Source organism: Salvelinus alpinus, chromosome 29 (genome assembly GCF_045679555.1).
Source record: "Salvelinus alpinus chromosome 29, SLU_Salpinus.1, whole genome shotgun sequence".
Classification (NCBI taxonomy): Eukaryota; Metazoa; Chordata; class Actinopteri; order Salmoniformes; family Salmonidae; genus Salvelinus; species Salvelinus alpinus.
Genome location: NC_092114.1, coordinates 27,051,643 through 27,171,608, shown reverse-complemented (window position 1 = coordinate 27,171,608; position 119,966 = coordinate 27,051,643). Strand labels below are relative to the sequence as shown.

General features: G+C 41.3%; 3 protein-coding genes across 11 annotated transcripts; 1 reads left to right on the top strand and 2 right to left on the bottom strand.

Moving 5' to 3' along the window:
* Positions 1 to 38,413: 38,413 nt before the first annotated feature.
* Positions 38,414 to 41,759, top strand: LOC139559421 (XK-related protein 8-like). The gene is made up of 3 exons (XM_071375436.1): positions 38,414 to 39,121; positions 39,565 to 39,755; positions 40,066 to 41,759. The coding sequence occupies exons 1-3, from the start codon at positions 38,757 to 38,759 to the stop codon at positions 40,833 to 40,835; spliced, it is 1,326 nt and encodes a 441-aa protein (XP_071231537.1). The 5' UTR covers positions 38,414 to 38,756; the 3' UTR covers positions 40,836 to 41,759.
* A 3,454-nt stretch (positions 41,760 to 45,213) lies between these two features.
* LOC139559420 (eyes absent homolog 3-like) lies at positions 45,214 to 75,221 on the bottom strand. Of its 8 annotated transcripts, none has more exons than XM_071375432.1 (18): positions 75,075 to 75,221; positions 60,838 to 60,934; positions 59,999 to 60,052; positions 59,531 to 59,628; positions 57,065 to 57,148; positions 56,663 to 56,732; positions 55,794 to 55,903; positions 55,327 to 55,467; positions 54,684 to 54,760; positions 52,308 to 52,488; positions 51,179 to 51,348; positions 50,646 to 50,729; positions 50,337 to 50,485; positions 50,002 to 50,162; positions 49,352 to 49,475; positions 49,086 to 49,207; positions 48,802 to 48,902; positions 45,214 to 48,607 (listed from the first exon to the last, which is right to left on the bottom strand). In XM_071375432.1, exons 2-18 carry the CDS (start codon positions 60,864 to 60,866, stop codon positions 48,527 to 48,529), a joined length of 1,836 nt encoding a protein of 611 aa, XP_071231533.1. In that variant the 5' UTR covers positions 60,867 to 60,934; positions 75,075 to 75,221; the 3' UTR covers positions 45,214 to 48,526. The 8 variants fall into 8 exon arrangements, with proteins under 8 accessions (XP_071231533.1, XP_071231528.1, XP_071231531.1 ...); XM_071375427.1 differs by having other exon boundaries at positions 60,003 to 60,052; XM_071375430.1 differs by having other exon boundaries at positions 49,361 to 49,475; positions 60,003 to 60,052.
* Positions 75,222 to 78,106: 2,885 nt separating this feature from the next.
* On the bottom strand, positions 78,107 to 95,861 carry LOC139559410 (serine/threonine-protein kinase Sgk1-like). Of its 2 annotated transcripts, none has more exons than XM_071375418.1 (9): positions 95,524 to 95,861; positions 85,725 to 85,800; positions 84,396 to 84,468; positions 83,990 to 84,175; positions 83,569 to 83,813; positions 83,113 to 83,332; positions 81,074 to 81,229; positions 80,845 to 80,934; positions 78,107 to 80,594 (listed from the first exon to the last, which is right to left on the bottom strand). In XM_071375418.1, exons 1-9 carry the CDS (start codon positions 95,549 to 95,551, stop codon positions 80,433 to 80,435), a joined length of 1,236 nt encoding a protein of 411 aa, XP_071231519.1. In that variant the 5' UTR covers positions 95,552 to 95,861; the 3' UTR covers positions 78,107 to 80,432. The 2 variants fall into 2 exon arrangements, with proteins under 2 accessions (XP_071231519.1, XP_071231518.1); XM_071375417.1 differs by lacking the exon at positions 95,524 to 95,861 and adding an exon at positions 86,349 to 86,578.
* Between the last annotated feature and the right edge of the window lie 24,105 nt (positions 95,862 to 119,966).

Below are 119,966 nucleotides of genomic sequence, written 5' to 3'. Positions count from 1 at the left end.
TAACAGCACTTGCAGTTGACCGGGGCAGCTCTAGCAGGGCAGAAAGTTGACAAACTGACTTGTTGGAAAGGTGGCTTCCTATGACGGTGCCACATTGAAAGTCACTGAGTTCTTCAGTAAGGCTATTCTACTACCAATGTTGTGTATGGAGATTGCACGAGATCACAAATCCACTAATTTGAAGGGGTGCCCACATACTTTTGTGTATATATAGTGTATGTAAAATCAGAGTATATACGTACTATCAAATGATCTGTGTAGTGTAGCTTATTCAAAGTGACCACAGGCAATATGATCTCATTGAAAATTACAGAGATACTATTAGGGTTGATTGAGATATAACATCTACAACTAAAGTCAGATCCATAATTATTGGCACTCTTGATAAAGATGAACAAAAAAGACTGTATAAAATAAATACAAATACTGAGCTATATTGTATGCAAAAAAAATACAAATTTACCCCCCCCCCCCCCCCCAAAAAGGGCAAATTTAATTATTTTATACTCATACAAAATTAGCACAGGTTTCAATCCGATTGCCAATGCTGAAAAAACTGAGGATGGATCAATAACATTGTAGTTACTCCACAATACAAACTAAGTGACAGAGTGAAAAGAAGGAAGCCTGTACAGAATAGAAATATTCCAAAACATGAATCCTGTATTCCAAAACATTAATCCTGTTTGCAACAAAGCACTAAAGTAATACTGCAAAAATATTGGGCAAAGAAATGCACTTTTTGTCCTGAATACAAAGTGTTGTATTATGGGGTATTGTGTGTAGATGGATGGGGAAAAAATCTATTTAATCCATTTTGAATTCAGGCTGTAACACAACAAATGTGGAATAAATCAAGGGGTAGGAATAGTTTCTTGAAGGCTCTGTATGGAGGAATGGTGTAAGATCCCTCCCAATTAGGGCTGTCATTATGGGCGGGGCCTAGTAGGCCTGGCCCACCCTACCATACCTCCTTGCCCGACTAAATAAAATATTGAAACATTGATCATTTATTTGCCGAAACGTGCGCACACAGAAAGACCCATCATTCTCAGAGCGAGGTGAACAGTGCTCCTCTGTCTCCGTATGTGTATACCATGTATCTGATACTGTGTGGACAAAAGGAGTATGGCATGTCATACTCCTTTTGTCCACACAGTATCAGATACATGGGCTACATATAGTAAGATAGAGGGGTGCTGTTTTGCTTGCCAGTTTCAGCAGAGAGGAAGTTACGAAGCGACAGGGCTCACTCTCGCCACAATCTGTCTTGAATGAAACCCAATGAGTTTCTATGGGCATATTATGCAGACCTAAACTTGTCTCCTGCATTCCCGCCTTTGGGACAATGACTCGCATTGTTAGGGCAGAGACATGAGCATCTCATCATTATATACAGATTCTGGTTTCAGCACTTGCGAATTAGAATGGAAAATTGGCGGGTGCACAGTCCACTGTTCGGATGCTGGCTTCCCCTAAAGTACATTTATGTTTTGCCAAAATTATGTAATTACTCCTGTCTAAATAAAATCAATCAAAATACTTTAGCAGAGAGCTTGATTTAGACACTGAGAATCATTAGCTTTTTTTATTTTCTTTTTTCTTTATAGCTGTGGATTGTTTCAAATCACAAATGCGTAGGCCTATGCCTATTTGGGAAGTCAGCAATTTGGCAGCGCACATGGCAATAGGCCTAGCTGATTATTTAGTTGCGGCTGTCATTATTGAGATATGGGCGTTTTTCGCCATTAACCTGTCTAGCCCCGGGGTTCCGCTAGCGGAACTCCTCCCACATTCCACTGAAAAGGCAGAGCGCGAAATTCAAAAAATATTTTTGAGAAATATTTAACTTTCACACATTAACAAGTCCAATACAGCAAATGAAAGATAAACATCTTGTGAATCCAGTCAACATGTCCGCTTTTTAAAATGTTTTACAGCGAAAACACCACGTATATTTATGTTAGCTCACCACCAAATACAAAAAAGCACAGACATTTCTTTCACAGCACAGGTAGCTTGCACAAAACCAACCAAACTAACCAAGAAACAACTTCATGAGATGACAGTCTTATAACATGTTATACAATAAATCTGTTTTGTTCGAAAAATTTGCATATTTGAGGTATAAATCATAGATTTACATTGCAGCTACCATCACAGCTACCATCACAGCTACCACCGAAGCAGCCAGAGTAATTATCGAGACCAACGTGAAATACCTAAATACTCATCATAAAGCATTTATGAAAAATACATGGTGTACAGCAAATGAAAGACAAACATCTTGTGAATCCAGCCAATATTTCAAATTTTTTAAGTGTTTTACAGCGAAAACACAATATAGCATTATATTAGCTTACTACAATAGCCAACTACACAACAGCATTGATTCAAGGCAACAGTAGCGATAGCGACAAAACCAGCAAAAGATATTAATTATTTCACTAACCTTCATAAACTTCATCAGATGACAGTCCTATAACATCATATTACACAATACGTATATGGTTTGTTCGAAAATGTGCATATTTAGAGCTGAAATCCGTGGTTATACATTGTGAAAACGTAGCAACTATTTTCCAGAATCTCCGGATATATTTCTGACACTCACCTATTCTGACCAAATAACTAATCATAAACTTTACAAAAAAATACATGTTGTACAGGAAATGATAGATACACTAGTTCTTAATGCAATCGCCGTGTTAGAATTCTAAAAATAACTTTAGTACGACATACAGCTTACGTTATAGCGAGAGAGCGCCCAAAATCTGGGCGGAAACTAATAGTAAACATTTTCGACAGAAATACGAAATAACATCATAAATGGGTCCTACTTTTGGTGAGCTTCCATCAGAATGTTGTACAAGGGGTCCTTTGTCCAGAATAATCGTTGTTTGGATTTAGAATGTCCTCTTCGTCTGTTGATTTAGCAACCAAAACTTGCCAAGTGGCGCGAAGCTGTCCATCGTCACCAAACGCAGAGAACGGAACACGCCAAAACTCCCGAAAAAATTTCAATTACCTGATAAAACTATATTGAAAAAACATACTTTACGATGATATTATCACATTTATCAAATAGAATCAAAGCCGGAGATATTAGCCGTCTATAAGGAAAGCTTTTCAGAAGCCAAAGCTGATGTCCTTCCCGTGTCTTCCTGAACAAAGGAAATTGGGGTCATGTCATTCCAAGACCTCTCTTTTGACCATAGATATAGCTAGACTCCCCATTTCACCTCTCACTGCCTATTGACATCTAGTGGAAGGCGTATGAAGTGCATGTATAGTCATAAATTTCAAGCAAATTGATAGGGAGGCCCTGGAACAGAGCCTCGATTTCAGATTTTTCACTTTCTGACAGGAAGTTTGCTGCAAAATCAGTTCTGTTTTACTCACAGATATAATTCAAACGGTTTTAGAAACTTGAGAGTGTTTTCTATCCAATAGTAATAATAATATGCATATTGTACGAGCAAGAATAGAGTACGAGGCCGTTTAAATTGGGCACGATTTTTCCCCAAAGTGAAAATAGCGCCCTCAATCCTCAACAGGATATGGGCGTTTTTCGCCAGAATGCATGCACTCAGCTCTCTAGAATGTGCTCCGCTATCTCCTGCCAATTCTTGCACATTCATTGTTTCATTGTGTGAAATGTTTGCCCTTTTATTTTCTATCAATTCCCCAGCAGGCCTAGTAAATGTACCATTAATCCCCCTCATTTGGTCATTTGGTGGCATTAATTACTGGTAATGCATGCATTTCATTCATTTACCAGATTGGAAACCTTGTTTGCAGAGTTCACAACCTGCTACACTTATGAGAAACAAGTTTTGGTTTATTTCATAACCATCATTTAAGAATTTTGTCAAATTTGTCCTTATTATTTTGTTTGGAGTGCTCCATGTAAGCAATGAGCATGTGTATGGTTTCTCTGTCGTGAAAAAGTTGAGGTAGCACACGTCTGAGCATGCCAACCTCCTGAGTTGACAATGTTGCACTTCACTAGCAGTAGCTTAAATCACAACAGATATAAAGGGAGGCAGACAGGCAGAGTAGAGATTAATGCATTGAAAGAACCTACATTTTCATCAGGATATTTTCTACAGTTTTTATTTGTCTGCTTCAGGCGTATGTAATTTACTTAGTTGATGATGGAAGTTATAGGCGCATGGCTGCATTGGCCTATAGGCTATCTCTGAGTTCCATGCGCTAATTTCTTTAGCCGCCAATCGATCATCGTGTAGCAGTGTGTCCATATGGCAAAGGCTGGTGCTCTTGCATTAGTTGAATTTAAACTTCTACATTTGTATAATTTTAAATCCGTTTTTTATTAACCACGTGGCAATAATTTTGAGAAACAAAAACGTTATTATTGAAATTAAACTGTTCCATGAAAATGCGCATATAAAAATAATCATAACTGTCACGCAGATACAGTAGGTAGAAATGGTAGGATAAATTGTAACCTTCCCCGAGCATGAAACTCATGGGCTGCCTATGGTCTTACTCTTTGTTATAACACCCATTAACACAATTCCTGCAAGCACGTGCACACAGGAGGTCTCGTGTAAAAAAACGGGTCCGCCTATAGAAATCAAATGCCAGAACAACTGATTCATTCTGGCGCCGGCCCTACTCCGGATGTGTTCTCCAATCTCATAAAACATTTTTGGAACAGTCTGTGTTGTTATCCTTGGGAGGGTAGGGAGCACTGAAAACAGGGGTGCCAATAATTCTGACCCCTATCTTTTCTAGATTCTTTTGTCTTACTTGTTGAACAAAATCTCTTTCTCTGAGCAATTGTATTAGTATAAAATAATATATTTTTTCATTTTTTTGTAGCATGCAATATAGCCCGTTATTTGTATTATTTATTGTATACAGTATTTTTTGTTCATCTTTATCAAGGGTGACAATTTTGGACCTGACTGTATGTGAAAGCACTTTGCGGCTAATGTATTTGTCACGCCCTGGCCTTAGTTATCCTTGTTTTCTGTATTATTTTAGTTAGGGTCAGGGTGTGACAGGGGGGGATGTTTGTGTGTATTTGTCTCGTCTTGGGTGGTTGTATTGTATAGGGGGTTTTGTTGAGTGTATGGGGTTGTGTTCAGTATAGATGTTTAGGAAAGTCTATGGTTGCCTGGTTTGGTTCTCAATCAGAGACAGCTGTTTATTGTTGTCTCTGATTGGGAGCCATATTTAAGGCAGCCATAGGCATTAGGCTATTGTGGGTAATTGTCTATGTGATGTTGCATGTTTGCACTCAGTATTATAGCGGTCACGTTCGTTTGGTTGTATTGTTTGTTAAGTGTTCTTCGTTATTAAAAAGAAGAATGTATTTCTCTCACGCTGCGCCTTGGTCTCCTCACTACGACGATCGTGACAGTATTTGTAAGAAGAAAATACATTTGATTGGTTGGTTTGTTGGTCGATCGATCAATTGACTGACAGACTAACTGATTGATTGACTGATTAATAATGTGACAACCAGTTCCAGTCTGATTGTTCTGTGTTGATCATGACAGGGCCAGAGCCTTTCCCCATTGGCCTCATTGCTGGAGTGGTGGATAGAAGGATGACTTTAGATATTGTTTCAGTACAATTTTGCTCTCTTGTGATACTCTCCACCAAACCAATCTAGCAAAACCATTAACAACTTCATGTTCATCTTTGTATTTCAGAGTTTACTTTGACCAATAGTAAGTACATGTATTAATTCACAAATGATCAAAGGAACACTGAAACTGGAGGAAATGTGTCTTTTTGTGATATACAGTATTTTGTTTTACTGTGTCCATCATTACAGAATGTGGTATTCACCTGACTTGGGTCAAATACACGTCAACTTGTAGAACATATTTTTTGTTTTCCTGGTACAATGGAGCCAATGGAATTGTTCCAAAAATGCAAACTTCAAGCTATAAAAAAAGCACACCTCTCAAAGTTTATATATGTAAAAAAAACGATACAATTTAAGACGGAAAATAGTATATTCAATACCGGAGACAAATAACCAAGTGCGCGCCCTCACCGGAGCGGGTCAAACATTTTCCAGCCAAGCAGATGCATCACAAAAGTCAGAAATAGCGATAAAATAAATTGCTTACTTTTGAAGATCTTCATCTTTTTGCAATCCCTAAGGTCCCAGTTATACAATGAATGGTCATTTTGTTCTATAAAGTCCTTCTTTATATCCCAAAAATGTCAGTTTATTTGGCGCGTTTGATTCAGAAATATACCTCTTCCAACTCGCCCAACTGGCCTACAAAGGAATGTAAAAAGTAACCTGTAAACTTGGTCCAAACATTTCAAACAACGTTTCTAATCCAACCTCAGGTACCCTAATATGTAAATAATCGATCAAATTTAAGACGGAATAAACTGTTTTCAATACCAGAGAAAAACAACGAGGAGCGCGCAGTCATTCACGAGCACCAAAAGACTAGAGTCCCGAGTGACACTCAGAAAGAACACGAATACTTCTTCATTTTTCAACAACAACAAAAAATCTAACAATTTCTAAAGACTGACATCTAGTGGAAGCCATAGGAACTGCAATCTGGGTCCTAATAATTATGCTTTCCCATAGAAAATCTTTGGAAAGTCCAATGACCTCAAAAAAATGTTTTGCTGGATGGATTGTCCTCGGAGTTTTGCCTGCCAAATCAGTTCTGTTATACTCACAGACATTATGTTAACAGTTTTAGAAACTTTAGAGTGTTTTCTATCCAATACTACCATGCATATGCAAATCCTAGCTTCTGGGCCTGAGAAACAGGCACTTTGGGCACCTCAGTCATCCAAACTTCCGAATACTGCCCCCTATCCCTACAAAGTTAACGAGGAAAAAGAGTGATATGGGTTGCGAGAAGCAGGGTAGAGGCACATTACGAGTCCGGACTGGATAGTTGATTAGTATAAGCCAGTTAATCATAGAGAGGTGCGACCGGTACGAACACAAGCAACCCCGGTTACCTATTATCCGGGACAAATAGTACCAGGGGAGGACAACCCTTTTCCAGATGACGCGCAGCCCCAAGTACGGACACAAATACAGCATCACCATCAGCCATCAGCCACATAGCGGAACCACGTCAAGGCGTAAAGCTGTAGATCCCTGTTTTAGATGTGGTGCCATTGGTCATTGGAGAAATGAGTGTAGGGTGGTACTGGAACCTGCTGCCTTGGGAGGAAATGCTGCTGTACAAACGTTTGTGTCTTTGTCAAAAGAGCAGCAGCAAACCCTCTTGAAAGCATCGGGAGAGGAACATTTTGCACGGCAGTACATGGCCTCCGTTCGATCAATAGTGGTTCATAGAGATTACGTTTTTTTATGTGAAAGGAGACGTAGGAGTTCACATCTCACACAAAACTTTCTAATAGATACAGGCGCTCAAATATCACTGATTCCATACAATGAAAAATTGGCTAACAAAGGGCATTGAAAAATCGGGGTAACAGGGGCACAATCTAAGGTGATACAATTATTACCTGTCATTAAATCTGGGACCAGTGACAATACCAAGATCATTTTATATGGCTATGCGAATAGAACCGATTTTGGGGTTGGATAATCTTGCAAAATCCATTCTCCCGGCATTTTACAAAGGTAACAAATTAAAATTGGCAGTAAGAATGGCGAAAGCCGAGCAATTATTGTTTCAGGATCATCCATTATGGGCAAAAGACGCATTAGATTGTGGTCTAATCAAAGGTTGCAAGCCTGTTGTGGTTGAGGGAGAACCGCCGCCACCAATGAAGCAATACCCTTTTAAACCAGAGGCTGAGAAATCGGTGGTGGAGGACCTTCCAATATTACTTGAACGTGACAGTGATCCACGGACCAGCTCGATGCAACAGCCCTTTATGCCCAGTGAAAAGGGACTAAAGTGGCGTATTACTGTGGATTTTCGTGGCATAAACAAACATGCAGTGAAAATCAAACCAGTGGTAGCAGATTTGGCAGACCTATTGGCATCTATTCCCTCAGACTCAGAATGGTACAGTGTGTTGGATATGAAAAACGTATTTTGGTCTGTACCGGTGGCTGAGGAGTCACGCCACTGGGTCGGGTTCTGTTGCCAGGGGGAGCAATATATACGTGGGCTAGAGTACCGATGGGATTTACAAATAGTCCTACTTGGTATCATTCTGCATTGAAACGATCATCAAAAGGGTGTCAATTTGAAGGTTCTGTGCTGGTACAATACGTGGATGATTTGTTATTAGCGTCAAAAGACGAAGAAACTCATATGCAAGACCTCACCATATTGGTGGACTATTTGGCGGAACAGGGTCATAAAGCATCATATGAGAAAGCACAACTAGCAAAGCAAGAGGTAACATATTTGGGGGTTTCGATTTCTAAGGGCACGAAACACATTACCCGGGATCGGGAAGAAACAATGTGTTCTATGGCACAGTCTAACACTCCTCGCACGCTCAGGAAAACTTTAAGAGTTTTCAATTTTGTAAGACATTTTATTATTCCATCATTCTCTGAGATTGCTGAGCCACTTACAGAGTTGACGAAAGGGGGAAAGGGTCCCCATGAGAGGATAGAGCGTTTGTCAAGTTAAAGAAGCAATTGTGTCAAGTTCCAGCATTGGGATTGCCAAACCTAAAATTAGCTTTTGCGGTGTTTATGCAAAATCATGGGGGTAGAGAAAGACCAGTAATGTACTGGAGTAAATCGCTAGACTCGGTCACAAGAGGAATGCCACTGGCTCTTAGGGTGGTACAGGCGACAGAAATGGTGTTGCATAACACGGCTTCCATTACAATGGGTCAAAAAGTGGATTTGTATGTTCCACACGCAGTAGCAACCATAGTGAACAGCACGAAAGCACAACATGTTACTAGTGCAAGATGGACAAAATGGGAGTTAACGTTAAATGGGGAAAATCTACAATTTCATAAGATTGGTGCTTTGAATCCTGCGTCGTTAATGCCGTTGCCTGGGGAGGGTGAATCGCATACATGTAACCCTGATCAGATTACTCCAAAACCCAGTCCTGATTTGTAAGAGACATCATTGGAATCGGGACAAGTATTGTACACAGATGGCTCTAGTTACATGACCACAGAAGGGAAGAGAGTAACGGGGTCAAAATCAAATCAAATCAAATGTATTTGTCACATACACATGGTTAGCAGATGTTAATGCGAGTGTAGCGAAATGCTTGTGCTTCTAGTTCCGACAATGCAGTAATAACCAACAAGTAATCTAACCTAACAATTCCACAACTACTACCTTATACACACAAGTGTAAAGGGATAAAGAATATGTACATAAAGATATATGAATGAGTGATGGTACACAACGGCATAGGCAAGATGCAGTAGATGGTATAGAGTACAGTCTATACATATGAGATGAGTAATGTAGGGTACGCTGTGTGTGATGACAGGGGAATAGTGAAGGCTGGCCCTGGCCAGGGGGCAGAGTTACATGCATATGCCGAGGCTTGTAGGTTGTCAGAAGGGGAGAATGTTACAATATACACTGATTCTCGATATGCATATGGGGTAGTTCATGATTTAGGTACATTGTGGTCACAACGGGGCATGTTAACAGTGACAGGAACACCAATAAAAACTGGACAGGAGGTAAAGGCATTGTTAGAAGCATGTCAGTTACCCAGTAAATTAGCAGTGGTGAAAAGTGATGCTCATACTAGTCGTACAGATAAAATCGCCATAGGTAATCGTAGAGCAGACGAAATGGCTACGGTGGCTGCCTTGGCGAGAGAAAGTGTTAAAGAACCACATGTAAATATTGTGAGTAGGAAGGATGGGATTGTGAGTCTAAAAGATTTACAGCAGCAAACTAACAAGAAAGAAATGTGGAAGTGGTTAGAACTGGGGTGCCAAGTAGACATTAAAGGGTTGTGGTATAACCCTACTACTGGAAGGCCCATGGCACCAAGTGGGATACATGTTACTCTTTCTGAAATGTATCATGGACCGACCCATCAATCGGCTGGGAACATGTACTCTCAGTTCAAGACGACATGGTGGGGAACGGGCGTGTTAGGAACATTTCGGGTCTGGGTTAAAAGATGTGTGATATGTGCCCAACATAATATTGCACAAACAATGCCTACTCCTGCCCGACAGTAACCCCTGCCGGAAGGACCATTCACATCATCGCAGATAGACTTTATAGGGCCACCACTGGAAGACCGATGCATTGGTTGTGGTGGACAGATTTTCAAGATTGATGGAAGTATTTGCAACTTCCACGTCAATGGCACAAACTTTGTTTAGGGAAGTGATACCGAGATGGGGCTTATTTCGGACATTAGATTCCGATCAAGGAACGCATTTCACTTCTAAAGTGCTACAAGCGGTATGTAAGGCTTTGGGAATCTCCCATGCTTTTCATTGTCCGTATAGGCCGCAAGCGGCAGTGATTACGGAGCGTCGAAATCGTTCAATTAAGGAAAAATTGGCCAAGACTTTAGGCACCGAAGGGAAAGACTGGGTTACGAATTTACCCGTGGTACTGATGTCAATGAGGGCGTCAACTAACGCCACCACCGGACTCACGCCACACAAAGTGGTGACTGGCAGACCGATGAGGGTTCCAGGGGCTGTTATTCACATGTCACAAATGAGTGATTTGGCAATAATGGGAGAATCTATGTTGCAGTGTGTATATTCCCAGGTGAAAGTAGCACACGAGGAAAAGGTGCCAGGAGATAACCGAGGTCACGGGCTGACTCCTGGAGATCGAGTGTACATCAAGATTCAACAGGCGGGGGTGTTGGGACGGCATTGGTCAGGACCACACACCGTACTACTTACAGCACCCGCAGCAGTAAAGACAACAGCCTCTCCTCGGTGGGTTCACACTTCTCACGTGAAGCGAGATCCCACAGCATAATGAGTGAGCTAGAAGTCGCCATTAGTGTTGAAGCTGAGCTAAAGAGAGAGAGGAAGAGTAGAGTCCACTGTAGGCAAGCTGTTGGATTGGGTCTGGGATATATTTTAACTGCCACAGTTTTAGTGTCGGTTGCGTTGATGGCTAATGGACCATGTAAAGACGATAGATTGACTATTAGCATAGAATGGGTTGCTAAATATGAAGACACGAGAATGCATTGGGGTAAAGTCGATACTAATGCTATGAATACTAGACAGGTCACAAATTTTATTTACATTTCTTTATTTCACCTCTATTTAACCAGGTAGGCCAGTTGAGAACAAGTTCTCATTTACAACTGCGACCTGGCCAAGATAAAGCAAAGCATTGCAACAAACACAGAGTTACACATCGAATAAACAAACGTACAGTCAATAGCACAATAGAAAAGTCTATATACAGTGTGTGCAAATGAAGTAAGATTAGGGAGGTAAGGCAATAAATAGGCCATAGTGGCGAAATAGATGTGCAGTGATAGATGTGCAGAAGATGAATGTGCAAGTAGAGATACTGGGGTACAAGGGAGCAAAATAATAAAAAATAACAATATGGGCATGAGGTAGTTGGGTGGGCTATTTACAGATGGGCTATGTACAGGTGCAATGATCTGTAAGCTGCTCTGATAGCTGAGGGAGATATGAGTATCCAATTTCAGTGATTTTTGCAATTCATTCCAGTCATTGGCAGCAGAGAACTGGAAGGAAAGGAGACCAAAGAAGGAGTTGGCTTTGGGGGAGACCAGTGAAATATACCTGCTGGAGCACGTGCTACGGGTGAGTGCTGCTATGGTGACCAGTGAGCTGAGATAGGGCAGGGCTTAACCTAGCAAAGACTTATAGATGATCTGGAGCCAGTGGGTCTGGCGACAAATATGAAGCGAGGGCCAACCAACGAGGGCATACAGGTCGCAGTGGTGGGTAGTATATGGGGCTTTGGTGACAAAACGGATGGCACTGTGATAGACTGCATCCAATTTGCTGAGTAGAGTGTTGGAGGCTATTTTGTAAATGACATCGCCGAAGTCAAGGATCGGTAGGATAGTCAGTTTTACAAAGGTATGTTTGGCAGCGTGAGTGAAGAAGGCTTTGTTGCGAAATAGGAAGCCGATTCTAGATGTAATTTTGGATTGGAGATGCTTAATGTGAGTCTGGAAGGAGAGTTTACAGTCTAACCAGACAACTAGGTATTTGTAGTTGTCCACATATTCTAAGTCAGAACCGTCCAGAGTAGTGATGCTAGACGGGCGGGCAGGTGCGGGCAGTGATCGGTTGAATAGCATGCATTTAGTTTTACTTGCATTTAAGAGCAGTTGGAGGCCACGGAAGGATAGTTGTATGGCATTGAAGCTCGTCTGGAGGTTTGTTAATACAGTATCCAAAGAGGGGTTGGAAGTATACAGAATGGTGTCGTCTGCGTAGAGGTGGATCAGAGAGTCACCAGCATCAAGAGCGACATCATTGATATATACAGAGAAAAGAGTCGGCCCGAGAATTGAACCCTGTGGCACCCCATAGAGACTGTCAGAAGTCCGGACAACAGGCCCTCCAATTTGACACACTGAACTCTGTCTGAGAAGTAGTTGGTGAACCAGGCAAGGCAGTCATTTGAGAAACCAAGGCTGTTGAGTTTGCAGATAAGAATACGGTGATTGACAGAGTCGGAAGCCTTGGCCAGATCAATGAATACGGCTGCACAGTATTGTCTTTTATCGATGGCGGTTATCATATCGTTTAGGACCTTGAGCATGGCTGAGGTGCACCCGTGACCAGCTCGGAAACTTGATTGCATAACGGAGAAGGTACGGTGGGATTCGAAACGGTTGGTGATCTGTTTGTTAACTTGGCTTTCGAAGACCTTAGAAAGGCACGGCAGGATGGATATAGGTCTATAACAGTTTGGGTCTAGTGTCTTCCCCCTTTGAAGAGGGGGATGACCGCGGCAGCTTTCAAGTCTTTGGGTATCTCAGACGATACAAAAGAGAGGTTGAACAGGCTAGTAATAGGGGTTGCAACAATTGCGGTGGATCATTTTAGAAAGAGAGGGTCCAGATTGTCTAGGCCAGCTGATTTGTAGGGGTCCAGATTTTGCAGCTCTTTCAGAACATCAGCTATCTGGATTTGGGTGAGGGAGAAATGGGGGAGACTTGGGCAAGTTGCTGTGGGTGGTGGAGAGCTGTTGACCGGGGTAGGGGTAGCCAGGTGGAAATCATGACCAGACGTAGAAAAATGCTTATTGAAAATCGCGATTATCGTAGAATTATCAGTGGTGACGGTGTTTCCTAGCCTCAGTGCAGTGGGCAGCTGGGAGGAGGTGCTCTTATTCTCCATGTACTTTACGGTGTCCAAGAACTTTTTGAAGTTTGTGCTACAGGATGCAAATTTCGGTTTGAAAAAGTTAGCCTTTGCTTTCCTAACTGCCTGTGTATATTGGTTCCTAACTTGAGGTCAATATCCTTCCAGAATACCTGGGCCAAGTCGATTAGAAAGGCCTGCTCGCTGAAGTGTTTTAGGGAGCGTTTGACAGTGATGATGAGTGGCCGTTTGACCGCGGACCCATTATGGACGCAGGCAATGAGGCTGTCATCGCTGAGATCCTGGTTGAAGACAGCAGAGGTGTATTTAGAGGGCCGGTTGGTCAGAATGATATCTATGAAGGTGCCTGTGTTTATGGATTTAGGGTTGTACCTGGTAGGTTCCATGATAATTTGTGTGAGATTGAGGGCATCTAGCTTAGATTGTAGAATGGCCGGGGTGTTAAGCATATCCCAGTTTAGGTCACCTAACAGTACAAACTCTGAAGATCAATGGGGGGCAATTAATTCACATATGGTGTCCAGGGCACAGCTGAGGGCTTAGGGGGGTCTATAACAAGCGGCAACAGTGAGAGACTTATTTATTTATGGAAAGGTATGGTGGTAAATAGGTATGGTGATATGGGTGGAGCCACTTGATAATAGATCTTGCACATTGGACATAGGTTGTTCTAAACAAGGCGTGGTTTTATTACAGACAGGAGTGTGGAAGGAACGTAATAATTACAATTACAGACCGAAACTAGATTTTCTCTGTTGCCACAGATGGATGTCATGTGCCAGGGTTCAAGATCAGCTGAAGCTCAGTCGATAACTTTCAGATGAACGTTACCAGAACTCAAAACATTTCAGGAGGTTGATAGAGTGGACACAACCATTGCTGATGATAGAGCAGCAAAGGATAGTGTGGGGGAAGTGCTATCTCATAAAGGAGGTTGTATTCACCAGTAATGCCCTTTAGTACAGCAACTAGGGGAGTGAAGTGGTCAGGGAAAGTTTTGGACACCAGTAGACCACGAACCTGGGGAAAGATAGCTTGTTGGGGTAATTACACTCTGGACAATATCCTAAGGGGGGAATATGGGAACCAAACTATTCTTACTGTCAAGCGACAGGGGGAAGAAGATGCATATGAGCAGATGAAGGCATACTTACAGACTCATTTAGGGGCTGAACTAGTGACAGAGACAGACATCCATCAATGTTGATGGTATGATGGAGGGGTCAAGGGTCAGTCTTATGGAGTGTTAGTTGCAAATTCTGGAAGGACCGATATCAGTGCATTCTATAGAGTCCCAAAAACCAAGGCATTAATGTTACAGGGAATTGGGAGAGCAGAATGTAATATGACTGGGGCAGAAGTTTGTGTGGCTAGTAATTTAAGGAAGTGGGTACTAGAGTCTCTGGGGAACAATACCACTCCTCTATGTATATTGTTACAGGAAATAGATCGTAGGAACGGGAGGACCGCTAGTTTTGTACAATATAGGGACAATTACGAAGATGAATTGAACGTTACACATACCCAGATCATGGTGAAAGTAGCAGAGATAGTGTTGTCATTTCAGACACTGTTGTCAACTTTCAGTAATGAGTTTGTCACAGAAGGCATAACACTTGAAAGAATAGCAACCGATCCCTGTATACAGGGGGCCACATCACCAGAAGGAAAGTTTGCTGTGATAATAGCATCACATCTCCTGCAGAGTGTGATTAAGAAACATGTGACTCAGAGTTTTGTACGGTTGGATCCCCTTCCAACCACTAATCTCTCCCCCAATTCTGACCGCTAGTAAACACTTGACATACCTCTCAGAAGATTGGGACCGAGTGATGGTAAACGGAAAGTGTCAGAAGGTGGCTGCTTATCAACCTTTGGGGCTCAAAGTCTACAGTAACAAGGGTGTTCACAAACGGGTGGGTGGTAGATCGGTCTTGGGATGAGAAATGTGTACCTAACTTGAGCACAGGAAAGTATTATCCACAGGTACCAACTGTAGCAGAACACAGGAGGTCATTGGAGATGTTGGTGGCTAAGGACCAGGGAATGAACTGGGAGACAGGTAAGGAGTATCTGAAAGGTTCAGTCCTAGACCTATCAGTAAACCACAAAAATAACAGGAGATCAGGAGACGGATTCCGAGTGAAAGCTATTCTTACTGCAGTCGCTGTAGGGACAGTAACAGAAGGAGCAGTACTAGTAGCACAGGATGCTATATTGACAGCATGGAACTGGACTACTGCACAAATGAGGGGTATTGTGAGATATGGGTCAGGAGCAGTTTTAGTAATAGCAGGGGTTACTTTGGTGATATTGTGTGGATATCATGTACTGAGGGCATTGATGTTAAAAATGACTACACAATGATGAGTTACCTCAAGATGAGGTAAAATTGATTAAGGCTAGCGTATATATCGGGTGGCTATGGAGGAAGAGGATGGGGAGCAAAGTGAGAATGACATGGCTTGGGAACACCTGTTGAATCCTGTAATCTGAAGGGGAAGACTGGGCAAAAGCATGAGGAAGCTTTTTTAGAGCTTTCATTTATGCCAACTTCAGCAGAAAAGTTTCTTGAAGACATAGTCAGGCTAAGAGAGAGTGGGAATTGTCATGCTTTAAAACTTTGGGTTGTCATGCATATATAATTGTGCATATCTTCACATGTTATTAATGCTGTTATGTTTTAAGTATTTTTGTTGCTTTCCAAGTCTTGTGCTATCACCTCTTAGGAACTTGAAGGAGAAAGTGGTGGGGAAACAAAAGGCAGCTCTAGCTGACATGGTACAAGACAGCAGATTCAGTTGGAATGTCATTTTGTTGTGTGATGAGAGATGGAAATTAAATTGTGTATGGTGTGATCATAGAACAGAGGCCATATGTTTCTGATTTGGTATACCCACAGAGAAAGTTTGTTATCATTGTTTTTATAATAATTTGTAGGTTTTTTAATTCATGTTTTATTATAATTGTTTGTCCATTTATAAGTAATTTCCAAGTTCATGTAAATTGAACATTAGGGAGCTATTGTTCAAGAGGGGGGGGACTGTTGGATTCGGGGTAAACTTTGAACATTGAGATATTAAAGACATGATAGATCTGACGCATAGTGTATAAGGAGTGAAAGAGACTGGGTTTTATTTCAGGAGGTAATGGTGTCTGTAGAAAGACAGATGGCTTTGGAATGTGTTGGGTGGACGGGTGGAGATCACAGGATTGCTTTAGGGGAAGCGGATGGACATCTGTGGATTAGGCGAAGGAGGGGTTGAGCTCAGGTCAGATCCCCTGAATGGAGTAATAAGGGTTTATTTATTTAAGCAAACCAGACGGTATAATTGATGATAATTTTTTAAATTGAAGGATAGCCATGGGCACACTCCAACACATAATTTACAAACAAAGCATTTGTGTTTAGTGAGTCCGCCAGATCAGAGGCAGTAGGGATGACCAGGGAGGTTATCTTGATAAGTGTGTGAATTGGACCATTTTCCTGTCAAAATGTAACAAGTATTTTAGGCTATCAGGGATAATGTATGGCGTAAAAAGTACATTATTTTCTTTAGGAATGTAGTAAAGTAAAAGTTGGCAAAAATATAAATAGTAAAGTAGATACCCCCGAAAATGACTTAAGTAGTACTTTAAAGTATTTTTACTTAAGTACTTTACACCACTGAAATTGGTAGGCTGACTGCAGAAATGTCCACCAGAGCTATTGCCAGAGAATTGAATGTTCATTTCTCTACCATAAGCCGCCTCCAACGTCGTTTTAGACTATTTGGCAGTACGTCCAACCGGTCTCACAACCACAGACCATGTGTATGGCGTCGTGTGGGCGAGCGGTTTGCTGATGTCAACATTGTGAAACGAGTGCCCCATTGTGGCGGTGGTGTTATGGTATGGGCTGGTATAAGCTATGGACAACAAACACAATTGTGAAATTTATTGTCAATCAGTGTTGCTTCCTAAGTGGACAGTTTGATTTCACAGAAGTGTGATTGACTTGGAGTTACATTGTGTTGTTTAAGTGTTCCCTTTATTTTTTTTGAGCAGTGTATATACTGTATATATATATATACACACACTTGTGATGGTGAAAACATGTTTTTGTCTGAATTACAGCTGTAACGACCCTTTGGGAAGAATTAAACTTGGTTAAGCTTTTCTAGTGTCCGTGAGTTATTTACTCTGAAAAATTAGAACCTAACACTACAATGTGCCCCTGCACATTGACTCTGTACCACCTCCCCCTGTATATAGACTCTTTACTGTTATTTTATTGTTGCTATTTAATTATTATCTTGTTTTTTTATTTTTTTATTTTTTACTTCAGTTTATTTTAGTAAATACTTTCTTAACACTTATTTTTCTTAAAACTGCATTTTTGGTTAAGGGCTTGCAAGTAAGAGTTTCACTGTAATGTCATACCTGTTGTATTCAGCGCAATACTCTTTTGCATACTCACTCTTTTGCATACCAAATGTAAAATAGGGAGCTTGTAGTAGTTGTATGGGCAAAGATTCAGCAACAGGCAGGCAGGTAGAGGTGCAAATCAGTGTGATTTTATTTACACAGTGTTGGTGGTTCAAGATGACTTTGATAAATGTACCAAGTAAACAGATTCAATAACCTTTTACATACTCATTTCAGTTTGATTTGAATTTCATTTCCCAATTGAAACCCCAAACATATGTTCTTATATGACCGATTGGGGTTATAACCACCTGTGCAATACAATACGGTGTTTGCTCTATATCCTAAAGCTTAGGCATTAGCTCAGGAGAGCGTCATTGGCTGTTAGTTACAGTACATGTTCAATTGTAAAAGACGTTGCACATAGTGTATATCTGAAATAACGCTGGCAAACATGCTTTACTTACTCTAGCCTATCATGCATGTTAATATAAAAACCTGTGCTACAGTTTTCAAAATAAAATGTAAAAAAATATATATTTGTGTTAAATCTAGTTTTTGTTAATAGACTGATGGTACTCTTATTTTCTCAGACTATGGTGCTGAGTCTGGGAGAGCTTTTCCTGGAAAGATACGGTCGCTAGTGTTTGTATAAGATATAAACTGAACGTTTTAATAGCTTGTTTGGTTCAAATTGAAAGAAGGGATAAATTGAACTTTTTAATAGATTGTTTAGGTTAAATTGATAGACTAATTCATTCAAAATAATAGCGAAGCGAATTTCGATGTAAGCTTAAATCATTGCCTAAATGATCTGCTGGAATAATGTATTGAGAATGGAGTCGTATTTAAATTACTGTATCATAGAGGAGACAGTTACCTAAATTAAAGAAATTCCAAATAATAGCGGAGAGATAATGGCGATAAAGTGGTGCCCACCGAAATGTTTTTCATTCTTATGGATTGACTGACATATGTTATAAATTTGGCGGTACGTGTTATTTTTAAAGTCTTGGACATTTCATAAGTGGGAAGAGGAAAGAGAAGAGAAAGTTGTAAAGTTTGGTTTTAATCTTACGATAAGAGGTAAGACAAAACGTTGAGAGGAGAGGGATTATATTCTTTGCCCACTGGAAAGAAAGAAAAATAGGATATGTTAAGCTGAAAGTGATTTAAGTGTGAGTAAGGAAACATTGTGATAATGTGTTCTGATGGTTATTGATTCTTGGTTTGATTGTTTCGGTTACACCAGTGAATTTGAGCAGGAAAGTTCATGTATTCTAACATTGTAATCTGTTTCCATTACGTGGAACAATGCCAGGTCATTAAAGTTGATTGCAGTTTGAGTAGTTTTTATTTTTACAGGGACAGTGCACATTAATCACAGTTGTGTGTGTCTAATGGCAGGGTATTCCAGACATGGGAAGCTCTCACACTGAAAGCAGATTGACTAAAGGTACTTTTCCTTAAAGGAACTATACAGTCATCTCTCATGGCGGATCTTGTGGATCTGCTGCCATAAGGTTTGGGTTTTCTGTAAAAAAAAAAGTACTGAGTAGAGAGGGAGCCTGGACATTTATAATCTTGAATACAAGATAGGCGTCAGTGTATTGCATAAGATGTTTTCCAACTCAGGAGCTTATGCTTTCTATAGCTATTGGGTTTCCTTTCAAGTACTTTGAGAGCCTGTTTGCAGACAGACTGAATGGGTTTTAATGTTGAAAAGCAAGCTTGGGCCAAACTAGTAAGGTAGTATGTTAAGTGGGGGAGTATCATAGATTTGAAATATAGTTTTGTTACCTCTATAGTCAAAACAATTTCATATGTTTTGGAAAATTAGCTAGGTTGAATTTGGTTATTTGAGCTGTTTTATTTGCTGTTTTATTTCAAATCAGATACCACCTGGAGCTTTTCCCCTGATACATAGACATCTTTCTCAGGGGCATCAGTTGTTTTCTTTGTGAGGAACATGCAGACTGTGTTTTTTTAATTTATTGAGATGCAAACATGAGTCTCTGAGCAAGTTCGTCATCTGAACCATTATAGTAGTGAGTTCTTGTGTAGTTTGTTGTTTGTTATTTGCAGGCATTTATCACTGTATCATCTGCATACATTGGAACTTCAGACCCTGTACAGACAGAAGGAAGATCATTAATGTACAAGCTGAACAGGATTGACCTTTGGGGAATGCAAACCTTGTAGATATGAGTGGAAAAAAGTTAGTTTTGATTTTTACGCTGATGAGACAGCGCCAACTTTTGAAAGATTTTAGATTTGTTAAAAATCAGGATAGTTTTTACTAAACATATCAACAGGTTGAAATGATTAGATTGCTGATTAAAGGGGTTATGGGTTTGTTTATTTGTTTACTGTTTATTGTTTATTTTAGGTGTTGATTTTACTTAATGAAACATTGTATTATCTGATGTGTTTGAGTAGGATTCTTTCTTCCGGGACGGATGGAAGTTATCTAAAGTATGTAAGTTAAAGGAGACATGGGAGAACACGTCTACATTTGTATTAAATGCCTGGGATTAAATATCACTGATTCCTTACGCTGAGAAATGTACTACATTTGTGACAGAGGAAAAAATAATTACATTTAGATAGTAATGATATCAGGATAATTGTATCTAAGGGTAGCATGTTCACTTACACATACATATACATTGGTGTAGATTATCAAATCAAATTTTATTTGTCACATACACATGGTTAGCAGATGTTAATGCGAGTGTAGCGAAATGCTTGTGCTTCTAGTTCCGACAATGCAGTAATAACCAACAAGTAATCTAACCTAACAATTCCACAACTACTACCTTATACACACAAGTGTAAAGGGATAAAGAATATGTACATAAAGATATATGAATGAGTGATGGTACAGAACGGCATAGGCAAGATGCAGTAGATGGTATCGAGTACAGTCTATACATATGAGATGAGTAATGTAGGGTATGTAAACATAAAAGTGCATAGTTTAGTGGCTAGTGATACATGTATTACATAAAGATGGCAAGATGCAGTAGATGATATAGAGTACAGTATATACATATACATTATATTAAGTGGCATTGTTTAAAGTGGCTAGTGATACATTTTTTATCAATTTCCATCAATTCCATTATTAAAGTGAGCTGGAGTTGGATCAGTATGTTGGCAGCAGCCACTCGATGTTAATGGTCTTGAAATAGAAGCTGTTTTTCAGTCTCTCGGTCCCTGCTTTGATGCACCTGTACTGACCTCGCCTTCTGGATGATAGCGGGGTGAACAGGCAGTGGCTCGGGTGGTTGTTGTCCTTGATGATCTTTATGGCCTTCCTGTGACATCGGGTGGTGTAGGTGTCCTGGAGGGCAGGTAGTTTGCCCCCAGTGATGCGTTGTGCAGACCTCATTACCCTCTGGAGAGCCTTACGGTTGTGGGCGGAGCAGTTGCCGTACCAGGCGGTGATACAGCCCGACAGGATGCTCTCGATTGTGCATCTGCAGAAGTTTGTGAGTGCTTTTGGTGACAAGCCGAATTTCTTCAGCCTCCTGAGGTTGAAGAGGCGCTGCTGCGCCTTCTTCAGAACTTTGTCTGTGTGGGTGGACCAATTCAGTTTGTCCGTGATGTGTACCGAGGAACTTAAAACTTACTACCCTCTCCACTACTGTCCCGTCGATGTGGATAGGGGGGTGCTCCCTCTGTTGTTTCCTGAAGTCCACAATCATCTCCTTTGTTTTGTTGACGTTGAGTGTGAGGTTATTTTCCTGACACCACACTGAGGGCCCTCACCTCCTCCCTGTAGGCCGTCTCGTCGTTGTTGGTAATCAAGCCTACCACTGTAGTGTCGTCCGCAAACTTGATGATTGAGTTGGAGGCGTGCATGGCCACGCAGTCGTGGGTGAACAGGGAGTACAGGAGAGGGCTCAGAACGCACCCTTGTGGGGCCCCAGTGTTGAGGATCAGCAGGGTGGAGATGTTGTTACCTACCCTCACCACCTGGGGGCGGCCCGTCAGGAAGTCCAGGACCCAGTTGCACAGGGCGGGGTCGAGACCCAGGGTCTCGAGCTTGATGACGAGTTTGGAGGGTACTATGGTGTTAAATGCTGAGCTGTAGTCGATGAACAGCATTCTCACATAGGTATTCCTCTTGTCTAGATGGGCTAGGGCAGTGTGCAGTGTGGTTGCGATTGCATTGTCTGTGGTTCTATTGGGGCGGTAAGCAAATTGGAGTGGGTCTAGGGTGTCAGGTAGGGTGGAGGTGATATGGTCCTTTACTAGTCTCTCAAAGCACTTCATGATGACGGAAGTGAGTGCTACGGGGCGGTAGTCGTTTAGCTCAGTTACCTTAGCTTTCTTGGGAACAGGAACAATGGTGGCCCTCTTGAAGCATGTGGGAACAGCAGACTGGGATAAAGATTGATTGAATATGTCCGTAAACACACCAGCCAGCTGGTCTGCGTATGCTCTGAGGACGCGGCTGGGGATGCCGTCTGGGCCTGCAGCCCTGCGAGGGTTAACACGCTTAAATGTTTTACTCACGTCGGCTGCAGTGAAGGAGAGTCCGCAGGTTTTGGTTGCGGGCCGTGTCAGTGGCATTGTATTGTCCTCAAAGCGAGCAAAGAAGTTATTTAGTCTGTCTCGGAGCAAGACATCTTGGTCCGCAACGTGGCTGGTTTTCTTTTTGTAATCCGTGATTGACTGTAGACCCTGCCACATACCTCTTGTGTCTGAGCCGTTGAATTGCAACCCTACTTTGTCTCTATACTGACGCTTAGCTTGTTTGATTGCCTTGAGGGAATAGCTACACTGATTAAAATGTATGAATAATGATTGGAGGACGTACAATGGAATTATCATTATTATTAGGTTTTGTTTATAGTTAACTTAAGTTTTTGTGTGTTTTTACATTAAGGTTTGCAAATACACACACACAAAACATTTATAACTATTTGTTGGTGTTTTTAAAATAGTATGTTTGATTTGTTTTAAAATTTGTTTATTGCCAAGGAATCTTAAAGGGGCACGCACGCACATGGAATTTTTCTGAGTTTTTATTTTCTGAGTTTTAATTAAACACGTGATTTCTTTTGATAAAGGAATGTTCTGGGAACCTGGGATACAACATGTAGGAAATGTTTGACTATTTTTGTAAATTGTCTAATATAGTAAAAAACACTTATTTGAAGGGTTTTGTATAACCTATGACCTCAAGATGTATATCATGACTTTCCGTTGTGGCTTGATCACCCTCATTGGAAAGCCATTTGGATAATGAATTTATGGTCATTTGTAATACTGATTTCAAGGTAATTTGTGTAATTTAAAAATATAGTTCTTAGCCATATTAACTAAGGGTAGGCTGCTTTAAGTCTATTTTCCTATGACCATATGGGTTAAATCATTTGTTTGAAGTTTTTCAGAGTAGTGATTTTAATTTGATTAGGTTATTTGAAATGTTGTTTTATCTTTTGTACCAGTAGTAGTTTTGTTTTATACATTACTCTCATACTGAGAGATATGTGTTAAAAATGGGGGAGGATTCTGTTCTTTGAGGTTTTGGATTGAAGTTTATACACCTTGAGTGATATGTGAAGGAGTGTATTGTATTGTTGTGTTTGTTCTGTTCTATTCCCGAGGGGATATAGGTCTAACTTCCTGATCCTGTGGCTCTACGATGGAGTTGACAGTGTGATGGGGATTATAAGCCAATTTGAAATAATAGTTTCAATAGAATGTGTTGTTATTCTCTTTGAAATATGTTTAGAATGTGTATTAAGAATAATTGGTAAAAGTAATAATTTATCATGTAGTTAATGAACTGAACTAAACTGTTGTTCTGATCTGTTCTTTCGAGGTTATCATGAAAAGTGACATCAGACGGTATCTTAATGCATGGAAGAGATAATTGGACCGAACAGTGTGTGTACCTCAAAACCCCCTCTAACTGGCTGAAGAAGAGTGACAAAGGCGTTGAATAAGTCCCTGTCTGGACCACTTCTACCGGGAGAAGGGAGCCGAGCCAGAAATCGGTGTACAAATCCGATCTAAGCTATCAACTGGTTTTTTCTCATGTTTCTCTCAGGGGTGTGAGAGGAGTCCACGTGGAGTGAGCATGGAGAGAGATCTGTTCTAAACTTTTCTTATGTTGCTGGTATATTGGTTGACGAATGGACAAGACATAAGGGGTGGTAAAGGTGAGATATTGAAATTGGGACATTATCATGGGCCATCCACTTTGAACTGTAAAGTTATCTGAAGAAGAACAAAAAGGACGCCAGAAGAATCAGTGCCTGAAGGAGGGAGTTGATCAACTGTGCCAACAAATTGTTTTAGACTTTTGGGGTATCAGGTTGATTGTATAGGTCTACACCACGTAAAATTATAGTAATTTAGATTAAGAATGCATTGAGATACTGATCTGTATTATAATCGTGATTAAAAAGTTAATAGTAGAATTATGGGATAATTATACTGAATGTTAATATGAATGTAAATTCTGCCAATATTGATGGGTGTTAAATTGAGTTTTTTACTTTGAGTGATAAGACCAATTTGAATCACTGAGCATTGTCATTCTAAATTTCGGTTGGATAATTAGTTGGGTTTTTAATTATGATTTGGTATATGAATGATTTCCCTGACCTATTCTCTATTCCTGACTACATCTCTGATGGTGAGGACTCCAATTCTGAGCATAAGGACTTAGAGGGTTGACTGTCCTATATGTTGTGATGAGGCCTGTGTTTAGACACTGGTTCTCCTGTAACTTAGGGAGCATTTCTATGTTCTGTTTTTTATTTGTATTTTCCTCAACAATGGATTATTCTGTGTGACTAAACATGTGCAAGTCTGTCTTGTAGAATAAAGGTTGTAAACTTAGTTTCAGAAGGGAGAAAGCTTACATATAAGCTAAGGTACTTGACATTGAAGGGATTTGATTCTTTATTTTCTTTTAAATATTGATTATGTATTTTTTTTTAATTCATATAATCTGCAACTACTGTTAGTAAGGTGTAAAGTTACTGTTCTGATTCTCCAGAAGGGATAGAGTCCCTTGAGAGGGGAATGTCGTAGCCGAATCAGAATTAGTTAGGTAACATAGATAAATAAGATGTTTTATTTACATAATATGCTTATGTGAGATACTTGTCATTAGAATGTCTCCCTTTGGACTATACTGTTGACAGTCCCTTCTCAGCTAGGGCTCAGTCATTTGGGGCCCAGAGAGGGGAGAGGTCAGGCTTGTCTTCATATGTGAATGTATCTGTTAAACCATGTGGTGCTATGCAGAATATCCGAAGGGGAGGAGGACAGAATGGAACATTGTCTTCTTATGGGAATGTGTCTGTAACTATTCCTAAACCATGTGAAGGGATGGCGTGATTAATGGGGAACCAGTTAGTTGTCTCCACAATGTCTGTACGCCAGTCACTCCCTCCTTTTATCATTGGAGGGAGGAGTATGGCAGTGTATGGAACCATTGTATGTCCCCTCTGATGTTGCCCTTCTCTTGACCTAGTATATGACCTAGAGGCTCACTCCCCTCAGTGAGCTTGTCTAGGAGTGGGGAGAAGAGGGGGTGTATTTGAGATGGGAGTATCTAGAATTGACAATTGATATATGCCATTGGATGAGGTAATGTTTTGGTACTATGAAGTACCAAGAACGAGATTAGAACCTCGTCTTAGAGACCAAACTGAACGATAATTTATAGCTAATGCTATCTGGCTATGGGATACTCCTCTCTCAAGTAAAAGTCTTTCTTTGTGAACTGTTCCTAAGATCTGTGGTTCGTCATTTAAGTTGAGGGGGGTGTATTTTGGCTATAAAAGATCTTGGCATTCTCTTATAGGGACTCTCAGAATTAATTTATAGACACTGAATTGAACTGAGAGTCAAAGGGCTATGGTGAAGCTCATATAATTAAAGATGAAGTTTAAATATAACTGACTTGTGTGTGGTTTGTAAACTCTCCTAATTTAGTAATACAGGAAAAGACCACGACAATACCCAGATCATGATGAAAGTAGCAGAGATAGTGTTGTCATTTCAGACACTGTTGTCAACTTTCAGTAATGAGTTTGTCACAGAAGGCATAACACTTGAAAGAATAGCAACCGATCCCTGTATACAGGGGGCCACATCACCAGAAGGAAAGTTTGCTGTGATAATAGCATCACATCTCCTGCAGAGTGTGATTAAGAAACATGTGACTCAGAGTTTTGTATGGTTGGATCCTCTTCCAACGCAACTAATCTCTCCCCCACTTCTGACCGCTAGTAAACACTTGACATACCTCTCAGAAGATTGGGACCGAGTGATGGTAAACGGAAAGTGTCAGAAGGTGGCTGCTTATCAACCTTTGGGGCTCAAAGTCTACACGTAACAAGGGTGTTCACAAACGGGTAGATGGTAGATCGGCCTTGGGATGAGAAATGTGTACCTAACTTGAGCACAGGAAAGTATTATCCACAGGTACCAACTGTAGCAGAACACAGGAGGTCATTGGAGATGTTGGTGGCTAAGGACCAGGGAATGAACTGGGAGACAGGTAAGGAGTATCTGAAAGGTTCAGTCCTAGACCTATCAGTAAACCACAAAAATAACAGGAGATCAGGAGACGGATTCCGAGTGAAAGCTATTCTTACTGCAGTCGCTGTAGGGACAGTAACAGAAGGAGCAGTACTAGTAGCGCAGGATGCTATATTGACAGCATGGAACTGGACTACTGCACAAATGAGGGGTATTGTGAGATATGGGTCAGGAGCAGTGTTAGTAATAGCAGGGGTTACTTTGGTGATATTGTGTGGATATCATGTACTGAGGGCATTGATGTTAAAAATGACTACACAGTGATGAGTTACCTCAAGATGAGGTAAAATTGATTAAGGCTAGCGTATATATCGGGTGGCTATGGAGGAAGAGGATGGGGAGCAAAGTGAGAATGACATGGCTTGGGAACACCTGTTGGATCCTGTAGTCTGAAGGGGAAGACTGGGCGAAAGCATGAGGAAGCTTTTTTAGAGCTTTCATTTATGCCAACCTCAGCAGAAAAGTTTCCTGAAGACATAGTCAGGCTAAGAGAGAGTGGGAATTGTCATGCTTTCAAACTTTGGGTGTCATGCATATATAATTGTGCATATCTTCACATGTTATTAATGCTGTTATGTTTTATGTATTTTTGTTGCTTTCCAAGTCTTGTGCTATCACCTCTTAGGAACTTGAACAAAAGGCAGCTCTAGCTGACATGGAACAAGACAGCAGATTCAGTTGGAATGTCATTTTGTTGTGTGATGAGAGATGGAAATTAAATTGTGTATGGTGTGATCAATATGTTTCTGATTTGGTATACCCACAGAGAAAGTTTGTTATCATTGTTTGATCATTTATAATAATGTTAGTTTTTTAAATTCATGTTTTATTATAATTGTTTGTCCATTTATAAGTAATTTCCAAGTTCATGTAAATTGAACATTAGGGAGCTATTGTTCAAGAGGGGGGGGACTGTTGGAGTCGGGGTAAACTTTGAACATTGAGATATTAAAGACATGATAGATCTGACGCATAGTGTATAAGGAGTGAAAGAGACTGGGTTTTATTTCAGGAGGTAATGGTGTCTGTAGAAAGACAGATGGCTTTGGAATGTGTTGGGTGGACGGGAGGAGATCACAGGATTGCTATAGGGGAAGCGGATGGACATCTGTGGATTAGGCGAAGGAGGGGTTGAGGTCAGGTCAGATCCCCTGAAGGGAGTAATAAGGGTTTATTATCCTATTACCCTCTTCCTGTCGAACCATAAAATGTAACGATTGGAGAGAAGGAGGAGTGTCCAAAGTGGAGTATATATATATATATATATATATATATATATATATACACACACACACACACTTGTGATGGTGAAAACATGTTTTTGTCTGAATTACAGCTGTAACGACCCTTTGGGAAGAATTAAACTTGGTTAAGCTTTTCTAGTGTCCGTGAGTTATTTACTCTGAAAAATTAGAACCTAACAGTACAATGTGCCCCCGCACATTGACTCTGTACCACCTCCCCCTGTATATAGACTCTTTACTGTTATTTTATTGTTGCTCTTTAATTATTATCTTGTTTTTTATTTATTTATTTTTTACTTCAGTTTATTTTAGTAAATACTTTCTTAACACTTATTTTTCTTAAAACTGCATTTTTGGTTAAGGGCTTGCAAGTAAGAGTTTCACTGTAATGTCTACACCTGTTGTATTCAGCGCAATACTCTTTTGCATACTCACTCTTTTGCATACCAAATGTAAAATAGGGAGCTTGTAGTAGTTGTATGGGCAAAGATTCAGCAACAGGCAGGCAGGTAGAGGTGCAAATCAGTGTGATTTTATTTACACAGTGTTGGTGGTTCAAGATGACTTTGATAAATGTACCAAGTAAACAGATTCAATAACCTTTTACATACTCATTTCAGTTTGATTTGAATTTCATTTCCCAATTGAAACCCCAAACATATGTTCTTATATGACCGATTGGGGTTATAACCACCTGTGCAATACAATACGGTGTTTGCTCTATATCCTAAAGCTTAGGCATTAGCTCAGGAGAGCGTCATTGGCTGTTAGTTACAGTACATGTTCAATTGTAAAAGACGTTGCACATAGTGTATATCTGAAATAACGCTGGCAAACATGCTTTACTTACTCTAGCCTATCATGCATGTTAATATAAAAACCTATGCTACAGTTTTCAAAATAAAATGTTTTAAAATATATATTTGTGTTAAATCTAGTTTTTGTTAATAGACTGATGGTACTCTTATTTTCTCCGACTATGATGCTGAGTCTGGGAGAGCTTTTCCTCCATTACAGAAAGCAGTTTATGTATTTCTGATTTAGCTTGGGACTTCAGTTCAGTTGGCAATTTGTGGAGCATTGAAGTTATCATTTGGCCAAGTAAGGCGTCATCATCACTACCTCCCATACTACTGACCCTATGCTCTCTGGTATTATCAGCCTTCTTAGGGTTCTTACTGGAGCCTTGATCTACTCTGTCATGTGACCTCTTCCTTAGTTGGGCTGGTCCACTGGTAGAGCTGGAGCTTGGTTTAGATGAAGAGGGGCTGTCCCCAGACTGTATCAGGGTAGATGTGGGTCTGTCGGATCTGGGGTGTGTGGTCACAGGAGGGGTAAAGGTGCTGTCTGCTGCAGGGGTGGACAAGGGGATTAAACGGCAGCCTCGATTGCCTCCAGTCTCTCCTTGTCTTCTCCCTGACAGAATCTTGGTGGCATAATAAGAAACTAAAGGTTTGCATTAATGGACGCACACACACACACACCGTGACACCAGTATGAGAAGGAGAAAACTCCTTTGTGTTAATAGCTTGTCAAGGAGGTTCTATAAAGCTTAGTTGTATGTTCAAAGGACATTTCCTGAAATTATAAACAATACAGAAATAAATTTCTAACTAAATATTATATTTATAATTCTTTCAAAACATCAATAAATTAGTTGGTGTGTTTTCACTGCAATGTTTCTGTGTGAGTGGAGAACCCCCTCCCCCCTCGAGTGAAGTTCTATCACAAGGAGAGTTGAACAGATAAACGTTGTGAAGATACATGTCAACCTAGGCGTAGCATCTCATCTAACCACTAGGTCCCGCCCATCCGTGAGATTATATTATATCAATCAGAAGAAAATACGATAAAGTCCTCTGAATGTCTTACTTCAATCAAATATGCTACACAGCTCACCTTTCCTCCTGGAACTTGGGTCGGTTGGGTTTTGTGTTTTATGAAGGAGGAGAGCCAGTCCAACTCCTGTAATATCTCAGGACTTTCTGGTCCAACACTTGAATTCCTGCTCGTGATCTTGATCTTATGCTCCCTGGCATAGTTCTCTCTCAGCCTTCTCCATGTTGTCCTGCAAAAACGTAAGTCTATTTCTCTTTTGCCTTTGCTGACAATACGAGCGATTTGAACCCAATCATTATCATTTTTACTTGTATCTTTTGAATTGTAAAGGTTTGGGTATTTCCTAACCATCCTGGCAAGGCGAATCTCAAAATCACTCAAACTCATCTTGTCCTCTATCTGAATCTGTGGCTTTACTGAAGGTAGGTACAGAGCCTGTGGTAAAGGCAGGAGTGGCTGATGTGGTTTCTTCCTTCTGGCAGGTTCTTTCCGACACAGTTCTACCTGTAGTGTGTTCCAATAGCCACATTAACATACCACTTATAATGAGGAAATGGATTGTGTTTGCATCATACAGTAAGGGCACAGACAGAAGGCGTAACCCAGACACGTCACAGGGGCTATAAAGCTGAAACATCCGTTTAGAACAGTTTACTACTACCAAATATGGTAGTGAGAGGAAATCCAGTCACAGGTAGTGGGGGAGGATGGAGCTAGGTGAAACTGGGCCTACATTCTGCTAAAGTTGTTATCGATGAAACATCTGATCTCAATACATGTCTGTTCCCAAAACTAGAATCTGTTACGAACACTGCTAAATTTCTTTGCCAAAGTTTAAAACCTGCGTTGTTTAGAAGGAGTGCAAGGCCGAATTGAGTTTGTGCAGATGCGCACTTCACAGAGGCGTTCCCTAATGGAAATATATGCTACAACGCGCTAATAGGATCTAGCTAGCTCCAGTTTGGCTATTTCTGCCCACTATGCTTCATTTGTTCCCACTATAAACAACACATATTAACTGACTTGGGTTAGTTATAAATATCTTTGGTAAGCCATTTTTTATGACACAAATTCAGACTGAAACCACGTCTATCGGCCTGCCCCCTTGTGTCAAGGACACGCTCGTTGGTCTAGGTGTATGATTCTTGCTTCAGGTGTGAGAGGTCCCGGGTTCAAATCCCGGACCAGGCCTGGTTTTAGGGTAGGCCATCCAGTTTTGAAATAAAGTGAGGTGTAAAGCCTGTTCCATGGGCCTTTTCCCTAGTAGCCTGTCGCCACTAGATGTTGTCATATGGTGGTAAAAATATTTGGATTTATTTATCCTTTATTCATAACGGTGATCCCTCTGAAATGAACACACTGAAATGAAAAAAATATACTGTATATATTTCAAAAGGGGGGGTCTTTCCCAAGAGAAAGCAATTAAACATATGTTTTGAACTATGAACAATACAGAACACATTCAATCAAACCCAGTAACATAATTTACGGGATAAGTAAAAGAAAAAAACAACCACAGCATTCTTCCATTGCTGTCTAAATGTTTATTCCTGCTCTCAGAACCATATTTACAGTCATGAAACAAGCAAACTTTGCTTGTGTAGGAAAAGGGAGGTGGTTTTTGACTCCTCCAGGAAATCCAGAAGGTGGTTTTGATTGAATAGCACCCTGGGGGTATGGAGGAGGAGCTGTGGTGTTCAATCAACAGAACACTGGCAGCCACAGACAGAGATGCCTGGCTTTGTTTCAGTATCCGCACTCCATTTAAAATGCCTTTTGGCCCTGGATTAGGCTCATCTGTATCTGATAGTAGGACACATGAAAACAGGCTTTGAAATCAAGATAAATACAATGTAATGTCAACTTAGATTCTTTACTGGTAGTACTCCACCATCAGGTGGCGCTGTGAAGTACTGCTGCTGTTACTAGAGGGACATCAGTGCATGAATCCTACACCAACGTAGGATTTTTTTTTCTGTTAATCTGGCTTGTTGGTCTAGACTCTAGGGCAACATGGTGTCAGGGAAATTCGTATTATCAAGTACTTAAATCAGCAACACTCACATTTAGTATGATATGTTACATTATGTTCAGGGGTTTATTGATGCAGGAGCTCGAGGGAGCAGTGCGCCCTGATTTATTTCAGTTTGAGAATACAGAGCAGGTTAAAATATTTCTGGAAAATAATTTCTGAAGCTGAATCAATTACTGCAAGATCACATAATGATGAATTATATTTTACGTAACAGAACCGAATATAATAGCATACTGTAGCACAGTAGGCCCATAACTTTACTGTTACACCAAAAACACCTCATTTGTAACGAGATTTTAGGATGTTAGCTGAAGCTGAATAGTCACATTTCTTTTTTTATGTGGCCAAAACTGTGCGCCACTAGGCAGTATATATGCTTTGACTGAAACAAAATGACCAGTTCTGGTTCAAACCGTGCACCATACATTTTGGCCTGAAGGGACGACCTTCCAATTTGGCCTACCTCAAACTTTGGCGTGAGTGACCTACTATTAGGCCTATTCATAACGTTGCTGGAAATTCGGGAAGCGTGGATTTGTAGGTCTTATACTCAAGATGCTCTGTGCCTCTGCTCTTTGCCCCTGCATAGTCGCTTACACAATTGGACAAATAAACATTGTAAACAATAGCTTAGCCAACTGCCAATTGTTTTTCTAACTGTGAGGCCCTTTTCCCTGGGACTGTCTGGAGAACATTGAAGGTGACATAGTCCAGGAGAGACCGACAGATCAGGGCCTGGTTTCCCAGTTGTGATGTAACTTAAGCATTATGATGGTCATAATGTACCAGATGCATAGTTATTTACTATCCAACTTTTTAAAAGTGTTTCCCAAACAAGCACGTAGCATTAACTTGTAAGAGGCAGTTGGGGGCATGTTCTGTTTTGTACATGATCCAGTTGGGGAGGGGGGGGGGGGCTGTCCACTTCCCTGTTGCTGAAATCGAAGGCGCTTGCATCATATGCCAACACCATAGGCCTATACATTTAGAAGACTACATTTTATTAATGAAAATAAATAACTCCATAATCTGCAAACAAACCATTTTTTGAAGATTTGAAGTCTGGTCTTCTTGTTTCAACTTGGGCACGGTTTTCCGATAGCGCTGGAACTTTTGAAGCTTACAATTGCTTTAATTATGCGTCTTTTCTACAATGGCCAAAATGTAACATGCGTTTCCAAAAACACAATGCTGAGAAAACGGTTGTTAAGTGCTTCGTTGAAGCATGTGTTCATACTGATAGGATCAAAAGAAAGGGAGTGCTGCTCTTGGATCAGCATCCTCCATTCAAATCTTTCATTAACATTAGAATTACCTCACAATACTGTCTACGGATCAGCTCCTAGAGAGATATGACAACCTATGGTTGTAAATATTGATTGCTTACCCAATGAAAATTAGCTACACTTAATGAAGTATATTGAGACAAATTGCAGACAGTAGCCTAGCAACATAGCACTCAATTGATTGAACATTAAATGTATTCCAATATGATTGAAAGAGGCATGCATAGCCTACTGTTTATATTTAATGCAGTCATCTCATTTTTCATTTGAAGCATATTTTTATACGTTGCTTGTTTGTATCAACTGCAAAGACATTGACAACTTTGTATTTGTAGTCAACTTTGTTATGAAGTTATCAGCAGTCACAGAGAGATGGATATCTGTTGCCAATTCGTCTTGTCAAGCTTACCAGCGTGTTTTCTGAGTTCCTGTTTTTTTACTAGACTCTGATTTGACCTCTTGCCTGCCCTGACACTGAGCCCGCCTGCCTGACCATTCAGCCTGCCCTGACCTCGAGCCTGCCTGCCGCCCTGTACCGTTTGGACTCTGACCTGGTTTATGAACTTTTGCCTGTCCTCGACCTGCCTCTAGCCTGCCCCTTGGTTGTTCAATAAATATCAGAGACTCGAACCATCTGCCTCCTATGTCTGCATCTGGGTCTCGCCCTGTGTCATTATACCCTGAGGATGAAGTCACCATCAGACTGGAACACTCAGGTTGTCAAGACCAACTGGAGTTAGTAATTATGATCATACAGAGAAACTGTGAATGTTACAGCATACTATGTAGAGAGGCTAACATTTTCAGTCCACAAAAAGGACCTCCGTCATGTTAATTGATCATTTTTGCCTTTGAATATTGGTAAAACATTTAACTCTATGCATATAGTCATAGGCTATTAATTTATTTTTACCTCAAACCACAAATTCCCAAACGTGCAAAATAAAAACGAATTACCTCAATGATAAAGCATTTACTGTGTGGAGAGGTGTCCTCTTTCCTGGCCAATGAAGTCCAATTTTGGGGACCATTTTTTACTCGTCAACGGCCAAATGTTGGAAAACATTTCACAGTTGAGTTTTAATCCAAAACTAGTTGGAATACCACAGATCATAATTACGTCACTTGCAATTAATGTCTGCACTGTTGACTTCAAATTGCATAGCCAATTACCATTTTCTCATGGACATTTACAATAAGAACTGTAATACGATCTTTGTAAGCACTGAGAAGCTGTAGAGGAGTGTCCCTGACTTATGTCATACTAAGACCAACGCCTAAACAAGTACCCATAATTCATTAACATTTTTTTTCTTCTGTTCAGTTCCAGAGGATGACAATGCAGGTTTCATCATTGGGAGTGTGGAAGCTGCTGCTACTTTTGCTGTCCTCCTGGCTGCTGTCTGGTTAAACAGGAGGAGGACTAGTGGGGACCAGTGGGGAGAGACTAGTGGGGACTAGTGGGGAGAGACTAGTGGGGAGACTAGTGGGGACCAGAAACATGGGGTAGATTCATTACATTCAGGAATGTCATTCCAACTAGTGTTCTCCCCTATCATTTGTATTTTCCTACATGGAATTCTTTAGGTATTATACAGTATATTCCTCCACCAGTTTCCCACATTATGAAGAACTTCTCATTCTAGATAACTATCAAGTTAAGTGGGTGGGTCATTTATTACAATATATGGATGTTCTAGTCTAGGTAAACAGCCAAGTAATGTACATAAGGTTAATATGGAATATGTGTAAGTTATGTGCAAAATGTAAATATAGAATATAAGTAATGTACAAAATGAGGACATGACTGTGTAAACAGATGTAAATATGTTCATCAGACAAAAGTCAATCCAAAAGGTTACATTTTTCACATGATATGTTTATACTGAAAGTTGCTGTATTTTTGTAGCCTTTTTTATACTCAAAGCAAACTTCATTGTGATACTGTACAGTACGTTGATCATAAAAACCTGATTGTAGTTGTAGCCTAGTAAAGAGAAACCAGTTATAATCAGCAAGCCAATTTAAACTAATTAGAGACCACATTTGTATTAATGTTTGTATCTTTGTTATGAAAAAACAAAACGTCTGCTGTGTTTTCCTGACATGCTGATGTTGAAAGGCCCACAGTCAGTTCAGCCCTGGGGTGATACTGTTCTGACTGCTCTGTTCTGACATATGCTACATGCTGTTCTGACTGCTCTGTTCTGACAGCCCTGGGGTGATACTGTTCTGACTGCTTTGTTCTGACAGCCCTGGGGTGATGCTGTTCTGACTGCTCTGTTCTGACAGCCCTGGGGTGATACTGTTCTGACTGCTCTGTTCTGACAGCCCTGGGGTGATACTGTTCTGACTGCTTTGTTCTGACAGCCCTGGGGTGATGCTGTTCTGACTGCTCTGTTCTGACAGCCCTGGGGTGATACTGTTCTGACTGCTTTGTTCTGACAGCCCTGGGGTGATGCTGTTCTGACTGCTCTGTTCTGACTGCTCTGTTCTGACAGCCTTTGGGTGATGCTGTTCTGACTGCTCTGTTCTGACAGCCCTGGGGTGATGCTGTTTTGACTGCGCTGTTCTGACAGCTCTGTTCCAGTCATACGGGCTCAAATGTCAGCATATTCCCTATATAGTGCTCTACCAGGCCCCATAGTAGTTATGGGTCTATGGGCTCTGATCAAAAGTAGTGCACTAAATAGGAAATATGGTGCCATTTGGGACACAACCATGGTGTCAGTGTAACAGAGACACTGACTCAGCAGGAATTGACATTAGTCCTTCGGACAAGTAGGACAGATTTTTTTACTTTCCCGAAAGCTCAAGGACCAGTGGAAGCAAAATGTCCCTATAACCTCAAAGATCCTCCACCATATTTTACAGTAGGTATGGGATTATTTCATGCATGGGGCAGCAGGTAGCCTAGTGGTTAGAGTGTTGGACTAGTAACCGAAAGGTTGCAAGATTGAATCCCTGAGCTGACAAGGAAAAAAAAAAAACTGTCGTTCTGCCCCTGAACAAGGCAGTTAACCCGCTGTTCCTAGGCCGTCATTGACAATAAGAATTTGTTCTTAACTGACTTAAATAAAAGGTCAAATTAAAAAAGTAACTTTTTTTTTTCACTTGATGCAAAACCCACCACTGGTGTGCGTGGCCAAATAGCTTTTTCTAACAAATTTAAACACCTATAGTTTGATAAACGGCATTGGAACTGGTGCTATGGTCAGATGACATGAAAATAGAGCTCTTTGGCCACGCACACCAGTGGTGGTTTTTGCGTGAAAAAATATGCACATGCAGAAAAGTACCTCATACCTACTGTAAAATATGGTGGATCTTTGATGAATGCATTAACTGTAAGTCACTCTGGATAAGAGTGTCTGCTGAATGACTAAAATGTAATGTAAAATTTAAGGGGCTATTTTGCTTCCAATGGTCCTGGGGCCCTTGTTAAGGTCGACGGCATCTTGAACTTTATCCAGTACCAGGACATTTTAGTCGAAAACCTGTCTGCCTCTGCCAGGAAGCTGAAACTTGGTGTATCTTCCAGCAAGACAATAATCCCAAACACACATCAAAATCCAAAGAAATCGTTAATTGACCACAAAAAAATCAACATTTTGCAATGGTCATCTCAGTCCCTGGAATTGAACCCCATTGAAAACGTGTAGTTTGAATTGGAGAGGGCAGTACATAAGTGGAGATGAAGGTTATCAAGAATCTGGAAAAATTCTGTATGGAGGAATGGTCTAAGATCCTTCTAAAACTGTTCTCCAATCTAATAAAACATTTTAGAAAAAGGCTATCTTTAAGATGAAAAAGATTACTTGTTAAACAACATTTTTCTCTTAGCAATTGTGTTAGTATAAAATAATATACAGTTGAAGTCAGAAGTTTACATACACTTAGGTTGGAGTTATTAAAACTTGTTTTTCAACCACTCCACACATTTCTTGTTAACAAAATATAGTTTTGGCAAGTCGGTTAGGACATCTGCTTTGTGGATGACACAAATAATTTTTCCAACAATTGTTTACAGACAGATTATTTCACTGTATCACAATTCCAGTGGGTCAGAAGTTTACATACACTAAGTTGACTGTGCCTTTAAACAGCTTGAAAAATTCCAGAAAATTGTCATGGCTTTAGAAGCTTCTGATAGGCTAATAGGCTAATTGAGTCAATTGGAGGTGTACCTGTGGATGTATTTCAAGGCCTACCTTCAAACCCAGTGCCTCTTTGCTTGACATCATGGGAAAATCAAAAGAAATCGTAGACCTCCACAAGTCTGGTTCATCCTTGGAAGCAATTTCTAAACGCCTGAAGGTACCACGTTCATCTGTACAAACAATAGTATGCAAGTATAAACACCATGGGACCACACAGCCGTCATACTGCTCAGGAAGGAGATGTGTTCTGTCTCCTAGAGTTGAATGTAATTTGGTGCGAAAAGTGCAAATCAATCTCAGAACAACAGCAAAGGACCTTGTGCTGGAGGAAACGGGTACAAAAGTATCTATATCCACAGTAAAACAAGTCCTATATCGACATAACCTGAAAGGCCGCTCAGCAAGGAAGTAAAATTGTGTGTATATATTGAAGCAACATCTCAAGACATCAGTCAGGAAGTTGAAGCTTGGACGCAAATGGGTTTTCAAATGGACAATGACCAAGCATACTTCCAAGGTATTGGAGTGGCCATCACAAAGCCCTGACCTCAAGCCTATAGAAAATTTGTGGGCTGTAATTGTTGCAAAAAAAGTGGCTCTACAAAGTATTGACTTTGGAGGGGGGGGTGAATAGTTATGCACGCTAAAGTTCTGTTTTTTTGTCTTATTTCTTGTTTGTTTCACAAAAAATATTTTGTATCTTCAAAGTGAAAGGAATGTTGTGTAAATCAAATGATACAGACCCCCCCTAAAATCAATTTTAATTCCAGGTTGTAAGGCAACAAAATAAGAAAAATGCCAAGGGGGTGAATACTTTCACAAGCCACTGTATGAACTGTTTATAGTGACCACAGTCCATTCTTTAATTATCAAATCTATCCTAGCCAGAGATGTAAAGTTAGAGCCTATGCATAATGCTGTGTGTAGCCTATAGTGTAAATAAGATTTACCAAAATACCTACTAAATTATGAAGGTATAGTCAAAGAGTACTCTATAAACGAGGAATGCATTTACTCAAATCGACTAAGATGTATTAGTCACGAAAGAATAAACACTCATACAATAACAATGTACATAGAATACATGACATGCAAAATACTATCATGACTATCAACTAAATAAGACTCCTGTGTTTACTTACAGGCTAACATTAGCTTGCTTGTGCTGAGGTGGTGGCAATATTTGAGGTGAGTCCTTAAAAAAAATTGACAAAATATATATCATAAAGTTGTGGGTGAGTTTCCCGTTTTCATTTGGTTAAATGGGCAGTGAATTCACTGTACCAGACACACAGACTTTCTCTCTAGATATTATTTTGAAGACACACTTAGATGGGTAAATTGCTGAACCTGGCGTTAGGGCCCATTATACTATAATCTCATATCATGTGGCAACCTGGTCTCAGAGCATTTTGCATTATTCTGTATGTATATCTGAGACACTCCATTTAGTAAAATGTTACATTTAGCCTTTTTTTTTTATCTAACCATACCAAATATATATATCATACTATTTTGAGTGTCTTAGTAAACTAAATCTGTTACATCTAGTCTATGATACCAGGCTGTGTGTGGGCATATGAGTAATGCTCACACCTCGGTCTTCAAACATGTACATTGAAGTGCAGTAGCAAGTATGGAACTTTTGTACTTTAACTGTATGTTACATGAGGATCCATAGGGACCTCAGTAACTTTGTTAATTTGCTTGTCTTTTATCATCTGCTCAGGTTGTGGACAACTTACCTCTCTGTATGTCAATGTGCTTTACATATTTCTCTTCTCCCTCCACAAAACATGTTGGAGGAGTGGGGATTTGTTTGGAAGTGTGTGTACTTAAACTGTCTGGACTTTGCTGTTTGCAAACCTTCAGTTTCACAGTCGATGGGTCACTCAGTGAGCAGGAGTCACAAGTAGCGGCTGCGTTTTTTCTTCTCCTTTTAGCTTTTCCATTTGGTGGTTAAATGTTAGAGCAACCGCAAACGTGTGGAATTGAGATTTACTCAGTCATCATGGAGGAGGACGGGGGAAGCCCTCTCTTCAAGTACCCAGTATCTGACTTCCTGTTGACAGTCAGTGGTCTGGTGTTCTTTCTCCTGGATGTGGGACTGGCTGCGTGGGCGGTGGTGTCTTTTTATCAGGAAGAGGACTATGTGTTCATGGGACTGCTGGTGTTTCTACTCCTAGGTTCCTCAGCCCTGGTCCAGGCTTTCAGCTGGCTGTGGTACCACTATGACAAGGACGGGACTGAGACCAGGACTGAGAGCCTTGTGAAGAACCTCTGCTCTCTCAAGATCCTACATCTTTTCCAGATGGGAGTCTACCTCAGGTGGAGTTCAACTGTGTTAACTTGGTGTTGAACTGGAAACAGCACAGGTTGTGTTTATAATATAAAAAGGTTGTTTTCAGAGTCCTTGTGAGTCTGGCAAGCAAGGCTCCTTTAAGAATTCTCCTCCGTTTCCCTTTCTGCTCCACTGATTGTGTTGCAGTTGAAAGGAATAGTCCCGGCTGACAGGAAAAGTACAGCAAATACAATTGCATAATAGCATGTTTTAAATGATACATAAACATTCCAGAGTACATTGTCAGAGTTGTACATTCATGGAGTAGTACATCATTGAAGTAAATGAGTAGTCAGTTCTCTGAGTTTCCCACTCATCTCAAGGCAGAAACACCATTAACCACACTTCTTTGTATTATAGAATTAAGATGGTGAATATGGTGTATAAAATCAAGTCTCAAGTTACACATACTGCTTGGCTGTCATTCTAGATATGCTGGTGTGGTGAGGATCTCGATATGTGGCTTCTGCTGTGGAAAGCGTTACATGGACAGCGATGCTGTGTATCTGACCCATGACCTAAGCCTGCTGCGCCTCATCGAGGCTTTCTCTGAGAGCACCCCACAGCTTGTCCTCATGATCACTATCATTGTCCAGAGGGGAGAGGTTGAGCCCATCACAAGTACATACATGTATAGACAGAGACTGCGTCCCAAATGACACCCTATATCATACACAACATTGACCAGAGCCCTATGTGCCCTCGTCAAGTAGTGCATAAAATAGGGAGCCAAATGTGACAGTCCTAGAGGTATGACACATTGTGGCTGGTATTGCCCTGTAACTAGGCTTCAGAGTTTTCTCCTGACCCTACTCATAATCTAAGAGTACAGACTCCAAACATTATGATACATTTTTATAATTTCATCCATTGTCAGTTAGTTGATCAGTCTGTTATTTAACATCCTGTGTTGGTGTTCTCTCTCCCTCAGTCTTGAAGGCACTTGGTTCAGCATCTGCCATCGCCGTCAGTGTGACCATGTACCACCGTTCCCTGCGCTCCTTCCTCCCTGACAAGGCCAAGCAGGGCTGGTTCTCCTCCGTGGTCTACTTCCTGTGGAACCTGCTCCTTATTGGTCCACGTGTGGCAGCAGTCGCCCTCTTTGCCTCAGCCTTCCCCTGCTTTATCACTGCCCACTTCCTGTCTTCCTGGATGGTTCTCTTTTTCTTCGCCTGGCGACTCAAGACAGACTTCATGGACAGCGCCGGTGGAGAATGGCTCTACCGGGCCACCATAGGACTCATCTGGTATTTCAGCTGGTTCAATGTGATAAAGGGGGACACCAGGTGCCAGAGCACCCTCTACCACACCTGGATAGGAGTGGATATTGGTATGCTTTGTGGTCTTTGGGTGTGGCAGATGAAGAAGAACCCTCCATATTTAGAACTGCCACTAGATCCCTATGTCATCCTTGGCATTATGATCTCATTCTACATTGTTGGGCTCGGTCTTAAGGTGATATACTACAAGTACAGTCACCCAAAGATCACACAGCTAAGAGAAGACGAGTGTTGCCTCGAGCCGGAGCCAAGGTCTGAGCCAGAGTATCTCACCTCAGATTGCCATGACGAAGTGGACTCTAGGCTTATGAGCCATAGAATGGGTCCTACAGAACCAGTCAAAACCTCATCAGGCCCTCCAGAACCGGTCATCAGAGTCAATAAGAGGATGAGGAACTTAGCTGATAACTTTTACTCCTGAATGGATCATCAGAGACCTCCTACACATGGAGAAGGCTGTATGGGCTTGTTTGACATTGCAGCCGACATTGCAGTCAGTCTCAATTAGTCATTCAGTCACAATTTACCCACAATGACTAAATGGTCTGTCACATGTGGAGATGGAATCCAAATGACAGATGCCTGTGTCAGCTCTTCCCACTGGTGAAAATACCAAGTTCCTTTAAGAAAAAATATTTAAACTTTATTTTGACAGGGAGTTATGCTGAGACCAATGTGTCTTTTACAGATGAATCTGGAGGCGAAAGAAAGGCACACCTGTTTAGGCGAGGTGCTGGCTAGCAGTGGTTTTTTGATGTTGGAACATCTGTTTAATGGAAAACTTCAGCTCCCCTAATCGTGATATTTCTACTGAACATGTCCTGCACATACTCCAACTCCTTTTAGAAGTAAGAGTTATTTTGTACCTCCAGCCAATCGCAATCACTCTATTGAGAGATATTGTAGACTCGTTGAAAAATATGTTGGTAATCTCCTTCAGAACAAAACAGGAGTACATATCCTTCCATAATTTAAGAGAATGAAACACAAGCTTTGCTTGAAATCCGATACGTCAGTCCTTACCCGCCCTGCTGATAAGGGTGGGTCGGTTATACTCATGGATAGTACAGTTTATGTAAAGGAGTGTCATAGACAACTGCTTGACAACACCTCTTACAAGAAACTCAGAAGTGACCCCACTTCCTAATTTCAGAACACTATCTTTACTGTCCAGGACACCAGCAGTATGATCTCTATTAGTGAATCTCTTGATTCTCTCCCTGATAATACATGGTTAGTTACTTTTGATGTTGAGTCGTTAAACAGAATATTCCACACGAGGGCGGTATTGAAGCTATGGAACATTTTCTTCTGCAACGTGACCCTAATGAACTACCTTCCAGTGCATGCATTATAACATTGGCTGAAATAGTACTCACACACAACTACTTCATGTTTCTAAATGATTTCTTTATTTAGACGAAGGGTACTGCTATGGGATCCACTAAGGCTTCTAACTATGCTCATGTGTATGTGGGTTACATGGAGAAACAGTCCATTTTCAATCCTCTCAACAACAAAACATATTGTCTAACGTTCTTATTTGGAAACGGTACATTGATATTTTTGTTCTATTGAGGGGTGAAGTGAAACAGCTCCAGGCATTCCATGCTTCTTTTAACTCTGGTTCGGAGCACCTGAGATTTACTATACAATCTGACACACGTCAAATCAGTTTCCTTGATCTTCTGATTTTGTTTGAGGATAATGTTCTATACACTGATCTTTTCAGGAAACCTACTGATCGTAACAGTTTATTGAAAAACAGTTTGCCCTATAGCCAATTATGTCGAATCAAAAGAATTTGCAAAAAAACAGACTTCGACAGAAATATGTCTGAGACGCAAAGCAAATTAAAGGAGGGGGTACAAAAATGGTCAGATTAATACTGTCATTGAAAATTTCAAAACTAATCGAGACATAAACTCTTTAATGGACAAGTCTTGCAAAAATAAGCATTCTTGCGTTCTACCTACACGCTATTCAAAGTGTTCTGAACAAATTACGGGAACCTTTCACACACATTGGCACATTCTATGATCCGATGACAGTATCGGACCCTCACTTGGTCGTATTCTCGTTGGGCAGAAATCTCAGATAAATTGATTTACCACCCTTAAATATCCCTGCACAATGTCCATTTGCGCCTCTACTGGATGGAAATTACTAGTGTAATGGCTGCGCTCAATGCAATAGCACTTAAAAATGTAGATCAATCAAACACTCCCAAATAGGGAAACAGATCCCTATCAAAGGTGTTATCACGTGCTCCACTAAGGCAGTTATTTATCTTATAACTTGTCCATGTGGTAAAAAGTATGTGGGTAAAACAAAGCGCGAATTAAAAGTACAAATCTCGGAGCATCGTAGCACCATTAGGTGCAAAAACTCGACTTACCCAGTTGCGGCCCACTTTTTGGAAGTGAACCACTCGATTTCGCCCCAATGTTATATCGGCATCGAACATGTCACCCTCCCTAGGAGATGGGGTGACCTCGACAATTTATTAGTACAACGAGAGGATGCCTGGATCTTTCATTTAAAGACCCTTGCGCCCTTTGGTCTCAATGTAGACTTTGATCTGAAACCATTGTGATTTTGCTACTCATTGTAAATGTGTGTAGCCAAATTGTATCTACGATGGTATGCTATCCCTTCATGTTTTTTTGGGAATCTGGGAATTAACCAATGATATCAGGCCACACCCGGCCATGATTACAGACACCTGTGTGTGTCCTTAGACACTAAACTAGTGCCCCGTAGTGTTTGTCATTATACCCTGATGAAGACAGCTGTTCTGTCGAAACGTTGGATATTAGGTTATTATAAACTGGTTGGTTCAGCACTGAATGCTGATTGGCTGACAGCCATGGTATATCAGACCATATACCACGGGTATGACAAAACATTTATTTTTACTGCTCTAATTATGTTGGTAACCAGTTTATAATAGCAATAAGGCACCTCGGGGGTTTGTGATATATGGCCAATGCACCACGGCTAAGGGCTGTGTCCAGGCACTCTGTGTTGCGTCGTGCTTAAGAACAGCCCTTAGCTGTGGTATATTGGCTATATACCGCACCTCCTCGGGGTCAAATCATGATGTCAGTGATCTTCAGGTCGGAAAGTTGGAGCTCTAGAAAGAGGCCCGAGTTGGATGACCGTTCAAAAAAAGAATCCCAGTCGGAGTTTTTTTTTTTCAGAGTTCAAAGTTGTCTTTCTGAGTTCCCAGTTGTTTGAACGTGGCATCAGATTGTAACTATGGTACCTCAGGGCTGCCAGCGAATCCCCCCCCCCCCCCTCCAGGGGTTTAATTTTTTATTTAGCTTATAAACTTCTCCTGTGTTTGCCACTATTTATTGATAAATCCCCCATCATAGTGGATTCATCCAAACTTGACAACCCTGATAAACTTTCGTATGGTTAGGCTAGGCAGTAGGCTTCTATTTGGAGTGATGATCTGAGAGGTGATAACATTTTATTTGCTTTGCGATTTGTCAAAAACTGTAAATGACTTGTCAAGTCATGTGCTCCAGTTCTTGTATACACTATAACAAGTACATTGAAGTTTGGCCACTTTTCAGCATATTACAAATCTAAATTCTTCAGGCAAAGGGCGCAGCCATTGTTGAATTTGTTTATTTGCGTTTTATTGTGAATGGCATTCTGGGATTAGGGAGTATTTACTTGTCAAACAAACATGGCTGCCATCATAAAGAATTTAACTGCTGTTAATTTAGCTGACACGCATCTCTTTTCTAAACAATATTGCATTTCTCCCTTGTGCTCACCAGAGATGTGGCACATTGTAAATAAGTCTAACTGTTAAGTCACTAACTTATGTTTTGGTCAGCTCAACCTGTTATTTAGACTGGTTTATGGAATGACTTTGGCTGTGGATGTGTTCGGGTGATGATTGGATGATGTTCGCGTTTATCTTTTACAATAAAATATGAAATTGAGGAATAAAGTTGTGAAGACTTATTTCCAATTAGTACAAAACATTATTTGGATGTTTTTCAGACAATGATAGTTTAGACGTGTTTGTTGCATCATACGTTTTGTTGCTACTGTTCCAATCATATTAGTGATGGTTCGCTGCAGGGACCGTGCACTCAATGATCACAAATATGTGATTGTATGCATCAAAGGGTTTAATACATGCAATAGGACAGTGATCACATTTGTAAAGACGATGATTGACCGCTGTCTTGAGTCTTTCAAAGTTATCAGCTCTTTAAAATCCTGCTTTAGCAGCTCCGAATTAGGCAGTTTGAAGTTGTTAGACCCAGGCCTCTGGCATAGCATGGAAGAAAACCACTGAGTAATAGCCTTAACCTTGTGCCCCAGTATAGCACAAGGTTGTTAATCCAGAAATCAAAACTGATTTCTGATCTCTGAGCTGCCGACGATTTGAACCGGGCCGGTGGTACATTCCATCAGAGGAAGGGGACAGAGCCTCTGAAGTCATCGGGGCAAACTATTAGACGAATTGAGCTTCCCATAGCACGGTAAACATTCCAGAAATGTGTATCATTGTCATGAAGTTCTTACTACTGCAGTCTCATGACCACAGCTGATCAGGGTTACATACTGAAATGTTAGCAGGGCCTCCAGCGTGAACATTTTTATGATTATATGGTAATAAACTCAGGGGATTTAATAAGTGTCATCTCACACAATCATTTTCATACAGCTGCTAGTGAGAGGTTCTGAAGCACTTTGTGGTGTACATTTGCATTTTTTGTTCTTTGTATGCAAACATGACTATAAAATGTGCAAAGACGATGAAAACCAGGCACTTTCAAAGTCATTTTATTTGTATTTACAATTGCCCTTGAGTGTTAATATACACAGGACAACCTTATTGGGCCTTCAACAGTGTTCCAGTCCCAGACAAAAAAAGTGGGGTGGGAAAACAAGTCACTTAAATGTTTAATCATCAAGGCTTTTTTTCTACAGAAGATAGTCACACTAGCTGAGTATTCAAGAAATAACATGATCAAGTTGAGCCAGATATGTCCCTACAAAGCTGTGCCTTCATAGCTCCTTGCATTTGACAGTTGAAATGTAAAACACTACAATGACAGCCAACAGAGACTGGTCTAAATGCACTTATAAAATTGTACATAGTTCTTAGTCTTCAACACAAATCCAAGGGAAATGCAAAAAGCAGACCCAGCTTTTTTTTTAACAATCCATTTTTGTAGCAACAGAGTACTTTAAATCAGAAACCATCTCTGATAGAAATACATGCACCGTAAACACCTAACATAAAACAAACTAAATCATACCAACTAAAAGGGTGAAAGGCAAACAAAACTAAACAAGATCTAATGATCAGTTCAACAATAAAAGGGATTTTGGTTTGGGTATGCTGACTTACAAATGTGTGTCAACTTCACAAAATGCCATGTCCAGGACACCCTTCCATTCTAAAGGATCTAATTCATCATTTTACAATGCATCCATTTCCTCTTAACTCCATTAGGTAGTAACATGTACTGTTTTAGGAGAACATACACCAAACATACTGCAAGTCTATATACATGCTTCACCATAGGCGGTGGATCCGGGCACCATTCAAAGTACCATGTGATACAGATTTGATTGTCTAAGCAGTAAAAGCCATTCACAGCGACTCAGAAATGCTACGTGACAGCATTGGGATTCAGTTTTCAACAAAGGGAAGGATGCTATGACTTGGTGAACAAAGCTGCGAATGTCTTTAAAGGAGAGAATTTCCGCTGTAACATTTGTCATCGGCAGGACAATCAAAACAAGAAAATAAAACTTATTCAAAAGGAAAAAATACGTTATTCACATACAGTAAGCTTTTCAGTGCTACTGATAGTTACAAATAAAAGATTTCAGCACCGATTAATGACGGTAAAAAAAGGTATTAGTAAAATAACACTTAAACTAAAGTGTAACAACAACCATGTTTGATAAATGCATTTAACACAACTTAAGTATTTCCCTTAGAGATGATATATTCATATACAATATAGATGGCTAAAAAGGCACAATATAAATATGTACAAGACACTCTAGAAAGATGCAAACAAATACACAAAGAACACATTCTTAACGGTCAAGCTGCAGGGGTGTGTAAAACGGCCAAATCTTCTTCAGGCTCAGTATTGTTTAGTCCTAATCTCACACAGACCAGGGTTTAATAATATCAACCCTCTAACCACCTCTCTTGACCAGCTAGCTACATGCGGCAACAAAATGTCCCTTGAAATATAGACCAGTTAATAACAGGCATACCATTACCACTGACCAGAAATGTATTGCACGATCATCCCTGTTTTCCCCCCCAATATGTATAATGACGAGGGTTGATCGACTGACTACACTGCAAACAGACAGCGGCTGTATATTTTTTGGGCACCCCAGCTAGTTCACAGATGAATTACCAACTTGGGGACATATCTTTGTATGCTGCTGTTTCTCTATTCAAAATGTGACAATAGGAAAATCTGTGGTATTTGGAAACTGATGTCACACTTGGGAATTAATTCAACACATATTTTTGGTAAGTTACCCACCACATTGAAATAATGGTATCTGGGCTTGTGTGTGACCCGCACCATGCAAATCAACTATAGATTGATTTTACAATTGCGACCTACACACATTTCCATTTATCAATGACTCAAGCAGTTGATCTTTGTGATGGAAAATATCTGTCATGCGAGGTAATCAGGACCACATTGACTAGACAAACCTCCTGTGACTTGGTCTAACATAATTTCCAGTATTGAACAATAACAACAATTGCACTGTATCTTAAACAACATGTGATTGAATTGTGCCATTTGCCATTCCTTTCAGCGAACTGCTTTTAAATGCTATTTGTCAAGTTTAAGTCCCTTTGCAGGAATTCAAGGACACTTAGGGCTGTGCTCTGAGGAACAGTTAGCCCAGTGGGGACAGCTTCTAAAAGGTTATGTATACATGTACACACATTGAACTTCAGCACAATGCTGAAGAAATTACACATTGTTTTGAAGGCCCATCCTTGGTCTTTTAAAGTTAATTTACAGAAAGGCCTGGTTTGGCTTATCTTAGGTAATAATATACAGCAACCTGGGGTCCATAGATATCATGCAGTGAAGTACAGGCTAGGTTCTTCATTGAGTCATTGTCTTTGCCACACATCAGTTTATGTAAAAAGACCACAGAAGACTGTTAGGCTGTTGAAGTCTGACACAGTGGAGAGGTCGGGACAGCTGAAAGAAGGGTGGTTTTATAATGAGCATTCTATCAACACAACATTCTAACTCCATGGAGGACATTGTCAGTACTAGAGTATAGCTAGTAGAAAGGTTACATCCAGAAGGCAATTGAAGGTCATTCCTAAGTAGCCATCTCATCATATGCTTAGAAAAACGAAATCAATTACCAACCCCACTCAATGCTGCCTCAGTAACATTGAATTCTGTTTTCAAGCTTTGGAATGAGTGCAAAATAACCTAAAAATGATAAAAATAATTAATTTAGTGACATTATCCTTTCATGTATAGCTACTGAGGGCTCTAAAACAATCCAAAGCGTCCGTCCGTGATGCCCGACATTGCTGCAGACCTTTGCTTTGGTCGATCCACGAATGAGAGACAGTGTGCATCCCAAATGGCAACCTTTTCCATATATAGTCACTACTTAGTCAAAAGTAGTACACTGCATAGGGAATAGGGTGTCATTTGGGATGAACACAGAGGAACAACAGCCTGTGGGTTGTGGAGCCAGAGGTTTGTCTTCTTCCCTTTAGTTGTGTCCTCTCTGACTGCTGTGCCCAGTGCCAGGATAGCTGCCATAGGGAGAGTGCTGCTGGGCAGGAGCCCTGCATCAGAGAGTATATCTGTCCAGTCTCCTTCCCAACCACTGCCATCCCCAAGTCCACCTCAGTTCAGTCCATGGCCATCACACTGGGGCAAGAGTAACTCACTAGGGCCAGCAGGTGTGTAAGGGTGTGTGTGTGTATTTCAGAGGGCTGGGGTGGAGCCGAGTACCTAATAATAATAATAAAGAAAAGAAGTCACTCCACAAGCGAACAGTGGTGTGACTGACTGTTTCCCTCTGTGTCAGACCTCTATCCCTTCCGCTCTACAAGAAGTCTAGCTCCAGAGCTTGGTGCAGGGATACTAGGTCCCCGTGGGTGGAGATACGCCAGAAAGGCATGTTGTGCTGCAAAAACAGAGCAGAGATGCCAACAGTCAAATCAATACACCAAGACTAATTTACTGGAGTGTTGAGTGTAAATGGTGAATACCAGCAGTACTTGACATACTGTATGCAACAAAGAAGAATTACTGCCGGCTGTTTGTTCAGTCTTAATACCTTGTAATATGCAGCCGATAACCAAATACACATAGGCCTACCTGTTTTGCTGCAAATTCCTCATCACGGCCATCTCCTACCACCACATAGGTCACCTTCTTCCCAAAGCGAGAGACGATGCGCTCAAAGCAGCTCTCTTTCCCTACAGAAAGACCACAGCAAAATCATAAGTAAATAGTCACAAGGACACACACTAGTAGATTGACTTTCAGCTGAGGTACTCAAATGCTGGATTTAATCCATTTCATCCACCTTGGATCAAATACAAATCCTTTAAACCCCACGGCTATGGAGAACATGGGTTAAGGTCTGTGTGTTAGTTTACCTATCTTGGTGGCACTGTAGATGTTCTCTATGGGGAAGACGTCCCCCAGGCCGTAGAGCAGCACCTTGGCCAGAGCAGGCACCAGCTGGGTGGTCGTCACCAGGACATTCATACACTTACCCCTGTGGACACGGATGCACACACAGTGAGTAAGGCCACAATAAACTCCACTACTATACACTTCCAAATTTCAGTAAAAAAAAATAAAAACCCATCAAATTACACTGTAAAATAAGAACATAGAATGTCTAAAATGTCTAACTCACTGTGCTGACCTGGACTGGATGAGCAGCAAGGATTTGAGTGCCGTACTAAGCCAGGCGTCCGTCACATTTTCCATCTCAGACTGCAGTCGAAGGAGCAGCTCCCTCTTCATGGGACTCAGCAGGCCTGGAGGAGAGCAGAGGAGTTAGATGTGTCATTACCAGGAAAGGCCCAAGAACACAAATATAGCATCACTCATTTCTTGCATTGATGCCGTATATAAAAACAATACCATCAGAGCAGGGCGTTTAGAGGTTATTACCACAGAAACCAGGAGATGGCGCAGGATCACATTTACAACCTCCCCATCGTCACCCTATTCTTTTTCCATCTATTGGAATCTGGCTTTAGGTCTGGCTGTTATATCAATGTCTGGTTAGATTCTAGATTCCAGGATGCTGCACACAAAAAAATGACTGTGCACAAACAGGAATATTCCTCCCAGGCAATACTATGACAGGGCAAGAGTACACAAAAGCATACAGTTTTTATTTTAACAATGCATCAACTTTAACATCTCAAAGATATACAGCTGATATTAATATTCAGATGTCACCAGTGTTTGGACGCCGTGCCCTAAGGGTTTCCCAGTAAGTCACAGTCCGGTGATTAGTCCAAATTCGAAGACAAACACAGTTGTCACACATCTCACCTCCCACGTTGCATTTGTATCCGTTGTAGAGGTCCTTTAGACGGCGGTAGCGGAAGGCCAGTTTCCTCATCCACTCCACTCCACCTTGGACTCCTGTAGTGGCCCCTGGGGCCCCTCCACCACTGGGGCCGTTGAAGCCGTCCGCCAGGAAGTTATAGGTGCTGATAGGAGGAGGATGAGAGGATTGTATGTGGCGAGCGAGGAAATTAGGGTCACTGAGTCACTACCGTTTCCTGATATAAGCATCACAAATCCTCATTATTTAGCTAAATAGTATGGCCTTTTGCATTTACTGGTTGTTTCCAGCAGCATCATAACTGAAGACATGTCCATACCTCAGATCCTGTCCATTGTCATCAGAAGCCATGTCTTCAACATGGACCTGGTCACACTCCTCCAGGTCATTGAAAAACAGGTGCGTGTCTGCCAGCTCAAAGATCAGCTCCTCCATCTGAAGACCCAGGTTCAGTACTGTGGCAGGGTCCTACACAACCCCAACAGGACAGAGGTTATATTCATATCAATAGAAATCTTACCACATCAGAGAAATTCTCTCTATTATACAGATGTCTAAAATAATAGATTACAGCGCAAAACATGATAGTTGTGATTTCCCCAATGTTTCTTCATTCCCAAAGACACACCTTGCCAAACTTCTGAGCGAAGGAGCCGGTGAGCAGAGAGTGGAAAATTATGATGGTCTCATCCAGATCCCAGAGAAAGACTCTCTGAAAGAGACGGGAGAGGAATGAGTCAGTAACTAAAAGTCAGTAACTAAAGAGTGGGATTAATCAGAAATTATTCAATTTATAAAATTACATGAACATGTAAAAACGAAATAACATGTTGTAGAGCAGATACATAAATAACAAAGACAATTAAAGAACCAGTCACCTGAGTAGCTGGTTAATTTGTAAGTCTGTATATGAATGACTGCATTTTTAAACAGTCTGAGGTGAGGTTTTTGAAGTGTTTTTTAAATGTATGCTTTGGCCACATACGAGGATAGGATGAGTCAACAACATTATTTGGGTACGAGTTAACAGAACATTTAAAAAGTGAGATTTTCACTGGAAAGTTACTTTAAAAATAACTTCATCTAAGTAGCTGGTAAATTTGTATGTGACTGGGTGAGTAAGTGGTTGTGCATCTCTGTTCATGTGGGTCCTATAGTTACCTCAAGGTCATTGTCAGTGGGCTGGTTGCTGTCTGATTTCTTGGCCTTCCCCTTGGCCTTGCCAGCAGGGTTCCTCCTCCCTGCCTCATCCTGGTCCCGGGCCCCTGTGGGGAGAGCCACACCTGCCGGGAGGGCCACTCCGGTCGGGAGGTTCTCACGTGGAGACGCGTCTGAGGGAGAGGGCAGACAGGTTGTGGATTGATAGTTGACAATTCAGTTGAGCACTGACACAATCTCCCATGTTTCTGAATGTTGAACACCTCAGCCTAAATGGCCTAACAAGCCCGTAATCAAAGCAATGTTGATAACACATTAACTACTGGATCCCAGTGTTATCCATCCAGCTATATTCTAAACATGGAACTGACATTCATCCGGTAAGGCAGTGTGACACCGATAACGGGAGTTATCAAAAGTACCTATAGATACCTGCATGGTCATAAGGTAAGACTAAGGTTGCAAAGGGAGGGTATATTACTGGAAACTTTCAAGATTTACCAGTAAACTACCAGAATGTTGGCATCTTTCAAGGATTTTATGTAATCTATCACAAGAAATCGAGTGGCCCTTTTGCGTACTTCAGGTTTTTACAGGTATCTAATGATCTCTGGCCCTCTATGTGGCCTCATCACATGTAAACCATTTTAATTAAACAAGATGATTTTAACAAAATATAATGAAAAAGCTGTAAAACATTATCCTAAATATAAACCATTGGTGTTTAATATCCTTTATATTTTTCCCCACCCATTTATTTTATGTATTAGTCGTCAATGTTTTGGTGTCAAACTGATGGCAGTAGTGAAATACGTCAATCAATGGAAGAGTTGCAGAGTTAATTGAAAATTATGAAATTGTTGATTAGATGTTTTTTTTTATTAATTAGGATATTTTCTCTTGAATCATATTGGCCTATCTACTAGAAAAACTCATGGACACTGATAAACAATGAATACTATATAAGAATACATTTGTTAAAAGTTATTCAAGTATAAATTACCAAAGTTACCATAGATTGCTATTGATTCTGTTAATTACCAAAATAACATTAACTTTTGTAAACTACCGGTAGCTTTGTAACCCTAGGTAAGACGGTACTAGCTATTGTTATGAAGTAAGGCTGAAGTACCTGTAGTGCTGGGCAGTCCAGCGGAGGCACTGCCCTCCGTCTTGATGGCTGGATAGCCAGCCACACCAACACTGGATCCATTCCCTTCGCTGTTGGGCTGGCCGGCGAGCAAGTAGCTAGGAGGCGGGGCGTAGTACTGAGGGAACTGGGCCTGGCCCAGAGAGTTATAGCTGCTGAACTCCTGCAGCATGAGAGACACATACAGAGAAGGGACATGAAACAATCAAGGATGGATTTACAGGCCGTGTCCCACAGGGCTCTGGTCAAAAGTATGGCAGTTGTGAGGCAGCCATACTCCATCAGACATACTCCGTAAATGCATTGTGCCTTGACCCTGCACCGCACTGAAGGCTCTGTGTAGAGATTTTGGTCTTGCCGTAGATTGTAACTTTACATATGCTCCAGTGACGTTTTGCTACAGAGACGAGGGCAGTTGCAGTGACCATATTAGCACCACACCGGCAGTCATGACCGCAGTAAAATTCTACATGAAAGTTGAGTCACGGTAATCTCCTCTTATGCACTCTAGACATGCCTTAGTAGTAGCCTATCCAACTGGCTAACGATCATCAGGTCCTAATGGTCTGCTACTCAGGGCTCTATTGTCCCTCTAACCACTGACAATGCAAAGGAAAAATCACATCAAAATCCCACCTCATTGTGATTGATAAATTCGAAGAAGTTCAACAATAAGTTGAAACGGAGTAGAACACATGGCCATTCTGGATGTTGTTTCAAAGCCTAACAACTAAAAAAGAAAATGGACAGCGCTTTCTAAGGAGACGATTCATTCAAAAATACCCATATGCATATTAGAGCCTATATAAGCCCAAGCCCCCACCCAAAAATTATTGGGCCGTTATACAATACATAACCAACAAATAATACACATGGCAGAAAAACATTTAAAAAAAATACTGATTCAAGATATCTTTGGTATATGGTCTAGCCTACATTAAACAAATTCTGATTTAGCCTACACTTAGTGAATTTGTTTAAGATTTTGAATAGCTTAGTAATAGGGATTTTTATTTTAATAATGAACAGATTGACAGATTACCTTTAGCTACAGAATATCTCACCACTCTGAGTTTCCATCTACTTCATTCCTTTCTCCAGCGCACAGAGAGGGGCTGTCAACAGTTTCATGAAAAATGTTTTGTGAAAACATGTTACTATCGATGTTCCCCAACAGATTTCACTTGGTTTCTCAAATTAAGCACTGGGTAGCTGCTGGAACAGGGTTGGAGAGCCCATGGCATACAGAGTTTGCACGGAATATCACTTGTGGCGCAGCGAAATTACCGGAGTAGCCTAACCAACATGAGTGAAGAAAAAAAAAAAAATTACCGTCGGGAAAAGTGGCCTCCATTCGCTATTCCAGTGCATAAGGATGACATGTATTTTTTTGTCTTGACCCTGTTCCTGCCCATTTGATAATGGGCCATTCCAGATATATTTTACATATTGATAAAGACAAGATTAAATTGAGAATAGTCTGATGGGTGAAAATATGATCACTTGAGAGAACAGTACGTGCAACCTGAGGCAAGGAACAGAGAGCAAACTTTTTTTGTAACTTTCTCAAAATGATCAATAGCCTATAGTCGCATCATGCAGCTCAAATAGCTTTGGATTTCTAAGGCCTTCTAATGTTTGTATCATTTATGACAAAAGTTATTTTATTTAGCTAAGTTCAATTAGATGATTCATACAATAAAGGTAGCCTAGTGGTTAGAGCGTTGGACTAGTAACCGAAAGGTTAAAATCGAATCCCCGAGCTGACAAGGTAAAAATCTGTCGTTCTGCCCCTGAACAAGGCAGTTAACCCACTGTTCCTAGGCCGTCATTGTAAATAAGAATTTGTTCTCAACTGACTTGCCTAGTTAAATAAAGGCGAAATACATTTTTTTGAATATATAATAGTGGCACTGGACTTATAAGCATATCTGGTCAGCTAAATGAACAAGCCTACAGCCTATGGCATAGTGTATAGTCAGATAACATACAGTAAAGCCAACTCATTCTGTTCTGAAAATAAAACAAAAACAGGAAGATTTTTTCTTTAGACCACCTAAAATAAATAATGAATGTATTGTGATGGTGTATATTAAATTGATGTATTAGACTTTAAATGTAGATGTTCCAAAAAGGCACATATCAGTGGCTTGTATGCTGCTTGTATGAATGGAGCCTTGAGATGCTAAACATGTTTATGTTCATTAATGGTAAATTACTGTGAGACCAGCAGACTTTTGCATGACAATAACCAGCTGCCAAAATTTCATGACCCCGACAGCCCTAACAGAGACGTTCAGATAAATGTTTTTGCTTTTGAGGCCCTAATTTCCCTGGTCAAAGCTAGCCAATCCTTACCTGGTGAGTCACTGTAGGTGTAGCCGTGGTAGCTGAGGGGATGTTAGTGTACACACTGGATGTAGTGAAACTGGAGCCTGGCAGAGAGAAAACAGACACCTCAAACATTGGAAAAACGCAGACAAGAATTAATACTTCATCTCAATCCATTTCAATGAATAGATCATTCACACCAGTGAGCGCAGTAACTGTAGTAGTGAAAAGTGCAAAAACACATCTGCATAAATCATAGCACCGATTTCCTTGTCCAGTAAGCTTGTGCCTGACTTGCACTATGGGACTGTTCAGAACCGTAATGTGCTGGGTTGGATATTTTCCTTCCACATTGCCTTTTCCAGAACAGTTAGAGCAACTATTGTGGATGCGTAACCAGGCCAGGCCAGCCCAGCACAGCTTGGCTCAGTTTGGTCCTGTAGTGTGAATCAAACATTGGTTGGAAATATTATTATATGAAGTGCACCCTTATTGGCGTAGACAGAAAGCGGATGTTTCCGGTTTTCAGGAACACAGTATTTTCAACCTAACTTCCATTTGCGCTCAATAACAGAAGTAGGGAATCCTCTCAGGCGTCTGTCTACATCTGCTACGTTAGGTTATATGATGTGAGTCAGGGTGGTGAGATTGATAGATGGCGATGGCTTGCCTTGGCTGGGGTATGAATAGTGCACCTGGCCTGGCTGGGTTGAGGTATATGCAGAGCTGAAGCTGAGAAACCCAGGCTGGCCAACAGAAGGCACTGCATCAGGCAGCCCTGTCTCTGTCTTAACGCCTGGCCACATAGCACCTGAGGGAGGGATGGATAGAGAGAGAGAGAGAGGGGGAGAGGAAGGGGGAGAGAGGGAGCAAAAGGTAGGAGAGGGAGTTGTAAAAGGAAATTTAAAAAAGATGTAGAGAAGGAAAAGAGTTAAAGAAAGACCTTTCAGTCAAAGGAGTGAAACTTATTGGAAATTTTAGGGCATTTGAATCAGTGCAAAAGCTTGACGTAGCGTAACAAGCGTAATAATGAACGAACAGAAGCGTAGTGTTGGGTTATTGTGCAGGTAATGTTAAGAGAAGACAAGGGAGGTGAATAGTGTTTGTGTGTGTGTGAGAGAGCGAGAAAGGACTGACCGAATGGTGGGAGGCCGTAGGTCTGTCCTGCCTGGGGGAAGGCGGTGTACACAGTGGACTGGGTCAGAGGAGGGAAGGCCACCTGGCTGCTGTACGATGTGACAGCTGGGCTGTGGGATAGACGGGGACTGTGAGAACTACTGGAGGAAAACTATCTTCCCAATAACATGCAGTGGAGAGCTGGGCCCGCATTGATCAATTGTCTCAACGTAGAAGTGCTGATCTAGGATCAGGTCCGCCCTTGTCCATGTAATCTGATGCATGATGATTTAAAAGGCCAAACTGATCCTTGAGCAGATCTCATACCCTGAGACGCATTGTGAATATGGTCCCTGGGCCCCCATTTATCAAGTGTCTCAGATAAATAGTGCTGATCTAGGATCAGTTTGACATTTTAGATCATAATAGTTCAGATTATTATGGACAGGGCGGACCGGATCCTAGATCAGCACTTCTACTTTGAGACACTTGATAAATATAGGTCCTGACCAGAACTTTTTAATGTCTAGAGTTTCCACAGACAGATTCTTACATTAACATTTATACAGTAGAACTAGAAGTCATCACACACTGATTACTTCTGGCTGCACAAAGCATTTCCCTGCGGGAACAATAAAGTTTGAATTGAACTGTCATGCAAGTCCCAACATACAAGTAACCCAGTGTTTCCCAATCCTGGTCCTGGGAACCCAAAGATGTACAAATTTTTGTCCTATCCCTAACACACTTGACTTAACAAATCAACTCCTCAGCAAGCCTTAGACAACAGATAAATCTGTTGTGTTAGGAATAAAATTTAAAAAATGCACCCCTTTGGCTCTCCAGGACCAGAAAACACAGAATAACCTATGACAGCAGACGATACTCACCTGCTTCCATGGTAGATGTGGGAATTATATTCAGAGGCTGTTGTCATGGTGAGCTCTTTGCAGGTCACTGCTAGAAAAACATGAACAATGGTAGCCAAACCTCAGCTTAAACACATTTTACAAAACATGGTCTCACTATGACAAATTAAAAGCTTGTGTAGACCCAAGGAGTGTTGTGCTCGTACCGGCGTGTGCAGGGCAGCGTTTTCCAAACTCTGTCCTGGGGACCCCAAAGGGTGCACATTTTGGGTTTTGCCATAGCACTACACAGCTGATTCAAATAATCAAAGCTTGAGGATTTGAAACCAGCTGTGTAGTGCTAGGGCAAAACCCAAAAGGTGCACCCCTTGGGGTCCCCAGGACCGAGTTTGGGAAACCCTGTGTAGGATGTTGTGCTCATACCAGTGTGTGTGTAGGGGTTCATGGACTCGTCACAAGCCTGAGGCCCTGCTCCTCCTCTGTCTGAACCAGACTGGTCCCTGCTCCCTGAAATCAAAAAGACAACAGTCAACCATCTACACCAATGAGTGAACTACCACTTATGTTCACTAACGCCATCTACAAGTTTCATCTATTCCTTATATGCTCACACACAATAGATCAGGGCATAAAATGAACACCTACCAAATGTGGGTAGATTTAGGTATTTGCGGGTAAGAATGTCTATTTCACCAGCTACTTTGGCGGGTGGTCAATTTGCAGGGCTCTACAGTGAGAGCAGTACATTCGCAAATGTGAAAATATTCAAAAGTCAAGTATGAGCACTTAGAGGTCGACCGATTTAGATCGGGCAGATTTCAAGTTCATAACAAATCGGTAATCGGCCTTTTTGGCCGATTACATTGCAATCTACGAGGAGACTGCGTGGCAGGCTGACTACCTGTTACGCGTGTGCAGCATCAAAAGGACCTTGTGGCTGCAAGAAGCCAAGGTAAGTTGCTAGCTAGCATTAAACTGAGCTTATAAAAAACGATCAATCTTCACATAATCACTAGTTAACTACACATGGTTGAGGATATTACTAGGTTAACTAGCTTGTTCTGCGTTGCATATAATCAATACGGTGCCTGTTAATTTATCATTGAATCACAGCCTACTTCAACTTCGCTCAACGGGTGATGATTTAACAAAAGCGGATTTGCGAAAAAAGCACAATCGTTGCACAAATGTACCTAACCATAAACATCAATGCCTTTCTTAAAATCAATACACAAGTATATTTTGTTAAACCTGCATATGTAATTAAAATAAATTCATGTTACCAGGCAATATTAACTAGGGAAATTGTGTCACTTCTCTTGCGTTCAGTGCAAGCAGAGTCAGGGTATATGCAGCAGTTGGGCTGCCTGGCTCGTTGCGAACTGTGTGAAGACAATTTCTTCCTAACAAAGACCGTAATTAATTTGCCAGAATTTTACATAATTATGACATAACTTGAAGGTTGTGCAATGTAACAGCAATATCTAGACTTAGGGTTGCCACCCGTTCGATAAAATACGGAACGGTTACGTATTTCACTGAAAGAATAAACTTTTTATTTTCGAAATTATAGTTTCTGGATTTGACCATATTAACGACCTAAGGCACGTATTTCTGTGTGTTTATTATATTATAATTAAGTCTATGATTTGATATTTGACAGAGCAGTCTGACTGAGCGGTGGTAAGCAGCAGCAGGCTCGTAAGCATTCATTCAAACAGCACTTTACTGTGTTTGCCAGCAGCTCTTAGAAATGATTGAGGCACAGGGCTGTTTATGACTTCAAGCCCATCACCTCCCGGGATTAGGCTGGCAATACTCAAGTACCTATAAGGACATCCAATAGTCAAAGGTATATGAAATACAAATGGTATAGAGAGAAATAGTCCTATAATAATTACAACCTAAAACTTCTTAACTGTGAATATTGAACACTCATGTTAAAAGGAACCACCAGCTTTCATATGTTCTCATGTTTAAGTTCCTTGCTCAGAACGTTAGCTTTTTATAAGGAACATATTGCACTTTTACTTTCTTCTCCAACACTGTGTTTCTGCATTATTTAAACCAAATTGAACACATTTCAATATTTATTTGAGACTAAATTGATATTCTTTATGTATTATATTAAGTTCAAATAAAACTGTTCATTGTTCATTCAGTATTGTTGTAATTGTCATTATTACAAATATATATATATATAAAAATTGGCATCTGCTTTTTTTGGTCTGCCAATAAATCGGTATCGGCGTTGAAAAATCATAAGCGGTCGACCTCTAATGAGCACGTGCGAGTTAGAACAATTCTGCAGTAGCTGTTTTCAAAGTATGTCAGCTGTTTTGTTTCATAGCTAATCGCACAAAGAAATAGGAATCCTATATCCCACCTCACGCAACACCACTGCCTGCCAGTGAAGTGCAGTGCTGATAGATTCATTTTGAGGCACTGCGCACAGCAATAAAAGTTGGTCTAATTTACTCTAAAGTCTTCAAAGTGAGACTTTGTCCTCGTGTTTCTTGGCTATTTACAGTTTTTCACAAGATCGGTTGTTTTTCAACGTTAGTTTGAGTCTGCTGCTTCAACCAATAGCGAAGAGACGCCCTAGTCAGATCCCAAGTCACTCGCACTCAGGACTCTTATAGGGGCAGCTGAACATTTTGTCTCTGATATTTTGGTTAAAAGACTCAGGTCACAAAAAGTTAAATGAACCAAAAATGAAATGAAATTTAGCAAAGCACGGTCATCCATTTTGTGAGTTGCTGGTAGACTTCGTAATCTACCTGCCACAGGGGCTGGTGGATAAAAAAGTACATTTTAGGCCCTGCAATAGATGGATGAGCATTTTTTTTAGAGCCATTTATTTCTTAGGCTTTCTTTTATTCAACTCACCTCCATCAAGCTGGGCATTAGACAAGGAGGAGAAGGAGTCATCCTGATCTCCTGAGCCCAAGAGAGTAGGGGGGCTCTGGTCATCACCACCCAATCCCCTAAAAAAAAAACATTCATTTACCAAATATCACAAGCCTATTTACTACCCACCGACAGCACTATCTGAGCTAATGAGAGTCAAGTAAAACTGAACCATCAAACTATTCAGTAATACATTTATCAGTCTAGCCACCATATAGAATCTTTGAAAGGCCGTTAATAAGAACAAACACCACTGTACAACCCACAACAGGAAACAATCACAAAATTATCTTCTAGTGTATGTGAGAATGCTGAAAAAGCTGACAAACCCTCTCAAATGTCTGCTCTTTCAGTCATCTATTATCAGAACATAGATCTCAATCATCCGAAGTGACTTTCTAGAGACAAAATGGGCCATGTTAAAAAGCATGTTAGAAATAAACAAACTGACCGTGGCTCTTTATCCAGTCCAACGTTGTGCTCATGCCTTGCCTTCTTGATCTGTGAAAGTAAAACACACACATGAATGACATGTTAACAGTTCTTTAAGTCTTAAAACACCTAGAAACAAATTACGACAGTCAATCAGGTAGTGTCAACTTTAGTGTCTGGGAAGTTGTGAAGTGATGTTAAAGGAAAATCCACGCAAAAACCCAACATTGCCACCAATTCTGTCAACAAGAAGTATATTACAAATCTTTTCCGAGATGTGAGATAATTAACTTGCTATCTGTAGTATCATATAGATTTGGAATCGTGACATTACGTACTTTCGAGGAAAATAGGCACGTTTCGACATATTCCTTCATTCATTTGATTCCTATCTCCTTTCTATAATATCTCTGGCAACGGCACCATGCAATGCGCACTGGACTAAAGAGGCAGACTAGTTGGAAAAATGTGCTAGACCCTCCTTTAAAAATTACACCTTTCTTGAGGTAGGAATATAGTAAAATATGATCAATGGCTTATTCGAGAGGAGATATCCTCCCGAGTTATGACATTGGCCTGTATTGAAATCGGACATGTACGATAGATGTTTTCGTGATCTAAAAGTAATATTCCTATTATCTTTCAGTGTAGTGAGAGAGATTTTATCACGGTGCTACGTCATACCGGCAGGATTTCTGCCTGCTTTGAACGGCAATAACTCAGATACCCATGAAAAAACATGAAATGACCCAGGGAATCAATAGAAAATCCCGCAGAGATGCAAAATAAACAAATGTAACATTCAAAATCGGTGAGCCATTCCTTTAAGGTGAATGTCTTGAGTCTCAACTCACCGGCAGTTCAGGCAGGTCCTGCAAGTCATCCATGTCTGCTGAGCCACGTCCTCCTGACATATCTTCACTCTCTTCGTCTGGGGAGGCTGTCCGGACCCTGCTTCACACAAACACGGTATGCCCAGGGTGAGTGGACAGGACCACTGGTTTAAGTAGCCAGCTATGATCCCCTCCCCCCTGACGCATCTCCAGGTGCCCCCCGCCCACCCTACTATCGTAGGAGTTGATCAACAGTGAGGCGTGATGTCGCCTACTGGGGAAGAAGTGATGCACGGTCGGCCTAATCTACTGCAGGGGAGCGGCACGTGCACCGTGGCCCCACCACTCCGGTGTTTACAGTTGGATTAAGGGGAGCGTGCCTCCTTACATGACCTAGCCTACATTTGAGGAAATGTATTCTCTGCGGATTATATGAGCGGCATTAGGTGTTCAGGTGCAAGCTGTCGTATCAATAGGTGGTCCACTGGATAAGATCTAACCTCATTTTCAGCCACAGGCCGCCCCCTTTAGCCTCCTCTCTGTGTGCCCTAGCCATAGAGCCCTGATCTAACTGGCATTTGCGGGAAGAGAAGGGAGAAAATAGTCTTTTAGAATTTCCCATCTGACCTAATTTATCAGACACTTGTTAAAGAAAACCGTGCACATGAACAGGATGCCAGCCACCTGAATTATAGGCATAATCGAGGCACGTGTCCCAAAAACACTTATGCAACTATTCCTAGTAAAACGGACCACTGCATATTTTTAGGAACCATTTTTGTACACCATGCAGCTTACGTCAGATCAATTTGCAACTTACTCTGTAAAGCTAACTTTTGTCAAGGTTTCATATATTCTACAATTGGTTTCTTTTTTCATTGTCAGTAGGCCCATCCATTTTCAGCATTGATATCCATAACATCTAAGTGTTGATATTGATGGCTCATAGCTTCAGAAGCTTGTGCATTCACCACATTGTGTGCGCTTGTTCTGAGATTTATTTTTCAGACTTTTACTGAAGAAATTGTTGATATTGAAAATGTGTTTTAGCCAAGATTCTCTTAGAAAATGCACACTAAAATGTATTTCTCATATGTAGCAGTACTGTTCTTTATTTCAGATAAACACTTATCTTTCTATCAACGATCTTTTAAAATAGTCCTGGGAGTGTATTTTTCTAATTAAAGTGACCTAAAACATACTGACTTCATCCAGTGTCCTGAAAAGTGGATTAGTACATGTATCATTTGCATATTTTGTATGGAAACAGTATCAGACAAATGATAATACAAAAAAAATCAAAATATTTGTGTTAGATTATAAATCAGTTTTATATCTTTACTGTTTTATAGCATTCTTAGTATGAATAATTGTTTTTATATATCCTTAGAGATGAATTTCAATGATAAATTCAAGCTCTTTGTGTATGAGAAGTAATTATTTAGCGGCCTGCAGTAATGTGTACTCCCTATAACTCAAGGCCTCTCCTGACTGATAAGAAGTTATGTGATATGCAGAGAAATCCTGGGTGATAGAAGAGTACTGAAGTGCATATTTGTGGAAAGGAAGGGGCGAGAGCTAAGGGTGTAAGTGGACACTCCACTGTATTGAACGTATGTTTTTACAGTCTTATGTCCAACAATTAAATGTATTTAAAAAATTGCTCAGAAAATTTTGGGTTCGAAATAAAACCACAGCCAAATTCAGCCCGCCAGTTGAGAAACCCTGGTGTTTACCTTCAATTGGTTAAGGTTAATTTGGATATATCAAAACGAGAAGAAAAACCCTATTTAGATTGTCGTGCCTTGCATCAGGGATGCAAACTGGTGAGGGCCCAAAAAGGTGACACTCTCCCCCCCCCCACAGAAAAATGCAAAAAAAATCTCTGCTTAGGAGGAAATGCAGGTTTTAACTAATTAAAACAAAGAATATTATCTACATGATCAGCTTGGGTGTAAAATAGTGGTTGAAGTGAACCTAACTCGCAGCTAAAAAATGTAAAGAAAGCAATCCAATGTTATTTGTTGCCTAGACTTTACTGCAAATGACACTCAAGTCTTGAGAAAAAAACAATACACTGATATTGCAGTTAGCCATGACCACACACAAATATTGCACTTGGGGAACAAAACATCTTAAGTAGAAATAGAATGAAACAGGCATTCTATTTTTGCTCTATTATAGTGGCCACTATAGACTTCGATTAAGTGCACAAGGCTACATGTGTGCAAAAATAACATTCACTGAGTAAAAAATAAATAAAAATAAGATAATCCCCCCTCTCACTCACACGTGTTACTGTCAAGTTCAACACAACAAAAGCAATATCTCTGGGCTACACTGCACATTATTACATTGTACACTTTCTGCCTGTGGACATCTGTTCTACAATGTGCCAGCAAAAGTGAGAAAGTGTGTGGTGTTCCTTTCACCTCTATAGTAGCATCCAGCATAAGCCAGGCCCAGCTCCAGCTACACTTGATCCCTGAATCCACTTGTTTAACAAGCAACGCCTCATTTTCAACTAATTCTCTCATTCTGAAAATTAACCACATACTGTAGAGGGATAACATTAGTTAACAGATAGTGGTTAGTTTGATAGCTAGTTAACATTTCACACAGATTGCCAGGGTCCAGTAAGCAACTAACGCGTTACAACTTTGAGGAACGGTGTTTTGCTGAAAATCTCCAAACGCGCATCACTCGTTCGCTAACAGTCAGTAGTCATCCAAAGCCCCCCCACCCCCAAACGTATCTCATCGGATCTACACGAATCACGTAGGTCACCCATTTTGGATTCAAAACGGCGAAAGAAGGAAAACCATCTCGGTAGCACTCCACCAATCAGGCCTTTATGGTAGAGTGGCCAGACAGAAGCCACATAACACCCCACTTGGTGTTTGCCAAAAGGCCCCTAAAGACTCTCAGACCATGAGAAACAAGATTCTCTGGTCTGATGAAACCAAGACTGAACTCTTTGACCTGAATTCCAAGCTTCACGTCTGGAGGAAACCTGGCACCATCCCTACGTTCAGGACCTCGGACTGGGGCGAAGGTTCACCTTCCAACAGGACAACAACCCTTGGCACACAGCCAAGACAACGCAGGAGTGGCATCGGGAAAAGTGTCAGTGTCCTTGAGTGGCCCAGCCAGAGCCCAGACTTGAACATCTTTGGAGAGACCTGAAAATAGTTGTGTAGCGAAGTTCCCCATCCAACCTGACAGAGCTTGAGATAATCTGCAGAGAAGAATGGGGAAAACTCCAAATACAGGTGTGCCAAGCTGTAGCATCATACCCAAGAATAGTCAAGGCTGTAATCGCTGCCAAAGATAAATGTAACATTTCTTTATATATATATATATATATATATATATACACACACACACACACTGCTCAAAAAAATAAAGGGAACACTAAAATAACACATCCTAGATCTGAATGAAATATTCTTATTAAATACTTGTTTCTTTACATAGTTGAATGTGCTGACAACAAAATCACACAAAAATTATCAATGGAAATCAAATTTATCAACCCATGGAGGTCTGGATTTGGAGTCACACTCAAAATTAAAGTGGAAAACCACACTACAGGCTGATCCAACTTTGATGTAATGTCCTTAAAACAAGTCAAAATGAGGCTCAGTAGTGTGTGTGGCCTCCACGTGCCTGTATGACCTCCCTACAACGCCTGGGCATGCTCCTGATGAGGTGGCGGATGGTCTCCTGAGGGATCTCCTCCCAGACCTGGACTAAAGCATCCGCCAACTCCTGGACAGTCTGTGGAGCAACGCGGCGTTGGTGGATGGAGCGAGACATGATGTCCCAGATGTGCTCAATTGGATTCAGGTCTGGGGAACGGCGGGCCAGTCCATAGCATCAATGCCTTCCTCTTGCAGGAACTGCTGACACACTCCAGCCACATGAGGTCTAGCATTGTCTTGCATTAGGAGGAACCCAGGGCCAACCGCACCAGCATATGGTCTCACAAGGGGTCTGAGGATCTCATCTCGGTACCTAATGGCAGTCAGGCTACCTCTGCCGAGCACATGGAGGGCTGTGCGGCCCCACAAAGAAATGCCACCCCACACCATGACTGACCCACCGCCAAACCGGTCATGCTGGAGGATGTTGCAGGCAGCAGAACGTTCTCCACGGCGTCTCCAGACTCTGTCACATGTGCTCAGTGTGAACCTGCTTTCATTTGTGAAGAGCACAGGGCGCCAGTGGCGAATTTGCCAATCTTGGTGTTCTCTGGCAAATGCCAAACGTCCTGCACGGTGTTGGGCTGTAAGCACAACCCCCACCTGTGGACGTCGGGCCCTCATACCACCCTCATGGAGTCTGTTTCTGACCGTTTGAGCAGACACATGCACATTTGTGGCCTGCTGGAGGTCATTTTGCAGGGCTCTGGCAGTGCTCCTCCTTGCACAAAGGCGGAGGTAGCGGTCCTGCTGCTGGGTTGTTGCCCTCCTACGGCCTCCTCCACGTCTCCTGATGTACTGGCCTGTCTCCTGGTAGCGCCTCCACGCTCTGGACACTACGCTGACAGACACAGCAAACCTTCTTGCCACAGCTCGCATTGATGTGCCATCCTGGATGAGCTGCACTACCTGAGCCACTTGTGTGGGTTGTAGACTCAGTCTCATGCTACCACTAGAGTGAAAGCAACGCCAGCATTCAAAAGTGACCAAAACATCAGCCAGGAAGCATAAGAACTGAGAAGTGGTCTGTGGTCACCACCTGCAGAATCACTCCTTTATTGGGGGTGTCTTGCTAATTGCCTATAATTTCCACATGTTGTCTATTCCATTTGCACAACAGCATGTGAAATTTATTGTCAATCAGTGTTGCTTCCTAAGTGGACAGTTTGATTTCACAGAAGTGTGATTGACTTGGAGTTACATTGTGTTGTTTAAGTGTTCCCTTCATTTTTTTTAGCAGTATATATATATATATATATATATACACACACTTGAAAACATTTCTCCCGAGTGGCGCAGTGATCTAAGTTGTGATATTGCAGTGACGCCTCTATTGCATGCTAGAGGCGTCACTACAGACCCAGGTTCAATCCCAGGCTGTATCACAACCGGCCGTGATTGGGAGTCCCATAGGGCGGCGCCCAATTGGCCCAGTGTCGTCCAGATTAGGGGAGGGTTTGGCCGGGGGGACCTGGCTCATCGCGCTCTAGCAACACTTTGTGGCGGGCCGGGCGCACCTCAGTCATCAGTTGAACTGTTTTCTCCGACACATTGGTGCGGCTAGATTCCGGGTTAAGCAGGCAGGTGTTAAGCTCGGTTTGGCAGGTCATGTTTCGGAGGACGCATGACTCGACATTTGCCTCCTGAGCCCGTTCGGGAGTTGCAGCGATGAGAAGATCGAAATTGGGGAGAAAATGGGGGTAAAAAATTGCAACAATTGGAAACATTTCTAAAAACGTGTTTTTGCTTTGTCCTTAAGGGGTACTGTGTGTAAATTGAGGGGGTGAAAAAGCAATTTAATAAGGCTAGGATTGCACATTTTGGGGAATATTCAGAGGTGGAAACTTTCCGTGGGAATTAATGGGAATATATGCAAATTAATATTAATACTATTTAAATGTAAATGCTTTTTTAAATATTTACCATATGGAGACAGAAACATAAACCTAAGTAGACAATTGCAAATGATTAAACCCTGCAAATGATTAAATCCTTCTAAAAAAATCTATTTACCGTAATTTCTGGACTATTAAGTGCACCTGAATATAAGCCGCACCCACTGAATTTAAAAAAAGAAAGATGTATTTTGTACATAAATAAGCCGCACATGTCTATAAGCCGCAGGTGCCTACCGGTACATTGAAACAAATGAACTTTACACAGCCTTTAAACGAAACACGGCTTGTAACAAAAATAAATAGGCTTTTAAACGAAACACGGCTTGTAACAAAAATATAAAAAAAATAGCAGTAAACAGTAGCCTACCAAGAAAGTCATTGGTCACTATCTTCCTCCTCCTGTGCACTGAAACCACTGAAGTCATCTCCTTCGGTGTTGGAGTTGAATAGCCTCAGAATTGCTTAATCCGATGTTGGATCGTTTTCATTGTCGCTCTCGTCACTTTCATCCGGAGGCAAATTCCCCGCTGAGCTCATGCTGCCCTCTTCAACACGCAGCAGTCCAGCCTTTCGAAACCCGTTGATGATAATGGATTTTTTGACAATGCTCCACGCTGTCAGGACCCACTGGCAGGCTCTTCGCATGCGGCCCGTTTTAGTGAAGGATTTCTCCCCACTTGTCATCCAAGCCTCCCACTGAACACGGAGCGCCACCTTAAATGCACGATTTACACTGATGTCGAGTGGCTGCAAATACTTTGTTGTGCCCCCAGGAATCACAGCTGGAATTGAGTTTGTCCTCTTGATGGCTTCTTTCACAGAATCTGTTGTGTGGGCCCTCATGCTGTCCAACACGAGCAATGCCTTGTTCTTGTGAAAGAATCCTCCCGGTCGCTTGCCGTAACACTCCGTATGCCATTCATGCATTAGGCTTTTCGTCATCCATCCTTTCTTGTTGACTTTCACAACAATTCCTCTCGGGAATTTTTCTTTTGGCATCGCCATGCGTTTGAAAATCAACATCGGTGGAAGCTTTTCTCCCGATGCCGTGCAGCTCAGAACACAGGTGAAGTGCGTTTTTTCCATGCCCAGTTGTTTTCAGCGTGATGGATGATTTGCCTTTCCTGTTGACAGTCCGAGTGAGAGGCAGGTCAAACGTCAGAGGAACCTCATCCATATTTATGATGTCGTGCGGGCCGATGGAATGCTCCACTATCTTTGCATCAGTGAATTTGCGGAAGTTTGAAACTTTTTCCTCGTAGTCGGGAGGGAGCTGCTGACACAGACTCGTCCGTACCCTGATGGACAGGCCTTTACGTCTCATAAATCTTAGACACCACGATGGTCCACCTCTAAAATCCTCAAACTTCATTGCGGTGGCGATTGTTTTGGCTTTCAGTCGGATCTGCACAGTTGAAACACCTCGGCCGTCTGCTCTCTGTGTGTTGACCCAGTCTTCAAGCTCATTTTCTAGTTCGGGCCATCTGCTTTTCTTCCCTCTGAAAGCTTTTGTTGTCTTTCTGCACCGAGTCAGTTCCTCACGCTGCTGTTTCCAACGTCTTATCATCGACTCATTAAGGCCAAGCTCCCGTGCAGCAGCTCTATTTCCTTTTCCAACAGCCAGATCGATCGCCTTCAACTTGAAAGCTGCATCATATGCATTTCTCCGTGTCTTTGCCATGAGGGTAACAAAATGACTACCGTAATCAGAATGATGGGAAGTTTGAGCGCGCTCGATTTACGTCACATTATGTGACGGTGCTCAGTTTTTTGGCGGCATGAATTTGTGAAAGCGGGAAAAATCCATAAATTAGCCGCGTCATTGTATAAGCCGCGAGGTTCAAAGCGTGGGAAAAAGTAGCGGCTTATAGTCCGGAAATTACGGTAGTTACAAATTGAACCTTACAGGAGTTGACTCTTCACATGGGATGATTTCACTGAACAACAAAAGTGAATATTGAACAATCCCCAATGATTCATCGCATCTCCCAAAACCGTTTTCAACATACATCTGTAAACTAATAGTCTAGAAACTAAAGCTTTGGTTGTCTTCCTCTCAGGCTTCCATGTCTTCTCCTTAGACCTCCTCAATGTCCAACTCTTGAACATCAGACTGAGGCCTCATCTTCACTGTCACTTTCCAACCTTGTTGAGGATGGCTCATTGTCAGGCTCAAAAAGCCTCAAATTTCCCTGGATGGCCACCAATTTTTCAACCCTTGTATTGGTCAGCCTGTTGTGTGCTTTGGTGTGTGTGTTCCCAAACAAGGACCAGTTGCGTTCTGAGGCGGCTGATGTCGGTGGGATTGAGGATGATGGAGGCAACAGGGGAAAGAGCCTCTGATCCACAAAGTCCCTTCCACCAGGTGGCATATTGCATCTCCATCCCAAAGCCCTTGCTTGGAAGTGTACCTCACAAGACTGCCGAGAACCTTGGCCTCATCCAGGCCAAGGTGGCGAGACACGGTAGTGATGACACCATTGGCCTTGTTGATCTCTGAACCAGACTGGATGCACTTGCCAGCATACTTGGGGTCCAACATGTACGTTGCAGCATGTATGGGCTTCAGGCAGAAGCCTTCATGCTTTTTGATGCATTTCAGAACTGCAGTTTCCTCTGCTTGGAGCAACAGTGAAGTGGGCAGGGCAGTACGGATTTCTTCTTTTACATCTGCAAGCAGAGTCTGAACATCAGACAGGATGGCATTGTCTCCCTCAATCCGTGCAATGGCTACTGCTATAGGTTTCAGGAGTTTCAGGCTGCTTACCACTCTCCCCCAAAATACATCATCCAGGAGGATCCTCTTGATGGGGCTGTCCATATCGGCAGACTCTGATATGGCCATTTCTTAGAGACTCCTTCCCCTCCAGGAGACTGTCAAACACGACGACAACACCAACCCAACGGGTGTTGCTGGGCAGCTCCAATGTGATGCTCTTATTCTTCTCACTTTGCTTGGTGAGATAGATTGCTGCTATAACTTGATGACCCTTCACATATCTAACCTTTTCCTTGTCTCTCTTGTAGTGTTTCTATTGTTTTCAGTGCCATGATGTCCTTGAGGAGCAGATTCAATGCATGAGAAGCACAGCCAATGGGTGTGACGTGAGGGTAGGTCTCCTCCACTTCAGACCAAGCAGCCTTCATGTTCGCAGCATTGTCTGTCACCAGTGCAAATACCTTCTATGGTCTAAGGTCATTGATGACTGCCTTCAGCTCATCTGCAATGTAGAGACCGGTGTGTCTGTTGTCCCTTGTGTCTGTGCCCTTGTAGAATACTGTTTGAGGGGTGGAGATTTAGTTAATTGTTCCTTGCACACGAACATTCGACCACCCATCAGAGATGATTGCAATACAGTCTGCTTTCTCTATGATTTGCTTGGCCTTCACTTGAACATCCAGCAAATGAGTAGATAAAACATGTCTGGTTGGAGGGGTGTATGCTGGTTGAAGAACATTCAGAAAACTCTTCCAATACACATTGCCTGTGAGCATCAGAGGTGAACCAGTTGCATATACAACTTGAGCAAGACATTAATCAGCATTTCTCTGACTACATTCCTCCATTGAATCAAAAAACTTCTGATTCCAGGAGGACCATGAGCTTTTGCTATCGATAAGGTGTCTGAATCATTATTTTCACCTCGAATAGAAGTAGAGGTTGCTTGTTGTGAGCACTGAGGGAACTTTATGCACTTGGCCAGATGATTCTGCACTTTTGTTGCATTCTTCACATAGGATTTGGCAAAGTATTTGCACATTTATACAGCTATTCCTTCTACATTAGCTGCAGTGAAATGTCTCCATACATCATATGGCATTTTCCCATAAAGATTAGAAAAAAAAAGAAAAAAAGTTTAAAAATACAATTCCATGTACAGATAAATAGTTAGATTAAACAACTTTTGTAAGATAAATGTTTTAAAATTAAACAGGTGACTTAACACTCAGTGAGCAGGCTCAAGCAAGCTAAAACCCACACGGTAGCAAAAACTAACTAGCAGAAATCGTAAACAAGTTAGAAATGATTTAAACACTATGCTGTAGGCTACTATTTCCTAGTTAACAAAAAAAACATGTATGTTATACAAAATATATTCACCCCACCCAAAATTGTAATCAAAACTTACCAGAAAGCATGTAGTCCTTGGCTCAGACAGTGTAGTAGTGTGGGCTCAATTGCATCTCATTAGTGTGATAAATCTTGAGAATCAGCTGTACACGTAATGGAAGAATGCACTGTGCATGCATAGGGTTGCAATTCCATTGAATTGGGGATAGTTTAACCAAAATATGCCACAAGACCTAGAATTGCCTTGTGCATACCACACACAAAAAATCACTGTTATAAGCTAACTTTTTTGATGAATTTAAGCAAAATTCCCAGGCTTAACTTCCCATGGAGAAATTCTGGAAATTTACCGTAAAGTTTCAGACACTTTGCAACCCTAAAATAAGGCTGTAACATAACAAAATGTAGAAAAAGTCAAGGGGTCTGAATACTTTCTGAATGCACTGTACACTCCCCCCAAGGGGTACTATAGACACACATTAAAAGTTACATTTTATGCATTCTGAGACAGTAAAGTTGTGATATTGCATGCAAATGTAACATCCATAATGCTAGAACTGCCCAGTAGTACTAAGACCAAAAGACAAAGCTGAAGAATTCAAATGAGGGCACCTTTGACTAAATAAAAAGTCTAAAATATTCCTGTCATTCGCAGTGCAGTGTAAACTTTTTCAAATGTTAAATATGATTTTAATCTGACGGTTTAAAGATTTGCAAACAGCCCTTGCATTTTCTATTGAATTTAGGCATATTATGAATCTGGCCTTTATAATCTAATACAGTGTTAAGATCTGGTTTGTGAGACTATTGTGAACCAAATGCAATCTCGGTTGTCCTGACAACCATACAAAAGCTCGAACTACTCACTGCACCTGCTGTCGACATAGGTAACCTGCTGTACCTGTGCTGTACACAGTGATCAGCTGATGTTACCCTATGGTGTTTCCAGTTCTCAGAACCGTCACTAAACTTCTAGCCATCTGAATCACAACACACACAGGCACTGTAGTACGCTTTATGCAAAACAATGAAGCAAGCCTACCTGCTCCACAGACACTGAGGTATGAATCTTTTTTATTTATTTATTATTTTTTAAATAGGCTATACTGTAGTCTACTTCAGGCATCATTAACTAGATTCAGCTGTGGGTGGATTTTTATGTTGAGCGGATTGTCACGGGGCAAGAACATAATTACAAATACAAGTGTTGGGCTAAAATAATTATTTCAAGCTTTGCTTACATTTGTATACGATACTTGGGAACAGATTTCTTAAATTAAAATACATTTTTTCCTGGTGTTTTTACAGTCTTATGTCCAACAATGAAAATGTAAGTTTATTAAAAATGGGATGTCTCTGTGCTGCCTATGAATATTGTCTTGATAAGCAAACATTGTGTGTATGATGATCTTACTGTTATTATTATTGCCTCCTCTAATAAGACTGTGACATTTACAGGGGCACTGTGCTGATTTGACTTAATCTTTGTCCAGGAAAACCAGCCCTACAGTGCCTTCAGAAAGTATTCACACCCCTTGACTTTTTCCACATTTTGTGTCACTGGCCTACACACAATAACCCATAATGTCAAAGTGGAATTATGATTAGGAATTTTTACAAATTAATTAGAAATAAAAAGCTGAAATGTCTAGAGTCAATAAGTATTCAACCACTTTGTTATGGCAAGCATAAATAAGTTCAGGAGTAAAAATTTGCTTAACAAGTCACATAAGTTCCATGGACTCACTGTGTGTAATAGTGTTTAACTCATCTCTGTAAGGTCTCTCAGTGGAGCTGTGAATTTCAAACTGATGCAACCACAAAGACCAGGGAGTTGAACATTGAATAACCATTTGAGCATGGTGAAGTTAATAATTACACATTGGATGGTGTATCAATCCACCCAGTCACTACAAAAATACAGGTATTTCCTCTCAGTTGCCAGAGAGGAAGGAAACCACAAGGATTTCACCATGAGACCAATGGTGACTTTAAAAACAGAGTTTAATTGCTGTGATAGGAAAAAACTGAGGATGGATCAACAATATTGTAGTTACTCCACAATACTAACTTAAACTACAAAGTGAAATGGAAGCCTGTACAGAAAAAAAAGAAAACAATTCTGCATTCTGTTTGCAATAAGGAACCAAAGTAAACATGGAAAAAATGTGGCAAAGAAATTACATTTATGTCCTGAATACAAAGTGTTATGTTTGGGGTAAATTCAACACATCACGAGAACCACTCTTCATACTTTCAAGCATGGTGGTAGCTGCATCATGTTATGGGTATGCTTGTCATTGGCAAGGACTAGGGAGTTTAAGAAGGAAAAAAAAGCTGATAAGCTAAGCACAGGCAAAATCCTAGAGGAAAACCTGGTTCAGTCTGCTTTCCACCAGACACTGGGAGGCAAATTCACCTTTCAGCAGTGGAGTTGCTTACCAAGACAACGTTGTATGTTCCTGAGTGGCCTAGTTACAATTTTTTTATTAAATAGTCTTGAAATCTATGGCAAGACTAAAAAAAAAAAAAATCGGCCGTCTAGCAATGATCAACAACCAACTTGAGAGTTTGAAGAATTTGTTAAAGAATAATGTGCAAATATTGTACAATCCAAGAATGCAAAGCTCAGAAGTTTACCTAGAAAGACTTACTGCTGTAATCACTGCCAAACGTGATTCTAACATGTATTGACGCAGGGGTGTGAATATTTATGTAAATTAGATATTTCTGTGTTTCATTTTCAATACATTTACAAACATTTCTAAAAGACACGTTATTGTGTGTAAATGGGCGAGAGAAAAAATATATTCAACCCATGTTGAATTCAGGCTGTAACAACACATTTTTGAATATGTCAAGGCGTATGAATACTTTCTGAAAGCACTGTATACATTTTTTCTGAATAATGTAGCTCATTGAGCTTGATTTGATTCATATTAAAGATAACATATAGGGCCCGTTTCCCAGACACAGATTAGGCCTGAACCTAAAACTAGTCCTGGACAAAAAAAAGCAAGCTCAGCATGTTTTTAGTTCAGGACCAGGCTAAATCTGTGTCAAGAAAACCAGCCCATTGAAAACTGATGTACCTTTGGATTCTGTTCTTGCTGACTCGTGGACTATTGGTAACAAATAACCTACTGTCTAGCTGGATTGCGATAACATCCTGCTATGGTTTCAATTAAATTATTTTAATTAAAAGCTACTCAATTATAAGTTTTGACCTTCATAGTAGTAGCTAGCTAACGCAGGTAAAAACCAATGACAAGCTGGCATTGCCATTATCTGTGGTGGTGGTGGTAGCTATCTGATTTTAACAACGCTAGTATTTACACACTAACGTTACTAGTAGCGTTGCTGGGAATTAACGTTAGCTTGCAAAAAAAAACATTAGTCCGCCGGGAAATTAAATTTCAACGTACTCTGTCGTGGGAATTTGACAAAAAACATCTAAATGGAACAAACGTGAGTCTGTTGTAGACCCATGCAGTTTCTCTCTGCTTACCTCATGGACATGTCAAAATAAAAGTCCCACACAAGTTCTTGCTTTTACGTGTGCAGCAGGTATGGCGCACGTGTAGGATTTTGACATGAGGTTTAGTATATTAGAATCCCCACATGGAGCAGGTACTCTTCCCCAGATCCACATAAAACGTACAGATATTAAGATATAGCTAGGTAAGCAGAGAGGAAGTGAGTCTACAATAGACCCACGTTTGGAATGTCCGTTTAATTTGTTTGTTTTTCTCAATCCCCCCTGCATAAGGACCAACACTACAGATAACCGGCAGAGTAAATTTAAATGTAATTAACTTCAGGCTTCCTGCGGACTATTTTTACAAGATAATTATGACATCTGGTGGTAGCTACTTTTAGTGTGTAAATACTAGCCTTGCTAAAAGCAGCTATGGTGGTGGGTGTCTGAGGCTGACTTTAGACTGTAATTTCAATACATTTTGAATGATAAGCGTGCAGATGATAGTAAAATAGCTAGCCAATTTTGCCTCCTGGGCAAATCCAAGTTAAATTCTATACAAGTGAGTGGGGGGGGTACTAATAAGTAATTAGCATGCCCAAAACAGGTGTGCTAACGTTAACTGCTACACGCACAACACTGGTTCCTAATTTCTATTAATCTTTATTCAGAAACTGCATACACGATTAAGTGTTGCTAGCGATGGCACGCTTACTAGAACATTCTACATTTGTAGAGTCAAGGACAGCTTGTGAAGGTGAAGTCCAGTTATTGCTAGCAAATAAGATATCTAGCTAACCGCTAAATTAGCCAAATTACTACGTTACTTAGCCAACGGACTTCTCATTTTAGCAAACTAAGAGGCATTGGAAAGCTATAAAATATGGTTTTATATATTGCAATTAGCTGAGTACCGGGAACATAGCTAACTAGAACGTGTTAGCTAGCGCATAGCAAACTGCATTGTTTTTAGCTAGCTAGCCAACTCTCTCGAGATGCTATGCTAGCTAACGGAGTATTGCCGCAACGTGTTGGAACTTCCCTTCCAAAGATTGAAATCGTTACCGCCGTGGGTCTACATTTTAGTTAGTCAAACTTAACCTTACCATTGGTGTAATGTATTTTTGCTTTAGTCGAATGTCTTCGTACTGAATCCACACCGCTTTGTCTGTTGTTAGACCACTATTTAGCAGGAAGTTTTGATTATTCATGTTACGCCGTGTGCACGGTCCTTGCAATCCGGGATCTTTGGGACGTCACTACCCATCATTGAAGCTGAAATGTTAAATGTTAAATGGTTAAGGGGTACTTTAGATATGTTTCCATCAAATTGACTGACTTGTCGCAGATAAAAGGCTGTGCATGATGTATGGCACATAAACATACCTTGTGCGTTTAAATTCACATGTACTGAATAAAAAAGACAAGTTAAATGGGTTTCCATCGCATTTTCAACTCTACTAATGGTTTTCTCACTTTTTTTGTTGTTGCTTTATATTGCAAGTGTGCCCACTATGGTATTGGCATGTGCGCTCTAGCCAACAGTGCGGCTAGAGCGCACATATAACCTACAAAATGAGATTATTATGGATAAAAGAGCGAGATTATATTGTTATTTGTCAAACGGCAGCCAAGCATCAATGATCATGTCATCAGAATAAGACACTTGTTATTTATTTGAAAGGAGCATCAAACTCATCAATCAATCATTCAAATGTATTTATAAAGCCCTTTTTACATCAGCTGATGTCACAAAGTGCTGTACAGAAACCCAGCCTAAAACCCCAAACAGCAAGCGATGCAGGTGTAGAAGCACCTGCATCATCATTTTTGCACTTTCACCACCCTGTGAACATCATCATAATTTATTTAATCTGTAGCCTAATAAACTGCATGCTTTCCCAACGAGTCATGGTGGGAAGACCACACATCATCGCATGACTCTACATTTATTTTGAATAGACGACAACATCCTGTATACTTCTTGCCCCTCTTTGGACACTGTGTTAACTAACCTCCAGACGAGCTTCAATGTCATACAACTCTCCTTCCGTGGCCTCCAACTGCTCTTAAACGCAAGTAAAACTAAATGCATGCTATTCAACCGATCACTGACCGCACCTGCTCGCCCGTCCAGCATCACTACTCTGGACGGCTCTGACTTAGAATAAGTGGAGAACTACAAATACCTAGGTGTCTGGTTAGACTGTAAACTCTCCTTCCAGACTCACATTAAGCATCTCCAATCCAAAATTAAATCTAGAATCGGCTTCCTATATCGCAACAACGCATCCTTCACTCATGCTGCCAAACATACCCTCGTAAAACTGACCATCCTACCGATCCTCGACTTCGGTGATGTTATCTATAAAATATCCTCCAACACTACTCAACAAACTGGATGCAGTCTATCACAGTACCATCCGTTTTGTCACAAAAGCCCCATACACTACCCACCATTGCGACCTGTACGCTCTCGTTGGTTGGCCCTCGCTTCATACTCGTCGCCAAACCCACTGGCTACAGGTTATCTACAAGTCTCTGCTAGGTAAAGCCCCGCCTTATCTCAGCTCACTGGTCACCATAGCAGCACCTACTCGTAGCACGCGCTCCAGCAGGTATATCTCACTGGTCACCCCCAAAGCCAATTCCTCCTTTGGTCGTCTTTCCTTCCAGTTCTCTGCTGCCAATGACTGGAACGAACTGCAAAAATCTCTGAAGCTGGAAACACTTATCTCCCTCACTAGCTTTAAGCACCAGCTGTCAGAGCAGCTCACAGATTACTGCACCTGTACATAGTCCATCTATAATTTAGCCCAAACAACTACCTCTTCCCCTACTGTATTTATTTATTTATTTATTTATTTTGCTCCTTTGCACCCCATTATTTCTATTTCTACTTTGCACATTCTTCCACTGCAAATCTACCATTCCAGTGTTTTACTTGCTATATTGTATTTACCTTGCCACCAAGGCCTTTTTTTGCCTTTACCTCCCTTATCTCACCTCATTTGCTCACATTGTATATAGACTTATTTTTCTACTGTATTGACTATGTTTTGTTTATTCCATGTGTAACTCTGTGTTGTTGTATGTGTCGAATTGCTATGCTTTATCTTGGCCAGGTCGCAGTTGCAAATGAGAACTTGTTCTCAACTTAAAATAAAGTTAAAATAAAATAAAAATATATATATATGCACATCATTTACACCGACATTTCTCGGTGGAAATTTCAGCTTCTTTCATACTGGACACCGATACATAAAAATGGTATCCATGACTTAATCTGACTCTGGGGAAATAGATAAAGGGCCTCAATGCCAAAATCCCAAAGTACCTCTATAGGGATAGGAAAGGTTTGTGGTTAGGGTAGGGACGTCCTAAGGAACCCGGATTGCACTAACTACGCGTGTCGTGCAGCAAAATTCCCCAATAATTGGTATTTTGACCAATCACATCAGATCGTTTCAAATCAGAACATTTTCAGACCAATAGTGTGGAAAATATATATAATTGCTCCTCCCCTTTTGTCCTCAGAACAGCCTCAATTTGTCAGGGCATGGACTCTACAAGGTGTTGAAAGCGTTCCACAGGAATGCTGGCCCATGTTGGCTCCAGTGATTTCCACAGTTGAGTAAAGTTGGCTGGATGTCCTTTGGGTGGTGGACCATTCTTAATACACATGGGAAACTATTGAGCATGAAAAACCCAGCAGCTTTGCAGTTCTTGACACAAACCAGTGTGCCTGGCACCTACTACCATACCCCGTTAAAAGGCACGTAAATAGTTTGACTTGCCCATTCAACCTCTGAATGGCGCACATACACAATCCTTGTCTCAAGGCTTAAAAATCCTAACCTAACCTTAATGTTTTGTACACTCAGTGCATAAAATTGAATGTAGCCTATATTTCCAGGAGACCAGCACCAATAATCAAAATGTACCAGGTGTGTGGTGTTTTTTAAAAATTGATATGAAAATGTATGGAAACGTGTTCCTTGGAATAGAATGTAGTCAGCTAAAACTGACTACTTACTATTTTAGCATACTACTTACCAAGACTTACCATATATTTTCTTAAAACTCCTCAATTCAGTATCAAACTGGCCTCCAGAAAATCACTTGGTTCACACTTCCATTTGAATTTGGTCAATACATTTTATTTACCATTTTGAACAGAGAGATTACAATTCAATATTTTAATGTATCAATACTAGGAATTTGTCCTCTGGTCTTTAAACATACAGTACATTATGTGTCATGACGTAAATAAATATATATGGAGAAATAAAATACAAAAACAAATAACATATGTAAAGCTTCCAAATATGGAAGAAAATCACCTAGAACTGTATTGCGTTGTTTGTAATTTTCTACAAGAAGGAAGCGGTACCACAGAATGGTCTGTAGATATTCACTGCAGAGTCAACACTTCTTTGCAGACCAACATTTTCAGACTTGGCAGGATCAAGGAAGTTTAAGTGACATATCAAATTAAGTGTCAGTCCTTTATCAATTTACACTATATAAAAATAAAAAAAACGTGATTTTCATCATGAATAGATATTTGTTCTGTCAGCCATTACAAGGTTATTATATCTGTTAAGGCCAAATAAAATAAAATCAGTTCATGCCCTTTTTTAATTTTGACTACTGACATCTGGTAAACACTGTGATCTTCCATAATCTCAGTCATTTTAGAGGATGATTTTTTAAGGCATGATGACTAATGGAAAAAATATATCTCTGATCAATTAAAGGTGATTCGTGCCAAGCCTGCGATGTTATTGCACTATTTAGGGCCATCAGTAAATGAACGGCGCTAGCTCTGTTTACAAAGAGTAATTTCAGTCTAAGCTCTCGTCATTGCAGCAGCACAGCTTTTCAGGTCGTGGTCTCCAGACCATGAGGATAACAGGGAAGAAATAGATACAAATTGATCAGGCCTACCTCCTCCTACTGTCACATGGCTGGAACAGACAGGCACACTTTACAAAACGAAATACATGTACAGTTCCTTTCTATATCAATCTAGCAGGAGTTCTGTACACAATGCAAATGGATATACATAACAATATAATGGATTCTCTAGAGTGTTTTGCCAGCAAAACAGCAATCACTTTCACTCGCAAGAATAACAATGATTGATATAATGTGTTATTACTGCAGAAGACCTATTATTGCTGGTAAAACTGTATACTCCATTTTCTGTATTTATGATTAAAAAATATATTAATGAGTCTACAAACATTTATGTCAACACAATTTGTCAACACAGTCTCAGGGGGGTAAAAGTGCAGGTATTAGAAGAACAAAGGCAAGAACATTTTGTTCACATAGGGAGTATAAATAGTTAAACATTTAGAGCTTCTTAATATATTACTATGGTTTTTGTTAAAGATTCAAGTGGAAAATGTGTTTTTAAAAGGAGTAATTTGTAATTTCTCAAACTGAAATACTGTAGTAAAATTAACAGTACCATTAAAATAGTAAACCAATGCATTATTTGATAAGATTACGATTAAATTACTATGCCATGACATGATATGCAGATTTCTTGTAAAATAACATATTCCGTGTCTGCTTTCTATGCATCGGCATTCATTTGCTCTATTATTATCAGTATTTGGATGAAAATTATCCACCAGTAGAATTTGGTTCAGATGGTACCATAGTACCCTATTTGGTCCAAAACAAAATTGTTGAAATTTCATTATCCATTCTGGTGTTTTCCTACTTGTTTGAGATATGATTTTGTGGGTGAAAAGATATGCAGTTGACCAAGAGACAGAGTGGATGCTTAAGCAACGCAAACATTTTCTTTACCCTTGTTTCCTCAAGTGCAATCCACCATTCACATAACAAACAGATAACAAATGCATTGTGACTCGGACAGACATGTACATCTTCAATATATGCAGAAAGATTAGGAAGGCATGGACCTCTCTACAGCTAGCGCCAGGGTCATAAGTCCAAACAGACTGGAAAGTCTGTGGGTTTGATGCAGCCGGCTCTTCTTGCCTAGCTCTGTGGGTACAGTACTGTTCTCGCTGCCTTGAAACTTCAGGCACTTACTTCACTCTTATCTCCGACAGTTGTCGTAGTCCACATCGATTTGAGAGAAATGTCCTTTCTCCCTGTAGTACAAAACATAATCTCTGTTTCCCACCTTGGCACACTTTGGATCAGTTTTGGGGTGGGTGGGTAGGTAGGGCCATTGGTGTTGAAGATAAGAGTCCCATGCAATCTACACCCCTCATGCAACAATCCAACAAGATCTGGAGTTTCTGGACCCCCTTTTCATGCCTCTTAGGCATGTCACTCAGGATTTCCATTAGCAGGCCATGCAACCCTCCTAAGCTGCTCTAACAGTGCGTGGTCATTGTCCCAGGCAGTGTTTGTCTGTTCCTATTCCCCCTCTCAACTGTGGAGGGGATGAGGATCGAGGTGGATAGAGGAGTCCTTCACATGAAGCTGTCAGCGGGTCCATAGGAGAAGCCTGGGAAGGCTCCAGCTGCCTCCTTGATGCTGCTAGTCACCAGCAGACCGTCTGTGTTGCACAGAGATGAGGTCACAGGGAGGTGGGTGAACTCTGGGTCAAAGTGCCTAAGGTCCGTAGGCCCGCTCTGTGAAAGCCAACCAACCAGAGCACTATATTAGAGACGTGCTCTAAAACACAAACATCAAATTCACATTTCACACCCATACAGCCTCTAAATATATACATTGTTGTCCTTGGGATGCAGTTTGTGACCATTTTTGAGTAAAACAAAAATGGAAATTCTACTTGAAGTGAACAAGAAAAGGTACATTTGTACTTCTCTCTCATGTTAACCTGGAAGACTACATGTATACATTGTTGGTAGATGTACTTACCACTGAGGGAATGTAGGGTGGTGTGATGTTCCTTGCCATCAGGTCATCCCAGTTGATGGGTGAAAAGAAGGTGTGGAACTTCAGTTCCATCTAGAGGCAGATAAAAACACTACATCAATCCACTGGTACAGAACAATACTGAGACCTTGTGTGTTATTCATATAATGTATTTGTTTGTTGTACATGGATTGCTCTGTCTGTGTCTATGTCTGTGTATGTGGGTACTTACAAAATCATCTTTCACTCCCAGCCTCTTAGTGCGGTCCTTTTGCAGGAGCCCCTCCAACAGTTCTCTTCCTGCGTTGGACACGTTGGGCTTCAGTACGAGAGGCTTGTTCAGGATATTGTTGTACATCTCAGCTGTGTTGCGGCTGTAGAAGGGGGGCTATGGAGAGAGACAGCAAAAATCAGTACATGCTACTTGGCCAAACTCCATACAAACCATGAACCATGATTGTCAGTGTACTTGTGTGATTCATACTGACATTCCATATATACACTGCTCAAAAAATAAAGGGAACACTTAAACAACACAATGTAACTCCAAGTCAATCACACTTCTGTGAAATCAAACTGTCCACTTAGGAAGCAACACTGATTGACAATAAATTTCACATGCTGTTGTGCAAATGGAATAGACAAAAGGTGGAAATTATAGGCAATTAGCAAGACACCCCCAATAAAGGAGTGATTCCGCAGGTGGTGACCACAGACCACTTCTCAGTTCCTATGCTTCCTGGCTGATGTTTTGGTCACTTTTGAATGCTGGCAGTGCTCTCACTCTAGTGGTAGCATGAGACGGAGTCTACAACCCACACAAGTGGCTCAGGTAGTGCAGCTCATCCAGGATGGCACATCAATGCGATCTGTGGCAAGAAGGTTTGCTGTGTCTGTCAGCGTAGTGTCCAGAGCATGGAGGCGCTACCAGGAGACAGGCCAGTACATCAGGAGACGTGGAGGAGGCCGTAGGAGGGCAACAACCCAGCAGCAGGACCGCTACCTCCGCCTTTGAGCAGGAGGAGCACTGCCAGAGCCCTGCAAAATGACCTCCAGCAGGCCACAAATGTGCATGTGTCTGCTCAAACGGTCAGAAACAGACGCCATGAGGGTGGTATGAGGGCCCGACGTCCACAGGTGGGGGTTGTGCTTACAGCCCAACACCGTGCAGGACGTTTGGCATTTGCCAGAGAACACCAATATTGGCAAATTCGCCACTGGCGCCCTGTGCTCTTCACAGATGAAAGCAGGTTCACACTGAGCACATGAGCACATGTGACAGACGTGACGGAGTCTGTAGACGCCGTGGAGAACGTTCTGCTGCCTGCAACATCCTCCAGCATGACCGGTTTGGCGGTGGGTCAGTCATGGTGTGGGGTGGCATTTCTTTGTGGGGCCGCACAGCCCTCCATGAGCTCGCCAGAGGTAGCCTGACTGCCACTAGGTACCGAGATGAGATCCTCAGAGCCCTTGTGAGACCATATGCTGACACATGCACATTTGTGGCCTGATGGAGGTCATTTTGCAGGGCTCTGGCAGTGCTCCTCCTGCTCAAAGGCGGAGGTAGCGGTCCTGCTGCTGGGTTGTTGCCCTCCTACGACCTCCTCCACGTCTCCTGATGTACTGGCCTGTCTCCTGGTAGCGCCTCCATGCTCTGGACACTACGCTGACAGACACAGCAAACCTTCTTGCCACAGCTCGCATTGATGTGCCATCTTGGATGAGCTGCACTACCTGAGCCACTTGTGTGGGTTGTAGACTCCGTCTCATGCTACCACTAGAGTGAGAGCACCGCCAGCATTCAAAAGTGACCAAAACATCAGCCAGGAAGCATAGGAACTGAGAAGTGGTCTGTGGTCACCACCTGCAGAATCACTCCTTTATTGGGGGTGTCTTGCTAATTGCCTATAATTTCCACCTTTTGTCTATTCCATTTGCACAACAGCATGTGAAATTTATTGTCAATCAGTGTTGCTTCCTAAGTGGACAGTTTGATTTCACAGAAGTGTGATTGACTTGGAGTTACATTGTGTTGTTTAAGTGTTCCCTTTATTTTTTTGAGCAGTGTATAACTGACATATATAACTGACATGGTGACATACGGTGTCCCACCAGAGTCTATAGAGCTCTGGTAAAATGAAGTGCACTATATAGGGAACAGGGTGCCATTGAGGATGCATTGATAGTGGATATCATAACTATTGTAAATGCATTGTGAAAACTGAACCATGAAAGAGATGCTGAAAAGAGCAGTGATCAGTAATGCCTCACCAGTCCATAGAGCATCTCGTAAAGCACGGATCCCAGGCACCACCAATCCACGGTTCGGTCGTACGCCTGCTTCTGCAGCACCTCGGGGGCCAGGTACTCTGGGGTTCCACAGAAGGTGGTGGTGGTCCCAGTGGGTGCCAGGCCCTCTTTGCAAAGGCCAAAGTCTGTCAGGACGATGTGGCCCGCAGAGTCTAGCAGGATATTCTCAGGCTTCAGATCTCTGTGAAGTTGAAGAGAAAGGGAGAGGGTTAGGAAAGTGCAACTCTCCCTATACTTAATGCATTTTAATGCAAAAGGTGGATAAACAGTGTTTACGTCCGTTTACCTTCCTCTAAACCACTGGACCCTATTCACCGGACAAGACTACACATTTCTATGAGTGGTATTTTTTCTGTCATGTGCTATGACATATAGTCACCACCAGAGGGTGGTGTATGATAGGATCTTAGTTCATACCTGTAAACAATATGCAGGGAATGGAGGTATCCCAGAGCACTGGCGATCTCTGCAGCGTAGAACCTGGCTCTGGGTTCTAGGAACACCCTCTCTCTCTGTAGATGATAGAACAGCTCTCCTCCATTCACGTAGTCAAGCACAAAGTACAGCTTGTCAGTAGTCTGGAAGGAATAGTGCAGCCCCACCAGGAAAGGATGTTTGATATTCTTCATCAGGACACTACGCTCCGCCATTATATGCTTTTGCTAGATGAGGGAGTAAGAGAAAGATGAGCATACCACTCACAATGACATCAGTGCAATACTTAAATTAGAGCAACTGAGCGAGCGACTGAGTGGTTGTATTTGTTTGTGGCTATTGCAGCTTGCTTGGAGTATTGACTGTGTGTTTTTATGGTGAAGATAAGTAGAGTAAGACTCACTTCTTTCTTCTTCAAGATGATTTTCTTCTGTAGAACCTTGACGGCGTAATACTCGTTGCTCTCCCTGTGTCGAGCCAGCAGCACCTTCCCAAAGCTCCCTTTGCCGATGATTTTCAGGTAGTCGAAATCACATGGTTTGATCGCCAGCTCTTCAGCTAGTGAGCTTCTGGGGGAGGTCAGTAACATCTAAGAACAGAGGAGGAGAGAAGGAGCTAAGAATGACCATCTTGGCTCTGGATAAAATCATCTATTTTCAGTTCACACTGGTAATTCAAATGGCACCCTATTCCCTATATAGTGCACTACCATAGGGCTCTTTTAAAAACTGGTGCACTATATAGGGAATTGGGTTCCTTTTGGCTCAGTCTGTCCCAGTGGCCAAGGCATGTGTTATGCTGATGCTCACCGGATTTAAGAGCTCAGCATTGTCCAGCTTCTCATTCTGGTTCTCATCGATCTTGAGGAAGTCAACTTCAGAGCTGAGGAATGAACAGAGAATGTTAGAATGGAATCCTCCTTCACTTATGATTCACTGATACACTCATTGCCACTTTGTGATTTTATAGGGATGAGTGACCTCTCTAAGTTGACATTGTATTTTCTAGAGTGCTTAAATTATAACAGTAGTCTACTACTTAGATTGCCATCACAGGCCAGTATTACGATTCATACTATTTTTCAAAGTCGGACATTGCAGTAAAATGGTGAGTAATTAGATAGAGAAGGTTCCATTTGTCATAACTGACCCAAATGAGATACAAACTGGCCAAGACTGTAAATAAGGGTCTCTCTTCTCTAACTCCTGAGAGACTATTCAGTTGTTCTTGACCCCCTCCCTATACACCATGTAGCCTGCAGCACCATCTGAAAAGTAGTTCTAAGCCAGGGGATCAGACAGCACACACAGACTAGCACAAACAGCCCAGAATCTGACTGCTGTAACAACCTAGCACCTGAAGATGGTATTTCATTTTTTAAATATTTTATTGAACCTTTATTTAACTAGGCAAATCAGTTAAGAACAAATTGTTATTTACAATGGCGACCTATTCCGGACGGCACTGGGCCAATTGTGCACCACCACGGCCAGATGTGATACAGCCTGGATTCGAACCAGGTACTATAGTGACACCTCTTGCACTGAGATGCAGTGCCTTAGACCGCTGTGCCACTTGGGAGCCCAAGGTGTTTGGGAATTTTCCACTGAGCTAGACCCCCACCTGGCCCCTTTTTAGGCTGTTGAGTACAAACCATATTGTGTGGTGTGCGCTTAATTGAATTACCCGGTTATCCCAGTCAAGGGGACACAGGGGATTTGCAGAAAAGATGCTTAAGCCCTGGAGAGGCCGTGGCGGGAACACACTTGACATGACATAACTATTCTTGTGCTGGCTTTGCCTGCTTGGCCCCAGATTACTGCTTTGACTCAGAATGTGAATAGTGACGTGCAGATGATTGGATTGGAAATGTACAGTAGCTTACACTGACCTAGGTAGACCTATACAATTATAAATAAACACATAGACCTAATCTAATGCCATGGGAAGCAGATGAAATGTCGCACAGAGGCCTATTGTGTGCGCACCTATCATATATCTTGACTATTTGATAAATATCTATACTTTCAGAAAAGGTCATTTGTCATAATATTATCATATTTCATTGGCAGTTGGTAGCTCATATATAATATCTAAACATCTCATTTGGCCATACAAGTGCTCCATATAATACTTACTGTTGACACATATGTGGGTTTGACACCAGCCTCGATATGAAGTCGTTAAGTCCAATTTTCCTCTCCTTGATGAAAGCTGCAAATCAAAAATAAGTATTTATGTCAGCTGGGCGCCCAGAGAACACAACGTCACAGATTTAACACAGCCCTTCATCAGACCTAAACTACACCATTGCAGAACTAGGGCCATGGATAGGCGTCTACTATCTACCTGGGATAACAGCTTACATTTCATCACAGTGCGGTGAACAGTCTAGAAATTATAGCCGTATGCCTATACTAAATCTGTTCAAAAGTTTCATTTTAAAATGTTTCAGAGGTTCAAAAATTATTTGGAATGGATCCCGTTATAACGCATTATGTGCCAAATTTAGTCGTTATGTAACAAAATATTACTATTCCTTTGGCGAACCGCCGTGTCGCATAGTGAAAAATAACACTCAAAGCCTATATCACAAACATGGACATGAGTAAAGGAGCCACACACCAATAGAGACTACAGTCCATCTACAAATCATAATCCAAAGAATATTGATGCATACTATTAAACCACAATGTAGAAGCTAAATTCTAAATAAAATAATTGAACTTAGATTAACAGAAATAACTGATTATTATGCCTACCAGTGAGGACTGACACAATTCCTCTCATTTTGCAATAAGACAAGTCACATGGAGCCTTGGTTACAGCCATGGTGAATAAAAATATGTATCCACTTGTAAAACAGCGCCAGTAGAAAGACCCTTTATGGAGAAGACACGCTGGTTGCTCTAGTACCAATTGCTCCACTTCATGCGCACTGGCTACAGAGAGTCCTGCCTGCGAACACGGTCAGTCCAAAATGCCTATCCAGGGCGCAGGGCGGCAAGGCGTTATATACGGAGCACGTGGTTTGAGGAGGAGCGGCTTACTGACGTCACTTGGTTACCAAGCAACTGTCAGAGGCAGTGATGTCACGGGATTCCGCAGCTCCATCTCTTGCCTGCAGGAGGCGGGGAATGACAGGAGGCGCGCAGCAGCACATAGGTGGAGCGCGCTAGATTGAACATCGCTTCCCCAACCCCCTTTTCTACCAATGGAAAGATACGGTTGGCTGTAATCTCGATAGAACCGATAGGATTAAAGGCACTCTGGATCATTTATAATGAAAAATGGAATAACAGGTGCATTGATCCTAAACAGACTTCTGTCACCAGCCTCAAAAATACACTGAACAAAAATATAAACACACCGAACAAAAATATAAACACACCATGTTTCATGAGCTGAAATAAATCATCCCATAAATGTTCCACACACACAAAAAAGCTTATTTCTCAAAAAATGTTGAGCACAAATTTGTTTACATCCCTGTTAGCGAGCATTTCTCCTCTGCAAAGATAATCCATCCACCTGACAGGTGTGGCGTATCAAGAAGCTGAATAAACAGCATGATCATTACACAGGTGCACCTTGTGCTGGGGACAATAAAAGGCCACTCTAAAATGTGCAGTTTTGTCACACAACACAATGTGCAATTGGCCAGTGGTGGAAAAAGTACTCAATTGTCATACTTGAGTAAAAGTAAAGATACCTTAATAGAAAATTACTAAAGTAAAAGTGAAAGTAGCCCAGTAAAATATTACTTGAGTAAAAGTCTCTAAAAGTATATTTGGTTTTAAATATACTTAAGTATCAAAAGTAAATGGAATTGCTAAAATGTACCATTTCAAATTCATTATATTAAGCAAACCAGACGGCATAATTGATGATTATTTTTTTTATTGAAGGATAGCCATGGGCACACTCCAACACATAATTTACAAACAAAGCATTTGTGTTTAGTGAATCCGCCAGATCAGAGGCAGTAGGGATGACCAGGGAGGTTATCTTGATAAGTGTGTGAATTGGACCATTTTCCTGTCAAAATGTAACAAGTATTTTAGGCTATCAGGGATAATGTATGGCGTAAAAAGTACATTATTTTCTTTAGGAATGTAGTAAAGTAAAAGTTGGCAAAAATATAAATAGTAAAGTACAGATACCCCAGAAAATGACTTAAGTAGTACTTTAAAGTATTTTTACTTAAGTACTTTACACCACTGAAATTGGTAGGCTGACTGCAGAAATGTCCACCAGAGCTATTGCCAGAGAATTGAATGTTAATTTCTCTACCATAAGCCGCCTCCAACGTCGTTTTAGACTATTTGGCAGTACGTCCAACCGGCCTCACAACCACAGACCATGTGTATGGCGTCGTGTGGGCGAGCGGTTTGCTGATGTCAACATTGTGAAACGAGTGCCCCATTGTGGCGGTGGTGTTATGGTATGGGCTGGTATAAGCTATGGACAACAAACACAATTGCATTTTATTGATGGCAATTTGAATGCACAAAAATACCGTGACGAGATCCTGAGGCCCATTTTTGGAGAAAGGCATTTCAAGATTAAACTTTTTAAAGTTCTGTAACCAATTCCCTGTTTGCATCATCAGCAAATATCCAATATGTTCTTATGAAAGGATGGAAGCAAGTCAATGCAAGGAACATTCAAATGCAGATGAAAATATGCCAACAAAAAAGTGATTTTCTTTTATATTCTGCAAGACATTATATTCTACAATACACCATCAAATCCTAACCCTGATGTTTGCAAAATGGCCTCTCCATTTCCCTGACATAAGGCCCAGTTATGGACCTATGCATACAGTGACAGTGCAGATCAAAACATTAAAACAAACCGCAGGATCAAAACAGAGAACTGTCCCAAATGACACCCTATTCCCCATAGAGCACACTACTTTTGAGCACGGCCTATAGAGCTCTCGTCAAATGTAGTGAACTATGTAAGGAATAGGGTGCCATTTGGGATGTTTTGCTTGCTCAATGGCATGTGATAGTCATGCATACTTCGAAGGATGTCCCATCTCGGGTCTGAATTTGACCGATAGTTCCTACTATATAAGAGGAAGCATGTTGCCAAGCTAAGTACATGAAGAGGCAAAATGGTGTGAAGACAACAGCTAATCGTGTCATGTCAAGTTATGGTAGTATACATTCCCAGCAAAGATCTATTTACACACTGTCAGGATCAGATGGCACAACATTGAGACCTGGGTTGTGTCCCAAATGAGGCCCTATATTACCTACATTATATATTACCTACATTATATTGTGCACAACTGGTCAAAAGTAGTGCACTACAGGGAATAGGGTGCCATACATACATAAGGGCACTCCAGCTGGTGAAGACTCCACATGTAATTTAAGAAAATCATCAAGGATAACACCAAGGTCGAAAGCTTATTTCCATTGTAGTCCTTTTGGGGGGGGGGGGGGGGTTAGGTAGCAGTTGTAGTGGCAACAAACAATGACAGACTATTGTTGTTTGTTTCATAAAATTAGCTAATTAGTACAGTTCCATTTCCTAATAAACAATGACGAACAGGTATATCTCCCTTGTCTCACATACCCCTAATATATAAATCAATTCCTAATATATAAAACAATCAATCCCTAATAAATATATATATAAGACAATCACAACGGGCACCAAAAGGCAGACCATATGCTATCCCGGGCATTTTCTTCTCACCCTTGTACTAGAGTCTTAGGACTCACTTCTGAGACATGCCACTATTTAGCCGTTTTTTCAGTGAGAACTTTAAACTGCCTATGGAGGTTATACTTTTCAAATGCTGTTTCATTTTGGACATAACCCTTGTTAGGAGCTTAGGTAGAGGCTATTTCCTGACCTTATCAAGCCCTTATTCACACACATAACCTCCTCTCTGTCATGCTAGTGTGATATCAACACTTTAAAGGGAACATTTGTAACCACAAACGATTGAAAACAGCTAGGGATATTCAAGTTCCCACGCACAGTTGAATCTATTTCAGTTTTGCTTGACTTTAATACACATTAACGCAAGTTCTTTTGTGCACAAATGCCGGCTCTGCAGGATTGGTTGTGTGTTTGTACTGCAGTAAATACACCTCACTTTCGTCATGTGCATGTGTTGTATTTTTCATTTTTTTTGTAACATATACTGAACAAAAATATAAATACAACATGCAACAATTTCATTGATTTTACTGAGTTATGGTTCATATGAGGAAATCAGTCAATTGAAATAAATTCATTTGGTTATAATCTAGGCAGATAGCTGAGTGGTTAGAGCATTGGGATGGTATTTGAAAGGTTGCAAGATCAAATCTCTGAGCTGACAAGGTAAAAATATGTCTTTCTGCCTGTGAACAAGGCAGTTAAACCACTGTTCTCCAGTAGTTTGTCATTGTAAATAAGAATTTGTTCTTAACCCAACTTGCCTAGTTAAATATAAATTAATCTTTAGATTTCACATGACTGGGAATACAGATATGAATCTGTTGGTCACAGATACCTTTAAAAAAAAAATGCCCTCAGAATGGACCTCAGGATCTTGTCATGGTACATTTTGTGCATTCAAATTGCCATCAATAAAATGCAATTGTGTTTGTTGTCCATAGCTTATACCAGCTTATACCAGCCTATACCATAACACCACCGCCACAATGGGGCACTCGTTTCATAACGTTGACATCAGCAAACCGCTTGCCCACACAAACGCCATACACATGATCTGCGGTTGTGAGGCCGGTTGGACGTACATTGGAGGTGGCTTATGGTAGAGAAATGAACATTCAATTCTCTGGAAATAGCGCTGGTAGACATTCCTGTAGTGAATATGTCAATTGCAGTATGCCAGTATGCCAATTGAGATATCTGTGGCATTGTGTTGTGACAACTGCACATCTTAGTGGACTTTTATTGTCCCCAGCACAAGGTGCACCTGTGTAAAGATCATGCTGTTCAATCAGCTTCTTGATATGCCACAACTTTACATGTTGCATTTTATATTTTTGCTCAATATATACAGTACCAGTCAAAGGTTTGGGCACACCTACTCATTCAAGGGTTTTTCTTTATTTTTACAATTTTCTACATTGTAGAATAATAGTGAAGACATCAAAACTATGAATTAACACATATGGAATCATGTAGTAACCAAAAAAGTGTTAAACAAATCTAAATATATTTTATATTCTTCAAAGTAGCCACCCTTTGACAGCTTTGCATTCTCTGCACCAGCTTTTACATGTTACAATGTAACCTTTTATTTACCTAGGCAATTCAGTTATGACAAATTCTTATTTACAATGACAGCCTACACCAGCCAAACCCAGATGACACTGGGCCAATTGTGCACCACCCTATTGGACTCCCAATCACAGCCTGTTGTGACATAGCCTGGATTTGAACCAGGATGTCTGTAGTGACACTTCTAGCATTGAGATGCAGTGCCTTAGACCGCTGCGCCACTCAGGATGTGCCATAGACCGCTGCGCCACTCTGCATCACTCTCTTTGACCAAGAAAGAGAGCGATGGAGTGCTGCATCAGATGACCTGGCCTCCACAATCACCCGACCTCAGCCCAATTGAGATGGTTTGGGATGAGTTGGACCGCAGAGTGAAGGAAAAGCAGCCAACAAGTGCTCAGCATGAGTGGGAACTCTTGAAGACTGTTGTAAAAGCATTCCAGAAGCTGGTTGAGAGAATGCCAAGAGTGTGCAAAGCTGTCATCAGGCAAAGGGTGGCTACTTTGAAGAATCTCTCAATTATAAAATATACTCTATTTAGATTTTTGTAACACTTTTTTGGTTCCTACATGATTCAATATTTGTTATTTCATAGTTTTGATGTCTTCACTATTATTCTACAATGTAGAAAATAGTAAAAAATAAAGAACCTGGAATGAGTAGGTGTGTCCAAACTTTTGACTTGTACTGTATGTATACAACATATATATTTATTATTTTAAATATATTTTCCTTTATTATTTTCCCTAACCCTATCACCCCTTCCCTAATTAGGGTAAACTAATGAAACAACACCTAGACTTCTACTTCCAGTTTATATATACATTTTACGGACACAGTATATTTTGTATTTCTAATTGCCATATATTTTTCCACTGTGCTGTGTCACAAAAGTTCTGATGTCCATGTATTTTCCAAAATCAAATAATGCTTAGACCCTGCCCATCTGTCATCTACTATAATGCCAGCACGAGGTTTCCTAGTGTGTACGCACATCATTACAATGACCAAAAGAGAGGATCTGGATTACAATGTGTACATGGGGGAACTCCCTTCTATCCAGGTTTGGCTGCAATCTGATTCTCCTTCTGACAAATTAGTCATTCAAAGCCTGCAACTTATGTTCAGTGTGCTTTTGGAGATGCTTTATGGCAATGGAAACGTGTGGTGAATCAGAGGTGCTGAATCTACAGTTTAAAAGCTTTGCATGTTTAACAGTCAAAGATTACCTTTCTCTATTTCATTAAACAACACTATTTCACACAACAACACCACATTACGGCTTTAACGGTTATATTTAGCATCCTCCCAATCCTAAAAAAAAAGCCCTTAATTTGCCACCATCTCTTTGTCTGATTCATGCCAAGCAGACAGGTGGTAGTATAGGCAACATTTCCGCTGGTGAATACTACCCATGATGAGTCACTACTCACCAAGGACCTCTGTCCTCGCCAGCAGCGGCTGATAAATGCCTCTGTTAGTACTATCTGTTATTAAACCCCAGTCCCCAGCCTGACTGTCTTCTTTTACGTTACTACTTTGCGTTGTCTTGGCTACTTGTTTCTGGCTATCTCTCTATGTTCTGCTCCTACGGATGTTTTAGTTTATTATTTACATCCGAGGCAGTGTGTTGCTGGTTCAGGTCCCCATGGATGCATCTCAAATGGCACCCTATTCCCTTTGTAGTGCACTACTTTTGACCAGGGCCCCCAGTGCACAAAGGGAGTAGGGTTCCATTTGCATCTGTTTTGGATGGATCTGGTGGGAATGCAGGGCCTGCTGTGCAGTGATGACTCACACAGCCTGCTAGACCCCCACCTGGCTGGTTAACCTGCTGCTGTTGCTGGGCTGAAGGAACCACCAGGGGAGGGGGGCGCACATCCAGGCCTCCCCCGCACCACTCACTCTAGGTGGGTCGTGGCACCGGGGAGGAGTGGGTAGTGGGTGGGGGAGCCAGCCTCTCCCTCTCATTCTGAGTGTCTAAGAGAGGGAGGTAGTGTCCAGGTCTACGTCCCAAATTGCACTCTATTCTTTACATAGTGCACTACTTTTGACCAGGGCCAATAGTGCACTACCCTATGTAGGGAATAGGGTTCCATTTGGGATGCAGCCCAGGGCTTTGACTTCCTGCCCCCACCGTTATGCTGCCAGCAGTCGCCCGGTTGAGTAATGAACCTCCAGTGTAATTCCCTAGAATTTCTCACCTGCTACATCCCATCTCTCTCCACGTCTGTCATTTTTGCCTTTTCTACTGCTTCTCGATTGCCCTTTTTCTCAATTTCCTCGAGAGAATCATCCCACCCCTCCCTCTTCCCTTCTATTGCTCTTTCTCTGTACCTATCTACGACTGTGCTGTCCATTCTGTCTATGCTCAGGGCACTTTGGCATTACTCAATGTCGAGAGTACTGGAGGTGTTGGGGTCCTTGAACAATGAACACGGCAATGCAGCTTCAGGTCCGAGTGAGTAGGAGGCTTAACTCATCATCCTAGCACAATCTGTACGGCAGCATTACACACAACTCCATTTCCTTCTACAATTCCCAGAAACAGAGATGACTGATATTCAAATCACAGTCAGCTGGGATACGGATATGTGCCTTTGAGTCCCAATGACTCAACATCAACTCAATGGCTAACAGCCACGGAAGCTCACTTTAGGTGAGAGTTTATGTAACAATTCTGGGTGCTATCACCAAGTACTCTATTAGCAATGTCCTTCAAGCTTCTACATTGATGTCTAAGCCAACTGTTACTTAACTTTAACTTAAACTTAACCTACTGTACCAGGCCTACCACAACTGCACCTTCTAATATTCCTGCTGCTAGTATAATTACTAGTACATTTCACTAGCTACTGCTACTACTATTCGTTCTAAATTAATATTTAATTTGACCAATGCCAATAGCCATTGTATTATGGGCAAAGCCAAATTCCCCCCTGAGTCTGTTCTCTTAGGCTGTTCCAAATGGCACCCTATTTCATACATAGTGCACTACTTTTGACCAGAGCCCCATGGCCCGTGGTCAAAAGAAATGCACTAAAAAGGGAAATATATACAACCCCATTGGTGCAGCCAGAGCCAGGTGACTACTCTACAACAGGCCTGTCACGCTCTACTGACTTCCACAGCATTACCTAGCTCAACACGGTTCAGTGGATGGTACAGGGGAGCGTCTAGGGATTATACCACAGAACAACCCCTCACATTCATTCAAAATGACAACACAACTCATGTTTACAAGCATCAATAAATGAATCAATGGGGAGTGTTGTGACTCAAGTTCTCTCTTCAAGATGCTGCTTCCCCCTTCCTTTGTTTGTTGACTTTTGAGAAGTGTAACTTGGTCAAAAAACCTTGTGATTTCACCTAATTTAAAAATGTAAAATAAAAACAATACTATATTACGTGCCAAAGAAAGTAAAAGGGTTGACTGTAACAGTACCAGCCATAAATCCCATCATGACAGGGGGAATGGAAGCTTGTTTTGTGCAACAGGGAGGTGCAATTGAATGCAAGCTTCACAAAAAATAATCAAATTCCTAAAGCATTTCTAACCTGTATATCTATGGGTAACAGCGTTGGCGTATTATACTCGACCCGAAAAGTATTCCAAAAAACACCAGAAAATGTCCAAAAAGAGTAGAACCAGCTCACCTGCTTTACAAAATGATTTTGCCTATTAGATGTTCATTGTTTCTTTTGAAAAAAATGTAAATAATAGTTTTACCATATTAAAACGAGAGTTCAGTTCACGTAACAGTGTTGACCGTACAATGAGGGCAGACTAATCACATGAAATAAATAATCATCTTCAGAAATTACTTTGTCAAGAAAAACTAAATAACTTGGGCTTTTTGGGGGGTTAAATTAATTGAAATATTGCTACAAGTGACACGGTTGACGCAGGGACATGTCAAAATGCTGAATCTTCGCACTTTAGCAAGCCTTTATAAAATTCAGATTTATTGGTCTATATTAAAAGGCACTTCATTTAATATAACAGTATTTTAAAATGCAATATTGGTGGACAATTTCTACTTAAAATATCAAAGAGATGCAAAAGGCACTCTTTTTGTGGAACGACCCTGTTTCTCTCTCACTAATCCATACATGGGATGGATCATGATTAAAGATGTGTAAATGTGAATGAAGCAATGAATGAGTGGGTAGCTGGCTGGAATGCACTTACATTCAAAGAACAGAGTGTGCTTAAACAAAGTGTTCTGTCTGTCTGATATTTCCTGTCACTTTCTTTTCCCTCGTACATAATCTCAGCGTGTTTAGTGATTACTGGCTGCTCCCTACCAACCAGGTGAGGGATGATTATAAGAGTAAAGTGGATTATGTCACCTGTGATGGGACAGATAGAGGTGTGATTGATAGATAGATGGAGCAGGAGGTGATATGAAATTCTGCCTCTCCCTGACTAAATTATTTAGAGAGAGACCGTAAGAAGTAAGTCACGTAAAAAAAAGGGAAGGAAAGAGAATCTGAAAGAGATGATGGAACAGACTGAAAGAGAGAAACAAACAGTTGAATGAAGACAATAAGCACGAAAAGTTATATTTAAACTCCACTTGTTCTAGACCTACAACAATGGCCTCAAACATGTCACCCATGGGATAGGCGTTGCCAGATAAAGCTTATTATCACACAAGAAATGAAAGAAGTTCCTACCTATGAAGGATTTCTTGCCAGTCTTCATGTCCTCTTCTATTTAGGTGCAGTGTGTTTTGTGTATTTGTGTCTGTCTCTCTGTGTGTGTGTCTGAAGCAGTAATATTCCAGTGTATGTCTCTGTGTGTGTGTCTGAAGCAGTAATATTCCAGTGTATGTCTCTGTGTGTGTATGAATGATGTAATCTTGTCTCCAGCTCCTCTCCCTCAGTAATATTCCAGTGTATGTCTCTGTGTGCGTATGAATGATGTAATCTTGTCTCCAGCTCCTCTCCCTCAGTAATATTCTCTATCTCTCTGCAGCACCGTTTGAAAGAATTCGACTCTGCAATTCACAAGACCAGCAAATCCTTTCCTTCATCGCACTTCCCTATCTTTCTCTCTCTCTCTCTCTCTCTCTCTCTCTCTCTCTCTCTCTCTCTCTCTCTCTCTCTCTCTCTCTCTCTCTCTCTCTCTCTCTCTCTCTCTCTCTCTCTCTCTCTCTCTCTCTCTCTCTCTCTCTCTCTCTGTGTCTCCCTCTCTCCCAGGCAGTACTGGCTGAACTGATGAAACCAAAGAGGCGAAACCAGAGAAGTGTGACGCACCTGTCCCCCTCTCAACCCCCCTTCACCTGTTCCTTTATCTACCAGAGAGCCACAAACAAAACAATAGCAGGTGTCAGGATACGGTTCCCGTGAGTATGGGAGTCCTGCCCGAGGGAACCTAGTCTGCATCCTAAATGCACCCTATTCCCATCACAGTGCACTACTTTTTTTTACCAGGGCCCAGGTCAAAAGTAGTGCACTATATAGGGAATAGGGGGCCATTTGGGACTCAGACCTGGTCTCTATGACACTAGAGCGCACCTGAGTCACCTGAGCAGTACAACACCAGGTTTTTAAATCCACCTTTAATTGGGGGATATTACTCTAATGATGGTGATGATGATGGTGTCTCCATCCCCCTATAGTATAGTATAGTATAGTCTTTCTATTTAAAGTCTCTGAAGTAATCCAGGAAGTAAAGTGATCTATTTAGGAACACTGTTAGAGTTCTGATATATTTTACTGCCTGAGGTCGTACGTGAATAGATACAGTAGGACAATGAATGTTGGTCAGGAAACGAGGTCTGCTTCCCAAATGGCAGCCTATTCCCTTCATACGACACTACTTTTGGACCATGCACTGGTCAAAAGTAGTGCACTATGTAGGGAATAGAGTGCCTTTTGGGACACAGCCTTAGGTCTGTGGGCACACCTGGCTGCCATTCACTGTAGTTCTATGGTGAGTTCTATGCAACTGGGTCATTGACGCGGTAAGGCCCTATTCAATGAGGAAAACCTAATTGGTAAAGAATTATGTTTCTTTGTTAGTGCTAATCTAAGACACTGAATATGTGAAATCATTGTTAAAAGTGTTGTAAAATGTGATATACAAGTGTATGCAGGCGGTAGGAAGCCCAGCGGTTAAGAACGTGACAAAAATATGAAATGTAAATGTTTGCATTATTTAATGTACTGAATATAGTACATAGTATTTGACCATGGTGGATATAAATAGCTTCGTTGAGTGGGATCTTGCAACAGAATGTAACATTGTGTCCAATACAAGTCCTGGCTAAAACTATTAGGTCCAGTTTCCCAGACACATATATTAAGCCTAAAAATCATGTTCAAAGGAGATTCACCATTGAAAGTTCTTCTTAGTCTAAGATTAAGCATAATCTGTGTCTGGGAAACTGGCCATTAGAGAATCATTTAAAAAGTTGAGTTCACACATGGATGTTGCTGACTTTTAATCTTTCTGTTCACCAAGTCCTCTGTTAAAGTTGTAATCCTTAATGGTTAAACTGCCAGGTCAGTTTGCGACATTACAGCAACAAAGAAGTTACTGCAAACAGCGAACACTGTCTCAGACATCATTGCACGCGCGATAGAAGAACAGTATAAGTACTGAATTTTTTTCTCCCTTGAATGCGCAACGCTCCCCAACTCTGCTTTGTCAACAAAATAATAACAATGGCCGTGGGGCAGACGGTGGCACTGTTTCCCCTACTTTAAACCAGTATCTATCTGTCTGTCCCTTTTGGACTTTTCTGCGCAATTGATTTGCCTTCCACTTTGCAAATGAGAATGGCAAAGCTGCCCCACCGCTGATAACCGAATAGATTTCTCATTCACTTTGTGAAAGAAAATCGAAATGCATATTACTACAATAACCCTGGAAAGAGAAAGCATTTATATCCCAGGGATAGCAATTGTTTTATTTTATGTCCTTGCTGTAATAGAGGTCCATTTTACATCCCAAATGGTACCCAATGCACTACTTTTGACCCTCTGGTCAAAATGTGTGCACTATATAGGGTAGCATTTTGGACACAAACCCATTCTCAGCCTATATGGAAATAAGATGTGCCGTACTGTTCCACTCAGAAAACAATCATGGCTGCCTTTTGGTGATTAAACAGGTTGTGTAGTAGAATGGACTCCATGGCTGTTCAATCCACATTATCTGATGCTTCTGTCCAAGGCCACTTGCATTTCTATGCCTTGATGCATTCTACAACCCATTCATTCATTAATTTCTGCTGTATTGATATCGAGGCAGTAGTGGTTATGTCCCGAGTGGCGCAGCGGTCTAAGGCACTGCATCTCAGTGTGTGAGGCATCACTACAGACCCAGGTTCATTCCCGGACTGGCTGTGATCGGGAGTCCCATAGTGCAGCACACAATTGGTCCAGCGTCGTCCGGGTTAGGGGAGGGTTTGGCCGGAGGGGGCTTTACTTGGCTCATGGTGGGCCGGGCGCCTGCAGGCTGACCTCGGTCGTCAGTTGAACTGTGTTTCCTCTGACACATTGATGCGGCTGGTGGGCTGGTGGGCGGGTGTTAAGAAGCGCGGTTTGGCAGGTCATGTTTCGAAGAACACATGACTCAACCTTTGCCTCCCAAGCCCGTTGGGGAGTTGCAGCGATGAGACAAGATTGAAATTTGGGGGTAAAATAAAAAATAAAAAATAACCACTATTATTTTTTCCCCTCATGTCCAAAATGGCACCCTATTCCCTATTTAATGCACTACTTTAGACCAAGGGCCCTAGTGCACTAAATATGGAATAGGGTGCAATTTGGGACGAACATTGTAATATTTCAGTTGACGCAATACAGCTTCCCTGCCCTGGTGTTGAAACCATGGATTTGAACAAACAGTATCGCTCACAGGCCATGCAGAGAAAGCATGCAGATACTTGGAGGTTAGTAAGACTTGTTTCATTGGTGTATCTTTTACCTCAGTCTTGTTCATTCCATGGAATTGCATTGAAAAAAAATGTAAAATAATATTGAAAGGTTTCAATGTTTGACGAGTTAGTGATCTTATATCTTGAGGGAACTAATAGGTTTCATGTAGCAAACATATCTTGTGGGTTCTTTTTATTACTCTGTACAATCCAAAGCAAACATTTCACAGGGAAAGCAAACATACTAGATATTGGCTGGCTGATTCCATGGAACTTGATAACTGGGCCTGTTTTCACAAATCATCTCAGAGTAGGAGACACGATCTAGAATCAGAGGTCCCTCTGTCCATATAATATTACTTATTATGATTTAAAAGGCTAAACGGATCTTTTATCAGTACTCCTACTCAGATACTCTTGATGAATATGGGCCCTGGTGTGTTGTGAGAAAAGGTCAATAGGGAAACAAAACAAACAGAAATTTGGCAAAGGTTGGAAAGTGTGTCAAGCAGAATCTTTTGAAAGATTTTGAATAAACAGATTAGAGTGTTATGTACAACACGGGGAAAAGTGTGTCACACGTCATCTTTGAATGGATTTGAACACATTGTGATGCTATTTAGAGCAGAGAGGAGTAGGGTTTGAGAGGAGGGGCAAACGAGAGGAGTAGGGTTTGATTCACTCATGACAATACTTTTACAGTCACCATCCAGCCATTGGAAAATCATTAAGAATGGAAGATGGCTATTCTTTCAAGTGTTGACACTTCCTCCACAGATTGAATCAAATGTGATTTTTGGCAAGATATGGCCTCAGCTGGTCATAGCTGGCCTCATCTGTCATTATGTTTACCTGACTCTTCGATATCGCAGTCACCATCCAGCATTGAGTATCCCAGTCACCATCCAGCATTGAGTATCCCAGTCACCATCCAGCATTGAGTATCCCAGTCACCATCCAGCATTGAGTATCCCAGTCACCATCCAGCATTGAGTATCCCAGTCACCATCCAGCATGGAGTATCCCAGTCACCATCCAGCATTGAGTATCCCAGTCACCATCCAGCATTGAGTATCCCAGTCACCATCCAGCATTGGGTATCCCAGTCACCATCCAGCGTTGGGAATCCCAGTCACCATCCAGCATTGGGAATCCCAGTCACCATCCAGCATTGGGAATCCCAGTCACCATCCAGCATTGGGAATCCCAGTCACCATCCAGCATTGGGAAATCATGAACATGACTAGCCAAGATGTGTTCAAATGTTGACACTTGCCCTGCACGTTCTGTCAAGAATCAGACGTGATGTCTGGCCTGAGATCAATCAAACTGCTTCAGCTGCATGGTCACAGCTGGTCTCATCTGTCATGTTGTTATGTTTACATTTGAGTCATTTAGCAGATGCTGTTATTCAGAGCAACTTACAGTTAGTGCATCTATCTTAAGGTAGCTAGGTGAAAAACCACACATAAGTTATGGTAATTGCATTATTTCTCAATAAAGCAGCTATAAGCAAAGTCCAACATTGGATATTTCTAGTAAGAAAAGACAAGTGTTATTGCAGAGATGGCAACAGTGTGAGTATTTCTTATCTCAAGTGCACATGATCTCAAGTGGAGTAGTGCACGTGACTGATAAAATGGCCAGATCACAGCATGATTTTGAAAGTGATCATATTTGTAAACGGCCAGAACGTCCACCCATAAAACGAAATTAGTCATAAACCCTAAGAAATCATGGCACCTGATCAAAGGGATTAGGGATCTTGTAATTGTTTTATTTTTGAAAGTATAGGCTCCATCCCAAATGGCACCCAACACGCTAGATAGTGCACTACTTTTGACCAGATCCCAAGGGGACTATGTGCACTACTGTACATAGGGAATAGTGTGCAATTGAGACGTAGACAGTCACTCATGACAGCCTTTAAGTTAAAATGTTAAACATTAATCAAATAGTTCCAATATGGTTCTGGGTTTAGAGATTAGCTGAAGTACAATTTATGAGGTAAAAAGAAAAACATTGCATTCAAGTTCATGTTCAAGTTTTATTGTCACATGCACAAGTACAGTGCAATGTTTAACTTGTGAGCTCTACCCAATAGTGCAGTAATCAATATCTAAAATAGTGTAACTAATAAAAAAGTATATAATAAAGAACACAATAAATAAGAGAGGAAGCTATAGACAGGGTCAGTGCCAATACCAATTTTACAATGTACAGAGATACTGGAGTAATTTGAGGTAGCTATGTAACATGTAGGTAGGGATTAGGAGAAAATGACTGGTATCAGGGTAAATAATAATAATAATAGTAAACAGTATGGCAGCAGGGTGTGTGTGTACAAGAGTGTCAATGTAGGCGTGATCGGCGGATATACAGTACATGTAAACAGGGCTGAAAAGTGACTGGTAGCAGGAATATACTGTATAAGTACTTATGGTAATATACTAATGGAAATATATACAGTTGAAGTCGGAAGTTTACATACACTTAGGTTGGAGTCCTTAAAACTCATTTTTCAACCACTCCACAAACTATAGTTTTGGCAAGTCGATTAGGACATCTACTTTGTGCATGACACAAGTCATTTTTTCAACAATTGTTTACAGACATTCTTTCACTTATAATTCACTGTATCACAATTCCAGTGGGTCAGAAGTTTACATACACTAAGTTGACTGTGCCTTTAAACAGCTTGGAAAATTCCAGAAAATTATGTCATGGCTTTAGAAGCTTCTGATAGGCTAATTGACATTCTTTGAGTCAATTGGAGGTGTACCTGTAGATGTATTTCAAGGCCTACCTTCAAACTCAGTGCTTCTTTGCTTGACATCATGGGAAAATCAAAAGAAATCAGCCAAGACCTCAGAAAAAAAATGTAGACCTCCACAAGTCTGGTTCATCCTTGGGAGCAATTTCCAAATGCCTGAAGGTACCACGTTCATCTGTGCAAACAATAGTACGCAAGTATAAACACCATGGGACCATGCAGCCGTAATACCGCTCAGGAAGGAGACGTGTTCTGTCTCCTAGAGAGGAACGTACTTTGGTGCGAAAAGTGCAAATCAATCCCAGAACAACAGCAAAGGACCTTGTGAAGATGCTGGAGGAAACAGGTACAAAATTATCTATATCCACAGTAAAACAAGTCCTATATTGACATAACCTGAATGGTTGCTCAGCAAGGAAGAAGCCACTGCTCCAAAACTGCCATAAAAAAGCCAGAGTACGGTTTGCAACTGCACATGGGGACAAAGATTGTACTTTTGGGAGAAATGTCCTCTGGTCTGATGAAACAAAAACAGAACTGTTTGGCCATAATGACCATCGTTATGTTTGGAGGAAAAACTGGGAGTCTGCAAGCCGAAGAACAACATCCCAACCGTGAAGCACGGGGGTGGCAGCATCATGTTGTGGGGGTGCTTTTCTGCAGGAGAGATTGGTGCACTTCACAAAATAGATGGCATCATGAGGCTGGCAAATTATGTGGATATATTGAAGCAACATCTCAAGACATCAGTCAAGAAGTTAAAGCTTGGTCGCAAATGGGTCTTCCAAATGGACAATGACCCCAAGCATACTTCCAAAGTTGTGGAAAAATGGCTTAAGATCAACAAAGTCAAGGTATTGGAGTGGCCATCACAAAGCCCTAACCTCAATCCTATAGAAAATTTGTGGGCAGAACTGAAAAAAAAAAAGAAGAAAATAATTAAAACCTGAAATCAATCATTCTCTCTACTATTATTCGGACATTTCACATTCTTAAAATAAAGTTGGGATCCCAACTGACCAAGACAGGGAATTTTTACTAGGATTAAATGTCAGGAATTGTGAAAAACTGAGTTTAAATGTATTTGGCTGCGTTGCATGTAAACTTCCGACTTCAACTGTACATGTGAACAGGAGTAATAGTGACCAGTAGCAGTATAAAATAGATAAATACTAATGGTAATGGAAATCAATCATCAATGAACAGCAGCGTAGTGGTAGTAATAAATCCAGTGTGGGTGTGAGGGGGAGCAGTAGTTGTTAGCCATTTAATAGTCTCATGGCCAGGGGAGAGAACCTGTTAGGAGTCTGTTGGTCTGAGCTGGTCTGCATCGGTATCCTTTGCCTGATGGAAGCAAGGAGAACAGTCCATGTCTCGGGTGGCTGCAGTCTTTGGGAATTTTCAGGATGCTCTCCATGGAGCAGCTGTAAAAGGGGTCATGCCAAATAGTTTCAGCCTCCTGAGGGAGATGAAGCACTGCCGTGCCTTCTTCACGATTGTGCTGATGTAAGAGGACCATGTTAAGTCCCAAGTGATGTGGACACAGAGGTACTTGAAGCTCTTGGCCCTCTCAACGGCGACCCCCGTGGATGGGGGTGTCCACTCACTCCTGTTTCCTGAAGTCCACGATCAGCTCCTTGGTCATTCTGACATTGAGGGAGAGGTTGTTGTCCTGGCACCACACTGCAAGGTCTCTGACCTCTTTCCAGTAGGCTGTCTTATCGCCGTTGGTGATCAAGCTGACCACCGTCATGTCGTCAGCAAACTTGATGTTGGAGTTGGAATCATGCGTGGCCACACAGTGGTGGGTGAACAGGCATTACAGGAGAGGACTAAGCACACACCCCTGGGGAGGTCCAGTGTTAAGGGGCCTGTGTGACAGAGGTGTTGTTGTCTACTCTAACCACCTGGGGGTGGCCCGGCAGGAAGCCAAGGATCCAGCTGCAGAGGAGGGTGTTCAGTCCCATTGTCCCTAGCTTCAGACTAAAATGTGGGTGGGGATGACAAAGAGAAACATGAAAATGCAAAGTCATTCCCCTCTTGTCTTGACGGTAGAGAATGAGGAAGGGGAACTCTGTTCAGCTAGATCATGGGAGGAGGGAGGGTGAGGAGATGTGATGGATTGTTTACGGATGCTGTACAATAGTACACCCTCTAAATAACCCTAACTTTGGGCTGATTAACTGGTCATCTGAGGTAGTATCGTGGGATCTGTTTAAATCATGTGGGCTGACTCACTCCCTGACTGCTGCTGACCTTGGACCAAAACGCCTGCAACGCTATTTCCAATCTTCCCTGTTGAGCAAGTCTCGTGCACTCCTACACTTCACCTTTAGGATCACAGGTTCTTAAGACCTCAGACCTATTTATAACCTCCTGTGATAATCTGAGCTTTCCAATGTCCACAATGCAAAGACACCAACCAACACCTCTCTCCCTCTCAATACAGCTGAACTGCTTAGTGACCCAATGTCTTTGTGGGACCGTGTGGTCACATGCACCGCAGCCTATGGCCTGTCTAAGAAAACACAGGACAGGTGTATCAGCTTGCTGGATTATTGTCAGGTCAACACAGCCACGGTTGAGAGCTTCTCAATATAGCTGAACTACTCAGTGACCCAATGTATTAAATGGTTACATGCACTGCTGCCTAGCGCCTTTCTAAGAAAACAGTACAGGTGTGTCAGCCCGTTTCTATTTAGGTCTGTCAGGGATTTAGAAGGCCAAGTCTCCAGACTAAACATATGGATCAAAGCAGCGGAGGTCATATAAGAAATATTGTGCACAACACTTTGTCACTATGTAGAATTATAATACAATGAAATGCATCAATATCAACCATCTTGATATAAAATCAGATTTCAGGGAGTCAACACATTCTCAGGCACTGATCAGGCCACCTAAAGGACATAACAGAGCTGGATAGAAAATATGGGTTTAAAAATAGACCCCCTACAGCATCTCAGAAGTCCAATAACTTTTTAGATAGAGCAGATTAATCAAATCCAACGTTTAACATTCTATCACTGTCAGGACTGATGGTCATGACGATGATATTATTTGCACAGCTATCTCAGATGGAAAATAACCCAGATTTGCATTATTTGTCAGATATAATCTATCTCTGACTTTTCCTTGATGGCTGGTCCTGGGAAAGGGTGTGTATGTGTGCATATTCAGTGTGTGTGTGTGTGTGTGTTTGGTAATCGTGTGTTTGTGTGTGTATCGATGCAGACCAGTGGGCAGCATGGCATGAGTTGTAATGTGGAGCATAATGATTTTGAGGAATGCAAGGTTACAGTCATCCTGCTCTCTGCTCTCTTACCCAATTCCGCTATCATGGTTGCAGTAGCATGATAAAAGTGATGGGCTATGCCCCAAATGCCACCCTATTCCCTATATACAGTAGCGCACTACTTTTGACCAGAAGTAGTACAATATAGAGGTGTGGGATCTTAATTTGACCAGTTTTGTCGCAGGAGTAAAATTATCCTGCAGCAGGAGGATTTGATTGTTTAACAAAAAGTGATAATTAGATAATAAAAGTGAAATTAGTTTTGATAGGCTACAGTAGGCTATAGTGTAGGTGTGATATCTAGTGAGAGAAAGAGAACTGAGGGGATTGAGTGAATTTATATAAATCACCAGGCTCATTTAGATTTCCTGCAGCGTAGGAAAATTGTCTGCGACAACAGAGTGATCAAATTACGATACTGCATCTGTATAGGGGATATAGTGCCATTTGGGACACAGCCAATGGAGTGGTCTATAGAGACTAGGCTGGATAGAATGAATATGTGTGATGTAATAAGAGAACCAACTGCTATCAGCTTTACAAGTGTTTTTATGCATGGGTTATTGAATTCATATGCATTTCATATCCCACATTACTCACCCATCGTAGGGATACCAGCTTGTCTTGCATAAATGAGGTGGCAGTCAGATATAAGTCTGTCTTATCTAGTCCTTACTTCACAATACAGTCTGCTGCTCATCCTCTAGATTGGTGTGTGTGTGTGTGTGTGTGTGTGTGTGTGTGTGTGTGTGTGTGTGTGTGTGTGTGTGTGTGTGTGTGTGTGTGTGTGTGTGTGTGTGTGTGTGTGTGTGTGTGTGTGTGTGTGTGTGTGTGTGTGTGTGTGTGGTGCATGCATGTACATGGATGTGTGTGTGTGTACTCGCTCACTGAGCACAGGGAATGTTCAGGGATGATACAAACTCTATTGGGGGGCTACCATAAACCATCATTAACATTAGAGAGAGAACTCACTGTACTTAGCTGCATCTGGAAACTAATTGGTTTCAGGCAATGTTCTTTAGGCCTGAATTTCATGTTGTCAGAGCAACATAGTGGCAGTTTGCTTATTTGAAATGCATCCAAATGTACAGTAAAATGTTTATGTCCCCACATGGGCTTATTCCAGGACAGAATAAAACCCCTGCCTGCAAGCAGATGAGTAAGTGGTCTTAATAATTTGTGTTTTAAATAGAACTTTGTCTCCTTGTGGTATGGGCACAGCTTCCTTTTCTGTAGTTAGGCTATCTTCTTTCGTTATCTAACAGTGTATACAGTAATTCTGCATTCCAAATGGAACCCTTTTACCTTAATGGGCTCTGGTCTAAAGTACTGCACTATATAGAAAATAGGGTGCCATTTGTGAGTTGTTCGCTGCAATCTTAGTTTGAATGATGTTCAACAAACGTTCAACAAAGAAAAGGGAACTATGCCAAGTACCAGTGGTTAAGAGAAGTGGGAGTGAGAGTGGGACCACCCAAAGGGTTTTGGTTGATTCAGATTACAAGAGCAGTAGGGAATGAAGAACTAATGCGTCATCAGAACCCTGTAACTAAAGAGAGGGAGCAGTATTCAATTAGATCCGCTTTAGCTGACATCCTCATAGTGGTTGTTTTAGCGGTGTTGGAGGTAGAACTGTGTTAGAGCTGTCAAATCCACAAGTGGCTCCTGGCTTTATACCTAAAGTGGACATTACCATTGGCTGCACGGAGTCGCATGAACAGAAATCCCATGCAGCCTTGTTTACAAGTTGGAATGTGTGATGTAATCTACACCTCCATTATGATGATAGAAACCCTCATTATTTAGTTTAATCATTTTAAATTTGAGAGTAATTATTTCTATAAAGCCTACACTTTCTTGTTCTGCACTTCTAACCCGAGTGGGGCGGGTGTGGCTTCGTGACAATGATCGCAAGAGCAGCTGTCACAAATCTCACCGATTTGAGGTTCCAACGCAGTTCCACCTCCAACACCACCAAAACATCCGCTATGCGGCTGTCTGCTATCGCTGTTTAACGCTTGATCTGGTTGAATCTAGATCCTAGGGTGCATCCCAAATGGCACCCTATTTGCTACATAATGCACTACTTTTGACCAGAGCCCTATGGACCCTAGTGCACTATATAGGGAATAGGGTGCCATTTAGGACGCTGCCCTGCAGGGGATTAGATTACAACATTTTAGCAGAAATACCCATCATCATTATCTGTTTGAGTGAGAGTTGATAAAGTAGATTACATTACTGCTATAATCCTCTTATTGATGGCTGATGGAGGGATACGGAGAAATGATGTGACTGCATTGGGCTGAAAAACAGCATCCATCTTTCGGGATCAAATTTGATGCCTTGGAGAGAATAAAAGGTGTTGGTCGCAGGTGCAGGGCCAGGTCTAGCACGTCTGTTACAGATGATAGATTGTTTCATATCTCCCTAAAGAGAGTGTGTGTGCATGTGCATGTGTGTGTTAGATGTACTGTGCATGTGTGTCTGAGAGAGAGAGACAGAGAGACCAACAGAGGGAGAGAGAGGAAGTTATAAAGAGGGAGGACAGAGTTATGTAACTCAATAGGATGTCTAATGACTTTATAATGAGAGAGAGAGAGAAAGAGAGAGAGGGAGAACATTCACTTCCTTGCCGGTCTAAATAAGTTCATGCTGCAGACACGGGATGCGTCCCAAATGGAACCCTATTCCCTTTAAGTGCACTACTTTTCCCAGGGCTTATAAGGCTCTGTTCGAAAGTAGTGCACGACATAGGGAATAGGGTGCCATTTGGGACACAGACAGTCGTTCAGGGACATCCTCTTGATCTTTTCATCCACTCCCCTCTCACTTTTGATCTTCATCAAACTGACTAACAGAAAACCCAGGCCTCTTAAAGAGATCGTCATCCAACTGACTAACAGAAATCCCAGGCCTCTTAAAGAGATCTTCATCCAACTGACTAACAGAAAACCAAGGCCTCTTAAAGAGATCGTCATCCAACTGACTAACAGAAAACCCAGGCCTCTTAAAGAGATCTTCATCCAACTGACTAACAGAAAACCCAGGCCTCTTAAAGAGATCGTCATCCAACTGACTAACAGAAAACCCAGGCCTCTTAAAGAGATCGTCATCCAACTGACTAACAGAAAACCCAGGCCTCTTAAAGAGATCGTCCTCCAACTGACTAACAGAAAACCCAGGCCTCTTAAAGAGATCGTCATCAAACTGACTAACAGAAAACCCAGGCCTCTTAAAGAGATCGTCATCCAACTGACTAACAGAAAACCCAGGCCTCTTAAAGAGATCGTCATCCAACTGACTAACAGAAATCCCAGGCCTCTTAAAGAGATCTTCATCCAACTGACTAACAGAAAACCAAGGCCTCTTAAAGAGATCGTCATCCAACTGACTAACAGAAAACCCAGGCCTCTTAAAGAGATCTTCATCCAACTGACTAACAGAAAACCCAGGCCTCTTAAAGAGATCGTCATCCAACTGACTAACAGAAAACCCAGGCCTCTTAAAGAGATCGTCATCCAACTGACTAACAGAAAACCCAGGCCTCTTAAAGAGATCGTCCTCCAACTGACTAACAGAAAACCCAGGCCTCTTAAAGAGATCGTCATCAAACTGACTAACAGAAAACCCAGGCCTCTTAAAGAGATCGTCATCCAACTGACTAACAGAAAACCCAGGCCTCTTAAAGAGATCGTCATCCAACTGACTAACAGAAAACCCAGGCCTCTTAAAGAGATTGTCATCAAACTGACTAACAGAAAACCCAGGCCTCTTAAAGAGATTGCCATCCAACTGACTAACAGAAAACCCAGGCCTCTTAAAGAGATCGTCATCCAACTGACTAACAGAAAACCCAGGCCTCTTAAAGAGATCGTCATCCAACTGACTAACAGAAAACCCAGGCCTCTTAAAGAGATCGTCATCCAACTGACTAACAGAAAACCCAGGCCTCTTAAAGAGATCGTCATCCAACTGACTAACAGAAAACCAAGGTCTCTTTTAAATAGCTCTGCAAAGCCTTCAGTAGATTCTCCTCCCCTGCTAGATCTAATTCCTCATTATAGCTCCACCCTCCAAAATGCATTGTCTTGTCAAAGATTTCTAGTCTCTTTGAAAAAGGCTGGTGCAGTGCACTGCAGTGGTCTTGTTTCTTGGCTTTGGGTATTATGTCTTCAATATTATGTAATTATGTCTGATGGTCAAGAGAGGGCTATGGCTTCATCCCATATGGCACACTATTTCCAATATAGTGTATATAGTCCCTGGTCAAAAGTAGTGCACTGCATGGGGAATAGGGTGCCATTTGGGACACATCCCACTGTATATTACAGCCCACGGTGACAAAAAGCTTCCTCTCTTTTACCCTGACCCTGGCTCATAGCCGATCCATGAATCATTAAAGATGCACTCTTAAACTTTTGTATAATTTCAGCCAATTTTTGAAAGTGGTGCTCACAAGCCAAAGTGGTCAGCGTTTTTTGTGTACTACGTCATCCAAATGTGTACCATGTCATTCATTTTGTGTAATATGTTACAAATGTTTGCCATTTGTATGATACAGTATCATACAAATGTTGTAATTTGTGTGATATGCTAGAAATCCAATTTGTGCAATATGTTACAAATTTGTTGTGCTTAAGATCCCGGTCTGCATCTTTAAGGGAGGTTGGATTGTCTTTTCTATTTCTCAAATTGCTCTGTGTTGTGTCTGTATTGGATCCTATAGCTGGCTCTGTGACACTAGGCAAATCAACGTGCAAAGAACACTTCCAATGGGGATGGAGGGGAGGAAGGAGTACATGGGAGGGGATGGGAGAGGGTGAAACCTGTGTGTGGACTGGCTCTTCCCTCTCCCGTTCCCCAGGGTGGTTATGCAATGTCCCAAGAGGAGAAGCTCCAAAGAAAGAACACAACGTGGGAGAGGGGTCTGAAGGTCTGGCCTGCAGGTGCCATAACAGCTGGGGTGGCCCTGTTTTTGGAGTTGCTGTTGACTCCACGGTTGTGTCCCAAATAGCACCCTATTCCCTATATACTGTACTACTGTTGACCAGAGGGCTCTGCACTTTATAGGGAATATGGTGACATTTGGGATACACACACCCCCCCAATGTACATCAAAACACATGCTGCTGGGAAAAGCAGGGAACCGAGGCACAAACCGACTGAAACCAAGTCAATCCAGTCCTATCCAAAGAGAAAGTCTGGCCTGGATCTTCTTATGATGAGTTTAAGCAGTGACATCCCTTCCCCCTGTGGGAAAGAGGATCAAAGAGAGAAAAGACAGTGTTTGTGCTTGACATTACACAGACAATGTTGTCGGTTTAAACAGGTTTCAAGTGCTATATTAACAACTGAATGAGTGGGTTAGAGTGCCTGAAATGCAAGTGGGTTTGAGTCACGATGAATAAAATGTAATCCTTGCTACGTTTGTGGAAATTACAGAGAATCTCTGTGATGTCTCTTAATTTGTATTATCTACTGGGGAAAACCCCACAGCTGTAATAATAATAATAATAATAATTTGGTAGGTGCTTATATTTGTGCTGTTTCACACACGCACAAGTGTGTTTTATATGCATGTGTGAAATGGGAATGTGTTTTTTGCATATCCCAACTCCCCTTGAGATACCCTTGGAGAGTGGGGTCACAGCCTTGGAGAGTGGGGTCACAGCCTTGGAGAGTGGGGTCACAGCCTTGGAGAGTGGGGTCACAGCCAGGTTCAGCCATTATCAACAGTGACCCTGGAGCTTAACTTAGGGTTAAGTGCCTTGCTCAAAAGCACATTGATATATTTGTTTACCTTGCTGGCACAGGGATTCGAGCTAGCAACCTTTCGGTTATTGGCCAAACCCTCAAACCACTAGGATACCTGAAGGAGAATGAGGACTTATAATGAGTCAGAGCAATCTGACAAGATCAGCTAGACATGAGCACCTCTTCATTATTCACAAGGGAACAACTGTACAGTGATATGCGAACCAGCTTGGATCTAACTCTATGAGTATCACAGTATCTCTCTCTCTATCTTTCTCTCTCTCTCTCTCTCTCTCTTTTTCTCTCTCTCGCTTTCTCTCTCTCTCTCTTTCTCTCTCTCTCTCTCTTTCCATCCCACTTTTTCTCCCTCTATATTGACCTTTCACAAACACAAACACACTTTGTTTATTTGTTATCTTCCTCTACTGTCTCCTGAGTTAGGGTTAAACCTCACACTCTCACATGGTGTAAAGGTTGGGTTCTACTGTCTCCTGAGTTAGGGTTAAACCGCACACTCTCACATGGTGTAAAGGTTGGGTTCTACTGTCTCCTGAGTTATGGTTAAACCTCACACTCTCACATGGTGTAAAGGTTTGGTTTGGGGAATTTGTCATCATAGGGAAAGCGGCATTGTGAATTCTATTGCCTGTGGCTGTGTGGAGTTGTACAGTGGACCACATACCCTCTATTCCAAACCTATCTGTTATGCTACGCATGAATAAAGGTTGGGTTCGGGGAATTGGTCATCGTATAGAAAGCAGAATGTCGATTGCCGTAGGCTGAGTATGGAAGGAGTTATACTGTACATATTTTCTACTTCGTACACTTGCTGACCTAAACCGGGCAGGAGAATGGGTGTTTTGTTTCATCATTTGAATACCATGACAGGATACAGGAGTCACCGGTTTAAGAAAACAGACCAAGGGCCTCTTCTCTCGGGACTCAGGACACACAAAGATAGCCATTCCCTGAGGGACTGAAAGACATGGAAATGCACGTCAAGATGCACAAAGGAATGTTTATTCCCTTCTCCTTTCTCAAGAGGGTCCATTCCCAGCTGTTGATGTATCCCTTCTCTCTCAGGAGAGATTAAGCAAATCATTAGAAATTTTGGAAAAATGCCAATGCTGATAAGTTCTCATGCAGCTATCAGCCCTGGTGAGAGGGAGAGGGTGACTTCAACAAGACGTGGCTGTAGTAGCGTTACCACTGGGCACAGACGTCCATTCAATGTCTATTCCACTTTGGTTCAACTTCATTTGATTGAAATGACGTGGAAACAACGTTGATTCAACCAGTGTGTGCCATGTTGACATAAGCACAAGCAGGCGTACAGATTTAGGATCTTAATTTGATCACCCTGTGGACATTTAAAACTTGTAGTATATTTGAGGTTTAAAAAGGCTTCTGAAGTTTATAATTTCCACTTTGAAATTTCAGACTTGATTTTCTCTTACGAAAACTTTATTATCCCCAACAAAAAAGTCCATTAATTATAATCCACATAATAATTCACATTTCCTGTTGCTGCAGGATTATTTTCCTGTTATAGCAAACTGGCTCAAATTAAGATACCACATCTGTAAAATGCAAAACAGGTACATACTAGGATGATTCACCTCCACTAACCTGGAAAGAGACAGAGACATTTGAATACATGGAAAGTTGTTCCAGGAGAGAAGCACAACAGAGAATATTAGCCTACATGAGGTTTAATACCATTATGACATAATGGATGGATGGATAGAGGGAGAGAGGGAGGAATAGAGTGGGAGGGAACAAGGAAGAGGTCACGTAGGGGAGGGAAAGAGGGAATATAGTAGGGATAAGGAGATGGTAGGTAGATGTCCCAAAACGGGTCCATGATAGATTTGGAGTCAACATGGGTCAGCATTTCGACACCTTGTAGAGTCCATGCGCCAACTCAATATTAGGAAGGTGTTCTTAATGTTTGGTATACTCAGTGTAGGTCCAGGTAGATCTACACTGAGTGTACAAAACATTAGGAATACCTTCCTAATATTGAGTGGCACCCCATTTTAGCCTCAGCTGAATGGCACACATACTCAGACATTTTAAGACCTTTAGACTATCCTGGCGACTTTTTGTAATTGTTCTGTAAATATATGTTTATTTTTTCTGTTGTTGTTGTGTTTTACATTTTGAAATGTAATCTTGACTGCAGCAAAATGAGTTGACTCTTGAGGACATGAACATTTTCTGAATCTGAATGTTGTTTAATAGACTTCTAATCCTCCCCAGCCGCTGATGTCTTTTTGCGTGATCACAACTCTTGCTCTTACATATAAACCTTGGGGCTGATGCAGAAAAACACAAAGAATTATGAAAGGGGGAAAAAGCCTTTTAGCCTCTTTCTATGCCACTCAAGTATGAATGCATGCGCAAAACCTCAGACATTTGCGTGCACTGGCTGTGACAGTAATATGACCAACGAAAAGCCTTTGCTTCTCCTTCGCTCTTAGATCCTCATTCCCTGCAGTCTTGGCCTTTTTTTTCTTTGTAATTCTTGTATTCGCTTTCATTGTCTTTCACTCATCTTTTAGTCTCTCACTATTCTCTGGCTTTGACCCTTGCAGGATGGGCCCTGGGGTGCCCCTGTCCTATTCAGAGTGGATTGCGTAAGTTGCTGAGCTAGCTTTTTCTGCCAAATTTCCCCTGGTTTGCTGTTCTCTATATCTAGGTTAATGCTGTGGCTTGGTAGGGGGTTTAAAACAGCACAGTGTGCACAGCTGAGCCCTGGGGTGTGTCCCAAAATGGAGACCCTATTTCCTATGCAATTCACTTCTTCTGACCAGTACCCATAGGGCTCTGGTCAAAAGTAGTGCACTATATAGGGAAAGGGGTGCCATTTGGGACGTTGACTTGGTTTACGTGGGAGGGGAGGACAAAGCCCTGACTGCAATCAAAAAAGAAAGAAAGCTAAAATATGTACATGTAACAGTTGTTAAAGTACTGTGTGAATTTCACCAGGTTCATATATTAATATGTCATGTTGATTTGTTATTATGCATGCCTGCATCCTGGGAGTAGCGGAGTGTGTACTTACGTTTTGCCCTGAGTGCTCGTGCTCAAATCATTTTGATGCACTATGAGAGGTAGGCACGCTTTTTCTGTCATCTTCAGAAAAGTTTGATTCTTTTAAGCACAAAGTCATACACACAGTGTTTTGTTCATGAATAATGTTGTATATTTAGAGGTTACTCATACGTGGATGGTATTGTTAAGATGCACTTGTAATTGTACTTTTTAGGATGATATCAACATTCTGAATTCAACATGTGGTTAATAGCTAGCTAAGGTATTAGCAGGCTATTGTGTGTGTGAACGGTGGCTAGCTCCTCGAATGATCCCAGTCCCTTGTATTGTGCATCTGTTGTAGAAAGAGGCGACGATTCGCAGAACATATGTGCTCTACAAATGTTTTATTTTCTTTTGGATGCAGGTATGTGGTTTTATCTATGCAAAATATGTTACGTATAATAAGGAGAGGCTGTACTATTTTTTGTATTCAAAAATCATTTTGATGCACTATGAGAGAAAGAGGCGACGATTCGCAGAACATATGTGCTTTACAAATGTTTTATTTTCTTTTGGATTCAGATGCAGGATGCAGAGAGTGAATTCTGCTTGATTAAAACTATCTGATCTCCAAAGTCCACGTCTATAGTCTCAGTCAACCACACACAACGCAGAGTTACAGCGGTGCAGTACAGCACCGGTTACATACAGTGCCTTAAGAAAGTAATCACACTCCTTGACTCTTTCCACATTTTGTCTTATAATGTGGGATTCAAATGGATTAAATTTTTAAAAAAATGGTCAACGATCTACACAAAATATTCTGTAATGTAAAAGTGTCCGGAAAATGTGAATGTTTGTAAAACAAAAATTATGAAAAATAAAACACTAATATATCTTGATTAGATACAGTTGAAGTCGGAAGTTTACATACACCTTTAAACTCAGTTTTTCACAATTCCTGACATTTAATCCAAGTAAAAATTCCCTCTCTTTGGTCAGTTAGGATCCCAACTTTATTTTAAGAATGTGCAATGTCAGAATAATAGTAGAGAGAATGATTTATTTCAGCTTTAATTTCTTTCATCACATTACCAGTGGGTCAGAAGTTTACATACACTCAATTAGTATTTGGTAGCATTGCCTTTAAATAGTTTAACTTGGGTCAAACATTTATGGTAGCCTTCCACAAGCTTCCCACAATAAGTTGGGTGAATTTTGGCCCATTCCTCCTGACAGAGCTGGTGTAACTGAGTCAGGTTTGTAGGCCTCCTTGCTCACGCACGCTTTTTCAGTTCTGCCCACAAATTTTCTATAGGATTGAGGTTAGGGCTTTGTGATGGCCACTCCAATACCTTGACTTTGTTGATCTTAAGCCATTTTTCCACAACTTTGGAAGTATGCTTGGGGTCATTGTCCATTTGGAAGACCCATTTGTCCATTTGAAAGCCCTAACCTCAATCCTATAGAAAATTTGTGGGCAGAACTGAAAAAGCGTGCGTGAGCAAGGAGGCCTACAAACCTGACTCAGTTACACCAGCTCTGTCAGGAGGAATGGGCCAAAATTCACCCAACTTAGCTTTAACTTCCTGACTGATGTCTTGAGATGTTGCTTCAATATATCCACGTAATTTGCCATCCTCATGATGCCATCTATTTTGTGAAGTGCACCAGTCCCTCCTGCAGCAAAGCATCCCCACAACATGATGCTGCCACCCCCGTGCTTCACGGTTGGGACAGTGTTCGTTGGCTTGCAAGCCTCCCCATTTTTCCTACAAAGATAACGATGGTCATTATGGCCAAATAGTTCTATTTTTCTTTCATCAGGCCAGAGGACATTTCTCCAAAAAGTACGATCTTTGTCCCCATATGGTGGTTTTGGAGCAGTGGCTTCTTCCTTGCTGAGCAACCATTCAGGTTATGTCGATATAGGACTTGTTTTACTGTGGATATAGATACTTTTGTACATGTTTCCTCCAGCATCTTCACAAGGTCCTTTGCTGTTGTTCTGGGATTGATTTGCACTTTTCGCACCAAAGTACGTTCATCTCTAGGAGACAGAACACGTCTCCTTCCTGAGCGGTATGACGGCTGCGTGGTCCCATGGTGTTTATACTTGCATACTATTGTTTGTACAGATGAACGTGGTACCTTCAGGTGTTTGGAAATTGCTCCCAAGGAAGACCAGACTTGTGGAGGTCTACAAATTTTTTTCTGAGGTCTTAGCTGATTTCATTTGAATTCCCCATGATGTCAAGCAAAGAGGCACTGAGTTTGAAGGTAGGCCTTGAAATACATCCACAGGTACACCTCCAATTGACTCAATTAGCCTATTAGCCTATCAGAAGCTTCTAAAGCCATGACATAATTTTCTGGACTCTTCCAAGCTGTTTAAGGGCACAGTCAACTTGGTGTATGTGAACTTCTGAACCACTGGAATTGTGATACAGTGAATTATAAGTGAAATAATCTGTAAACAATTGTTGGAAAAATGACTTGTGTCATGCACAAAGTAGATGTCCTAACCGACTTGCCAAAACTATAGTTTGATAACAAGAAATTTGTGGAGTTGTTGAAAAGCGAGTTTTAATGACTCCAACCTAACTGTATGTAAACTTCTGACTTCAACTATAAGTATTCAACCACCTGAGTCAATACATGTTAGAATCACCTTTTGGCAGCGATTACAGCTGTGAGTCTTTCTGGGTAAGTCTCTAAGAGCTTTCCACACCTGGATTGTGCAACATTTGCTTATTATTATTTTCAAAATTCTTCAAGCTCTGTCAAATTGGTTGTTGATCTCTGAATGCTTGACAACAATTGTAATGTATTGCCATAGATTTTCAAGCAGATTTAAGTCAAAACTGTAACTCGGCCACTCAGGAATTCACTGTCTTCTTGCTAAGCAACTCTAGGGTATATTTGACCTTGTGTTGTAAGTTATTGTCCTACTGAAAGATTAATTAATCTCCCAGTGTCTTGTGGAAAGCAGACTGAACCAGCTTTTCCTCTAGGATTTTGCCTGTGCTTAGCGCCATTCCATTTCTTTTCCCCCCTGAAAAAAAAACTCCTCAGTGATTACAAGCATGTCCATAACATGATGCAGCCACCACTATGCTTGAAAATATGAAGAGTGATACTCAGTAATTTGTTATATTGGATTTGCCCCAAACATAGCTATTTGTATTCACGACAAAAAGTTGATTGCTTTGCCACATTTTTTGCAGTATTACTTTAGTGCCTTGATGCAAACAGGATGCATCTTTTGGAATATTTGTATTCCTTCTTTTCACTCTGTCAATTAGGTTAGTATTGTGGAGTAACTACAATGTTGTTGATTCATCCTCAGTTTTCTCCTATCATGTCCATTAAACTCTGTAACTGTTTTAAAGTCACCATTGGCCTCAATGTGAAATCCCTGAGTGATTTCCTTCCTCTCTGGCAACTCAGTTAGGAAGGAAAGCTGTATCTTTGTAGTGACTGGGTGTATTGATACACCATCTAAAGTGTAATTAATAACTTCACCATGCTCAAAGGGATATTCAATATCTGCTTCTTACATTTTTACCCATCTACTGTACCAATAGGTGCACTTCTTTGCGAGGCATTGGAAACCCCCCTGGTCTTTGTGGTTGAATCTGTGTTTGAAATTGACTACTCGACTGAGTGACCTTACAGATAACTGTATGTGTGGGGTACAGAGATGAGGTAGTCATTCAAAAATCATGTTAAACACTATTATTACACACAGAGTGCGTCCATGCAACTAATTAGGTGACTTGTTAAGCTTATTTAGGCTTGCCATAACAAAGACATTTCAGCTTTTCATTTTTAATTAATTTGTAAAAACAATTTTAAGGCACTGCATGCTAACTGGAAGAAAGAATACTGGTGAAAAAAGTAAAAATACATAGCTATCACATTTATAAATACTTCCCAGGTCAAGATTCTCCAAAACAGCTCATCAAAAAGTATGACCAAAGACCAAAATATAATAGTATTCAGGAAAGAGAATTCACAATCCATTGCATTTCTCCATTGGATGTTACAACATCTTCCCACAGTGAGAGACAGACAACAACATCTCTTTTGTCCCAAAGGGGGTTGAATCGTCCTCATGGAAGAGCCACAAGGAAATTGAAAGCATCAGAGTAAGGGACACACATAAATGAGACGCAATGAATGAATGTCATGAAGGGCTTGAATCCATGGTGATAACAAAGAGGAACTTGTGCCCGTGGCTAGGAAACTGCAACCACACAGTAAGTGGGAAGAACTCCATTAAATTGCGACACACAAATGGTGACACATACAGACACTCACGCACGCAAGCACGCAGCCATCAATTCAGTCCATATCATCAATCCAAAACACACACACCAAACCCAATCCCCAACCCAGTAAACATGATAATTGTTTCGTGCTCTGGCCCTATTTGGGTGACATTACAGCCTGGGTCACATGACCAGACATTTTATAGTAATTATGGTCTGTGTCCAAAACAGCACCTGTTTCCCTATATAGGCTAGTGCACTACTTTTGACCAGAGCCCAGTCAAAAGTAGTGCACTATATAGTGAACATAGTGCCATTTGGGACACAGACAGGATGTTTTATAGTAATCAAAGTAATCAATCAGATTGGGGGCTAAGTCAACACTGCGTGCCCCATTGCCACTGCTCTTACCGGTATTGGAGGATATCCCAAAATAGCCAATGGCAGAGGATTGTTGATGCATAGGTGACAATGCTCTGTTGGCACGGTTACAGAGTAGAGCCAGCCAGGGGCGCATGATGTACCAACCAACCCTCTCAGTGGGGAGTGTCAAGGTCGACCACATAACACAGGCCTAGTAAAAGAACAACAGAAACTAGTAGCACTGGCACGGCAATGGAAAATATAACCAGACCCATCAATGGGTAATGGCGTAGTTCTCAGAACTTATTATATATTACATTGATTGTCAGTTCTGTATTTAGTTAGTAGTGTACTGTGATATCTGCTGATTTTGTTGTAGTATTACAAGTAGTAGTAGTAGTAGCAGTATTAGTAACAGTAGCAGTGGTGTTTTTCAGTAGCGGTGAGTGGGTAAAAAAAGCCATATTACAACCTGTGGTGTGATAATTGCGTTGTTTGCTCTATAACCTCTTAGTACATACATATGCGTCATATATAGGCCCAAGGTCAAGACAATAAGAAGACACAGTGGCAGAATAAATTCAACCACACCTTTGTTTCATCACAAAACCTCTGTCCGGTGAAGTCCACAAAGCATATAGCATGTAACAAACAGTTACATAACCTACGGCATGGTCAAGCAAGTTAATGTTTCCGACATTTTCGGACCACTAAACAACTATTGATTTAGAACCACCAAGTCGCAAAGAAAACAGGAGCTGCCTCCACTATTCCAGCATCATTTCAACTCCAACATCTCAACATCATCGAATCACCTCTGCTTAGTCTAATACAGTGACAACTAAAATATACCAAAAACGATTTAGTCCAATCAACGTAAGCTAAATATGATGTGGCTGTCCATGGTTCTGATTTCTGTGTGCGTGTGTGTGTGCGTGTGTGTGTTGTGTGCGTGCTTGTTCGTGCAAGTAGAAAAAACATGTTGACTCACCCATACTTGTAGAGGAAACGCCAATGCCATCCACCTCTCTTTCATTTTTGACAAAACGGCCTATCACTCTCAATGTGATGTGATAGGTGTGACGCCAAATTCAAACTGGCTTCCCTTTCCTTTTTTTTGGTGTGCCAGGACCATTCACAGCTGAGCTCACACAGTTTAGTACACACCACTGGTGTTTTTAGACATGTCAGTTATACATTATACTCATAGCGGCTCGAGAATATCACATACATTTCAGCTTGATCGAGGCCAAATGGGTCTCATGCATTTCCAAGTAATGTACATGACCGTATACTGTACACAGAAATGTACAGTATGTACATTATTTAACACAGAAATGCAAAGACCTATACTTCTCTCTTCACTACACAAACCCTTCTTAGAGCTATTTTGGACAGGGAGATTAGTGCCAAAGAATGTCCAATAGATAATGTAGGATCTTGACTTTTATTTTGTGCATATTCATCCAGATTAGAAAACAAACCACTAAAGCCACCTAGGTCAAGTAGCAGGATGCAAAATAACTGAAGAGACTCTGTAGATAGGCTTGATGAATTCATGCACTTAGCTAACATATGGTATTAGACCATCATTCACAGATTCTTGTTCATATGACCACTCAAGCCATTAATTTTCTAATGACTGTCCATCTCATGATGTTGTGTGATGTTGTTTTTTCGAAATTGCATGGATTTTTTTGTTGCTTTAAAGCTCTTTGAGATTATTTAAT

Excerpts from the sequence above, each read along its gene's own strand:
- LOC139559410 (XM_071375417.1), bottom strand. The coding sequence starts at position 86,418 with ATGGCTGTAACCAAGGCTCCATGTGACTTGTCTTATTGCAAAATGAGA. Across the intron at positions 85,801-86,348 it reads AATTGTGTCAGTCCTCACTG|CTTTCATCAAGGAGAGGAAA; the intron begins GTAGGCATAATA and ends TTTGATTTGCAG. Across the intron at positions 80,935-81,073 it reads TGGGAGTGAAAGATGATTTT|ATGGAACTGAAGTTCCACAC; the intron begins GTAAGTACCCAC and ends ATCTGCCTCTAG.
- LOC139559421 (XM_071375436.1), top strand. The coding sequence starts at position 38,757 with ATGTTAGAGCAACCGCAAACGTGTGGAATTGAGATTTACTCAGTCATC. Across the intron at positions 39,122-39,564 it reads CAGATGGGAGTCTACCTCAG|ATATGCTGGTGTGGTGAGGA; the intron begins GTGGAGTTCAAC and ends CTGTCATTCTAG. Across the intron at positions 39,756-40,065 it reads AGAGGTTGAGCCCATCACAA|TCTTGAAGGCACTTGGTTCA; the intron begins GTACATACATGT and ends TCTCTCCCTCAG.
- LOC139559420 (XM_071375427.1), bottom strand. The coding sequence starts at position 60,897 with ATGTCAGGAGGACGTGGCTCAGCAGACATGGATGACTTGCAGGACCTG. Across the intron at positions 54,761-55,326 it reads CTATTCATACCCCAGCCAAG|GCTCCAGTTTCACTACATCC; the intron begins GCAAGCCATCGC and ends TCTCTCTGCCAG. Across the intron at positions 48,608-48,801 it reads AGGAATTTGCAGCAAAACAG|CACAACATGCCTTTCTGGCG; the intron begins GTAGGCCTATGT and ends CTGTTTTTGCAG.